Source organism: Plecotus auritus (assembly GCF_963455305.1).
Source record: "Plecotus auritus genome assembly, chromosome: 2".
Taxonomy (NCBI): Eukaryota; Metazoa; Chordata; class Mammalia; order Chiroptera; family Vespertilionidae; genus Plecotus; species Plecotus auritus.
The window spans coordinates 197,230,405-197,374,583 of NC_137771.1; the positions used below are offsets into that span (position 1 = coordinate 197,230,405).

The 144,179-nt window shown below is 41.1% G+C and overlaps 3 protein-coding genes across 15 annotated transcripts; 2 read left to right on the forward strand and 1 right to left on the reverse strand.

The window, feature by feature from the left end:
- Positions 1 to 2,783: 2,783 nt before the first annotated feature.
- LOC308241874 (small nuclear ribonucleoprotein Sm D2-like) lies at positions 2,784 to 3,140 on the forward strand (the record flags this gene model as incomplete). Its single annotated transcript, XM_080655559.1, has 1 exon — positions 2,784 to 3,140. The coding sequence occupies one exon, from the start codon at positions 2,784 to 2,786 to the stop codon at positions 3,138 to 3,140; it is 357 nt and encodes a 118-aa protein (XP_080511685.1).
- A 2,668-nt stretch (positions 3,141 to 5,808) lies between these two features.
- Positions 5,809 to 81,299, forward strand: PHC3 (polyhomeotic homolog 3). 10 transcript variants are annotated; one of them, XM_080658363.1, is made up of 16 exons: positions 5,809 to 5,868; positions 8,350 to 8,515; positions 12,543 to 12,698; positions 13,809 to 13,886; positions 27,844 to 28,002; positions 30,042 to 30,140; positions 37,586 to 37,832; positions 45,938 to 46,809; positions 47,096 to 47,143; positions 52,595 to 52,748; positions 58,504 to 58,754; positions 62,749 to 62,908; positions 63,873 to 63,987; positions 69,268 to 69,400; positions 69,492 to 69,723; positions 79,675 to 80,093. In XM_080658363.1, the coding sequence occupies exons 1-16, from the start codon at positions 5,855 to 5,857 to the stop codon at positions 79,827 to 79,829; spliced, it is 3,039 nt and encodes a 1,012-aa protein (XP_080514489.1). In that variant the 5' UTR covers positions 5,809 to 5,854; the 3' UTR covers positions 79,830 to 80,093. The 10 variants fall into 10 exon arrangements, with proteins under 10 accessions (XP_080514489.1, XP_080514493.1, XP_080514491.1 ...); XM_080658367.1 differs by lacking the exon at positions 79,675 to 80,093 and adding an exon at positions 69,903 to 69,971; XM_080658365.1 differs by lacking the exon at positions 47,096 to 47,143 and having other exon boundaries at positions 79,675 to 81,299.
- Positions 81,300 to 87,357: 6,058 nt separating this feature from the next.
- On the reverse strand, positions 87,358 to 120,092 carry GPR160 (G protein-coupled receptor 160). 4 transcript variants are annotated; one of them, XR_013960050.1, is made up of 6 exons: positions 119,800 to 120,092; positions 119,041 to 119,222; positions 115,267 to 115,425; positions 94,526 to 94,640; positions 93,063 to 93,207; positions 88,628 to 90,559 (listed from the first exon to the last, which is right to left on the reverse strand). XR_013960050.1 is itself a non-coding variant. In XM_080658373.1 (2 exons), the coding sequence occupies exon 2, from the start codon at positions 90,485 to 90,487 to the stop codon at positions 89,474 to 89,476; it is 1,014 nt and encodes a 337-aa protein (XP_080514499.1). In that variant the 5' UTR covers positions 90,488 to 90,559; positions 93,063 to 93,163; the 3' UTR covers positions 87,358 to 89,473. The 4 variants fall into 4 exon arrangements, 1 of the variants encoding a protein (XP_080514499.1); XR_013960051.1 differs by lacking the exon at positions 115,267 to 115,425 and having other exon boundaries at positions 119,800 to 120,013; XR_013960049.1 differs by lacking the exons at positions 115,267 to 115,425; positions 119,041 to 119,222 and having other exon boundaries at positions 88,627 to 90,559; positions 119,800 to 120,087.
- Positions 120,093 to 144,179: the final 24,087 nt, after the last annotated feature.

The window sequence follows — 144,179 nt, forward strand, 5'->3', positions numbered from 1 at the left end:
TTACAATTAAGATTTAATGTCAAACTGATATGACAGTTTATTTTTATACATTAGGAGCATACAGGGAAAAATCTGTTCCCTGATACTGAAACTAATATAATAAAAGGGTAATATGAAATAGACCGAACAGCAGAACAACTGAACAACCAATCAAAGTGTACTATACTAATGATATGCTAAGGCTGCTCAACCACTCACTATGACGTGCACTGACCACCAGGGGGTAGATGCTCTGACTGGTAGGTTAGCTTGCTGCTGGGGTCCGGCAGATTGGGACTGAACGAGATGGGCTGGACATGCCCTGGAGCCCTCCCACTGTCCCTCCCTGACCCCCTCCCTGCACCAGTTCGTGCACCAGTGGGGTCCCTTAGCCTGGCCTGCAACCCTCTTGCAATCTGGGACCCCTTGGGGGATGTCGGAGAGCCTGTTTCAGCCCAATCCGGCGGGCCACTCCCCTTGGGAGGGCGCCAGACGCAGGGCTCATGGCTGGTGAGCACTGCTGTGGTAGTGCGAGCCTCTCCTGATCGGAACTGATTGGGAGTGAGCCCATGGCAGGCATAGTGGGACCAAGATGAGTGGGAGCAGCAGGTAGGAGCTGCAGGCGGCATTGGACTGTGGGTTTCGTCCCAATCCCTGTAGGCCACCCAGAGGGACCCCACTGGGGCACGAATTCATGCACTAGGCCTCTAGTATATTTTATAATATAGCAAATGCAAGTTTAAAAAATGTATAATGCTAACTTGAAAAAGTAAGAACTGCCCTATAATTTAAAAAAAGCATAGCCTTTGGAAATAGGGTAGGAGGATTATTTTCCTTTACTTAAAGCATAATAATATGGGGCAAAATAACAACAAAAAGGGTGAGCATTTATTATGTTCTACTGTTTATATACATTATTTCAATTTGTATTTAACTTCAACAAAACTTTGTGGCAAATATTATCCCTATTTTTCAGATCAGAAACCTGGGGATTCTGATCTGATTTAGATTAGAGGTGCTAAGTAACTTCATTCATTCAAAGTCCATTTAATGAGCACTTAATTTTTTAAAAAAATATATCTTAATTTGATTTCAGAGAGGAAGGGAGAGAGAAAGAAAGATAGAAACATCAATGATGAGAGAGAATCATTGATTGGCTGCCTCTTACACATCCCCCACTGGGGATCAAGCTCGCAACCCAGGCATATACCTTTGACCGAAATTGATCAGGGACCCTTCAGTCCGCAGGCTGATGCTCTATCCACTGAGCCAAACCAGCTAGAGCAGCACTTAATGTTTTAAGAACTGGGAATACAGTGCACAAAATGCGGAGCTCACAACCTGGAGGTTGATGGGAGAACTTAATAAATCAATCAATACGTACATAACGTAATGTCTGGTGCATTGCAGTATTATGAAGAAAAGTGAAGTGGGATAGGGAAAGGAAGTGATGAGAAGGCCATATTAAGGTAGGTGGTGGGGAGTGCTCTCTGAGAAGGTATGTGAGCAGAGCCCTGAAAGAAGTGAGGAAGTGAGATCTGGGGAATAGTAGGAGCAAAAAAATAAAAAGAAAAAAAAAAAAAAGAAAAGAAAAAGCAAGGAGGCCAGTGTGGCTGAAGCAATGAGCAACGCAAAACTCGGCTCTCTGCTAAGCGTGATGGGAAGCCACTGGAGGATTTGAGCAGTGATGTGGTCAGATTTATAGTTTTAAAAGCTTACTTAGGCTGCTGACTGGAGAACAGACTATAAAGAAAAACAAGAGTAGAAGCAGGATGACCTGTCAGGAGCCGATTATAGTGGTCCAGGAGAGAGATGCCGGGCCTAGGCTGAAAACAGTGGAGGTGGTGAGAGGTGTCACCTTCAGTCTGTATTTTGATGATTTCATGCATGTTCATGGTAGTGTGGGCAGAGATAAGGTTATATTTTGAAGGGGGAGCAGACAGGATTGCAAAAGGTCACACAGCTAGGGAGTGGAAGAGCCAGGATTCATAGCTAAGAGTGTCTGATTCTAAAGCCTTGCTTATAACAACTCTTCTAGGCTGCCATAATGCTAAGCAAACATTAAGCATAAAAGCAGAGTGAAAGTGAAAGTACATAACGTCTCCAAGTGTTTATTGAGCACCTCCGCGCTTGAAGGCTTTACGGCACAAGGCAAAACACTCTGGACTGGGTGGATAGGAGATCAGAATCCAGATTCTTCTTTCGCCATAGATTCTTCCTCAGTGTGGGTCACATGATGTCTAAAGGCCCTTCCAGCTTTAATGTTCAGTGTTGCTACTATTCAGCACCTGGGGAAATACAGCTGACTGTGTACAGTGCCGCCCACAAGTATACAAGGAAGATAAGACTGATAAGCATATGATTAACCTCCTGAGAGGTGGCAGGCCTAGAGACTGTCTTTTCAGTTTCAATACTATTTGGTTTAGTAACAGCATTTTGTTTTGGTATTATTACTTTCAAGGAAAAGACAAAGTAAGTCTGTACATGATCTCATTCAATTTACAGGGTACACTAGAATTTCATGCAATATCCATCCAAATATTCAAGCATTATTCCCTCAACAAGCATTTAAAACCTATTGAGTATTAGGCATACTCAATAGCATTTATTGAGCAAATATAGGTGAAGGAAGACCGAGGACTTTACATGTTGCTTTCTAGGATTTTACAACAATCTTTAGGGTGTTGTTGTCCCCCTCCCCCGCTTTTTCCACATGATAAAACTAAACCTGGCTTGCACTTCCTCTTCGGAGGCCCACGCAACGCGGAGGACAGGGGCGTTCTGAGAGCGCAACCACCGCCCCCATGAGCCTTCTCAACAAGCCCAAGGGTGAGATGACCACGGAGGAGCTGCAGAAGCGGGAGGAGGAAGAGTTTAACTCGGACTCACTCTCCGTGCTCACGCAGTCAGTCAAGAACAACACCCAGGTGCTCATCAACTGTCGCAACAACAAGAAGCTCCTGGACCGGGTGAAGGCTTTTGACATGCACTGCCACATGGTGCTGGAGAATGTGACGGAGATGTGGCCCGAGGTCCCCAAGAGGGGCAAGAGCAAGAAGAAGTCCAAGCCAGTGAACAAGGACCGCTGCATCTCCAAGATGTTCCTTCGTGGGGACTGGGTCATTGTGGGCCTGCGGAACCCACTCATCGCTGGCAAGTAGGGGCTTGCTCCCTGCTTGGCACCAGGCCTCTTGGGCACCAGGACTGCCAGCTGTGTTTTGTAGGCATTACTCTGCAGTAGACAGGCTGATCAGTGACACAGAATAGAGGTCAGCAAACATTGTCTGTAAAGGGCCAGATAGTAAGTAGATCAATATAGTGTCTGTGGCAACTACTCCGTTCTGCCCTTGTAGCACAAAAGCAGCCAGTGACAATACATAAAAGAACAAACATGAATGTGTTCTAATAGACTTTATTTATGGATACTGAAATTTAAATTTCGCATAATTTCCACTTGTCACAAAATAGTATTCTTCTTTTGATTCCCCAATTATTAAGAAAATGTAAAAACCATTATTAGCTTGATTGCTGTACAAAAACAAGAAGCAGTCTGTATTTGGCCTGTGGGCTTGTGTTACTCAGTTTGGGCTTATGAGATTGTGATCCTATCTAATAAAAGAGTAATATAAAATTGACCGTAACTCCGCTACACCCACAAGCCACGCCCACCAGCCAATCAGGAGCAAGTATGCAAATTAACCCAACCAAGATGGCTGCGGCCATGGAGCTGCAGCAAGCAGGAGGCTTGGGTTTCCCCGGCAATGGAGGAAGCCAAGCTTCCCTTCCGCCCTGGCTGGCCCAGGCCTACACTCAAGGCTACAAAGTTTCAATTATAGAAGATAAATAAATCCCAACAAAAATGGCGGCAGCCATGGAGCTAGAGAGAGCAGGAGACTTGAGTTGCCCCCAGCGATGGAGGAAGCCAAGCTCCTGCAGCCCTGGCCTGCCTTGGCCTCCGCTACAAAGTTTCAATTATAGAAGATAAATACATCCCAACAAAAATGGCTGCGGCCACAGAGCAAGCAGGAGGCTTGGCTCCGCTCAAGGCTACAAAGTTTCAATTATAGAAGATAAATAAACCCCAGATACCAGGGCCTCCGCTTGGGTCACCAGGGGACGTGGCCGGCCTGCAAACCACCACAGGCCCCTCGCCCAGGCCACCCCACGCCCTAAGGGAACCCCCACCCTGATCCGGGACACCCTTCAGGGCAAACCAGCTGGCCCCCACCCATGCACCAGGCCTCCATCCTATCTCATAAAAGAGTAATATGCAAATTGACCATCACTCCAACACAAAAGATGGCTGCCAGCATGTGGTCAAAAATGGCTGCCCCCATGTGGACACAAGATGGCCACCACAAGATGGCCAGCAGGGGAGGGCAGTTGGGAGGGACCAGGTCTGCAAGGGAGGGCAGTTGTGGGCGATCAGGCCAGCAGGGGAGGGCAGTTGGGAGAGACCAGGCCTGCAAGGGAGGGCAGTTGCGGGCGATCAAGCCTGCAGAGGAGGGCAGTTAGGGGTGACCAGGCTGGCAGAGCAGGGAAGTTGGGGGCAACTGGGCCAGCAGGGAAGAGCAGTTAGGGGCAATCAGGCTGGCAGGGGAGCAGTTAGGCATCAATCAGGCTGGCAGGGGAGTGGTTAGGGGGTGATCAGGCTGGCAGGCAGAAGCGGTTAGGGGCAATCAGGAAGGCAAGCAGGCAAGCAGTTGGGAGCCAACAGTCCTGGATTGGGCCTAAATGGGCAGTCGGACATCCCTTGAGGGGTCCCAGATTGGAGAGGGTGCAGGCTGGGCTGAGGGACACACCCCCCGTGCACGAATTTCATGCACTTGGCCTCTAGTTTATAATAAGAAATATATATTAGGTCTTTGACCCCATTCCTGGCACAGAGTTCCTTAAACCCTTGTAATTCTCTCTTCTCAAGGGAGGGGAGAAGAACTGGAAGTTGAATCAATTACTACCAATAGCCAATGATTTACTCAATCATAATTATGCAATGGAGCCTTTTTAAACACTCAAAAGAGAGTTTATAGAGTTTCTGCGTCAGTGAACCCATGGGGGTGCTGGGAGAGTGAGGTGCCTGAAGAGGGTGCAGAGCTTGCCCAATGAGTCTCTTCCATCTGGCTGTGCTTGGCAGGAAGGGACTTTTCACACTCATCTTTATGTTTCATCCTGCCTCATCGGAGTTCCTATATATCTATATTTATATAATTTATTAATAAACCACATTAGCAAATTAGTGGCCACTCCTGCTTGTTCCCTGTGGTATTCTAATTTGCAACCCCCTACTAAGTGCTCAGCACATTCATGTGGAAGACATAGGATAATCAGGATGATTCCTTAACCACCCACCACACCAGCATCCTGAACACTATCTTTGAGATAGAGAAACTGCTGGTTCAGACCCCCAAACGCCAATTTGCCCTAGGAAACAAGCCTTGCAGCCACCAAGGCATTTCCTTTCCCTCTGAGACCTTAGCATCCGATCCTCCTGGTTTTGTTTTCATCTCACTCTGCAGTTTGCACAGGCTTTAGCATACTTTATATGTTCTTCAGATTTTTAATTTAACAGTTGGAAGCAGAACTTTTCTTATCTTAGTTACAGACCCCTCTCCAAGAGGAAGAAGACCCTAAGCAAGAGAAAGCCAGGAGTTGGAGAGGAGACACTTTAGTATTTAATTTGGGGAAACCTCGTCCATTCCCAGAGATAGCAGAGCCTGAGTTTGCAGAGGGGAGGGGTGTGTGTGTGGGGGGGCCGCTGGAAGCCGACGACCCCACGTGACCCTGGGGGCCCGGGGTTGGGTCGACCCCGCCCCTCTGCCTGCTGCCGCCGCCGGGGGGCGCATGCGCAGCCCGAGTTAGTGATGGAGGAGAGAAGATGGCGGAAGCGGAGTGAGTGACTCGCTGGTGACTGATGTCGTAACCGGGGGGCGAATGGGGGCAGCGACACGTCCTCCGAGGGGAAAGCTCAGGGCTCTTTCGCGGGCAGTGCGGGGAAAGGGAGACCCGAGGGCTTCCTCTTCGTGGAGGAGCCCGCTCGGCCCGTGTCCGGGGGGCGGAGGCGACCTGTAAGGGTCCAGTTGCCTCCAGGCGGAAGCGCCCCTTCCGCCAACTGGTCCTGGATCAGCGGGCCCCTGCACTCAGGGTCACCCCCGGGACCCCGGCCACTGGGATGAAGCCCTGTGGGCCTCTCAGGCGCTGTCATCCCTGCAAGTGGGCCCCGCGGGCAGTCTGGTGACCGTGCGTGCGCCGGGGCCCGCGGAGGCTGGGCAGGGCTGGGCGGGCACTGCCAGGCCTGCTTCGCGGTCCCCTCTTTCCCGCTCCCGCGCCACCCCACTCGGCTTCTGTGGGAAACCCCGAGACGTGGGGGTGCTCACCGCCCTCCCCCGGGAGGCGCGGAGGAGTTGTCCCAGCGCCGGCCTCATAGCGGCGGGGCTTCTTTGGGGCTGGCCAGGCTGAAAACCCCCTGGAAGGGAAGCTCTTCCCCTCGGTTCTCCGGCTGCAGGGCTGCTGCCTCCCTGGAGGACCACGTTCTCGTGTGGCGGTGTGGTGGTATGCTTAGTTAGAGACGCAAACTTAGTCTGTCCTGGGTAGGCCTCTTGGGCACCAGGACCGCCGGCTGTGTTTTGTAGGCATTATTCTGCAATAGACGGTGGAGTTAAAAAATTGTTCTTTTGTGCCAGGTCTGCAAATGCATTTCAGTGGTTTGGCCGGTTCCACTCACCGATGTGTAGAATTGTGCCTACAATTTGGATTCTCTGTGACCATGTTTGGTTAGTTACTGAACTGCTTGCCCCAGGGTTCGGGATTGAGGGTATGGTTGAGCGGAATAGCACTCTAAAGGGAGCAGAATTTAAGCTGTTTCTGCGCAGCACTAGTACGAGGTTCGGAAGTGGTATTGACAGCCAGTAATTTGGAAAAAGTTTACCTTATCGACCACAAAAATGTTACATTGTTGAACAGTTACCATAAGATGCTTTGATTTGTTTATTGGAATGCAGTGTGAAAAACTTAAAAAAGCCAACAGAGAAGCGTAAGGATGTAAGAGTCATTTACTAATCAGAAAAGTAAGTGTAGTCAGCTTTTTCCCATTCACTTTTCCTCTTATTAAATCGAGATTTTAAAAAAACATTTGATTCTTTGGAGAGCATATAAATATTATTTACATAAAGGATATAAAGGAGAAAGAAAACTTGTACATTAAAGGACATTATATGGGAATAGTGTATGGGTACACAATTAGTGCCAAATTCCTTTGTCTTTTCCTGAAGTAGAAAGTGTTCTTATTACATACATTCTTGTTAGTGCTGCTAATGTGAGGTCCGCCAGATTTTGTTTCTGGGAAGAAAAGATGGGAAATAAGGGCAGATAAAGCAAGTATACTCTCTGTGCTTTTCACCATTGTGGTGCATTTTTCACCGCACACAAAACCTACTTGAAGTTCTAGTTTCTAACAATATTGAGGCCCTTAGAATTGACTTAAAATGTTCGAATTTATTCAGATACAAATTCTGTATTTAGTAGAACTTTATACAACAGCGAAGTGAGTTCATAATATTAGAGGGGAAAAAATGAGAAAGTCTTGTATGTACTTTACTGTCCATACCTGAGGCAAGTGACATAATTATGCTCTTTTAAATTTTAGGACAATTCTTTGTGAAAAAGAGATTTTGGTAAGGAAGTGGGGGAATTGTTGTCAGCTCTTCTCTATCTGGTCAGAGTAATCTGCTTATAAGTATAACTCATTATACTTTTTAGATGTAGTAAGATTAATTAGGGAAAAAGCTAGTGTGATTTTTTATTAATTAACTTATTTTCTAAAAGAACTTATTTTTAAAGCAAGTATATATGGTAACCAAAAATTAAACTAATTAGCACAGGCCCTTAGGCACCCTATTTTAATGTATAGATAAGAATGATTTGACAAAAAAAAAAAAAAAAAAAGAGCAAGATTTGAACTTGTAGTTAGTATGGTCAGAAGAATGTAAATATATATTTTAAATTCCCTGATGTTGCTTTAGTTTTTATTTTCCTAGGTAGTTTAGTATTCACTCATCACCTGTTTTGGTTTCAGAATACTCATCTTCTTTCAATAATGAAAATAAATTTTCATTATTGAAAGAAGATGGCTTTATCTGTGTTACATATCCCGAATAATTTGAATTCAAATTTAGTTAGTATTAAGTATTAAATGTGCTATATATTTGTGAAGTATTTTTTCTTTCCAGGTGTTTATGGTGACTGTGTGCTATCTGTGTTTTGAGGACCTTCTTAGAAATTTAGACTTGATAATTTCTTTGGAATGATTAAATATTCTTTAAAACCCGTAAGATAATGCTTTTGCCAGTACAAACCCTTTGTGTTATCTGCCAGATTTAAGGACCATAGTACAGCTATGGATAGTGAACCAAACCCTGGAACATCTTCTGTGTCGACAACAACCAGTAGCACTACCACTACCACCATCACCACTTCCTCCTCTCGAATGCAGCAACCACAGATCTCAGTCTACAGTGGCTCAGACCGACATGCTGTACAGGTATTTCAGTTATAAAGATGGGTAGGCTAAGACTTAGGATGTCATTATTTTTGCTTATGCCAGATTTTGTTTCATATCCAATGAATTATATGATATCCTCTAAATAAGTACAGTTATAATTATTAATGTTCAAAACACTCAAAAAGTTATTTAATAATTATTCTGTTGAGAGGGCTTACATTTGTCAGAGTGTACCTTTTTTTAAAAAAAGCCTTTATTGTTGAAAGTATTACATAGGTTCTCTTTTGCCCCCCATTTAACCTCTTCCAGTCCGTCCCTATCCCCCGCAAACCCCCTCCCACCCCCGAGTGTAGCTTTTAAAATATGTAAGGAAAATTATAATTAGAAGGTGTCTAGCTGCTGCTGCAGTATGGAGATTTCAATCTAGAGCCCCAACATGCAGAATGGCTCTAGGTTTTTTTTGTTTGTTATTTTATATTTGAACCCATAATATAGACTTAGGGAGATCTATTCAGGTCTGTAGATGTGTTAAGAGGTTCATTTTAAACCTAAGAACCCTAAGGAGAAGGATTCATTCTAAAGCTCTTAGGGGCAGAGGTGGAAAGGAATATCTAAGGAGGAAAAATCTTGGGCTCTTCACTTAGTTGAGAAAGTTAAATTTACTTGGTTAACCTTTATAATAATGGAAGTTGAGGCAATATGGTATTGCATAAAAAGGACATGGGCATTGCAGTCTGACATGCTTTTTGTTTGAATTTTACTTTCTCATTAGTACTTATATAATCTTGGGTGAGAGGCATAATAGCCTCAGGAAACAGTAAAATGAGGATGAGACTATCACTTTATTAGTTATTATGAGGATTAAAGGAAGCATCTAGAACTGTGTGGGCACATTAGATGTACCCAGTACGTAATAATAGCTAACATTTATTGAACAGTTTCTATGGGCCAAGCATTTGATAAATGTTTTGCATGGATTATTAGATACTATTATTATCTCCGTTTTATAAATGGGAAAACTGATGTTTTATTAGTAAGTAGGCTAACTTTCCTAAACTCATAAAGCTAGTCGGTTCTCTGATTCTAGAGTTGCGCTCTTAACCACTCTTTGAGTTCTTATTTTTTTCCATTATACTTGCTTATTTTCTCTAGAATCCCCTAAATTGCATTCTATGTTGAAAATAACTTTGCAACATAGTCCTCTTCCTATTCATTTTTCTAGAGTGGATACCCCAGTATAATGACTATTTAACTATTGTATGGTTTAGGATTCTGAAGTTACCTTGGGTGGAATCAGAATTGTTGGAGACCCAGTCAGTTAAAAAATTCAAACTGGAATGCAGAATGTGTTTTTAATGTTCTTCATCTTTCTCTGAGGCAAGGGATCTTTGAACATACAGATGATGTGATATTTTAATATGCCATTTTGTTCTCTAGTTTTTACCTGAGCTGGATGTGTTAATAAAAAATAGTGTTATGTATAGCATAGGGAATATAGTCAATATTACCATAATAACTTTGTATAGTGTGATCACCTCATAAGGTATATAGATGTTGAATCACTGTGTTGTACACCTGGAAGTATTATATTAATACTTTAATAAAAATTTTTAAAGTGTTACTGGAGATATATAGATATAGATATATCTCACAAATAGCACTAACACTAGTTTGCATGATATTCTAGAATTGCTTCCCCTAAAATACCATCAAATCAATATTTATTGAACTACCTAAGTAGTTCTTTAATACGTTCAGCTTTCTTTTTTCAGTCCTTTGAATGTTCTTTATCATCCTTATTCCTTTAGAGCAGGGGTGTGGAACCTTTTTCTGCCAAGGGCCATTTGGATATTTATAACATCACTAGAGGCCCGGTGCACGAAATTCATGCACTCACGGGGGGGGGGGGGGGTGTGGTGGTGTCCCTCAGCTCGGCCTGCGCCCTCTCACAGTCAGACATCCCCCGAGGGCTCCCGGACTGCAAGAGGGCACAGGTCAGGCTGAGAGGACCCCTCCCCCCCCCTTCCAGTGCAGGAATTTCATGCCCTGGGCCTCTAGTACTGTTATAATCCTAAATTACTTGATGCTGGGCTATAGTCCTCTGCAACTAGCGGTCAAAAGACTACATTGTTATTGTAACAGAAGTCTGTAGAAGGTTTAGCAATCTGGAGTTGGAGAAATGAGATATGAACAAGTGAAAGTAAACAACACAAGGAAATATGCTTTCTTGGAATTTTGTGGTTCAGGGTGTCCTGACTCATACCCTAAAGCTGAAGGATATGGCTCTATTACTCCCTTATCTCTCTGGTTTGATGCTGCTGTTAGAGTTAGTTCTATGCTGTTCAGAGTCACAGTGGGCATGATGTGACTTTGGGATGTGGTTGCAGAGGACTGCCATAGTCTGACTTACTGGTTTGGGCAGATAAAGAATTTTTCTCTGTTAATAGAATGTTTGTCTTTTCTGTGTTTATCTATTTATGAAGTTTCAGGCTCAGATTTTATATTATACTAATAAATATTTTCAGTAACACTTTTATAGGAATTATTTTAGTAAGAATAGTTTTATTCTATTGTTGAAACCATCGAAACATGGAATCTAACATTTAAAAAACATTTATAAATGTTTGAAAAATTACATTTGAAAGGTAATTAGTAATTTTCTAAAAAGTAAATTGCTTTATAATTTTATGATTATGAATATAATACTACTCATTCTAAGTTTTTTCAGTCATTTAAAGAAAAATAGAGCCTTAACTGGTTTGGCTCAGTGGATAGAGCATCAGCCTGTGGACTGAAGAGTCCCAGGTTCGATTATTGTCAAGGGCACATGTGGGCTCCAGTAAAGGGCATACAGGAGGCAGTTGATCCATGATTTTTCTCTCGTCATTGATGTTTCTATCTCTCTTCCCTCTCCCTTCCTCTCTGAAATCAATAATAATATATTAAAAAAAGAAAAAAAAAAAAGTACAAACGAGAAAGTAAAAATCACCTTTAATCCAGTTTGGTAGTGTTTTAACATTTCCTGAATATTCTTTCAAAACTTTTATAGCCATAGCTGGTTTGGTTCAGTGGACAGAGCATCGGCCTGTGGACTGAAGGGTCCCGGGTTTGATTCTGGTTTGGGGCGCATGCCCGGGTTGTGGGCTCGATCCCCAGTGTGGGGAGTGCAGGAGGCAGCCGATCAGTGATTCTCTCTCATCCATTGATGTTTCTATCTCTCTCTCCCTCTCCCTCTCTCTCTGAAATCAATAAAAAAGTTTTTTTAAAAAGTATTATAAAAAAACACAAACTTTTAATATAAAAAGGCATTTTACTCTATACACTATTTAGTAGCCTGCTTTTTTCACCTTATGATGTATTTGGGAATTCTTTTTGTTAATTAATGTAGATATACTAGTATGTGCTGTGTCGTACAGTAGCTACTAGCTTATGTGGCTATTTATATTTAAATTAAAATGAAGTAAAATTAAAAACTCAATTCCTTAGTTGCACTGGTCACGTTGTAAGTGCTCAGGAGACACATGTGGCTAGTGGCTACTATATTGGGCAGCAGGAGACACATGTGGTTAGTGGCTACTATATTGGGCAGCACTGCTTTGCATTACTATTTGTAATGGCTGCAGGGTTATACATATTCTTTCCTATACCCAAGCCCTGAATTCTACCAATTTTTATTCAAAATGCTTATACCAATTTACATTTTTATGATCATTTATGAGAGTACCTGTTTCCTCAGTTAGTAGTATTCTTTTAAATCTTTATCCATCTGAAAGTTGGAAAATAATATCCTGTTTTAATTTGTAATTTTTGTCTGCTAATGGGATTGAAGATCTTTTCAAATGGTTGTTTGGATCTTTTTTCTTTTGTGAATTGACTATACGGGGTAGTTTTAATTTGTACGGATTTAATTTGTGCAATCCTAGTGATGTGTAATTAGGAGAGAACTGTGTTAATAAGCTTATGACATTGAATATTCAAGTAGTAAAATTTTAAACTGTCACTTTTTTAATACTTTATTTTATGGTTAAGATTATGGTTTGACATTGGTTCAATTGACTTATCACAGGTAATTCAACAGGCATTGCATCGCCCCTCCAGCTCAGCTGCTCAGTACCTTCAGCAAATGTATGCAGCTCAACAGCAGCACTTAATGCTGCACACTGCAGCTCTTCAGCAGCAGCACTTAAGCAGCTCCCAGCTTCAGAGCCTTGCTGCCGTTCAGGTGAGAGTGGAATAAATGAAAAATTATGAGGCCTAAGTTGACATTATTTGCAGAAAATAAATGAATTGGGTATTATTTCAGAGTTCTCAGATGTTTTGTGATAATTTTTTATTAGGGAATTATAATAGGCTGCCAAATGGAAGTTAATTTAAAAAAATAATGGATATGTTTTATATATTACTTTGTTGCTAACTTTTTGTTCCACTGCTTTTTATCTACATTGCAGGATTGCTACACTAGTGTCATGATTTTGCATGTAAAATTTTAGGTATAACAATGAATACTTAGGATTACGTGAATTATATTTACAATTTAACAAAAAAAGTTTTTTTTCCAGTATGCAAGTAATTCACACTATTGAGAAAAATCAAACGGTATAAAATTGTTTATAAGAGTTAAAGTAGAAGTATTCCTTTACTACACCCACTTTTGTTTTCCACTCTTCAGAGTTGGCCACTGTACCAGTTAATATGTAACCCTCCAGAAATTTTCTGTATAAAGATATGCATATGTACTTTCTAAAATCTGATCACACTATTCCTACTAATAACGGGATGATTTTATGATTAAATGCTTGTGTTTTAAAAAATATTTTCATTATTATTCTGTTTATTTAAATAAAACAACATGTGAGATTTAATCTTAAATCTTACTAGAGGAGGATCTCAGTTGACTGAACCTGAAAAAGGTTTATATCTACTGTAATCACATCCCCAGCTGTTTCGTTTTCTTGGTAGTGTAATTTTAAGTACCATCATGTTTGTGATATGAGTTAGGAAACTGAAACCCACTGGCACTTGATGTAGCTTCAATTTCTTTTTTGTAATGTTGGAGTGGTGATTCCCCTAAAGAAGATAGAAGCCTGTAGAGTAAAACTGACAATGAGTGCAGCTATTAAAATCATATTACCCTTTGAGTCCTGTTTGCACCATTCAGCTTTTTTGTTTTTTCTTAATCTGTTTGGCCAAAGCTTAATCCATGTTCACTGTAAAATGAATAGCCTCATATATAGACATTTTTACTTTTCTTATGTTTTTGTGGTATCCTGGTACCAGAAAGATTTTAACTTTAGGTTTTTATAGACATATTATAAAGATCTTATTATTTTAGGCAAGTTTGTCCAGTGGAAGACCATCTACATCCCCCACAGGAAGTGTCACACAACAGTCAAGTATGTCCCAGACATCTGTAAGTGCCCTAAACTTTTTCCTGGATTTAAAAATTTTAATTATTGCTTTCCAAAAGTAAACCATTAATCTTTGCAAAGCTGTTAATTGTGTATTTGTTTAAATACTATTTAAGTAACAAGTACTTAGAAGTAAGAATGATAAGGTTCAAGAATTCAGAACTAATGTTAAACTTCTGAAAATCTGAGTCTAAAAATATTTGTTTTGCTTCTTATACATTGTTTTCCATGGAGTGTATTCAGATCTTTTGGTGGTTCTAAATGATTGCAGTTTTCAGTATGTATTGAAAGCCTGAAATATACAATGCACGGGTATTAGGCCATGCATTTACTGTGATATATTACAGAATGTCATATCGTTGGTAGACATCTAAATGTTTCTAGCTTTTTCTCTGAAATTCACATTTTAGAAATTATACATTTCAGCTTATGCTTACTTGAGTTATCTGGGTCAAATTTACAATTAGTCCACTCAAGATAGTATAACTTATTTTGAAAAAGGAGTAAAAAAAAACTGGTTTGCTCTCTTGCATATATTCTGGGAAATTGTGCAAACTTTCCTAGTTAAAAGAAATTTATAGGCATGGTAATACTTGTTTAACTTTTTATTTTGATATAATTTCAAATTGCAAGAATAATAAAAAGATTTACCAGTTGTTAGCATTTTGGTTCATTGCTTTGTCATTTTTTCTCTCTACATATTTACGTATCGTTTTTTTTCGGAATAATTTATGAGTAAGTTGAGATATGTTTCTTTAGTCCTAAATATTTTGATATATATTTACTGGAAACAAAGTCATTCCTTTACGAAACCACACGAAAATTATCAAATTCAGTAAACTTAACATTGCTGCAATGTAGTGTATATTAAAATTTCATCAGTTGTCCTAGGTTTATCAGTCTCATCACTATAGATGTTTTGGACCAGATAATTCTTTTTTTCTTTTTTTAAATTTTTATTTATTGATTTTAGAGAGAAAGGAAAGAGACAGAGAGAGAAACATTGGTTCGTTGTTCTACTTAATTTATGCACTCATTGGTTGATTCTTGTATGAACCCACAACCTTGGCATATCGGGACAATGCTCTAACCAACTGAGCTAAGCAGCCAGAGATGGACCAGATAATTCTTTGTTTTGGGGGCTGTCTTGTGTATTATAGAATGTTTAGCAACAACCTTAGCTTCTATACACTTAGATACCAGTACATTGTGGCCCGCCCCCTTCCTCCATTGTGACCTCCAATGTGCCAAATGTCTCTAGGCACATTTTTGCCTAATATTTTCTGGGGACAAAATTGCCCCTTGTTGAGAACTATTGAGTTAACCCTATAATGTTCTTCCTAGCTACTTTTTCTTGATCCGATGTGGTAATACGTTGATGCTTGGTAAAATTAACTCCAACAGAATATAGTTTGTAGATTGCTAAGAAATTGAAGGTGAACTTGTGCTGTCCTTCTTTAGCTAAGGGAAGTATCCTAGAATATAAATAGAATTAGTTAAAAACAAAATTACTTATGCCTTGAAAATGTTAGACTGAAGAAAATGAAAAATCTAAGTAATGTAATATGGCCCTACGTATTGATACTAAACATTTTGTGGACTGGTTAAAAACCTTATAGACCAATTCTTTATTCCATGAAATACTGGAGTAACTTTTGAGAACATAGGGATGTGTTTTTAAAATTTTTTCTCTTCACATTATTACAAGGTATCTTTTTAAACTATTTTCTCTCTCATTACGATTTTATGAATGTGACTTTCATAGAAATTATAATTCCAGTGATTGTGCTTAATTTTTATGACATTGTTAGTGCTACTTGTCATAAATTAGGCAGATTGTGTAATGAAATATGCCAGGGCCTGTGAATGTCTGCTGGGGAAAAAGAAGTAAGTAGAGAGAATGGATATCCAGAAAAAAAAAGAAATAATATATTGCATTTGTTTTCTTTTAAAAATATATATATTTTTATTGATATAGAGGAAGGGAGAGGGAGAGAGAGAGATAGAAATATCAATGAGTGGAGAGAATCGTTGATCGGCTGCCTCCTGCATGTCCCCTACTGGGGATTGAGCCCCCAATCCAAGCATGTGCCCTTGACCAGAATCGAACTTGGGACCCTTCAGTCCACAGACCGACACTCTATCCACTGAGCCAAACTGGCTAGGGCCATTTGTTTTATTTTCCATCCCAATTGAGCAATAGCTCAAGTAAGTTGACCAGCATTTCAAATTATGATACCCAAGAATGCTTAATAAATGTAGGTCAAGCTCTGAAACAGGGGCAGAGCATGGTAACAGAACTCTTTAGGTAGTAACTATAATGATCTGTCAGGTGGCAGATGAGTAGTTTGGTTACTTTGAGGTAGGTTTTCAGATAACAGTGAAAGTCATGGGAATTAGTCCAGCCTCCAGTAGAAAAAGGGGCTACAAGTTAGTTTGTCAAATTAACAGCCAAATAGGTTGGGGTTTAGAGTAGGAGTGGGATTCCAGTGGGGAAATGGAATATTGTGTTTTTAAAAAATGGAGTAAAAATCCAGTGATACCACTTGGGAAATTATATATGTGGAGAAATTTATTCTTAATATAATGTATAGGTAATTAGTGGGTGCCAGTATCCTCTTCCCCTCATTAGAACAGAAAGACTAATTCTAGATACTTATCAGTAGTGAGTGTTGATTTTATGATTGATTAGCTCTAAAACTAGTTGGAACTGAGCCTTTAGATGTCTTTGTACTTCAACTAAATGAGACTAAGATTTAGTTAAACTTGATTTCCTAAAATGAAATCTAAACCAATTAAAAACTCTTCTGCAAAAAAAAAAAAAAAAAGAAAAAAAAGAAAAGGCATCAGCAAAGTTAAAAGACAACAAAATGGTTGAAAATATATTTAAACCATATTTATTAGCCAGCTTATGTTTGTGAAATACTAACAGCTTTTTTATATCAGTAAGATAAACAGTGAGAATTCACAAAATACCTGCATTGGTAATTTTCAAAAGAAAGACTATTTTTAGCTTTTAAACACATGAAAATATATTTATCATATTAGTAATAAAGAAATGTATGTAAAAATAACGACAGACTATTTTCACTTCTCAAATTAGAAAACAAGGAAAAACATTGAAACAGTACCCATTGTTGGCAAAGACAGAGAAAGTAGGCAGACTCATTGCTAATGGGAATGTAATTGGTATAGTTTTTCTAGACAGTTATTTGGCAATGTGTATGAAAATTTAAACTGTGCATGCCCTTTCACATGGCACTCTCATTTTTAGTGGTGTCATTTACTAAAAAGGACAGGTAATTATGCAGAAATGATATAGAAAATTATGCAAATATGCATGGTTTATAGTAGTGAGAAATTATAAACAATATACATGTCCTTTAATTGAGGATTAATTTTACAGAGAGACTTAGATTTTCATTAGGTATTAAGTTGAAAAATGGCAAGAATGTATAGTATGATCTCATTTACTTTATCTATTTAGGTTATTCTATTCTTTCAGTTATAAACTTGCCATTTGGTTCTTTATATCTTCTGTTTCTTTGCTGAGAGTATATTTTTCACTTGATTCAGTCAGGCTCATAACTGCTTATTCAAAGATGATTGCTTTAAAATCTTTCTCAGATAATTATATATTGTCTTGGTGTTGGCATTTATTTATTGACTAGAGGCCTGGTGCATGAAATTCGTGCACGGGGGTGGGGGTGTCCCTCAGCCCAGCCTGCACCCTCTCCAATCTGGGACCCTCTCACAATCCAGGACTGCTGGCTCCCAACTGCTCACCTGCCTGCCTTCCTGATTGCTCCTAACCGCTTCTGCCTGCCAGCCTGATCACCCCCTAATCACTCCCCTGCCAGCCTGATTGATGCCTAACTGCTCCCCTGCCAACCTGATTGCCCCTAACTGCCCTTCCCTGCAGGCCTGGTCACCCCTAACTGCCCTCCCCTGCAGTCCTGGTCACCCCTAACTGCCCTCCCCTGCAGGCCTGGTTCCCCCCCCCCCGCAACTGCTGTCCCCTGCAGGCCTGGGTCCCCCCAACTGCCCTTCCCTGCAGGCCCGGTTGCCCCCAACTTCCCTCCTCTGCCAGCCTGGTCACCCTTAACTGCCCTCCCCTGCTGGCCTGATCACCCCCAACTGCCCTCCCTTGCAGGCCTGGTCCCTCCCAACTGCCCTTCCCTGCTGGCCATCTTGTGGTGGCCATCTTGTGTCCACATGGGGGCAGGATCTTTGACCACATGGGGGCAGCCATCTTGGAGTCATGGTCAATTTGCATATTTCTCTTTTATTAGATAAGATTGTCTTTCATTCAGCTTGAGAGTTCTTTCTAGTTCTTTAATACAGTGAGTGATTTTTTATTAAAACTTGGACATTTTCAGTGTTATGTTATGAGACAGGTTCCCCATTTGGTCTCCATTGATACCCAAGGGGGTGCTCCTCGTAATTGCTGAGTTGGGGGTGAGAGTTCTGGCTCCTCACTAGGCCCCCACTGATGCTTTCCTGGCTGGCAGAGATGCTTCCCATATGGTCTCCACTGATTCTGCAGGGAACAGGTGGGTTTGTGGTGGTGGTCTGTTACTGCCTAGCTGGGATTAAAGTCCTGGCTCTCTACCTGGCCTTCTGACACTAACTCTTTGGAGGGAATAGGGGGGTTGGGGTGCCTTATTATAGCCTGGTGAGGTCCTTGCTGGTGTGGGTGTGGGGAGTGGGCACAATGTTTTCTGTGAAGTAGAGCATTTAAAAAAACAAAGTTGGTAGGCTGTCTCTTTCCTGGTCCTTTGGCTAGAAATAGCAGGCTTCTGTTGGGGCTCCTTCTTGTCTGTGCCCATTGATGTTTTAGTGTTACAGTATTCTTTAGCTCAGGGGTGGGCAAACTTTTTGACTCGAGGGCCACAATGGGTTCTTAAACTGGACCGGAGGGCCAGAACAAAAGCATGGATGGAGTGTTTGTGTGAACTAATATAAATTCAAAGTAAAGGAGCGGAGGGGAGAGCAAGAGAACCCTCTGCTCTTTCTGCTCCGCGGGCCGGATAGAACAGCCGAATGGGCCGGATCCAGCCCGCAGGCCGTAGTTTGCCCACGGCTGCTTTAGCTCCAAGTTTGGGTTATATGAGACAAAAAGAAATCCCAGGGAGCTCATACCCACATTGTTTACTGGGTCCTGAGGTCTCTAGCCAGTCTGCTTTTCCCACCTTTGGGATTATCTTATGTTTATCTAGGGTTTTTAGTAATAATTAAGAAGAGGAATAGGGAAAAGTATGTCTATTCCATCTTTCTGGAAACAGAATTCCTGTCATTTAACTTGCTATTTTTTTAAAAATTGATTTCAGAGAGAGGAGGGGAGAGGGAGAGAGAGATAGAAACATCAATGATGAGAGAATCATTGATCAGCTGCCTCCTGCATGCCCCCAACTGGGGATTGAGTATGAAACCTGGACATGTGCCCTGACCAGGAATTGAACCGTGATCTCCTGGTTCATGGGTCGACACTCAACCACTGAGCTACACTGGCTTGGCTTAACTTATTTTTTTTTTTTAATATTTTTATTGATTTCAGAAAGGAAGGGAGAGGGAAAGAGACAGAAACATCAATGATAAGAGAGAATCACTGACCGGCTATCTCCTGCATGCCCCCACCAGGGTTTGAGCCCGCAACCCAGGCATGTGCCCCCGACCAGAACAGAACCAGAGACCATCCAGTTCCGCAGGCCAACACTCCACCCACCAAGCCAAACTGGCCAGGGCTTAACTTATTTTTTAAAAGTTACATCTATATATCTGATTATGCAGGAAGAAAATCTGTAATACACAACAATCTGTTAATCAGTGGTTATTTCTGATTGAAGAACTTCATTGTTTTTTATATTGCCTCAATAAAATGTGATACACTCTCATTGCCTAAATGACAGACAATACAAATGTATAGAGTGCTTCAATACTTTGACAGTTGATCTGGTAGCTTTGACTGCTATTAAGTGACTAATGGGCAGGTAGTGTATACAGTGTGTATATGCTGGACAAAGGGATGATTCATGTCCCATGTGGGATGGAGCATGATGGTATAAGATTTCATCATGCTACTCAGAATGACATGCAATTTAAAACTTGTGAATTGTTTATTTATTTAATTTTTTACTTAATATTTTTGGACTACTTTGTGAAAAGCAAAACCACGGATAAGGGGGACCACTATGCATTATTGTTTGTATATACAGTGCAGTCACTTGTCTCTTAACATGTTCTTCTCATATGTGATTTACTTCAGTCAGTGTATGTTTAATTTCTAGTTGGTCCTTTTTCATATCCTCGAGGGTCTCGCTAAATTTATCGGCCTTTTCTAGGAAATTCTTGAAAAACCTTATAACTGTGGTTTTGAACTCTATCCAGTCGTTTGATTTCCTCCATTTCTTTTGTTTGTGGCCTGTTTTTTTGTCTCTGCATTTTCGTTGCTTCCCTGAGTTGGTAGAGTAGCTTTGTGTGCTAGGTGTTGTATATGGCCCAGTGGCTCAGCCTCCCCAGTTACCTGAGGTGGACACTCTTGGTGCACCCCTTTGTGGACTGTCTGCACAACCTTGTTGTAGTTAAGTCTTGATTGTTGTTGGTATCACTGGGAGGAATTGACCTCCAGGCCAATTGGCTGTGAGGATCAGCTGTGACTATGCCAGGAGAACTTCTGTGCTGGAGACAGCCTTATGAGACAAGACTTGCAAAATTGCAAAAGCCTCTGTGCTCAGCTTGAATGGGGCGGAGTCTCAGGGCTGAGCAGACAGCCTTGGCTTCCCGTCATCCCTGCCCTATGAGGCCCCTGGGTCTCAGTGTCCCTCGGTAATCACTGCAAGCACCTCTGAGAGAAAGCCGCCCTCGAGTTTCGCCCATTGCCAGACAGTCCAGTTTCTCCCCCAATGAATCTGGATTCCCAGATTCTTGCTCAGAACTGGAGTTCAGCGCAGTCGGGAGCTTCCGTCTTCCTCCCGCTAGAGAAAGCCAGCAGCACACTCAGCAGTCAGTCCTCTCTGCGCTCACTTGTGCGCGCACCTCCAGACCTCTGCCTTTCACGGCTCCCCTGAGTTTCCATGCGCTCCTCTCTTTTCCCGACAGTCCAGACTCCCCCCCATATGAGTCTGGGACCCCAGGGTCTCGCCCAGAACTGGGGTTCATTTCAGTCGGAACTGGAGTTCAGCGCAGTCGGGAGTTTCCGCCTTCCTCCGCTAGAGAAAGCCAGCGGCACACTCAGCAGTCAGTCTTCTCTTTATGCACTTGCGTGCATGCCTCCAGACCTCTGCTTTTCGTGGCTCCTCAGAGTTTCTATGTGCTCCTCTCTTTTCCCGACAGTCCAGACTCCCCCTTTATGAGTCTGGGACCCCAGGGTCTCGCCCAGAACTGGGGTTCAGTGCCATCGGAACTGGGGTTCAGTGCAGTTGGGAGCTTCTGTCTCTCTCTCGCTAGAGAAAGCTAGCCAGGCACTCAGCTGCCTGTCCTCTCCGCGCGCGTCTCTGTACCTCAGCATTTGCAGCTCCTCTGAGTCTTTGTGTGCCCCTCTCTTTCCTTCTAGTTGTAGAATTTCCACTCAGCCAGCTTTCCTGTGGTTCTGGATGATGTCCGTTCTGTCTTTTAGCTATAGTTTTGAAATTGTTGTGCGAGGCAGCACTCTAGGTCTTCACCTGTGCCGCCATCTTGGTTTCTTCTCTCTCAGATGTGATTTACACACACACACACACACACACACACACATACAGACATTTGTATGTAATTATATAAGTAAGATTATACTACATGTAATTCTGTAGTATTTTTCTCTTAACTTTGGGTCATTAAGATATTTTCATTCCATATAATATAGGTATACATTATTTTTTTTATGTCTGTGTACTGTTTCTACCTATAGATAATAGTCAGTTGATTCTGATCAGTCAATTGTCAGCAGTGGCTCTCAAATGGGCTTTGGCTCTAGAGAGTACTCTGGGCCAGAGACCCTGTGTAACCTCCTTTTGGGGACCCCAAGAGGTGGTTGGGAGTTAAATGACTTTTCTTAGCAGACTTGGTTTTCTCTGGTGACTTTTGGAATCAGTGCTAGTGGGAAGAGATTCCAGTAATAGGACTGAAGCAATAAGTTCCCTTTTAAAGTGTGGGGCCAGGATTGGCCAAGGCTTTAAAGTGAAAGGGACTTAGGAGTGTTGTGATGTAATTGAGAGAGAACTGTTAAGGGCATCTGGTTCAGGTCAGTGGAACAAAGCAGGAATTAGAGGACAACCTTATCAGTTGTGGGAAGGAATGAAAGTTTCTTTTAGGCTAGCAGGTGGAGATGACTTCTTGCAGAGGTGAGGACTAATCTACGTACTCTCATGGGTTGGGCATTCATTAGTAGACACTGCCTGACGTGTTATTTGCTATATGGAAGTTAAAAATAAACATGGTATTTGTTCTTTGATGTCACTACTTAGACAAAGTGAAATGCAATTCAGGTGGTTAGGAAGTAACTATTTTGTTTTCTCACTTCCTTTTTTTCTTTTTAAAGACCAAGAAAAGCATTCTGTCTGTACTTTGTGTTCTATTTCCTTAAAGAGTACTCAGGCATTTTAGTTAACAGCCAGTCATTTTTTAAAAAGACTTTTATTATGTTTTTGTTTAAAGAGTGTGTGGTTTGTGCCTCTTCCTCCCCCACCCCATCACTGACTGAAAAAAAGTTCCAAGGCATTATTACTGCAGACTGACCCAGATTATTGATCGAGCTTTCAAGGTATAGGAAAGCCCCCTAATGCCAAAATACATGAGTTGGAAAACCTGGGTTCAGTTTTACACTGCTAAGTGATTTAATTTTTGGAGCAAGGCTTTATCCAAAATGTGTATGTGTGGAGTGATATAGAAAAAGATATTTTGGGGGGTTTATTAATAATTTATTATATAGCACATAAAATTTATTATATAGCACATCTCTACATTTTTACTCTGCTTTGTTAAAGGCTATACCAAAATTATTGTTTCTCTCTGTATCTGTCTCTTTCATATACACACACTCATGTTCTTTGTGATGGACTTATATATTACATTAAAACTCTGAAATATGCCTTTGAATGAAGGCACTTTTACAGATATTGGATATATGAAGATGAATAACACATGGTCCCCACCCTTAAAGAAATAAATTATTGTTTAGAAGGGTAGAAGTATATGCCACAGTATCTGGAAGAATAATAAAGAGGGAATATGCTAATTGACCATCACTCCATCACAAAGATGGCTGCACCCACAGCTGAGGCCAAGTTCCCATAAAGAGCCTTAACGAGCAATCAGCAGGGACCTGAGGCTACACCCTCCCCCGCCCCTGTGGGCTTGACAGGGGACCTCAGGCCGCACCCCCCCACCTTGGCATCAGGCTGGGGAAACCTCAGACAGTGCCCCCTGCCCTGGCGCCAGGCCAGGGGACCTGAGGACATGCCCCCCGCCCGATGGGGCTTGACAGGGGACTTCAGGCCGCATCCCCCACCCCGGCACCAGGCCAGGGGACCTGAGGCTGCTCCCCCCTGCCTGGCTGGGCTTGACAGGGGACCTCAGGCTGTGCCCCCCACCCAGCGGGCCTTGACAGGGGACCTCAGGCCATGCCCCCTACCCAGCGGGGCTTGACAGGGGACCTCAAGGTGCACCCGCAGTGCTGTGTTGGGGGAACTCAGGCCGTGCCCCCAGCCCAGTGGGGCTTGACAAGGGACCTGAGGCTGCACCCCCCTCCCGGTGCTGGGCTGGGGGCCCTGAGACTGTGCCCCCTGCCTGGCAGGGCTTGATGGTGGACCTCAGGCCATGTACCCCACCCAGCAGGGCTTGACAGGGGACCTCAAGGCATGCCCCTCGCCCCAGTCTTGGCTGGGGGACCTCAGGCCATGCCCCCCATCCTGACACTAGGCCAGGGGACCTAAGGCTACGCCCTCTGCCTGGCGGGGCTTGACAAGGGTAGGACTGGGTGGGTCTTGATCTAGCCCAATGGGTGTGTGTGTGGGGGCGGGGGGCGGCCGGGTCTGGATCTCACGTGATTTTGAGGCACATGTGGGTGGGTGGGGATTTGACTCTGGGTCCCATGGTGCACCCCAGACTCTGACAGGAGGAAGGTTTTCATATACATTTTACTAATTTTCTTTCATCTCTGACACTTCTATTATAGAGAAAGGGCAAGTAGCAATATTAAATTATTTCCTCTAATTAATCCCCTTTTAATGTGCATGAATTTCGTGCACCTGGCCACTAGTCTGGAAGATAACGGACAAAAAGAAGGTAAAATGGTTTTACTATGGGATGTAGGGATGCCTGAAAAAGCTTATTAGAGCTGAAGATTTTTGAGAGGGAGTTGTTCACTGTACACTAGTAGGTGGAGAGGGGGCAGGGCTTGGGGGCATTCAATCCAGTCCAGAACATTATTATCAGGGCCATAGAGGCCGGAGAAATGATATTGCAAATAGCTTCATATGGCTAATGTGAAGGGTATTGTATAGAAGAGTAGGAGGAGCCCTGACCGGTTTGGCTCAGTGGATAGAGTGTCGGCCTGCAGACTGAAGGGTCCCAGGTTTGATTCCGGTCGAGGGCATGTACCTTGGTTGCGGGCACATCATCAATGTTTCTAACTCTCTATCCCTCTCCCTTCCTCTCTGTAAAAAAAAGAAGAAGAGTGGGAGGACATGGTGCTAGTGAGTCAGGAGAGGTTGAATGTTATCCAGAAGGCTTTTAAATGGTTAATTAATATTAATAAAATCAGGGAAAGATTATCTGGCAAGAAGGGGGAGGCAAGATTCCAGGTGGGGGATCAGTTTGCAAAGAAATCTAGATGGAAGTGCCATGGGCCTAGACTCTTAAACTAAGTGATTAAAAATCAAAATGAGAATGAGGAGCATAAAGGTGGAGAATCAATAAGATACATGTATGGTAAAGGAGAGGGAAGAATCAGTATGACTCCCAGATAATCTGTTTTGGGGGATTTTAAAAGATGCTGGTGGCCATTTGAGAAGAAGCTGGCTTAAGAAGGAATAATAATAAGTTTGGTGTTTGAGACATCCAGTAAGATGTCTTTGGTAAGTAATTGGATCTGGAGCTCAGAATAAGAGTTTGTCTTCAAGGATTAAGAGTAATCATGGCCCTAACTGGTTTGGCTCAATGGATAGAGTGTTGGCCTGCAGACTGAAGGATCCCAGGTTCGATTCCAGTCACGGGCATGTACCTTGGTTGCGGGTACATCCCCAGTAGGGGGTGTGCAGGAGGAAGCTTATCAATGTTTCTCTCTCATCGATGTTTCTAACTCTCTATCCCTCTATCTTCCTCTCTGTAAAAAATCAATAAAATATATTTAATAAAAAAAAAGAGTAATCATGATTGAATTTTTTGAAACTATGGGAATAGATGTGATAATTTAGGAATTTAAGAAGAGAAGTATTAAAGATAAAGCATGAACATTTTGGACATGGGTCAGAAGGTTGAGAAGGAATAGTCTGAAAAAAATTCACTGAATGTTGGCTAGAGAGCACTGGTTATTGCTAATGGGACTTTTAGTAGTATGCTAGGAGTAAAAGCCAGATTGCAGACTAATTCTGTATATTATGTTTACTGAATTACAGGTTTAATTATTTCATTAAAATTAAGAAATACTTAAAAGATACCGCTAAATTTAGAGAATTAATTAACCAACTCTTCTATACCCTCTGTAAAGTTTTTTAAAGCTTTTTATTTTAAAATAATTGTAGACTCAGGAAATTACAAAAATAGTACAGAGACATCCTCCTTTATAACCTTTACTCAGCTTTCCTCCATTCACTTGTGTTTTCCATAGGGAGAGGGAGAGAGAGAGAGAAACATCGATATGAGAGAGACACATCAATTAGTTGCCTCCATGCCTCGGCTGGGTACGTGCCCTTGACCAGAATTGAACCCGAGACCCTTCAATTGGAGGACGGATAATCTAACCACTCAGCAAGATTGGCTAGGACCACCTGCTCATTTTAACAAATGTCCTGAACTAGTGCAAATGCTAATGTTTGGGATGGGTTGTGGAACTATACAGGTAGTGTGGATCTGTGTTCTGTACCTCCGCATGGTGCAAATCTGGAGTTATGATTTTCATAGGAGCCTCACTCCCCACACTGGGAGCAGGGCAGATGGCAAGCTGCCTTGCTGTTTCTCAGCGCATATGGGTGGAGCTTCTCCAGCTCCCTTTTCACGTATTGAGCAGACCTTTGAGGATCTTGGCTCAAAATAGGGGTTTTACTTCCAGCTTTCCCTGAAATAGACTTAAAATTAGGTCTTCTATGTCTGTAGGCCAGTGTCCCCTGAGACTACGTTGGTGTCAGCTGGGACTTTAGGTCTTTGAGTTTCTTCTTTTCTGGCACCTAGAAATCCTCCCCTCCCCCTCTTTTTTTATCCTCACTGGAGGATATGTTTATTGATTTTACAGAGGAAAGGAGGGAGGGAAGGAGAGAGAGACCAAGAAACAGAAACGTGGATTGGCTGCCTCCTGTATGTGCCTCGACCAGGGATGAACGTGCAACCTTTTGGTGTATGGGACAACACTCCAACCAAGCCACCTGGCCAGGGCTCCCCCTTTTCAAATTCAGCTATACTAATTTTTCATGTTGATTTAGCATTTTAGTGAGTGTATTTGGGCACATGTATATAAGAGTCCAGTCTGCCTTATTGCTTGAATCAAAAGTCTAATAAATGTTTTCTTAATTTCTTATTTCTTAATTTTATTCTCTGCTTTGTCCACAAAAAGGATTTGAAGTCAGATTACATTACTCTCATTAAAAATATTATTTAGCCCTTTCTGGGTGGTTCAGTTGGTTGGAGCATCGTCCTGTATACCAAAAGATTGCAGGTTTGATCCCAAGGTTGGGTGTGTATAGGAGGCAACTGATATATGTTTCTCTCTCTCTCTTTCTCTCTCTCTCTCTCTCTTCCTCCCTCCCTCCCTTCCTCTCTTTTTAGAATCAATAATAATAGTAAAAACATACCCTCGGGTGAGGATTAAAATATTTGTATATATTATTTATTTTTTAAATGGATGATACATGAATGTTGTATGAAATTGGAAAGATAAAAAAGGGTATAAAGGTCTCCCTTTGCCCTGTTCCCTACTTCACCCATTTTGCCTTCACAGGTACAACTAGATACTAGTCTCTTACATATCCTAGAAATAGACTGTGAACTAGTTTTTGTTGTTGTTTTTTAATATATTTTTATTTATTTATGGAGGGAGAGGAAGGAAGAGGGAGATAGAAACATCAATGAGAGAGAAACATTGATCACCTGCCTCCTGCATGCCCCCTAATGGGGATAGAGCCCGTAACCTGGGTATGTATCCTGACCAGAATTGAACCAGCAATCTCTTTGTGCATGGGTCAATGCTCAACCACTGAGCAACACTGGAGGGGCACTTTAAAGTAGTGTGTATAATTTAATTTTGTAACCAGTGTTTAGAATTTTTTTATCTGTTTGACAAGTAGCAATGGTAGTTTTTTCTTTCCTGAGAGCTTTTGAGAGAGAATGCTAACCCTAATTATATGTTATATGTATGTTTTTATGTATATGAATGGATTATTTGTGTTTTAATTTTTGTTCACTTCAAAAATCCCTCAGAATCTGAAAAAATAGTGTACACTGTTGGTTTGAATGTTTTAAGTTATGTGGAATATTAAAATAATGAAACATTAATGTTACTTTTTGGGAGGTAGTAAAAATGGTATTTTAAGATACTAGAATCTTATTGAAACACATTGAGGATATCTTTCAAAATTGTTCTAATTACTAACCAGTAAATGCTATTGTTTGCATATGTGCAAATAATTGCCCAAAGAAGTGAGGGGATCTGTCAAAGTTGAAGTCCTCCTTTTTAGGTTCCTTTGCCACTGTATATACTATTGATTGCCTAAGTGCAGCTTGGTGAAATTCAGTGTCATGGAAGCCTATGATCTAATATGTTTTCTTCCTTAGATCAACCTCTCCACTTCTCCTACACCTGCACAGTTAATAAGCCGTTCCCAGGCTTCCAGTTCTACCAGCGGCAGTATTACCCAACAGACTATGTTACTAGGGAGTACCTCCCCTACCCTAACTGCAAGCCAAGCTCAAATGTATCTCCGAGCTCAAATGGTAAGATGTGAGCTACCAAATTTTTTTAGTGTTTAAGGACTTGAGAGAGATCAAAATATTTCTTGATTTGGTGCAATAAGAGACATTTTAAATATTTAAGATATGTTTAACAAATTTTTATGTGCGTGTGCTCAGCTCTTATACATTTATGTCATGAAAAATTCTTTTAATTGGTAGGCCTTCTTGGTGTTTCAAATAGTAACATGCGAAGCTGACAAATCTGTAACAGAGGAATGATTATTTTTTAATATCAGATTTCATTGATTTCAAACCTTTTTTCACATTTTAACATCTGAAACTGAGATGCATTTTATAATTGATAGTGTCGTACATTTATAATTATACCTATAGTGATACATAAAATCATTGTATATCATTGACATCTTAGATTTGAAGAAGATTTGATGAAATTGTTAGAAATGTTAAAAACTTGGTTGTTAACTATAAGTTAGAGTTTATATTATGGCATCTTCTGAAATCAGGATTGAAGTTTCTGGTAATTTACCAGATGATTCTGAGCTTTAGTTATTCCCATCTCAAATTTTGCAAGGTAATTTGTGTTCTTAAACTCACTTTGATCTTTTATTAATACAGGAAGGTTAATTTGGCTATTCTGATTTCTTGATTTAACTGTTGAGCTTCTTTAAGAAATGTAGAAATTGGCTGACATTTATTTTATTTGATGTCTTTGCATGTAGTTAGATAAAAACTTTGGCCCTAGCATATATGTATTTACTTTTTTTTTTTTGTCCAGTGAACTGAATATATATCTGGATTCCCCAGGTCTGCACTAAAATTGCAAATAAATTTCCCCATCATATTTCTAATAGGAAACAATGATATGACCCATCTACAGATTGTTCAGTAGGCATTGGCATTTTCCCGCCATGAGCTCTTATTTAATTAATAATATGCTTCAGAATTAAGCTGCATGAACCATTTGAAATGGTTGTAATTTGACTGTTTTTGACCCCTTGGCAGTTTCATATGGTTCAAGTTAAATAGAACATCTTCTCTTTAGGTTTAGTGCTTTCAGTTGTTTGTACTGGAAATTAACTTCTTGTGAATGTTATATTTTTTTTTGTTTAATTCACTTAAATTTACCAGTAATATACTATAAAGAACTGAAATATAAAAGATTCCTTAATTGATAATTTTAATTTAAACAGGAATGGTTTTTGAGGAACTGAATAACTCGATGCAATTTTGAAATAGAGTATTTACACATTCTTGGAAATAACTGTCATAATTTGCTAAGTTGGATTGAATAATCTCTGAATGGATTGTATTACCTTTTTAAATTAATGGCATTCTGTTTCAGTATTGAAAAAAACAGTTGAAAAGAGATGGCGATTATTAGTAAATAAATCAAGTATGTCTTTCCTTCCTTCATTATTATTTTTTATGTAAAGCTGTTTTTGCAAACTGTTATTGAATTTTGACATGTTCTGGTATTTACATTTAGAATGAATTTTTCTTTACAGATGATTTTTAAATCAAGAGCAACTTAGATTTGTACTATAGATCCTATGTAGCTGAGTGAAATATTGTAGTGTATTATATGGCATAGTTAGCTGTTATGGTAAAGAGGACTGAAAAGACTTTTGGGGGTTTCTTTATGTGTTTCTTTAATTTGCATTCAAGAGTAGTGACTATGGTTGTTTGTTGTAATCTAAGTTTTAGGAATCCTACCATGGTAGTTTTGAGTTGGGAGAAATTTAAGTATAATAGCTTATTCGGGGCAAAATTTGGTATGAGGATTTCATATTACCGAAATACATATTCCTTTTTGAACACTGATTATTTTTCTACTCACCAGAATCATGAACTGTTTCAAAAATGTTTATGATTTTTTTTTAGTTCTCTATATCAGAAACTTCTCTTTGTCATGTAAAACCTTTTTTTGCTTAAGAGGAAATCCTAAATTGCATTGTCTTTCTGTCATGAATTTCAGTCTCCCTTGCCCTGCTATACATTGTGTGTGAGACATGTTCTTTTGTCTTAGAGTATTTTTTTTTTTGGTTTTTCTGTCTGTACAGCTGATTTTCACACCTGCTACCACTGTGGCTGCTGTACAGTCTGACATTCCTGTTGTCTCGTCGTCATCGTCATCTTCCTGTCAGTCTGCAGCTACTCAGGTGAGCTTGTCTAGCTTCATAACGTGGTACTTGAGGTCTGGATCTTCAGGTTAAAGATAAACATACATTGGAGTTTAAGTTACTGATCATTTTAGTGCTCTTTGTCATACATTTCAGATTGAAATTTAATATAACACTATAAGAACTTGAAGAAAATTGTTTTTCTTCTGTAGAAATTATAATACCATTAAATATGGATATTTAGGTTATTTGACATAAATGAAAATGAGTTTTCGATATGACATTGTGTCTAGTTCTATTGTATAGCAGATTTATTTTTTGTTATGTGAGATGCATTCTTTTGTGTAGATTTCTTTGCAAGCAGCTATGTAATAACTAAGTCAAGATGGATCTTAATATTAAAAATGAATTAAATTGGGTAAATTTTAAATTCAAAAAAATAGAATAGAATATTACTTTGTTTAGTACTATGGAAAAAGTGAGCCTTAACTTTTTCCTCATGTAAATTACAAAATTAAATAGAAGTAGAATATAGACCTAAAGGTAACAGCTGAAAGTATAAAACCTGTAGAAGAAGATACAGGAAATATCTTCACAACTAGGATGGAGAAAGCTTCCTTAGGTCACAAAAAGCACTAACCATAAAAGAAAATAGAGTTTATCAAAATTAAAAATTGTTCTCAAAAAACATTGTTACAAAAATGAAGAAGCAAGTCACAGACTAAGGGAAAATGTTCACAATACATATATCTGACAAAGGACTTATATTCAGAAAATGCAAAGTATGCTTACAACTCAGTAATAATATGAGCAATTTAATTAAAATTGGGGGAAAGATTTGAACACTTCACAAAAGAAGATATACAAAAGGTCGACAAGCACATGAAAAAAAGCTCAACATCATTAATCATTATAGAAATGCAAATCAAAACCACAATGAGTATCACCACACATTCACTAGAATGGCTGAAATGGAGACTGATTCTGGAGAATGTGGAGCAGCCATATTCTCAAAACATTGCTGGTGAGGATGCAAAGTGGTACAACCACTTTGGAAAACAGTTTGTCATTTCATTATAAAGTTAAACATATGCTTAACATGTGACCCAGCAATTGTACTTCTAGATGTTTACTGTGAGAGATTTGAAAACATATATCCACAGAAAGATATGTAAACAAATGTTCACAGCAGCTCTATTCAGCCCCAAACTGGAAACAACCAATGTTCTTTAACTGGTGAATGTATAAACAAATTGTGGAATATTACTTGGAAATTAAAAAATACAAAAACAAAAAACTAATGCATCTCAGAAACATGATAATTTGCCTGGCCTGTGTGGTTCCGTGGTTAAGCATTGACCCGTGAACCAGGAGGTCACAGTTCAATTCTCGGTCAGGGCACATGCCCAGGTTGCAGGCTCAATTCCCAGTAGGAGGTGAGCAGGAGGCAGCTGATCCATGATTCTCTCTCATCATTAATGTCTCTATCTCTCTCTCCCTCTCCTTTTCTTTCTCCGAAATCAATTAAAAAAACATTGAACAATAAATATTATAATTCACAAAAGAGGCTAGACACCAGAGTGTCCATACTCTAATTTATTTAAATGAAATTTCAGAACAGGCAAAACTAATCTATAGTGAAAGAAATTGGATTGGTGGTACCAGGGGCAGAAGGTAAGGGAGACTGATGTGGAAGGGGCATGAGGGAACTTTCTGGGTGATGGAAATGTTCTATATCTTGATGGGAGTGGTGGTAATATGTTGTATACATATGTCAAAATTCACTGAATTGGTTCATTCATTTTATTGAATGTAAGTTACACCTCAGTAAAGTTGGTAAAAATGAATGAGTAAATTTTAAATTAAAACAATTGAGTAGAATATTACTTTTTCCGTAGAAATTAGTATATCTTAGGATCATTCTTAGCTTCTTATTTTTAATTTAATAGTTTCAGTCTTCTGGTAAAAAGCAAAAAATGAGATAGTAATATTCTTTGTTACTTTTCATATATGTCTTTACATTATATTTTATTTAATAATAAAGGCCAATTTTAATATATTAATATATAAAGATGCTGACCAATTAAATTAACGGCTCTGTGATCCTCCACAATTCCTGAACTTCGTTGGACTTTAGTTTCCATGTTTATAAAATGAGACCTTTATTTTTGTTAACTTTAAGATTTTTTTCAGCTCTAAACTTTTTTTTATAAATGTCTCTTCGTGAAATGGATTTGTTGAAGTAATGATTTTGCTGTTTGTTTTTTTAATATATTTTTATTGATTTCAGAGAGGAAGGAAGGAGAGAGGTAGAAATATCAGTGATGAGAGAAAATCATTACTCAGCTGCCTCCTACACGCACCCCTACTGGGGATTGAGCCGGCAACCTGGGGCATGTGTCCTGACCAGGAATCAAACTGTGACCTCCTGGTTCATAGGTTGATGTTCAACCACTTAGCCACACCAGCTTGGCTATTTTTTTTTTTTTTTTAAAAAACCTAATAGAGCTAGACCATTATCAACTTCCAGAATATTTTGTTTTATTTTTTATTTATATTTTGTTCCAACTGAAATTTTAATTGATTTATAAGATGTACACAATAAAACAAGATAAAATAAATATAAAGCCTGCCAGGAAAAAGTCACAAATAAAGGAAAGTGGCATGGAGGTAGGAGTGAGGAGGCTATTCAGATTATATGCATGGACTTAATTTCAACTCTGACTTCAGTTACTTAATAGTTGTGTGGCTTTAGACAAGTTACTAAACATCTCTAATAGTCATACATACTTCCAGGGTGGGTTGAAGAATGAATAATATGTATGTTTAGTGTCTAGAACATTATGGGCACTCGTTAGTACCTTTTTTTGCAAGTGGGGGAACAGGAAGACCTGTTCAAATTCTGACTTCAGCAACAGTTGCCAGCTTTGTCACTTGCTAGTTGATTGATTTTGGACAAGGTCATAGTATAGCACAGTGTATAGTTTGGACTCTGAAGCTAGATTCTCTGGGTTCAAATACATGTTCTACCATTTATTGGATATCCTTAATTTCTTGCTTCAGCTTCAACAATATAAAATAAAATAAATATTTACAAAATAATTATAATGCTTATTTTATAGGTTTGTAGTGAGGATTAAATATGTTAATAAATGAAAAACAACAATGTTTCATACATAGTTAGCACTCACTAAACAACTTTTATTATTACCTTTACAAGGCCTCAGTTTCTTCACTGTAAACTAGAAATGATAGCTCAGAGTTGTTATAAGGAATACATGAGACAATAATTATAAAGTACTTAGTATTCTGCCTGGCACATTCATTAGATATCACATGCCACTAATTACTATTTTTGTTATATATTGTCTAAAGACGAGTCACAAATTTGGTACTTAGCTTTGAAGTAGCTAATAGTGAAGAGAGAAACACAATCGTCTAAAAGATTTACAGTTTCCAAGGTAAAATAAATGAGTTAGGAAAATATAACTAACATGCTCTCTAGAGCACAATCTGTCTTGTGTGTTCTCATGGAGAAAACATATTACAGTGTCTTCAATGGTATAATGAACATAGTAATTTACAAAAGTGGCTTCAGTTTGATGTGACACAGGTATGAGGCTTTGTGATAATATGACTTAATTGAAAGGTAGACTTTGAGGAGCCTTTAGAAATTTCGCTGCAAATGTTTTTCTCGTCTGTGCTTTTGAAATGGCAGTGAGGGAGACTGGAAGTGGTAAGTGATGCTAATACTTTGAATATTCCAGTGGTGACTTTCCTCAAGTTCAGGGCTCTTAGTTTTGAAAAATTTGTGCTTCACTTTGTTAATTTTAAAACTTATATTTTCAGTTTTTAAAATAGTGTGTAATTGAGAACTACCAAATTTGAAATTTTATTTTAGTACTCTTTTTAAGTGATAGAAGTCAGCATAATAGTTCATTTTTCCTTAGTATTAAAATTTATTTATAGAATACTAAGAAAAAAATAAGAAATTCAGAGTATTTTACTCTTATTTACTATTTTAAATGTTCTATTCCTTCTCCCCACCTTTTTTTTTTTCAGAAAATTTTTTTCAGAAAGGTATCATAGAACTAAAAATATGTTTGTGGAAAAGTAAGAAATCTTACTTACCATGGTTATCTGGGGAATGCTGTGAGAATTGAGAAGAAAACAGCCCTTTGGATTTAAAATCTAGAAACTCAGCTCTGTTGCCGCCAATGTGATATTAACTCTTAGTTTCCTCATCTGCAAAGAAGGGATGCTGCTGTAATTCTCAAAATATTTCTTAGATTCAAATAGAACAATTGGTGTGAGAGTATTTAGGTAATCCACTATAAAAATGTAAGGTGTGAAATTAGCAAAAATACTTCACATGAAATTTAGAATTTTTCAAGTCAGAAAAGTTTCCATAATTTGATCATAGTTTTCGTTTAGATGAAATAAAAGTTGAACTTCAGAGTACACTGATATTCTTTATTTAGAAAGGGTGTGTTTTCTGCAAAAGTGAGGCTCTGTCAAGGAAATCTGAATATGTGATCTTCCTATTAATAGCTAAATTAACTTTGTAATATAATTTAGAAGTATAGTTTAAAGTTTGAAATGTAATATTTAAGCCAAAATGACCACAGATAGGTATTATAGCCATAGTCTAAAATTTATCTATTCATATAAATAATAAAGAAGGAATATGCTAATTGACCCTCATGCCATCACAAAGATGGTGCCGCCCACAGCCAGTAAGGAGGGAATATGCTAATTGACCGCCACGCCCTCAAAGATGGCAGTGCCCACAGCCACAAGATGGTGGCGCCCAGTCCCCTCAGCCCTAGTGGGGCGGCAGGCATGCGGCAAGGCCAGGCCCGCCCCCACGCAGGCCCGGCTGCTCCGCGCACCTGCCTTTGGAGTCCCCCAGTCCCCTTAGCCCCCAGCCGCCCAGGGCTGGCCCGAGGCGCAGGCAAGCTTTGGATGGCAGCTGCCCTGCTGCCCAGGGCTGGCCCGAGGCACAGGCAAGCCTCAGATGGCGGCTGCCCAGCCGACACCCGAGGTGCAGGCAAGCCTCAGATGTCGGCTGCCTAGCCACCCAGGGCCGGCCCAAGGCGCAGGCAAGCCTCGGATGGTGGCTGCCCAGCTGCTCAGGGCTGCCCGAGGCTCAGGTAACCAGGGCTGGCTGAGGCTTGTGCTGCCGGCAGTGGCAGCAGGAGAGGTGTGATGGGGCGTTGCCTTCCCCTGATCACCAGGTCACCCCCTGCCCCTGAGGGCTCCCGGACTGTGAGAGGGGGCAGGCAGGGCTGAGGGACCCTCCCCTCCAGTGCATGAATTTTCATGCACCGGGCCTCTAGTAATATATAATATATAAAATGCACATTTTATTTTTTGCATTAAATTTCAGTATTCCAGAAAACAAAAGAAAAGTTAGAAGAAAAGAGTGTATTATTTTATAGAAATGGACTGCTTCAGGTTTTAGGATTCATTGAGTCAAATCTTCATTTACATTGTAAATATATATACTTTTCATTTGAAGGAAATTTTTCAAATTTTCAAGTTTTTAAAATAAATATCACTAGATATTTGTTGAGGTTTTTTTTTTAAGTAAAATATGAACAGGTTTTAATGTTAGCCTAAGAAAACCATGAATAGAACTAAAAGAAAAAATGTAATATATATGAAATATATATGTGTAATATATATTTCAGAATCAGATACAGAAAAATACTTCCAACTGGTGGAGCTTCTATCATGTTTGCAATACAGAACTGTGGGAGTACAAACATGAATGTCAGAGATGGGAGCCTGCCAATCAGAGCCTCCATATTTCACAGACACAGACATGAGTAATTCTAAAATGAGCTAGACATTAGGCAGTGCTGTAGGCCAATATGACCCAAATTCCATGAGAAAAGCATTAGATAGGAGAGGAGAAATTATTTCTAATCAGGGGCTTTAAGGAGGATTCTTTGGGATTTTTACTGGGCCTTGAAGGAGCATTGAGGAAGAATGGCATTTGAGGCAAGAGGAGCTTGAGCAAGGACTATAAATGAAGGAAGTGCAAGGTAGTTTGGAAAAGGGCAAGTAGAACAGTATGGCTAGAATATGAGTATGATGGACTGGAATAGTGGAAAATGGGACTTGAAGTGATTTGGGCCTTAACTTGGAGAAACCTGGATTTTAGCACTTTTTATTTTTTGCATTACATTTCAATAATAAAGTAGTTTTAGTCCACTTATATTGTATGAAATATTTGACAAAAATCAAAGAAGATGCTCCATATGGACTCACTTAGAAGATTCTTTCAATAGCTTAGAATAGAACTGATGAAAACCTCAACTGCCCTGAAACATTTGTTTAGCACCTGCTATTGGCTGATCACTGCATTTGACACCTGGATCTAAGATAATGTATAGCCTTTGGGCATCAGTTAATAATATAGTTGTAGAGATAGAACACACATGAAACTGAAGAATATTTATGAAGCGCAATATATCATTTGCTTTGTCACTTTATAATCTCTTTTACTTTAGTTTCCCTCCCAGGGCTAGTGCTAGCATAAATGTATTTGATGCATTCATTCCAGATAGGCAAAAACTTTGGCAGCTATTGGAGAGGCATATTCTGCCTGGCTATTTAGAAATGTTATAAACTTCATGTGACTGTAATTGGATTATCCTTGCCACCATGCAGACTGGCAGTATGTTTAGAATAGCACTTGGTATAGATAAGAGCTGTCACAGAAACCATTTCAAGGCCATACACAATCTTTTCAGTTCATGAGATCTGGTTCTCCAAGGCAAGTGAGTGTTCCATACAATAGCAACAACATATAACTAACGTCTTTAAAAAGGAGTTAATGGGAAATGATTTTCATAATTATCATAGTGGGGTAAATGATTTGATGAATTTGTTTTCTTACTAGTACAAGATTAGCGTTCCCTTATAATCTCTATAGAGCTGATAACTTTTTTGTTATCTTTCTTATACTTATTAAGACAGCAGTATTGTATCCACACTCTATAATTATGTAAGTTTATGAGGTACTTGTAACCTTAAAATGTTCACAGTCCTGGCATGGTACAGCCAGTCTGAGGTTGAAGGAATTGCTCATTGCTCCCTACTCACCTTGGGCTCCCCGACCTCTACATCTTTGCTCAAGTATTCCCCTTTACTTGGAATCACCTTCCTCAAAAATGTAGTATGTTGCAGAGTAATTTACTCATAGTTCAAAGTTCATATATATATTCTATTTTTATTGAGTTCTTAATGATTTTTTCCCTTAATGTCTTTTTTTTTTTAATTCACTTAGTGCTTAAGATTTGATTATTTATAATAATAACTCCCCTTTCTTACAGGATTAATCAGTTGTTTCAAGTGCTTGGAGCTTTATGAAAAACATAATATAAATGTATTGTCATTATTAGTATAATGTAATGATTACCACGTGAATTAATACCACCTGTTTCATCCCTATTTTTTGTTATGTGGTTCTTTAGGTTCAGAATTTAACATTACGCAGCCAGAAGTTGGGTGTGTTATCTAGCTCACAGAACGGTCCACCAAAAAGCACTGGTCAAACTCAGTCATTGACAATTTGTCATAACAAAACAACAGTAACCAGTTCTAAAATCAGCCAACGAGATCCTTCTCCAGAAAGTGTTAGAAAAGGAGAAAGTCCAAGTCTGGAATCACGAAGCACAGCTGTCACCCGGACATCAAGTATTCACCAGTTAATAGCACCAGGTGGGATAAAACTTTTGTTGAAAATAGTTGCATTATTCATTTTCTTAGCAGGCAGAGAAAAACAAAAGATGTCCATTACTTTAATAAGAATCATAATTTTAAAACATTTTATAATGTGAATTTCATAAGTAAAAAAAAAACAAAACATTTCAATATTGTAGCTTGAAAAAAGAGAAATCAAAAGAGCCCAATAGCTAAAACAAATCCTATCTAATAAAAGAGTAATATGCAGATTGACCATCACTCCAACACACAAGATGGCTGCCCCCATGTGGTCAAAGATCCTGCCCCCATGTGGACACAAGATGGCTGCCACAATATGGCCAGTAGGGGAGGGTAGTTGGGAGGGACCAGGCCTGCAAGGGAGGGCAGTTGGGGGCGATCAAGCCTTCAGGGGAGGGCAGTTAGGGGTGACCAGGCTGGCAGAGGAGGGAAGTTGGGGGTGACCGGGCCTGCAGGGAAGGGCAGTTGGGGGTGACCATGCCTGCAATGAGGGCAGTTAGGGGCAATCAGGCTGGCAGGGGAGCAGTTAGGCATCAATCAGGCTGGCAGGGGAGTGGTTAGGGGGTGATCAGGCTGGCAGGCAGAAGCGGTTAGGGGCAATCAGGAAGGCAGGCCTGTGAGCAGTTGGGAGCCAGAAGTCCTGGATTGTGATAGGGATGTCCGACTGCCCGTTTAGGCCCGATCCACCAGGACATCCCTTGGGCCTAAACGGACAGTCGGACATCCCTCGAGGGGTCCCAGATAGGAGAGGGTGCAGGCTGTGCTGAGGGACACACCCCCCGTGCACGAATTTCGTGCACTGGGCCTCTAGTTGTACTAATAAAATGGATTTTTGGGGGTGAGTTGACATTTGATTAACATCTTCATTATGCGTTAGTTTCCTACCATAGCAATAAAACCTTTTAGCTTTAGAAACAAGATTTGTGTGTCGTTCATTTAATATGCTTTAGTGCAGTGGTCGGCAAACTCATTAGTCAACAGAGCGGCAAACCGCGGCTTGCGAGCCGCATGTGGCTCGCGAGCCGCAGTTTGCTGACCACTGCTTTAGTGGAACAAAATTAAAAGCCTTTTAAAAAAGTATTTATTGTTTTTGTTTAAAATTGTCATTAGTGGGAGGAATTTATCACTTTCCAAAAATAAGATTATACACAATTATTTTCTTTACCACGTTGCTTTTTTCCATCTTGGATTTCATCTTTAAGAGGAAAATTTCAGGGAGTCAACTAAGTTATTTTCATTCTCATCAAACTTTGAATCCCATGTGCACTCCTGCTCTCTACAGATAATCTTGCTTTACGGTTCTCATGATGAAAATGTTGGGGCCATCTCGAGTGAGTTTTTTTTACCATCTCTTCTACTCATCTCAGAATTTGTCAATGTTGAGCTTTCTTCACTTCTAATAAGATAAGGAATTATCTGCTTTCCTCTTTAAAGTTAGCACTATTTGTGTGTGTCATTGATTGCATTGTTTTTACCGGCTCCTGACCTTCTGTCATAGATATTGCATTTTTTGTCTTTCTCATGCTGGATATTTTTCCTTTGCTTCTCCAGCATACTTAGGTCTCCCTAACCTTAATGTATATGCATATGTTTTTATACCAGTATAATTATTATTTATTGAAAGTGTGTGTGGCGGGGGTGGGGGAGAGGTACTGGGTTAGACACCTCACATGTTTTATTTTTTTAAAAATTCTTTTATCCAACCTCATCAGGCAAGCAACTTCTTTCTATCCTTTTATAACTGCGCTGCTTTCTAAAGATTTATTTTACACTACTGAATCTGCATTTATTCCACCTAAACCTATTTCTCTTTTTAAGTTTCCTCTGTGCCACGTTCTCTAAATCACCCAATCTCAAACTGTTGGAATTATTTGATTCCTTTTGTTAGAAATCTCTCATTACTTTGAATTTGTATAGCAGTTTTATGCTTTTTTTATGGCACTTTTTCTTTTATACTAGGTGGTAAGCCCTTTGAAGGTAGGATAATAATATTGAGCACTTTTGTTTCAGGCACTTTACATTTATTGTTTCTTTTAATCCTTTTTGCAGATTCACCTTTTCATCCTTTTATCATATACTAGAGGCCCAGTGCATGAAATTCGTGCACGGGTGTGGTCCCTAGGCCTGGCCAGCAATCAGGGCTGATCAGGTTCCCTGCTTCCTCCTCCCCTCCCCGCTTGCACACTGCCACTGCGTGGTTCCCTGCCTCTTCCCCTCCTCCTTCCTTTGCTGCCCGTGTTTGCCACCACCCACCCCCGGTTCCCTGTCCCAGACCGGGGCCCAGCCCTGATCGGGTGATCAGGACCTGCTGACCAGGGGAGGGACCGGGAGGTTGGCTGGCAGCGGGGAGGGGCCAACCGCCACTGTGGCGGGCAGGCAGCTGGCCAGGGGGAGTGATGGGGGGAGGGACCCAGGAGGTTGGCCGCCGGCCCCAAGGAGGGAGCTGGCCCTCAGCCCCTCTGGAAAGGGGCCGTGTCCACTGCCACCCACCCCCGGTTCCCTATCCCAGCCCGGGGGCCTGCTGGTGCAGGGGAGGGACTGGGAAGTTGGCCAGCAGGCCCCATCAGAAATTGGGGCCTGCGGCTGGGGGCAGCTCCTGTGTTGAGCATCTGCCCCCTCGTGGTCAGTGCGTGTCATAGTGACTGGTCGCTCCATCTTAATGGTCGCTTAGGCTTTTATATATATAAATATTTCTCTGCAATAGATGGACAGTAAATATTTGTTGGATTAATAGCTGATATTTTTCCCATTTCAATCGTGGACATTATAGCAATTTTTTCCATTTATATTAGTTAGGTATCACTGCTTGGAATTCTTAAATCTAAATCTTTAGATAAGTACAGGCTTTGTTATAATGTATAAATTAATAAGTTTATTCATAGTATAGTTAGATGTGAATTGTTTTTTATAAACATCTGTGTGACAGGTTCTGCTCTCTTTATGGATTGATATCAGGATTTTTATATTGTACTAGAGGCCTGGTGCACAACATTTGTGCACTGAGGGGGGTGGTCCCTCAGCCTGGCCTATGCCCTAAGCCAGCAGATGGACATCCCCCGAGGGGTCCTTAGTGCTGCTGTGGAGGTGGGAGAGGCTCCCACCACTGCTGTGCTCACCAGCTGTGAGCTTGGCTTCTGGCTGAGCTGTGCTCCCCCTGTGGGAGCGCACTGACCACCATGGGGCAGCTCCTGCATTAAGCGGCTGCCCCCTGGTGGTCAGTGCACGTCATAGTGACTGGTCGTTCCTCCGTTCGGTTGATTTGCATAGTAGCCTTTTATTATATAGGATTATTATATAGGACTAGTGGCCTGGTGCATGAAATTCATGCATGGGGGGTTGTCCCTCAGCCCGGCCTGCATCCCTCTCACAATCCGGGACCACTGGCTCCTAATCCCTCACCTGCCTGCCTGCCTGATTGCCCCTAACCACTGCTGCCTGCCAGCCTGATCGCCCCTAACTGCTCCCTTGCTGGCTTGATCTCCCCTAACCACCTTTGCCTTGGTCCTGCACCCAGAACCCAGGATTCCTTCCTCCAGCTGGCCGCAAACACCCGGGACCCAGGCTTTCCTCCCTCTGGCCAGCCACAGGCACCTGGACCTGGGCTGGCTTTGCCTGGGCCGGCTGCAGCTGCAGGGGACGGTGGGCAGGTGGCTTTGCCCAGGCCGCAGGCGCTGGTACCCGGGACCGTGGGGTGGGCGGCTTCTCCCGCTGGCTGCAGCACAAGACCATGGGCGGGCGGCTTCTCTGTCTCCCAGGCCGCAGCCAGCTGCAGGTGTTGGCGCCCGGGACTGCGGGGATGGTGGCTTCTCTGTCTCCCAGGCTGCAGCCAGCCTCAGGCGTTGGCGCCCATACCTCGGGCGGGAGGCTTCTCCGTTTCCCCCGGGACCACAGGGCAGGCAGCTTCTTCGTCTCCCTGGCCACAGCCAGCCACAGGCGCTGGCGCTTGGGACTGCTGCCAGGCAGCTTCACCCAGCTGGCTTTGTCAGGAAGGATGTCCGAATGGTTGTCCGGAAGGTCTCCGGGTCTAATTAGCGTGCTACTCTTTTATTAGTAAGATTGTCCAGAGATTCTCAGCTTCAAACCAGCCTCTCTGGCCAGTGTTGATAAGAGTCAGTGAGGAGCAGCAGTGACCCACTGTACTTGGAATGACTGCTTAGGATAATTTCTAGTAATTCCCACAGTTTTGATAGATTATACTGGAAGGTAGGTTATTTCCCTCCCAAAGAGACTGTTACCTTCAGAGAAAGCTAGGAACTTTTTCAGGGTTAGTTCAAGCAGGGAGCTCTACTTTTAGATTTTCAGTCTCCCCTGAACTCCCTGTTTCTAAGTTGACACTTATTCTTCCCCCTTTCACTGGTAGTTCAATAATATCCTTGTAGTTGTCTTCCTCTGATGGCCAATATTTTATGTAGGTGTGGAGGAGACTGGTAAGCTAAAACCGTCAGTCTTGGGAGAATTGCAATTCCAAATTCAGGTGCTATGTGTATTAACCTAGTATTCTAAGATGTTGTCGATTAGAAACAAAACCAAATGGAACATCCTAACTCATATAAACTTTTGCAGCTACCAAATTATAAGTTTGTTAAAATTTATTCAAGCCTTATACTGTGGTTATTCAAAGCAATTAATATCTTCTGACGAAAGCTGTATTTTCCAGCCTGTTAGTTTTCCTACTCTTGCTAGTGGGAAGTTAGTCTGAAGCTAAGCTTTATTTTGGGAGATTCTTGGATTGGTAATTTATCCTTTTCCTCAATTAGTAAAATGCTTGTTCCTACAGGTAACTTTCAAATACTAAAAGAATCTGTGTTCAGTGTAGTATAGTTTAATAATTATTATAATGGACAAGGTTATTGCTTCCTTGTATGTATTTTTAGGGTGCTAAAATTTGGTTTTCTTCATTTCTTCTTGAAGGGGGAGTTTCCACTTGATAGTTAATAATTCTATGTTTATTATATAAAATAAGGCAAATGTCTGGAAATTAACCTTAACAATATTAGAGCTCAAGTTTTTTATAGCAGTTTTTAGAGCTTTTATGAAATTAGTCTAGTTGGAAAAATATATATATACCCTTTTTTTTGTTTATTTGTTTAAAATATTACCTATAGTATTACATATGTCTCCTTTTGCCCCCATTGACTTCCCCCCGTATACCCTTTTTTTGCAGACATTAATTCAGTGTGTGATGAAAAGCCTTTGTTAGTCTGTCCAGGCTGCCCCCCCCCCCCCAAAAAAAATACCATAGACTGGGTGTTTTAAACAACAGTTCTAGAGGCTGGAAAGCCCAAGATCAAGATCTGGCAGTGTTTAGTTTTTGGTGAGAGCTCTTCCTGGCTTGCAGATGGCTGCCTTCTAGCTGCATTCTCACATGGCCTTTCATCTGAGCGCTAGTAGAGAGGATAGTGAGCCCTCTAGGGTCTTTTCTTACAAGGGCACTAATTGTCTTAGGTCAGGGTCCCACTTTTTTGACCTTATTTAACCTTAATTACTTCCTTAGTGGCCCCATCACCAAATTGTCATATTAGGGTTAGGGCTTTAACACATGAATTTTGTGGGACACAAACATTCAGTCCATAACAGGAACCCAGACTTAGTTAGAAATATGGGTCCTTGGTGATTTCAGGCAAGTCACTTAATGCTCAGAGTTTCTTCACCCTGTAACATATTGGATTAGTGTAGTACCCTATCTACCTCATGGGGTTGTTGTAACTATTGGGGTGGGGGGGAGGTGTTCATAACTATTGAATAAAATAATGTACTTAGTAATTTACAGTAATACATTATTTATAGTAGAGTTCTACTACATAAGTGAGAGATGATACCAATCATAAATTCTCCAAGTATAATGCCACCCTGACAATAAAGTGTTTATTAAAACCAGAAAAAAACAAGCATTATATGATTTTCCAGAGCACTAGTGCTTTTCTTGCACAGAAGTATTATTTCAGATATCCTCATAATTATTCTGTAATAGATGTGCTTGTCAGTTGGACTTATGGACAATATAATAGACTCACTTTGATTTCTGATCAAAGAAAAATTTAACCTAGGTCAGTGGTCGGCAAACTCACTAGTCAACAGAGCCAAATATCAACAGTACAATGATTGAAATTTCTTTTGAGAGCCAAATTTTTTAAACTTAAACTTCTTCTAACGCCACTTCTTCAAAATAGACTCGCCCAGGCCGTGGTATTTTGTGGAAGAGCCACACTCAAGGGGCCAAAGAGCCACATGTGGCTCGCGAGCCGCAGTTTGCCAACCACGGAGCTAGGTGAAAGGATAGACTATTAATCTGTTGAATTATCAACTCTAGAATATAAAAAAAAATTGTTTCTAGAGCACAGAAGGAATTTTTATTTCTGTGAACATAATATCCATTATTCTTAAAGAATATGCTAAATTTTAATTATAACTTAAAATTGAATTAAAATGGGCCTTTGCTGTTATACTTGCAAACACTCTGTTTTTTAATCTGTAAAAAGGGAATAATACCTATCTACTTCATAGGCACTTATTTTTAGTACGAGCAATGTGTAAATACCTTGAGCCCCTTGGAAGAAAGGCACTCTATAGGTATCCAAAATTTTATTGAATACTCATAGAGTCTTTATCAGTACATTTATAAAGTGCTGACAATTTTTAGTCTTAGTTTGAAATGCCAGTCTAGTTAGATGAAAATTATTTTGTTAGATGAATTTTAATTTCCATTAAAAAATTCACGGATATTTGTTGGACCCTCTAAATATCTTTTTGAGATGTTAATTTTCTTAAAGGATCTCGAAAAATTTAAAAAACCCACCAAATGCAGAAATGTTTAAAAAGAAAAGTTGTTAGAAGTTTTTATAAGGCTTTTGTCACAAATGTGGCTGAGTATAAAAATAGATGCAAGATGTTTCTTTATCTTCACATTCTGAAATTAAGAAAAAATTTTTGCCCTATCTTTAGATCTGTTTTAATTTTTACATGATATTAATATTAAGCCACCTTTTCAGTTTATCTTCTAGTGAACCCAGTTTCTTTTTTTACACTTATTTTCAATTACAGTATTATATTAGTTCCAGCTTTGAAACATAATGATTATATGTTTATATATAGTGAACCCAGTTTCCATTCTTATTTAGATAGAGTGGATTTCACCAACAGCTCCCTCTTTGTAAACATAAACACCAGTATGCAAAAGAGGCATAATGATGGGGATACTTGATTTTGTTAATTCTTTATCTGTATTGTCGCTGTTTTGAGTGGCTCCTCTGTGGAGAAAACTAGTACTGTCATTTATAGATTACTGTAGGGTTTGTGTGTGTGTGTGTGTGTGTGTGTGTGTGTGTATTTGCTTGGTTTTTTTTTGGGGGGGGTGGCAGAGAAGTAAAACAAGATCCTTTATTTAGACAGTATGAATTTTTTTATTGCCTCATTTTCTCTACAAGTAAAACTAGTGCTCTCCTAGATTTGGAAGGGCCCCTGGAATTTAATTTCTTTTACAATGATTATTTGACTGTGCTCTAGGAGTTACACATCTGTTTTGCTTAATTGAATTATCTTTTCCTACAAAACATTTTCTCTTTCTTGGTCAAATAATACCAACTCTTTCATCTTGGCTCAATCTGGTAACTTATTTGGGAAGCTTTATAAGTGATTACATTGGTGATTAGTTGGAAGAATGTTTAGACACAGATTAGAAAGGATGATACTTTTATTTTATGGATTTTAATATTGCATTTTTATGATGTTGAGGTTATTTTTATATATATTATACTTATTCAGTGATACTCCTCTTCTCCCCAAAGAAGGAATTTAAGTGGATAATGTTGTTAAAAGTTAACATAGATTTTCTGGGGACCTATATAATTTAATAAGAATAAATCATGTATAGATTCAGATTTATAAATTACTTGTTTTAGGCAGTTTTATCACAGTGCAGCTTATTTTATGAAATTTATAGTTTTTCAAGGAGAAGTTGTTTGTCATTACATTTTGCAGTCACTCTTATCTGGAAGACTTTTAGTAGCCTTCTGATGTAAAAATTTTCCTTCTTTAAATTTATTTAAAATTTCAATGATATTTTAAAAATAAATACTAATTGTTTCTTTTTTTCTCTCTCACAGCTTCATATCCTCCAATTCAGCCTCATCCTCTAATAAAGCATCAACAGATTCCTCTTCATTCACCACCTCCCAAGGTTTCCCATCATCAGCTGATATTACAACAGCAGCAGCAGCAAATGCAGCCAATTACACTCCAAAATCCAACTCAAGATCCACCCCCATCCCAGCACTGTATACCACTCCAAAACCATGGCCTTCCTCCAGCTCCCAGTAATGCCCAGTCACAGCATTGTTCACCAATTCAGAGTCATCCCCCTCCTTTAACAATGTCTCCTAGCCAGTCACAGTCAGCACAGCAGTCAGTAGTGGTGTCTCCTCCACCACCTCATTCACCAAGTCAGTCTCCTACCATAATTATTCATCCACAAGCACTTATTCAGCCACACCCTCTTATGTCATCAGCTCTCCAGCCAGGGACAAACTTGCAACAGTCCACAGCTAATCAGGTGCAGCCAACAGCACAGCTGAATCTTCCATCCCATCTTCCACTTTCAGCTTCCCCTGTTGTACACATTGGCCCCGTTCAGCAGTCTGCCTTGGTGTCCCCAGGTCAGCAGATTGTGTCTCCAGCATCACACCAGCAATATTCAGCCCTGCAGTCCTCTCCAATCCCAATTGCAACCCCTCCGCAGATGTCAACATCTCCTCCAGCTCAGATTCCACCACTACCCTTACAGTCTATGCAGTCTTTACAAGTGCAGCCTGAAATTCTATCCCAGGGCCAGGTTTTGGTACAGAATGCTTTGGTATCAGAAGAGGAGCTTCCAGCTGCAGAAGCTTTGGTCCAGTTGCCATTTCAGACTCTTCCTCCTCCACAAACTGTTGCGGTAAACCTACAAGTACAACCACCAGCACCTGTTGATCCACCAGTGGTAAGCCCTTGGAAGCTATTTGACTTTCTTGCTGAACTGAAAGTAAAAACAATTTTCTCCTACATTATATTTATTGCTAGAGCTACATGCCTGTGAGTTTTAAAAGCTGGAAATTTACATCTGTCAATTTCTGATAAACATGATGTATGGGCAAAAAAAAAAGGCAATTTGTTGTATGGTTGCATGCTTGATAATTTGTGATGGTTATTAAAGTCCCTTGTTAATTTTATTACTATTTAAACAAATCCATCTGCTATCTTTACAGAGTTGATTTTTTTTCCCCAAGGGAATACATTTGAACCAGTGTCATCTGCACAAAGTTTTTTCTCTTAAGGTGATTATCCTTCATAGATCCCTTCTGTTGGCTTGTATGTTCTTAAACGTATGGCTTATGTAGCTAACCTTTTTGGTTGTATGCATTCTGAAGTCCTGGGCCTTTCTTTAGAAGCTTTTGTTTCAAGATGGAGTATGCTTGTATGATACAATTTTTTTGTAAAATTATATATTGTAATTAAAAATTGTAAAAACATTTATTCTAGGAAAGAATTTAACTTTACAAAAAAATTAACTGTAGACTATCAGAATTATTAAACTTCTGATTTTTAAATTTCTACTAAGGGAAAATATATAATTAAAATATTTCTCATTTAAAACCTTGGAAAAATGTCAGTGGATAAATTGAATACTGAGGATGAAATAAATCCATTCGGGGGAGTAAAAATTTTGAGTAATTGAGATTGTGGTGAAATTTATCAGACTAAACGTCTAAAAATGGTACATGTTGTCTAGAAAGGAAAATTGTCTTGAAAAGTGTTTTTCTTTAAAAATTTTCTAAAGGATTTTTTAATTTTATAAAATAATTTACAGTAAAAATTGAATAAGGTCGTAAAATTTTTAGGCAGAGTGATCAAATTCATAATTAATTTATAACTGAAAAAAATGGTCTTCCCAAAAGGAGGTTTATATCTTTACATAAAGACCTCACTGAAGGGACTTTGTCACTTAAAGACCTGTAACCATTTGCTCAGAAAGGAAGGGAGTTTCAAAGTCTGTTCCTTAATGGGAAACATTTTGGTCCTCAGGATGCTAATTTATAGATTCTTTATTGTCATTAAGACTGACATAATAGGCATAAAGAAATTGAATTCCATTTCCTGTTCACTTTTATTAAGAACTAGAGGCCTGGTGCACAAATTTGTGCACTGGTGGGGTCCCTCAGCCTAGTCTGCTCCTTCTTGCACTCTGGGACCCCTTGGGGGATGTCGGACTGCCTGGAGGGGTGTAGTAGTGGGGCCGGGCACTGCGCCGCTCCCGCTCATCCTGGCCCCGCTGTGCCTGCCGCCACTGCCACTTTGGTAGCACGCTGCAGAAGCGGGAGAGGCTTGCACCACCGCAGCTGTGCTCGCAAGCCGTGAGCCTGGCGTCTGGCGCCTGTCAGTCAGCTGAGTGGCGCTCCCACTGTGGGAGCACACTGACCACCAGCGCACGTCATAGCCACTGGTCAACCAGTCATTCAGTCGTTCGGTTGCTTAGGCTTTTATATATATATAGATAGAACTTGACAGAAACAACAATGGTCATCTAGAAATAAGTTTGCCATTCAATTATCATGTCTATATTTTCTTTTAATGGAATTTTGGAGAGTTTACAATGGATATTGTAACAAAAATACAGGTTTCAAAGTGTGTAGTATCTTCAAAGAAATCAAATTTAAATTTATATTTTTACTTTCTAGTTCAGTGAATTTGTTTTTAACAAGTAGAAAATAAGATTTCTTTATATACTTTACACCTTTCTAATTGTTTTTGTTAGGGTAAACTTTGGAGGAATATATTTGGGATAGAAATATGAAAAACATAACACTTAAAGCTAAAAATATTTATGCTCTTAATTTGTTATTTCCTAATCTCTTTTCAAAATATTTGTTTTAAATTTATGTTATCTCATTTTTGGAAGGATGTGTGTGTGTGTCTGTGTGTGTGTGAAAATGTTAACTTTCTCTGCTATCACTGGTATGCTCATACTATCGATATTTCCCTATTATCTTTCATACACTTTACTGTGAGTACCATAGCCTATTTATTAAATTGCTGTATGTTTCTTTTATTATCTTTGATCAAATATTTTTTTCCTTAAATATTTCTTCACGCCCTGGCTGGTTTGGCTCAGTGGATAGAGCATCAGCCTGCAGACTGAAGGGTCCCAGGTTCGATTCCAGTCAAGGGCACATGCCTGGGTTGCGGGCTTGATCCCCATTGGGGGACGTGCAGGAGGCAGCCAATCAATGATTCTCTCTCATCATTGATGTTTCTAACTCTCTTTCCCTCTCCCTTCCTCTCTGAAATCAATAAAGATATATTTTAAAAAAATATTTCTTCACGAATTACACCTGTCTTCATAATTTCCCAATGGTTTCGAATATTTAAAGGTACAGAGCTATATTTACTTCTTAGAAGATTTCAAATTTTGCAAGTGTGAATTATCCAAGTAAAGTCAGTATGTTTTTTTAAAAAAATATATTTTTATTGATTTCAGAGAGGAAAAGAGAGGGAGAGATAGAAACATCAGTGATGAGAGAGAATTATTGATTGGCTGGCTGCCTCCTTCACACCCCACACAGGGAATTGAGCCCACAACCCAGGCATATGCCCTAACCGGGAACCAAACCCTGACCTCCTGGTTCATAGGTCGACGTTCCACCATTGAGCTACGCTGGCCGGTCAAGTCAGTATTTTTTTTAAAGAGATATATTTGTAAAGTTTTTTCATGTGGTGAGAATAGACAATTTAGGGCTAATCAGTAGTCCATAGTTTTGCTAGGAAAGGAAGACAGATGGCACTAATGCACTTTATTGAGGTAAGTTTGGCAGGCGTTGCTAGTTTTAGAATAGTTATGAGCTAAACAGAAATTATGATGTGCAGTTTCCTAATGATCTTATCAGCAAAACCTCCATTTCTTTGCTTTATTCAATATTTCAGTTGTTGCCTTTATGTATTGTTTTATGCTGATGGTGCCAGATGTCTGTGACAGATGTGCTTTTATCTACTTCTCTTATTCATTAACTTATTTTGCCTTTACATGGGCAATTTGGAAGAATACATATTTAGGCTGACCTATAAGGAATGAAAAAGTATTTTATAGTATTCTTCGATGGATTATTTCAGAAAATGTTATTTGTGGTATGCCTCTTTTTATCCTTTACAACTCTCACTTTTTAAAAATCCGAGTTCTATACATGATCAAACTTTGATTCCTTAAAAGGTATTGTAGTAGGTGTTTGAAAAACTTGTTATAGCATTAATATTAAAGAGAGTTTAGCATTTAAAAAAAAGATAATGACCTTTGGGGGAAAAGTAATAGCTAAGAAAGGAATGCTACACAGATAAAATTGAACTGGTAAATAAATCAATATTTGTTTAATTACTTCGGAATCAACATCCCCACCACTCCATCAAATTAAGGTAATCACAACTGCAGCAGATACCCCTCACTAGACGGTTTTGTTGTTTTCTTTCCTTTAACTCCAGGACTTTTTTTTTTTTTTTGGATGACTTCCCTTGTATTGGATATTATTATCATTAAAAAAATATATCATGTATAGATATTAGCAGCTATCATTATTGCACACTGTATTATACTGAACAACTACTTTCACTTCTGAGGATCCAGACATGAGGCAAGGTATCTGTTGGTGAAACAGGTTTCTGTTTGCAGAGTTGTGAGCAAATACTTGAAAGATGTTGCCTACTTAGTAGCTGATTCAGATCATAGTCCTGGATATAATATTTGATATAAATTTATTAGTAACAATAGGATTTTTAAAAATTTAAGGCAAAAGATTTCTTAGTAGAGTCTTGGAAAGTTAGTTTAAGAGAAATACAGAAAACTATATCTGTTGTTAAATATGCCTTTGTGGATGAAACTTTATAGTCCTTTTTATGACATCTGGCTTATTCTAGTTTCAGAAATCTTCATCATTTTTACATTTAATTTTATGTACTTAAAATCAAACTTTATCAATAGTTTGATTAAAAATATGTACAATATTAGATATCACTTACAATTTTTTGTTAATGTTGAAAGGTTTTTGTTTTAACATTTATTAGAAATTTTAATCAGTTTTGTTAAATAATCTTAAAAACTCACAACCTTTGTAAACTTACTAGTAAGTAATAAGCTTTATACATAAAAGAGGGAGATGAACTGCTTTGTGGCTTTTTAAAAAAAATCCATAGTCTTTTACAATGATTAAATAAATAATGCTGACAAATTAAAGCACCTGTGTTAATCTCTAGAAGTGGACTTTGAAAATTCAGTATTAAAGTTATTGAAATTAATAAGATATATATTTTGTTATATGAACGGTTCCTTCTCTGAGTGCTTTGAATCCATGTTTAAGTATAATCTTTACCATTGAATAACAAGGAAGTTAATAACTTAAAAACTTTCCTCTGGCTCTAGCTGGGTTGGCTCAGTGGATAGTGCGTCAGCCTGTGGACTGAAGGGTCACAGGTTCGATTCCAATCAAGGGCACATGCCCGGGTTGTGGACTCGATCCCCAGTAGGGGGCATGCAGGAAGCAGGCAACCAATGATTCTCTCTCATCATTGATGTTTCTATCTCTCTCTCCTCCCTTCCTCTCTGAAATCAATAAAAATATAAAAAAGTAATAATAAAATAACTTTCCTCTGTAATTATAGAATAATATTAAATAACTAAAATTAATGTCTCAAATGGGTTAGGATGGTATATGTGTGTATGCTATTTCAGGACAGATACTTTTCTGTTTACCTGATATCCTATATAATAAAAGCCTAATATGCTAACTGTCCAGTCGTCCAGTCAGCCATTCAACCAATCAAAGCATAATATGCTAATGATATGCTAAGGCCACTCAATTGCTCGCTATGATGTGCACTGACGACCAGGGGGCAGATGCTCCGACCGGTAGGTGAGCTTGCTGCTGGGGTCTGGCTGATTGGGACTGAGCGAGATGAGGGTTCCCTCCCTGGCTGGCCAACCTCCCACATTCCTCCCTGGCCCTGATCATGCACCAGTGGGGTCCCTCGGCCTGGCCTGCACCCTCTCGCAATCTGGAACCCCTCAGGGGGATGTTGGGAGTCAGTTTCGGCCTGATTCTGCAGGCCAGGCTGAGGGACCCCACTGGTGCACGAATTCATGCATCAGGCCTCTAGTTTGCTTATAAAAAAAATCATTAGAATCCTGAGTAGATCAGAAGATTAAAGACAGATGTAATTGCATGCATACCTTTTTGTGGTACTCAGATATTTTTATAATTTAATCTTTGACATAAATATAATAAAGAGCCTGGGATGTAGTCCTTTGGCAGTACATTTCCTGTTATATGTCATTTTGGAGACTTACTTAGTGTGCTTGTGAAAAATAGTATTTATTTTGATTTATCATAATTACAAGTTAACAGAAACAATAGTAAGTTACCAAAATAGACTATAGAATATCAAAACATTTCTTTTAATTCTCAAAATTAAAAACATGTCCTGACTTGCCTGTTACCTTTTTGAAAACCTTATTCATTTGTAACATAGATACTGATCCACAACTTGCTTTTAGTGATATATTTACAAAATATTTAGTCAAGCATTTCCAAATCTTTATTTTTAAAGTTTTCTTTTCAAGCTAATAGTCATTTTCCTTGTTTTTAAATTCAAAGTACTTGGAATTTATTTTGTTAAAATTAAATTAGGAACACCTTATTAAAAGTATTTTTAGCAACCTTTTAAGACAGTGTGGTTTGTTTTTGCAGGTTTACCAAGTGGAAGATATGTGTGAAGAAGAAATGCCAGAAGAGTCAGATGAATGTGTCCGCATGGACAGAACCCCACCACCACCCACATTGTCTCCAGCAGCTATAACTGTGGGGAGAGGGGAAGATTTGACTTCTGACCATCCTTTGTTAGGTAAGGAAATATCTCAATTGGGATTTTCTATTAGATTAATGTTAGTAATGGGAAAGTTGTTTTTTTCACTACAGATGGTATTAAACTAATTTGTGTAATTAATTGCAGTAAAACAGATAAGAATTAAGTTGTTTTTTTTAAAGAGAAACAATGAAAACAACTGATAAGGAGCCACTCAAATTAAAAACACATTGTAGCTTTCTAATTTTTATTGGTTTGTACAGATGTGTTTCATATGATCATTCAGATTCATTTGTCAAGCTATTTCTATCTTAAAAATTGGAATAAATCAAAGTTCTATCAAAAGATTTAAATTATACTTTCCCTAAATTACAAAGCATTCTAAGTAGTATCTGGCATCCTCATAATTGCTTGTGATTTAGACTGAATAAATCTTTTAAAAGTGTTCTTTCCCATACAGTACTTAAATTAAGCCTCACTAATTCTTAGTAGAGATGGATTAAAAAATTATTGAGTTTAAGCATTCAAATTCTTATTCACTATGTCACTACTACTTTTAAGTTAAAGTAAATCTTATGTATGTTCCTCTTCACAATATCAAAGTGACTGTGAATTCTAGATGTTTTACTAAAACATTAGTATGATCTGTTGCCCCGTGTCTAGAGCAGCCGTGGGCAAACTACGGCCCGCGGGCCGGATCTGGCCCTTTCGGCTGTTCCTTCCGGCCCGCGGAGCCGAAAGAGCGGAGGGTTCTCTTGCTCTCCCCTCCGCTCCTTTACTTTGAATTTATATTAGTTCACACAAACACTCCATCCATGCCTTTTGTTCCGGCCCTCCGGTCCAGTTTAAGAACCCATTGTGGCCCTCAAGTTAAAAACTTTGCCCACCCCTGGTCTAGAGCCTAAAAAAGATACATTCTGTTAGGGTGTTTTTTGTTAATTTATGAATATTTTACTTAGGTTAGGGGTTCGCAAACTAGCTCATGCTTCAAATCTTTCCTGCTGTCTTTATATGACCCATGAAATAAGGACAGTTTTAAATTTTTAAAATGGTTGAAAAAAATTAAAAGAAGAATATTTCATGTTATGTGAAATATAAATTACATTGTTCTTTACTACAAGTTCTCTGCAATACAGCCATATTCATTTGTTCAAATATTATCTACTAGAGGCCCGGTGCACAAAATTTATGCATGGGGGGTTGGTCCCTCAGCCCAACCTGCACCCTCTCCAATTCGGGAGCCCTCAGGGGATGTCCTACTGATGGCTTAGGTTCGCTCCCCCGGGGGAGCGGGCCTAAGCCGCAGTCTGGCTTCCCTCTGTAGGACGTGATCGGGCTAATCAGGGGAGGGTGCTGCCCCCATCACCCAGCTGCTGCTGCCACTGCTGACCGCCGCAGCCGCCAAGGTGTTTTCATCAACACGGAGTCCAGTCCCTTCACCATTCTATATAATAAAAGTGTAATATGCAAATAGACCAAACGGCAGAACGACCAGTCGCTATGATGCGCACTGACCACCAGGGGGCAGATGCTAAATGCAGGAGCTGCCCCCTGGTGGTCAGTGCACTCCCATAGGGGGAGTGTCACTCAGCCAGAAGCCAGGCTCAAGGCTGGCAAGTGCAGTGACGGTGGCGGGAGCCTCTTCTACTTCCACTGCAGGTGGGTGGTTAAGAGCAAGGGGTCCTGGACTGTAAGAGCCCCAGACTGCGAGAGGGATGTCCGACTGCCGGCGGGGAGCGTGCCTAAGCCGGCAGTCGGACATCCCCCAAGGGCTCCCGGACTGCGAGAGGGCACAGGCCGGGCTGAGGGACCCCCCGAGTGCATGAATTTCATGCACCGGGCCTCTAGTGAAAAAATGACAACTTTCTTTAGGCATTTTCAAGATGTCTCTTTCATAGGATATGACATTTCTTTATTTCTTTTTATCCTCACCTGAGGATATTTTCCCATTGATTTTTAGAGAGCGTGGAAGAGAGAGGGAAAGACAGAGAGAAACATCAATGTGAGAGGGACACTTTGAGTAGTTGCCTCCTGCATGAGCCCTGACCTGGGCCCCGGCCAGGGAGGAGCCTTCAACCTAGGTACATGCCCTTGACCAGAATCGAACTTGGACCCTGTGGTCGGCAGGCCGAGGCTCTATACACTGAGCCAAACTGGCTAGGGCAGGATATGACATTTCTTAGCCCCTCTAGCAGCAGACCTTCATTTTTTCCTCCAGGAGTGAGGTGGGAAAACCCTAGATCACCTTCTTGGATTCTTATTACACAAGTTACCAAGAACACTGCGAGTGGCTTACCAGGAGCTTAGCTAATGAGTGGTCAGAAAAGCTGTTTCCTCTGCAGCTCATGCACAGAGGTGGGACTGCTGGCGTGCCCTGGCTGGCAGTCCCTGTTCTCTGTGGGCCTCCTCTCTGCCGCAGCTGCTGGCAGGCACTGTTCTCTGCGGGCCTGCTTGCCACCATAGCGGCTGGCAGGCAGGCCCTGTTCTCTGCGGGCAGGCCCTGTTCTCTGCTTTCTGCAGGCCTGTCTGCTCGCCGCTGCTGTGGCTGGCAGGCAGGCCCTGCTCCCTGCTCTCTGTGGGCCTGCTTCACCCTGCTCTGTCTGGGCCTGCTCGCCGTGGCGGCAGCTGGCAGGCCCTGCTCCGCCCTGCTCTCTCTGGGCCTGCGCCCTCCGTGGCTTGCCTCACTGCACAGCAGTCCCCTCCCACCCACCTCTGCGCGCAGCCTCCTCCTGAGCGGTCGTGACTGTAATGGCTTCCTGGCTAATTTGCATATTACCTCTTTATGTATATAGATGGCTACTGTTGTGTTACTGCAGCAAAGATGAGTAGTTGCAAAACCCATATTGTCCTTTATAGAAAGTTCATTTACCTCTGACCCAGATAATACAAATGTTGGTTCAGGCTTCGTTGGAGGTATTCTGTTCTATTGATTATCTCTTGGTCCTCGTGATCATTTCAGGTAAGAAGAACCACTGTATCAGGCATGGAAATGAATTGTAATGGGACACTGGTTTTGCTCCCACAGTAACCCTTGCCCTCTCTTTTCTTCAACATGCCACATTTCTAATCCTTCTGTTCTTTCCAGCTTTTATTCCCTTATTACAGAAGTGAATCTCTGGAAAGTTTAGGAAGGGGAAAATCAGTTTTGTTCCAATTTTTCTCTCTTCTTAAAAATAGAAAACATTTAGTCACTAAAATTATATAAAATATTTAATAAAACAGTTTAATATTATTGCCTTTGTACATGTGCCCTTGACCAGAATCGAACCTGGGACCTTTCAGTTCACAGGCCAATGCTCTACCCACTGAGCAAAACCAGCTAGGACGGGACTATCTTATTGTGGTCTTCAAGAGTTTGAAAGGGAGGAATTACAGTGATCCAGGCCAGCATTTTGCAATTGCCTGATAGTACAGTATTCCTCAAAGTGACATAGATGTTGCCAGTGACAAGTTTAAAACACACACAATAAAATAGAGAACATTTGTGCATGCATTTGAGTTAGCCTTACTGCTTGAAATAAAGGTGATGTAACCTGTATAGTTCACTAAAATCTTTACTTATTCTATGGATTTCATGATCCATTTTTATTTAAGCACTAGAGGCCCGGTGCATGAATTCGTGCACCAGTGGGGTCCCTCGGCCTGGCCTGTGGGATTAGGCTGAAACCAGCTCTCCGACATCCCCCAATGGGTCCCAGATTGTGAGAGGGCGCAGGCCAAGCCAAGGGACCCTACTGGTGCACGATGAGGACCGGGGAGGGACGCAGGAGGTTGGCCAGCTTGGGAGGGACCACAGGAGGGATCCAGGGTGTGTCCGGTCCATCTCGCTCAGCAGCAAGCTCACCTACTGGTCAGAGCGTCTGTCCCCTGGTGGTCAGTGCACATCATAGCGACTGGTCGACCAGTCGACTGTCTGCCCCCTGGTGGTCAGTGCACATCATAGCGAGCGGTTGAGCGGCCTTAGCATATCATTAGCATATTACACTTTGATTGGTTGAACGGCCAACCGGCCGACTGGACACTTAGCATATTAGGCTTTTATTATATAGACCAGTGGCCCAGTGCACGAAATTCGTGCACGGAGGGGGAGGTTCCCTCAGCCCAGTCTGCACCCTCTAATTGGGGACCCCTTGAGCGATGTCCGACTGCAGGTTTAGGCCCGATCCCTGTGGGACATCCCTCTCGCAATCTGGGACCCGCAGTCAGACATCCCTCTCTTAATCTGAGACCTGCAGTCGGACATCCCTCTCGCAATCTGGGACCGCTGGTTCCTAACCGCTCACCTGCTTGCCTGCCTGATCACCCCTAACTGCCTCTGCCTGCCTGCCTGATTGCCCCTAACTGCCCTCCCCTGCCAGCCTGATCTGCCCCTCCCCTGCCGGCCTGATCTCGCCCCCAACGGCCCTCCCCTGCCAGCCTGATCTCATCCCTAACTGCCCTCCCCTTGCCGGCCTGGTCGCCCCCAATTTCCCTCCCCTGCCAGCCTGATCTCGCCCCCAATGGCCCTCTCCTGCAGGTCTGATCTCGCCCCCAACTGACCTCCTCTGCCGGCCAATTTGGTTCTGATTGGTCAGTTTCTATGCCAGTGTCAAAAGCTCTGCCTCCTAGGCAGCCATTGGCTCCTCACAGTTGACCCAGATTTGGTTCTGATTGGTCAGTTTCTATGCCAGTCAGTATCAAAAGCTCCGCCTCCTAGGCAGCCTTTGGTTCCTCACACTTCACCCAGATTTGATTCTGCTTGGTCGGTTTCTATGCCAGTCAGCGTCTCTGGGCCTATCAACGGGGTCTGATCAGAAAGATGGGGCTGATTAGCAGCCACGGTGGAGGCCTGGAGAGAAATGGAGGTGTGGCTGCTGGCCAGACTGGGAGAGAAAGAGAGAGGCAAGTCCTGATCAAAAGCTGCCACAGAGGCAACAGATCAGTCCCTGCTTCTCTCTTTAGGCCTCTTTCTGGCCCTGATTCGCAGCCCTCTCAGCAGTCAGTTTTGGGGCACCATGCCTGCAGCAGAAGCAGTCAGTGCTGGGCTGCCATGGCAACCCAGCGCTGATTACAGGACTGAGTTCCGGTTGGTCGAGCCTTGGTTGTTACTGGATGTTACGACCCAGGGTTTTTATATATTAGGATACTTTCAAAGTGCTTTTATTCCCTCATATCATTTGGAATATATAAATAGTAACAAAGAAAATTCAGTATCTATGCAGCTTAAAAATTTTTTGAAAAAGTAATCTATGTAGCTTAAATTTTTTTTGAAAAAGCAACAATTTCAGTAATTATTCTTAATTTGACATTCTAAAACATACTCATGTCTCATGGGACAGTTTTTTTTTAACCATGGTTGGAATGATAACTGAGCAAGTAACCCCCTTCTTCTGTAAAATGGGGCTCATAGTAGTTTCTATCTCATAAGGTTATTGTGCAGATTAAATGAGGTAATAAACATAAAGTTTTTAGCCCAGCCAGTGTTGCTCAGTGGTTAAGCATCGACCCATGAACAGGAGGTCATAGTTCAATTCTATTCTTGGTCAGGGTACATGCCCAGGTTGCAGTCTCAGTACCCAGTAGGGGGAGTGCAGGAAGCAGCCGGTAAATGATTCTCTCTCATTATTGATGTTTCTCTCTCTCCCTCTCCCTTCCTCTCTAAAATCAATTAAAATATAAAAAATAATAAATAAATTGTTAGAATGGCTTTTTAAGCAGATATTAGCTATTATTGTTATTTGTGATTATTTTTAAATTATCTTTCATATTTGCTGGGCAGAATGCTAAACATTAAAAAAATAATTTTGTTTTTCAGAGGAAGTGGAATTACCTGCTGTGGCATCAGTCAGCGCTTCAGTAATTAAATCTCCTTCAGATCCTTCACATGTTTCTGTTCCTCCTCCTCCACTCTTACTTCCAGCTGCTACCACAAGGAATAATATTACATCTATGCCCAATAGCATCCCCAATATAGAAAACAAACTTCCACAGGCCATTGTTAAACCACAGATCTTGACCCATGTTATTGAAGGCTTTGTAATTCAAGAGGGATTGGAGCCATTTCCTGTAAGTAACAAGCAAGTTTTTTTTTTAAATAATTCATGTAATAATATTTTAAAATTTAGTCTGTTTTTCTCTAGTAAAAAGCTTGTAATTTTATTTCAAAAAAGTTGTCACTCTTATATCTAGAATTTATCTTTCTATAATATCATGTATATACTCTAAATATACTTCTAGAATTTTATGCTAGCTATGTAGATGTATAAACTAAGGATATACATATATCGATTTTATAATTTTTAGAGAAAGATAGTTGGAAGTTTATTCCAATGAAATAAATTTTTCTATTTTTTTCTTTTTAAGGGGACTGAAATGACACCTAAAGTGTATTTTTTTAAAAATTGTGTTTCTTATATAATGTGATACTTGATGAACTTTAACTTGAGTACAGAAAATAATAACTTCCCAATGATTTAATCCTTCTGAAATTACCCAGTAGATGTTTATAATTAGCAAATATATATTCTCATCATTCTTAAATCTCAGCCTTCAATCAGATTTTTTAAATGCTTTAAAATGCTCACCTCAAAGTATCACTAAAAGTCTTATAATTTGAGACTAGTTATACAGTATATCCCTTATATGCTGCTCTCTAGAGATGAATATTTTCCCTTAGAAAATAAATTAAAAAATGAGTAGGCAAAATAAAACAAAATAGTTTACTTTGAATGATCTGATTTTTGAGATACATGGGTAGCATTACGATAGTTGGTTGCCTATTTATCAGTATTACTAGTGAGTTACAACTTTCCACTACAAAAAAAGGTAAATTTGGGAAAAGTACAGAAAAATCCCCACTAATACCAGTGTGTACATCTACACTAATAAAAGAGAAACATGCAAATTGACCATACCTCCACTACGCCCACAAGCCATGCCCACCAGCCAATCAGGAGCGAGTATGCAAATTAACCCAACCAAGATGGCTGTGGCCATGGAACGAGCAGGAGGCTTGCATTTCCCCGGCGATGGAGGAAGCCAAGCTTCCTGCCCACTCTGGCTGTCCTTGGCCTCTGCTCAAGGCTACAAAGTTTCAATTATAGAAGATAAATAAATCCCAACAAAAATGGCGGCAGCCATGGAGCTGGAGAGAGCAGGAGGCTTGGGTTGCCCCCGGCAATGGAGGAAGCCAAGCTTCCTGGCTGGCCCTGGCCTCCGCTCAAGGCTACAAAGTTTCAATTATAGAAGATAAATAAACCCCAGATACCAGGGCCTCCACTTGGGTCACCGGGGGGCGTGGCCTGCCTGCAAACCACCACAGGCCCCTCGCCCAGGCAACCCCACGCCCCAAGGGAACCCCCACCCTGATCTGGGACACCCTTCAGGGCAAACCAGCCGGCCCCACCCATGCACCAGGCCTCTATCCTATCTAATAAAAGAGTAATATGCAAATTGACTGTCACTGCAACACACAAGATGGCTGCCTCCATGTGGTCAAAGATGTCTGCCCCCATGTGGACACAAGATGGCTGCCACAGGATGACCAGCAGGGGAAGGCAGTTGGGAGGGACCAGGCCAGCAGAGGAGGGAAGTTGGGGGCGACTGGGCCTGCAGGGAAGGGCAGTTGGGAGGGGGCCAGGCCTGCAGGGGAGGGCAGTTAGGGGTGACCAGGCCTGCAGGGGAGGGCAGTTAGGGGCAATCAGGCTGGCAGGGGAATGGTTAGGGGATGATCAGGCTGGCAGGCAGAAGTGGTTATGGGCAATCAGGAAGGCAGGCAGGCGAGCAGTTGGGAGCCAGCAGTCCTGGATTGTGAGAGGGATCGTAGGTTGGAGAGAGTGCAGGCTGGGCTGAGGGACTCCCCGCCCCCCCATGCATGAATTTTGTGCACTGGGCCTCTAGTTTATATATATATATTTTTATATGATCAAGATGATTATTATATATATTGTTTTGCTTCTTTCACTTAGTATATCTTGAGCACTTACCTATAATAAAAGTGTAATATGCTAATTAGACCGGACACCCTTCCAGACAAAGCTGCGGCGGGCGGGGGCCGAGGCAGAGACAGCGGTGGCGGGGGCCAAGGCCCTTGCACGAATTTCGTGCATTGGGCTTCTAGTTTTCTCATATGATTAATAGTACTTTGGAAACATTTTGAAAGGTTACATTATATTCTACTTTATATACAACCAAAATTTATGTAATCCTTCCATTATTGTTGGACATTTAAGTTTCCATTTTTTCACTATTCAAATAGTCTGAAAGGAATATTTTTGTATATAAATTATCCACATTTTAAATAATTTCTTTAGCATAAATTCCTTAGAAGTACTGGCATGCATTTATATTTACATGTATATTTGTAAGATTCTATATATATTACTAAATTATTTTCTGGAAATATTATTTAAATTTATTAGCACACCGTAAGTATATAACCTTAGCAGCACTGAATATTATAGTTTTTTACAGCAATAATTTTTATAAATTTTACATGAGGCATATTAAATATACTAACTGAAATGAACACAGTTTAAAAGTATATGGATGATTATTTTCTAAAATTAAATATATAAACTTTTAATAAGCTATTTTTGACCAAGTGTGGCTGGCAGACATTGGAGAATTAACCCTCATTCTTAAATAGAAGAAGAGATTCTGTTTTTTCAGATTAGCTCAGGGTTCACTAGCAAATCAGTAATTATTTTTGATCTGGACTGTTTTTGCTGAAAACAGTTCTAAAATAAGTATTATTCATGACCTAAGTATACTGATCATACTTTAATTTTTTGTTAATTTTAATGTTAATATTTGTGGCTTTTTCCCATTTCTTTTTGTGATTATAGTAGATTTGGTTGCTGAATTAAGAATCAGGAGACTTGCGTTCTAGTCGTTCTTTCTTTTGTAAAGAAATCACCTAAACACTGAACAGTAGTTCCCTTATCTCTATTTTAATTGTAATTGGTATACAATATTATATTAGTTTCAGGTATTTAATATAGTGATTTGACATTTATATACCTTACAATGTGTTCATTACACTAAGTCTCATTGTGGTTTTAATTTGCATTTCCCTGATGATTAATGATATTGACCATATTTTCATACGTCTCTTAGCCATCTGTATGTCATCTTTAGAGAAATGTCTTCATGTGCTTTCCCCATTTTTTTGCCATTACTGTATCTGTATAATACACATAAAAATGATCTATCCTGAGGAGATAACCCTACAAATACTGGTAAAAAGTTTTATACATGAAAAATCTTAAAAGTTGTTACAGAAAAAAATGAAAGGAACTGGCAAATAAGAACATATTACTGATTTTTTAAAGAAGACTTTTTCTTAACTACTTGCCTAAACTAGGATGCTAAGTTCCATTTGACAGAGACTTTGAAGCATTTATATTGCTGATGACTTGTGTTTATGTCCAGATAGCCTATACTTTTCTCAAGGAAAAAGCACTTAATGACTGTATCAGATCAATTGGACAAGCAAATGATCACTGATACCATTTTTTCAAGAGTTTTTTTAAAATTGATGTCAGCCGAAACTGGTGTGGCTCAGTGGATAGAGCGTCGGCCTGCGGACTCAAGGGTCCCGGGTTCGATTCTGGTCAAGGGCATGTACCTTGGTTGCGGGCACATCCCCAGTGGGAGGTGTGCAGGAGGCAGCTGATCGATGTTTCTCTCTCATCGATGTTTCTAACTCTCTATCCCTCTCCCTTCCTCTCTGTAAAATATCAATAAAATATATAAAAATAAATAAATAAATAAATAAATAAATAAATAAATAAAATTGATGTCAGAGAGAGAGAAAGAGATAGAAACATCAATGATGAGAAAGAATCATTTGTCGGCTGCCTCCTGCACACCCCCACTGGGGATCATGCACACAACCTGGGCATATGCCCTGAGCGGGAATTGAATCCGACCTCCTGGTTCATTGGTCTACGCTCAACCACTGAGCCATTCCAGCTGGGCTTCAAGAGTTTTTTTAACCAACTTATTTCTAAAAGTCTTTAAAAACATTATTTCATTTTATCCTCTCTCTGTTTTAAAGGTGAGTCGTTCATCTTTGCTAATAGAACAGCCTGTGAAAAAAAGACCTCTCTTGGATAATCAGGTGATAAATTCTGTGTGTGTTCAGCCAGAGCTACAGAATAATACAAAGCATGCAGATAATTCATCTGACACAGAGTTGGAAGACATGATTGCTGAAGGTCTGTGGATTTTACTTAAGATACCCTTAATTAACTTTGACTTTCACTGCTTGAAACAGATATGGATTTTTATTCCACACAGATTTTTACTTGGAAGTATTTACTTTTTTTCTCAAGAATGCATTATTTGATTAAAATAATGGGAAAGGTAACCAGACTCTTAATAGCCAATTAATAAAAATAAGACTGGTTAATTTACATACTATCAGTTAATTTGACTTTTGAAAGAATGTAGGTGGGAAAAATTTCATTATACATGAAAGTAATTAAAAATTTTAGCATCAAAACAACCAACTTTTTGTATTTTTTTCCAAGCAGACTTAAATAAATGACTGTTTTATTGAGTTTCCTTAAATAGTTAGAGCTTCTGAGTTGTTTGGCTTTAGACTTTCCTTATTCTGATGTTTGATATCTAAGTAATTATCTTCAATATATTAGCATTTTCATCTGAAATTAATTCATTCATTTTTGAAAATTTTTTGTAATCTTTACCTGAGGATGTGCTATATATCTCCATGGCACAATGTACTAAAATTCATATCCTACAAGGTGCTTTTTGAAAGTGTTCCTCCTGCAGGGTAGTGGCTTTGTCTTATCTTCATTTCTCTTACAGTGCTTAATAAAGTTATTTGCATGTTTTAGACATATTGCATTCTTAGCAAAATGAAGCTTTAAAATGTATTGCCTATGTATAGAGTAAACTCCATAAAATTTTTATGCAGTGCAGGACAAGGAGGGAATTTATGGAGGTGGTTGGTTTTGGGGGCTTTGCCCTGCCAAAGTGGCTGTGGATTGAAAAATTCAAAGATCAAAAAAGAAAGAAAGAAAAGAAAAATTCGAAGATCATTCCTTTAAGTTTCCTGGAAGGTCTGAACTAGCAGCATCCCACCAAAATAGAGGCTAAATGAAAATTTGCCACAATTAAATTTTTGTGAGGTTTTTTCTTTGTTTCCTTCTTTTTTAGAGACATTAGAAGAAATGGACAGCGAGTTGCTGAAGTGTGAATTCTGTGGGAAGATGGGATATGCTAATGAATTTCTGCGGTCAAAACGATTCTGCACTATGTCATGTGCCAAAAGGTATTTCTATTTTGAATTTCCTAAAGCACAAACCCACCACTGTAACAAAACCAAAAAACTTGTAGAGTTTACCAGTAGTCAAAACTAGATATTACAATATAGAGGAATACTATCAAGTAGATGTTATATGGAGCTACTTTGGTAGTTATTAAATTTTGCTCTTTGAAAGTTATATAGTCATAACACTTACAGTTAGTTTTTCAGCATAATCTAATATCGAAGTAGCAATCTCCTGGTGGTAAGAATATATGCTTAGGAGAATCTCTCCTGTGAATAGACTACTAGTCTTCAAGATATTCAAACAGTTTTTGTTTTATCATCTGATTTTTGTTTGTTAATATTAAAATACCTGGATTTACTTTGTTTTGTTTTAAAATGTTTTCTTTTGTTTTAATGTATCCTATTAATTTTAGGTTTCTAAATAGGACAGCTATCCATGTTCCCTACATAGTTATATTGTCAGTAAAATAACTATCTTTTCTAAATATGTATTTGCAATAGTAATATTACAGGTAAATAGTATTGATAACAGAATATCTTCATTTAGTCTCAAGTTTAGTTTACATTAAAAAAAAAAAACCAACCGAGAAACCAAGATGGCGGCATAGGTAAACACCTAAACTGCTGCCTCGCACAACAATTTCAAAACTACAACTAAAAGACAGAACGGACACCATCCAGAACCACAGGAAAGCTGGCTGAGTGAAAATTCTACAATTAGAAGGAAATAGAAAAGCTCACATAGAATTGGAGGTACAGCAAAGGGTCTTTGTGCGCGCAGAGAGGAAGGGCGGCTGAGAGCCTGGCTGACTTTCTCTGGCGGAAGGGGGAAAGAAGCCCCCGACCACACTGAACCCCAGTTCTGACTGCACTGAACCCCAGTTCCAGGCGAGCCCCTGGGGACCCACGCTCTTATGGGGGGAGTCTGGACTCTCGGGCGGAGACTCGGGAGCCGGGGAAGGCGGAGGACTGAAAGCGCGCACACGCCAGTGCGCACAAAGGCTGCAGAGGTTGCCACAGGCTTTCCCTAGTGGAAGGGAGTCAGAGGCTCCTGAATGCCCTGAGCCCCAGTTCTATCTGCAGTGAACCCCAGTTCCAGGCGAGCCCCTGGGGACCCACGCTCTTGTGGGGGGAGTCTGGACTCTCGGGCGGAGACTCGGGAGCCGGGAAGGGAGAGGTCTGAAGGCACGCACGTGCGCGCAAGGGCAAGGCTGACGGGAAGCCAAGACTGAGACTCCACCCCATCCAAGCTGAGCACAGAGGCTATTGCAATTTGGCAAGTCTAATCCTATAAGGCTGTCTCCAGCACCGAACTTCTCCCAGCATAGACACAGCTGATCCTTACAGCCAACTGGCCTGGAGGTCAATTCCTCCCAGTGATACCAACAACAATCAAGACTTAACTACAACAAGGCTGTACACACAGTCCACAAAGGGGTGCACCAAGAGTGTCCACCTCAGGTTAACTGGGGAGGCAGACCCACTGGGCCATATTGGAAACCTAGCACACAAATCTACCTTACCAACTCAGGGAAGCAGTGAAAATGCGGCGTCAAAGAATCAGATCACAAACGAAAGAAATGGAGGAAAACAAACGACTGGATATAGAATTCAAAACCACGGTTATAAGACTTTTTAAGAATATCCTAGAAAAGGCCGATAAATATAATGAGACCCTCGAAGATATGAAAAAGGACCAACTAGAAATTAAACATACACTGACTAAAATAAAAAATATTATACAGAGACCCAAAAACAGACAAGAGGAACACAAAAATCAAGTCAAAGAATTGAATTACAAAGAAGCAAAAAACACTCAACCGAAAAAGCAAAAAGCAAAAAAAAAAAATCCAAAAAGTTGAAGATAATGTAAGAAGACTCTGGGACAACTTCAAGCGTACCAACATCAGAATTATGGGGGTGCCAGAAGAAGAGAGAGAGCAAGATACTGAAAACCTATTTGAAGAAATAATGACCGAAAACTTCCCCCACATGGTGAAAGAAATAGACTTACAAGTCCAGGAAGCCCACAGAACCCCAAACAAAAGGAATCCAAAGAGGACCACACCAAGACACATCATAATTAAAATGCCAAGAGCAAAAGACAAAGAGAATATTAAAAGCAGCAAGAGAAAAACAGTTAGTTACCTACAAGGGAGCACCCATACGACTGTCAGCTGACTTTTCAACAGAAACTATGCAGGCCAGACGGGAGTGGCAAGAAATTTTCAATGTGATGAATAGCAAGAACCTACAACCAAGATTACTCTACCCAGCAAAGCTATCATTCAGAATTGAAGGGCAGATAAAGAGTTTCACAGACAAGAAAAAGCTAAAGGAGTTCATCACCACCAAACCAGTATTATATGAAATGCTGAAAGGTATTCCTAAAGAAGAGGAAGAAGAAAAAAGTAAAGATAAAAATTATGAACAACAAATACATATCTATCAACAAGCGAACCTAAAAATCAAGTGAATTAAAAACCTGAGGGACAGAATAATCTGGTGAATATAATAAAATCAGGGGCACAGAAAGGGAGTGGACTGATAATTCTCAGGGGGAAAGGAGTATGGGGGGTTCATGAAGAGACTGGACAAAAATCATACACCTATGGATGAGGACAGTGGGGGGGAGGTAAGGGCAGAAGGTGGGGTGGGAAATGGGTGGAGGGGAGCTATGGGGGGAAAAAGGAGGAATAATTGTAATAATCTGAATAAAGATTTATTTAAAAAAAAAAAAAACCAAGCACCTCTGATTCTGATAGTGCTAAAAATTCATTAACAGGAACCTCATTTAAAGTGGAGAGGCCAGAAGGGGGAGCTCTCATGACCAATGATGATCACAAGGCACAATAAGGAAACTTTGTAATACTCTTCCTAACTTACTTTACCCCTATATATTAGCATTTCCTCTCCTTCATTGAGGAAATAGAATAGAAAAATAGAAGAGCAGAAGGGAAGTGTTTGACTCTTCGTATTTTACCACGGTTGCATATACTGGGTTGTAATTCCTTGTTCTTGAATAAATCCACTCTGCTGGAGAGATATCTGGCTGACTTTTTGTTTACAGTCAACATAATAAATCCTAATGTTGGTATTTACCATGAAAGGTGAAATGTATGTACAGGTTGATTAATTTGAAATTTGTTCTCTATTTGAAAAAGAGTTTAGGATCTTAATTTTATACATCTAGGGAATTTCTTGCTTGAACATATTATTTAGTGTGGTGCCACTAAAATATACTTAGTAAAACTTAGGGTAAGTTTTGTACTAATGAATAAGTAATTGAAGTATTTTCCTCCCAAAATGGCTTCATTGGTTTCTTAGTTGTCAATCCGTTACTCAGATATCCTTTTATGTTATTGATAATCCTAATAAAATTATGTAACTCCTGTTTAACTTGGGAGTTTTCCAATTTGTGTACACCACAGGAAAGAATAGTGGCTCTATGGTTCTAAATGATTAAAAACTCTGAGGGGAAGGACTACTGTTTTTCAGAATATTTTAAATTTCTTGACTTTTTAGAAACATTTCAAGTGTTTTAATGCTACCATTATTCTTCTCAAAGAGATGATTGCTGAGTTGTCACATATTATACCTTTAGGTGAAACTCTTAGAAGATTAGGGGTCCTAACATAGGGAAATGCAGATGAGAAAGCAAAGGGGAGAAGATAAATTAGGTCAGGGAGGAATAGCTGCTGTTTACGACTGTCCTGGAGATCTAAATATTTAGGGACTAAATAGCAAGTGTAAAGATAGTCTCTCTTTTCTGATCTTTAGTCAGTGGGGAAAGAAATTTTGTCAATTGATAAGAATGGAAATCAGAAGCAGACAGAGCTGAGCCCATAGAAGAGCATAATGAACATAGCAGGAGCTTGTTAAATTGTTTAGGGTAAAATGAGGTAGCCATCAGGACACCTTTTTGTTTTTTATATTTTTAGGGGGTGGGGGGGGGAAAGCCTGTTCATTCTCATAGTGCCCCTTACTTTCACTTCCTGATATTTTTATAAAACGTACGTGAGAAAAATTTATTTCAGCATCTGTATATTGATCCTAGAACAGTTACCAATAGCAAAGTTAATTGGGATTTATTCTTGTCATTTTTCTGCAAAATCTTAGAGCAAAAGAGTTTTGAAAACATGAAATTACAATGGCAGTGGTATATGTGTAAAAAAAGAGGAACTGCATATATTTTCCTTAGCCTTTCTGAGTTTTTCTGAAATTTGTTTCTTAGATTATTTCTTTTCACTCTTCTTTCTAGGAATAGGGTAGGCAAGCTGTGCCCAGACAGAGTCATTCCTGTAGCCTATATTTGTATGATCCCTGAGCTAAGGATGGTTTTTAAATTTAGGAATAGTTGAAAAAAAAATCAAAAGAATCATATTTTGTGACACATGAAAATTATGGGAAATTCAAATTTTAGTGTTTCTAAATAAATGTTTATTGGAACACAGCCATGCTCATTCATTATTGTGTATGGCTGCTCTCATGTCATAATTGCAGAGTTGACTAGTTGTAACAGATACTTGAATGGCCCACAAAGCCTAAAACATTTACTATCTGGCCCTTTATAGAAAAAGTACCCAGTCTCCTGTTCTAGGGCCTTGGAACCCAATAAATGGCATAGAACTCTTTTAAGCTGTTACTATGCCATATAAAGGTCTATTAAAAAATATTAGATAGTCTATCAATTTCAAAGAATTCTGTATTTTTAAATTTCCTGAAGAGAGCTATGAATTCCTTGTATAATTTTGAAATCTCACCTTTACATTTTTACTCTTTGATTCAGTAATATATTTGAAAAATCTTTTACTAGCCATTTGAGATTTTGTCTTTCTCTACTGTATTAAGCTATTTTTATTAATCCATTTTCAGATATTATTACTTGGGAAAATACCAGGTTTGATGAACATTTAAATAGTTAATTTATAACTTCTTTTTCTCCTGGAACCTTGAATTACTTTGCTGCTGTAAAAATCAGTTGCCCTTTCTATTTTACAGAAAGTTTCTCACTATCATGCTGTTATTAGGAGAAAATATTAATACCTATCCAGTATTAAATTGAGAGCTATGTATTTTATAGATATATACAGAGGCCAATTTTTGTCTATTAGCATAAGTAAATCCATTGAACACTATGGTTTACTTTCTGAGGTATTATAGTTCTTAATAAAGTATATGCCACTTACTGATTCACAAATTCACTTTAAAGTCATAATTAACTACTAAATAGCGTGTCCCATATATCATTTAATATTTTTTCTTACTTGAATTTCTTAGGTACAATGTTAGCTGTTCTAAAAAATTTGCACTTAGTCGTTGGAATCGTAAACCTGATAATCAAAGTCTTGGGCATCGTGGCCGTCGTCCAAGTGGCCCTGATGGGGCAGCAAGAGAACATATCCTTAGGCAGGTCTGTAGAAACCTTGCTTCAATGTACAATACCCTTTTCAGTAATGCAAGGAAAGTGCAATGCTGTATTTTACTTGTACTACATTTTCCAGCTTCCAATTACTTATCCATCTGCAGAAGAAGACTTGGCTTCTCATGAAGATCCTGTGCCATCTGCTATGACAACACGTCTGCGCAGGCAGAGCGAGCGGGAAAGAGAGCGTGAGCTGCGAGAAGTGAGAATTAGGAAAATGCCTGAGAACAGTGACTTGCTACCAGTTGCACAAACAGAGCCCTCTATATGGACGGTTGATGATGTCTGGGCCTTCATTCATTCTTTGCCTGGTATGTAATTCAGCATTTTGGCCTTAATGTTTTTCTTGTGCATTCACACACAGGAATGATGTTAGATCCATCTGCACCTATTGCATGAAAGGGTTCGAGAAGTACTTATGTATATATATATTAGTTAAATAGCATTTGCTATTGAAATATGATCTGTTTCCTCTTGCTTATTCCCTCAGCACAACTGGGTATTTTCTCATACCCTCAAGTCGATAAAAACTGACTAGTCCTGCTTCAGCTGTGACACCTCAGCCGGTGAAGGTATTAAAGGTGCTCTCTTCTCTTCAGTCTGATTTCTCTCAAGAGGTCAGTAGAGAGATTGAGTCAGACACTTCTTCCCTCTGCTCCTCTATTTTTCCATTTGGTTTCCTCCTTATTTCCTAATTTAACATTTAACCTTTTTTTAAAATAAGAGAGACTATAATTTTTTTTACATTTTTGAAAGCTAATCAAGACCTTTTAGACTATGATTAAATTTTGGTTTCTTTTAAAGGAAGCTGCATTCTTTGATTCTTGCAAAAAGTAGATATCAAGAACAGTTCCAAAATTTGATTTTTTAAGTAGACAGCTAACACTCAGTTATGATATTCTATCCCAATAGAATAGGGTAACTTTCTTATGTTTTTCTGCTCTCTCATTTTTGGATTCTTTCCATCAGCTTAATCTTTATGTTCTTTATCTTTTCTTCTTTAATGTGACAATAATCTTTATGTCCACTTTCTCCAAGGGGCTGGCTACTAAAGACATTTGCACCTTTGCTCATGATGAAACCTACACACTGGTTACATATGTTAAGATGAAACATATTTTTTAAATCAACAAATCTTATCATTCACTTTGGCTTTATGAATATGGAACACAAGGAAATTTTTAAATGTTTGTTCCATTTTGGTTTTATTCTGAATCATACCATTTATCTTGACATAAGCATTCCAGAAAAATACATCTCTTTTACAGTTGTCTGCAAGCTTATTAAGATTAACCCAGCTAGTTTTGCTAATTAATCTTTCTATGAAGGCCACTGTCTCAGAACTAAACTTACAGCTAATGTGCTGTGAGAGTGAAGAAAGTATATTTAGCAGTATTATTGCTTTAAAAAAATTTGTCAGCCATTTTACCATATATAAAGAACTCTATGAGATTTTATTAAATTCTTTTTTCTTTTAAAATATATTTTTATTGATTTCAGAGAGAAAGGGAGAGGGAGAGAGAAATAGAAGCACCAATGATGAGAGAGAATCATTGATCGGCTGCCTTCTGCATGCCTCAAATTAGGAATTGAACCATGACCTCCTGGTTCATAGGTTGATGCTCAACCACTGAGCCACACCCACTGGGCTAAATTATTTTTTCAATACCTTGTTTTAGAAATGCTAAATAAGTTTTGTGGTTTTCCTTTTTTTTTTTTAAAGAAAAACAAGATATAGTCTTTTTAAAGAAAGAAGAAATAGTTTTAAGAGGGATACATTTTCCATCGGAAGATTTTTAAGCACACACCTAAGAAAACTTAGGTGTGAGTTGTGTTGACCATGTAGGTTTAGAATCTGCATTAAAACTGATGTATCAGAGGATGGTGAGTCTTTATTATTTGTGGTTTTAATACTTAATGAAATAACTTTTAGATTTTAGACTAGTTTATATATCTTGAGATTTAACCCTAAAGTGTATACTGATCTCCTGGGCTAGACTTTGATTCTGTTATCTTCAGAAGTAGTCTCAGTGTTCCAAATGGGGCGTGTGAGCTGTTTGTTAGCTGGGGTTCTCATTTGGTGGAAAGTATTTCTTTTCCTTTGGGGATGAAGGGTAGTTCATATCCTGAAGAAAGTAGGTTGGCAAGCAAATAAATAATTGGTAGTAGTGAGTCCTCTGTCATTTCATATGCTTTTTTAGGACTAATTTTCTAATTTTTCCCACATCCATTTGCCATGAGGCTACTCTTGACTGCTTTTATTGGAAGAAAGGCTAACTCCTTTGTCTCATTCTTGCTTCATTTGAGTTAAAAAAATGATTATTGCTTATAACTTTAGATGCTTGTCTTATTGAGTTTATCAAGACACTTAATTTTATTGCCAGTGTTTATTTTTTTACTTTTTAATAAATCTTTATTGTTCAGATTATTACAGGTGTTCTTCTTTTTCCCCCTCTACCTGATTCCCCACCCCACCCCATGCCCTTACCCCCCCACCACTGTCTTCATCCATAGGGTAAGATTTTTGTCCAATCTCTTCCCGCACCCCTCACACCCCCTTCCCCCTGAGAATTGTCAGTCCACTCCCTTTCTATGTTCCTAATTCTATTATATTCACCAGTCCATTCTGTTCTTCAGATTTTTTATCACTTGATTTTTAGATTCACTTGTTGGTAGGTATGTATTTGATGTCATTTTGTTGTTCATAATTTTTATCTTTACCTTTTTCTTCTTCTTCCTCTTCTTAAAGAACACCCTTCAGCATTTCATATAATCCTGGTTTGGTGGTGAAGAACTCCTTTAGCTTTTTCTTGTCTGTGAAGCTCTTTATCTGACCTTCAACTCTGAATGATAGCTTTGCTGGGTAGAGTAATCTTGGTTGTAGGTTCTTGCTGTTCATCACTTTGAATATTTCTTGCCACTCCCTTCTGGCCTGCATAGTTTCTGCCGAGAAATCAGCTGACAGTCGTGTGGGTACTCCCTTGTAGGTAACTAACAGTTTTTCTCTTGCTGCTTTCAAGATTCTCTCTTTGTCTTTTGCCCTTGGCATTTTAATTATGATGTGTCTTGGTGTGGTCCTCTTTGGATTCCTCTTGTATGGGGTTCTGTGCACTTCCTGAACTTGTAAGTCTATTTCTTTCACCAGGTAGGGAAAGTTTTCTGTCATTATTTCTTCTAATAGGTTTTCAATATTTTGCTCTCTCTCTTCTTCTGGCACCCCAAAAATTCAGATGTTGGTACGCTTAAAGTTGTCCCAGAGGCTCCTTACACTATCTTCATATTTTTGGATTCTTTTTTCTTTTTGTTTTTCTGGTTGGGTGTTTTTTGTTTCCTCATATTTCAGATCTTTGTTTTGATTCTTGGGGTACATTGATCTACAGTTGAGTTTCTGTATATTCTTTATTTTAGACAGTGTATGCTTAATTTCTGACTGGTCCTTTTCCATTTTTTTGGCATTCTCATTAAGATCCTTAAAGGTCTCATTAAGTTCCTCAGAGGTTTTTAGAAGATTCTTGAGTAACCTTATAAATGTGGTTCTGAACTCTATGTCGTCCAGTAGTTTGCTTTCCTCCATTTCTTTCATTCGTGACATGTTTCTTTGTCTCCACATTTTGGCTGCTTCCCTGTGTTGATGGAGTGGCTTTGTGTGGTAGGTGACCTATAGGGGCCAGTAGCTTAGCCTCCCCAAACACTTGAGGTGGACACTCTTGGTACACCCCTTTGTGGGCTGAGTGCAAAGTCTTGGTGTAGTTAAGTTAAGCCTTGATTGCTGTTGGTACACTGGGAGGAATTGACCTCCAGGCAATTGGCTGTGAGGACCCGCTGTGTCTATAATGGAAGAATTGCTGCGCTGGAGACACGCTTATGGTGCAGGACTTGTTTCAATGGGGCTTTGGTGCTCACTGAGTCTTCCTCTTGAATGTGTCACTTATGGATGTGAGGAGTTGAAATCTGGTGTCTCACACTGACCACTAGGTACACTGGCTTCTGGATCTCCAATGGGGTGCAGGTCAGCTACTGTCTAAGGCCACCCAGCAGGAGCTACAGCGAGAACTACAGTTTTCTCCTCTTTGCTTGTGGTTTGGAGGTTTTGGAGCTGTGTGAGCCGGGCTGCAAGTTTGCTAGGTTAAGCTGCGATAGGGCAGGCCATTCATATGCTAAAGCCGCTGCTTGGAGCTTGGGTGGGTTTGTAGGTTGTACTGGGTGGGGTCTCAGGGCGTCACTAGGCTAGGGCGTGGCAAACAGCAATGGCTGCCAGTTAGCCGCTCTGCATCTCCGACCACGTCCCCACGTCCCGCGCCCCAGCATAGTAAACAATTATTCCTGCGCGCAGCTCTGCAAGCAAGCCACCCTCATTTTCCAACCCGATGGCAGACAGTCCACCTTCTCCCTGTAGGAGTTTGGGTCCCCTGCGTCTCCCCAGAAACTGGATTTTAGAGTAATCGGGGTTGAAAAAAGCAACGCCTGCCGCCAGCCTGGATCGTGCACCTCCGTACCTCAGCTTTTCAGCGCTTGTGCACGTCTCAATGCTCCTTTCTCTTTCCTTCTAATTGTAGAACTTCCACTCAGCCAGCTTTCCCATGGTTCTGGGTGATAGACATTTTGTCTTTTAGTTGTAGTTTTGAAATTGTTGTGCGAGGCAGCAGTTTGGGTGTTTACCTACGCCGCCATCTTGGATCCTCTCCTTATTGCCAGTGTTTAGAGAACATTTTATGTCACTAAAAGGAGACTGCTTTATAATTAAGAATTGCTTGGGTCTGCTTAAAATAACTCTGCTTTTCTTTCACTGATTAAATGGGAGTATTTCCAAACTTTTATAGGTTAAATAACAAGCTTATTTGTATGACCCTTATATCTTCTTTTTCAAAGTTTTTCTCTCTGAAATGCCTGTAGTTTAAGGTAACTTTCATACCAGAAAAAGCGTTTATCTTCATTTCTCTATGTTCCTCTGGTCTCTGTAAACTTACTTTTGAGCCTCTTTGAGCTCATTCAGGGCTTTTTGTTTGTTTGTTTGTTTGTTTGTTTCCCTGAGTAGTTTACTCCCAAGTTTTTTTCCTAGAATGAACAAGCTTGTAAATTTTGTAAGCCTTTGCATTTTCCTTCTAGTTGAGGATAGGCTTCCCTCTTTTATCTGGGCACCTACATTTACCCCTAGAGTTTTCTCTTTGTGTAATGTCATCTTGTGCACCATTCTGGTGGGATCATATAGAGCTGGTATGCAGTACACCCAAATCTCTGAGCTGTTAGCAGAAAGAAAAATTATTTTCATATAAAGTTTTGTGCATTAAACCATTCTGTCTGTTTTCAGTTAATTGCAGTTATCTTCTTCAACTCTTCCTTGAAACAGTTACATTGCAAAGATCAACTTATTCTGGATTTATTGATCTTTGAATCTGCAGTAAATTAGGTTTCTTTGTAGGCTTATAAAGTATAGGAATTATATACAATATGACTATTTACTGGTTTTCATAATACTAACATTGGGACTTGATTTTTCTGTAGTATTGAATGGCAGGTCATAGCTTTTCACCAACCTTATTGAGGCCATTTTTTGTGCAGGGTGAGTTTATTTTGGGTTTCTCTGGAAAAGTGACTGGATGCTTGGGACCCATGTCCATGTGTTCACGTCTGTGCACACCCTGATAGCTGCTTTTGGTGATGTAAAGCCACCTACGCTGACTGGTTACTACAGTTGGGATATATTTTGTACATATCCCTAGGATGCAGCCGCTTTACAAAGGGAGATTTTAATGTCAGAAACTCATAGAACTTTAGCTCAGTACACCCTGAGCATCTAGAATTTTTTTAAAATTCATTTTTCTCGATTTTCTAGAAGCATATTTGCTTCTATTTTTTTCTTTTTTAAGTCACTTTATTTTTTAACTTCTGTACTAATGTAGAGTATAATTCCCCCACCCCCTTTTTTTGGGTTTGCTTAAGAAAGTTGTGATCTAAAATTCTGAAGATAATGCATTCATATTTGATCATGCTGTTTCCCAAACTTTTTGTTCATTATTATTTTGCTAATACATTTATTGTCCACCTGCAAGAAGACATTTGAAGAGGGATCTCATAATGCATAGGAACAAGAACATGCTATATATTTTCCTCATGGAGAGCTCCTTGTTTCTATTCCCACATGTAGCTCTTATAGTCCTCATTACTTCTCATGGCTCCTGTTTTCTGAATCTAAGTAAGTCCTACCCTATCTTTCTCTCTCTTCTTTTCTTCCCTGTGCTCTTGTAAGTAAGACTGAAGAGAGAAGAACATTAGTTCTTTCATATAAAGAAGGAAGAAGTCACAACTAGACGCAAGATTAGTCAGTTTTGTCTGCCCAGTTTTGAGAGCTACCTCTGGGAAAAGAAAAGGGGCTTTTCTGTGGTGAGTAATTCCTTTTAACTATATAATTTATTTTATATGGTAAATGGGCAAAATCATAAAAATTCTGCAGAGGGTACTTTTGAAATGTCAATTTTTAGAAGTTTGAGAAATTATTAAGATACTAGAGAAATTGATAAGCTGGCTGCAATATAGGAAACAAGAAAGATACAACCAACAAAGAAGCCAAAAAAAATCCAAGAGAAAAGATGGCCACACAGCAAAATACAGAAAAAGTGTTTGTATTACTCTTACAGATGGCTCCTCTCTAGCAGATCCTATTTTTTGTTCATTACTTGTTTATTCACTCATTTAGTCCTTCACTTAATATCCTATCTAATAAAAGAGTAATATGCAAATTAACCATCGCTCCGCTACACCCACAAGCCACGCCCACAAGCCAATCAGGAGCGAATATGCAAATAAACCCAACCAAGATGGCTACGGCCACAGAGAGCAGGAGGGAGGCTTGGGTTTCCCCAGTAATGGAGGAAGCCAAGCTTTCCGCCTGCCCTTGCTGGCCTAGGCCTCCACTCAAGGCTACAAAGTTTCAATGATAGAAGATACATAAAACCCAATAGAAATGCTGCTGCCAAGGAGCAAGCAGAAGGCTTGGCTCCACTCCAGGATACTAAGTTTCAATTGTAGAAGAGAAATAAACCCCAGATACCAGGGCCTCCACTTGGGTCGCCAGGGGGCATGGCTGGCCTGCAAACCACCACAAGCCCCTCGCCTAGGCCGCCCCACGCCCCAAGGAACCCCCACCCTGATCCAGGACACCCTTCAGGGCAAACCAGCTGGCCCCCACCTGTGCACCAGACCTCTGTCCTATCTAATAAAAGAATAATATGCAGATTGACCATCACTCCAACACACAAGATGGCTGCCCCCATGTGGTCAAAGATCCTGCCCCCATGTGGACACAAGATGGCCAACAGGGAAGGGCAGTTGGGAGGGACCAGGCCTGCAAGGGAGGGCAGTTGTGGGCGATCAGGCCAGCAGGGAGGGCAGATGGGAGGGACCAGGCCTGCAAGGGAGGGCAGTTGGGGGCGATCAAGCCTGCAGGGGAGGGCAGTTAGGGGTGACCAAGCCGGCAGAGGAGGGAAGTTGGGGGCGACCAGGCCTGCAGGGAAAGGCAGTTGGGAGGGACCCAGGCCTGCAGGAGAGAGCAGTTGGGAGGGACCAGGCCTGCAGGGGAGGGCAGTTAGGGGCAAACAGGCTGGCAGGGGAGCAGTTAGGCATCAATCAGGCTGGCAGGGGAGTGGTTAGGGGGTGATCAGGCTGGCAGGCAGAAGAGGTTAGGGGCAATCAGGAAGGCAGGCAGGCGAGCAGTTGGGAGCCAGCAGTCCTGGATTGTGATAGGGATGTCCGACTGCCCGTTTAGGCCCGATCCCACAGGGATCGGGCCTAAACGGGCAGTCGGACATCCCTCGAGGGGTTCCAGATTGGAGAGGGTGCAGGCTGGGCTGAGGGACACATACCCCCATGCACGAATTTTGTGCACTGGGCCTCTAGTATATATTTAGCACTTACAGTGCTTTGTGTTTGGTGCTGGGGTTATAGAAGATGACATCATTATCTATATAAACAAGAGAATGATACGTTTGCAAGAGGAGGATAATCATTTCTGCAAAGTTGTGGTAGCCAAAGATGTAATGTAACAATTTCCATTTTTTTGTGTTTTCCCTGAGAATACTGATTTGAATAAAATAGACTTTAAGCTGTTAGTATTTCTTTTTTATTTATTTTGTTTTTCTATTGATTTTTAGAGAGAGTGGAAGGGGGGAGGGAGGGGAAAAGAGAGAGAAATGTTGATGTTAGACACACACCGATTGCCTCCTGCATGCACCCCAACTGAAGCGGGGATCAAACCTGCAACACAGGTACATGTCTTTGACCGGGAATCAAACCTGAGACCCTTTTGTGTGCAGGCCAATGCTCTAACACTGAACAATACTGGCTAAGGCATTAGTATTTATTCTTAAATTTAATTTTATAATTTTACTGTCTAAGGAAGCTTCTACATTTTGCATTCTCTTCTCTCTTGGTTCCTTAATTCATTAACTTCGTGCTAGTTTCCTTATCCTTAGTGGAGAAGTTTATTGAGTAACCTGACTGCAAAATTTGGTAGATAATAAGAACATTTGGGGTTCAAGTAGATGCTACCTGATAAAGCACCTGGTTTAGTCTGAGAGCTGAAATGTTGTTTTTTGGCAAGAGGTTAGTTAGCTAGTCCCTAATTTCAATGAGAATTTATGTTTCAAAAGTGGAGATGAGTTCAATGATACTAAGATTTGAAGTTGAAATTACAAGTTGAGCAGTATAATACATTTTAGCAATATTGCAATAGAGCAGTGGTCGGCAAACTGTGGCTCTGTTGACTAATGAGTTTACCGACCACTGCGTAAGGCATTACCCTTACCCAGAAGTTTTGACTTCAGGTTAAAGACATTAGTACATTATTAAAGTGTTTTTGAAGTGTTTTTCCCTAAGGCAGTAGTTGGCAAACTCATTAGTCAGCAGAGCGGCAAACCGCGGCTCGCGAGCCGCATGTGGCTTGCGAAGCCTCAGTTTGCCGACCACTGCAGTAGAGCAATACTATAATCTTGATGGATTGGTTGTGTCCTTAGTGAACAATAAAAATGTTTTAGATGTGCTGGCCAATTGGAGGTTGTAAATTAAAAGTTATAAGAAATAATAAAAGTGGTATTCTGGTACATAAGAAAATATTTCTAGCCCAGCCGGGTGTGGCTCAGCGGTTGAGCGTCGACCCAGGAACCAGGAGGTCTCTGGTTCGATTCCTGGTCAGGGCATGTGCCCAGGTTGCGGGCTCGATCCCCAGTGGGGGGCGTGCAGGAAGCAGCCGATCAATGATTCTCTCTCATCATTGATGTTTCTATCTCTCCCTCTCCCTTCCTCTCTGAAATCAATAAAAATATATTTTAAAAAAAAGAAAATATTTCTAAATTATTTAAATGGCAGAACATTATATTTTATTCCTTTGTATACATATATGTGAATATATTATAGGAAGATAAGTTCATGAAGTATAACAACTAATTAATCTAAACTTGTTACATGTGTGGCACGCTTTGAGATGACACCATTATCCTCTTTGTGAAGATAAGCTATATCTAGACTGATCAATCCTTACATTTTATCTGATGCTTACTAATTATTTCTATACTAGAGGCCCGGTGCACGAAATTTGTGCATGGGGGGGTCCCCTCAGCCCAGCCTGCACCCTCTCCAATCTGGGACCCCTTGGGGGATGTCCGACTGTCGGACATCCCTCTCACAATCCAGGACCACTGGCTCCTAACTGCTCACCTGCCTGCCTGCCTGATCGCCCCTAACTGCCCCCCCCCCCCCCGCTGGCCTGGTCACCCCCAACTGCCCCCCCAACTGGTCTGGTCGCCCCTAACTGCCCCCCTTGCTGGCCTGGTCGCCCCACGCAGCTTGCTGCTCAGTCGTTTGGTCGCCCCTCACTAACCCCCCTGCCAGCCTGGTTGCCCCACGCAGCCTGCTGCTCAGTCGTTGGGTCGCCCCTCACAAACCTCCCTGCTGGCCTGGTCGCCCCACGTAGCCTGTTCAGTCGTCCGTTAGGTTGCGATGGTCGCTTAGACTTTTATATATATAGATTATTTTTAGAACAAGAATTACCAAGTAAGTTGCTTTACCTGATTTTGATTAATTTTTATTTTTAGACTATCAAATACTCTCTTCTTCAGGAGTGAACCCAAGACTAACATAAATAAATTTCATTTGTTTCTCAGCCTGTATTTCACATACTCAGACCCAGTGAGAGCACAACTGTGACTATTAGGAGTAATGTCTAATTGTTGTGTATTAATTCTAACTTCCTTCCTCTGATCAAATTCCAGGCTGCCAGGATATCGCAGATGAGTTCAGAGCACAGGAGATTGATGGACAGGCCCTTCTCTTGCTAAAAGAAGACCATCTTATGAGTGCAATGAATATCAAGCTTGGCCCTGCCCTGAAGATCTGTGCACGCATCAACTCTCTGAAGGAATCTTAACAAGATCATGAGGCTTTGAGATAACAGCAGTTTTATTCTTCTTAAACAAACTTGTAAGGTAAAGGCTCAGGTTGGCCTAGAATATTATCATTTATTGTGGTGGACAGCCAAGAACATTGGGATCTCCACATGAAAAGCTGACATTTCTTTTACAGATTTAATAATTCATCATACATTTTCATAATTAGCCAACATTGGTGAAATTAATTTTACAGGTTACATACAACGTTGAAAGACTTGTTATAGAGGGCCATGATATTTTTCAAAAAAAACGTATTATAGTACTTTTTTAAAAAGTAATGTTTATCATTAATATAAAGAATCCTTTTAAAACTAATTTAATGATTTACATTTCTCTTTTAATCCAGTTTTGTTATACATTTTTCTAGCCTATAAGTTTCCCATAGGTTGTCATTAGAGGTAATTTAAAAATAATTTAGGAGTCCAGTGACTGGAATTGTATGCAATATCATTGTGCATTTTTAAAAAATGTCTGTTAGAAAGTTGTTTTGTCTATAAAAAAGGATGCATTCTAGCAAGAATAACACTGATCTGGGAGTCAGTGTTATTCTAAACTTGACCATGAATTTGGTGTAGCTGAGAACATTTTCCTCTTAGTTTTTGTACATATAGACCAATGGTTTTCCTGGAGATGAGTTTTGCTGCCCTGGGGACATTTTGGTTGTTATAGCTGAGGGGGCTGAGGGAGGGAAGCTATCGGTTTCCTAACACATGGAGGACAGGGATTATATATATCCTACAATGCACAGGACAGCCCTCCACAACAGTTATGTGGTCCAAAGTGTCAGTAGTACCAAGGCTGAGAAACTCTAATGTAGGAGTGATGATTCTCTTTTTCACCCAGAGGGATACATTATACAATGGAAATATTTCAGGTAGCATCAGTGTTCTGCTGAAGTATTTTTCCCAGTGTATGCACACTGAAAAAAAGGGGAGCAATCCATGAAATTGGCCGATAAAATAAGGACTAGCATACAAATAATTTGACTCTCAAAAGATATTGATTCATATTATCTTTTCTCTCTGCTCCTCTGTACTGATAAAAGGCATAATCTGATTATACCTTATGAACCAATGTACATATAACCTTTGCCACAAGGCAACAGTTTGTAGCAGATATATGTATTTGGTCTTTGGCATTTTTCTAATGTTGAACATGTTGGTCTAGCTAGAAAGCATATTCCTTTTTCCTGACTAAACCCTTGCATGCTTTCGGCAAATCACTTACCAAGTGATATCTCTTGGATGGTGAGGTCTAATTTTGTATGTACATGTTTTAGGGGGGAAATTTTTAAGTAAAACCTTTCACTAAACAGTTAGTGATCTGCTAGAATTGTGACACCAAAACAAAACTGTTGTGGGAGCATTGAGAGCTTTATAGTCCTGGACATCAAAAATTTGTTTAATTTTTTTTTATCTTCTATCATACAATAAAAATGGTTTAATAATTGAAGGAACATACATAGATATTTGTCAAAAGTGGGAAAGAGTCTATGGGTTTCAGTCATTATCACTGCTCTTTTCAAAAAGATTGTGTTGACCTAGTAGAAGACTAAAGATGTCATTAAAGACATCACAGATATTTATCTTTTGGCTTTGTGTACATTAGAGAATGTTGATTATTTTTATACAAAAATACAGCGGGTAATTTTTTTAATCTTTAGATGCCTCTTGTTTGAATGTATGCTTTGTGGAATTCTTTAGTGTAGTAATGTTTTAAAAAATGATGTTTACTGATAGTTGTGTATAGGATTAGAATGTGTAATATAGTGTAAGGCTCATGTTCCAGACCTACATAGCTTGTAGTCCATGTTACATATTTCTTTATATCACATTTTTAATCATTGGATTAAAGTTTCAAGGAAAGGTAGGTAATCTCTAGTAAACATTTATTTATTAGCATTTAATCATTGTGACAAGAGTTGTCATATGCTTGACTTTTCCCCTCGTGTTGCAATTTCAGAACTTAAATACAGGCTAAGCACTAGTGGAAGATGTTTCACTGTATGCGGGGGCGGGGGAAAGTCAAGAAAAATCTCCCCTGGAATTAAAACCTTAGCATAGAGAATCCACAAACAATTAATATAAAATTATGTGGGGATAAATTCCCCTTGCAATGATGATTGCTTCCCGTAACTACATATAACCTTTAAGGTGTTAGCTTTGAACTGTGTGAATAGGTTCACCTTTATTGACACCCTCTTGTAATAGCAGTCATTAATGTAGTATTTACTAAAAGCCCCTGTGCCTGGCACTGTGTTAAGAAAGCTACAAGAAGGGTATCCATTTGAGAGTACCTTATAATCTTAAGTCTTATAAATAATAATCTTAAGAGTAGTACAGATCTTCTGTTGTCTCCACTCAAAACATACCAGAAAATATACTTGTTTTCAAGTGAGTTGTTTTATTTAGAAATGGCTCATTTGCTTTCAACTGGTCACTCTCACCTTTGAAGCAGTTATTTCTTTCAAGATGATTAAACCATGTTAATATCAGTTACATATAATGGATATAGACGATGACACTGGGTGTGCACCTCTCTCCTGAGCTTTAAGCACAGTTTTAGTATGATATAGGTTGGAAGAGGGCTATTATTTTTATTTATATAATTGTTTTAGGATTTTGATTGAGGGAATGACAAGCAGAAAGAGAAGTTCTTCCTATTTTTGCTACTTGTTTGTATTTTCTGACTTGTTTAAACTTATGCACTCTTTTTCCATTGAGGGAGGGGAAACCTACAAGTTTGAAATTTTATTTGCTTTAAGCCATGTGTTCCTAAGAAAGTAAACAAGCTGAGAGAGCTGGCTTGTAAAAATTATTTTTCACATGACGTGGATTTTCATCAAGTCTCATGCAGGGATGTGTCTGACACAGCTATGCAGCTTTGATGAAATCAGTATAGTATGAGACAGACTTGTCACTTTTTAAGTGGCATTTATTTCCAAGATGGTACTTTTAATTTGCTGTGGCATCATCTAAACAGACACTTTTGAGGGCTGACCTAGAAGCAGAGAAGGTGGAATGGGAGGGAAAAATGTTAGTGAAGAAACTTGTTAGTGAAGAGGCCTGCCACTTGTTAGTTTATCCCACTTCAACACTGAACAAATTTCTGCACTTTTGAAGTTAATATTCATGTTTTACCTAGTTTTAAACAGAAGTAATTTTAAGTAGCCCTCTTAGAACTGTATGTAATATGTATTGTTATGCCCATGCCTTTGAATAATTTTTTAGTTAATCTTCATATAGCCATTGTGAAATTATAGTCAGACATTTATTCAGATACCAGTATTAGATTGAAATCTGTCATAGTGCCCCATATCACTGACATGTCCAATTAAATGTGATTAAGCCCCATTATTTGCATTTGCAGGGTGTTGGTACACTATGGCACAAGTGTCGTAGGGAGGCAATATATAGATTGTATATATAGTCTTAGGTTGTCAAAAACTCAAAGATTAGTTTTAAATTATCAGAATTGAGTATTCACTTTCAGATGCCACAGCTGAATCAAAGAAAAGCATTTTTAAGGTTGTATTTTATTTGCTAGGTTGTCTCAGTCTAAGAATTGGATGACTACGAGCTGTTTCTCTTTATCAGTGTGGATTTCAATGAACACAAGCCTACCTCTATTTTTTGATGCACAGTAGTGTGGATCATGAAATAAATAGTTTCACCAATATTGGTATTTTATGAATCTATTTAAAACATTTGATTTCATTTTAAAGATTGTGATTCAATTTAGATAAGCACAAATACAGTATTAGGGAAAGTAAATATGCAGTTTTAGCAAAATTTAATTTCAACCTATTAAGAGCTGTATATCTTTAAAAGAATTCTTTGGGAAGATATTCCTCTTTTGTTATAAGTTCAGAAAATGTATCACTATATGATTTCCTTTATAGCAGCAGTACAAGCCATTACATCAGTAAAGAGTTAAAAATTATACTATCTTTGGAAAAAGTTTCCTAAATTTTTAAGAATTCTAAAGTTTTACATATCATTTTTTAGAGCTTAATCTAGCTTAAAATACTATGAGAAAGCTTTTTTTGAAAGTTGTAAAGTACTAATATGATGGTAATTATTGCCGTCATATTCCAGAGCAAAACATTTGGCTTTTCCAGAACTGTCACTTTAGTATACACATATTAAAAGTGGCCTCCCTCCTTTTCAGATCTGAAGCCCAGCTTCTCTAATGAAAATTGTCCCATTCTACTCTTAACACATGAACCTTTTAAATGCTATGTTTACGGAACCTTTTGGGAAATGTTTCCCATGAATGTTTCTTGTTTTCCCTTTTTATAGCTTATGAACACTTAATTTTATTTAAAGATGACCGTTTTAATCTCAGATATTAGGGGGTAGACTAGAAAGATATTTTTTCTACCGTCTTTAAAAAGTACAACTGCTCTCAGTGATACTGGTGGCATAAATATGAATCCATAGAAAGAAAACCTGTGCAAAGGTTTTTAAATGTATTGTCTAAAAGAAAGTATAGAATGATTCTTAATTTGGAAAAAATAAATCAATATGAATTTAAAACACTGTTATGTTAACATGGCATGGTTTTAAATTTAAGAGTAATATAGTAAGTCCTTTTAGACCACCTATTTAAATGGACTCCAGTAATCTTAAGGATTGATAGTAGCCATCATTATTGGCTTAAAAATTACAGTGTTAAATCCATGTTTTTTGGAGCTTTCATTGATAGAGGTGAAAAGGTTGGTGCTTGTGAGGGTGGTGGAGCTGGTGGTGAAGTAAATATCAACCTACTTTAGAAAGAAGGAACTTTACAGTCTTGCCTCAAGCAAACCAGAAATATCCATTGCTTACAATCTTCGTTTAGAATGGTTGAAAAGTCATAATTCTTTTTGTGTTAGGTGGTACTAAATACTGTAATAGTTAATAGATCTACGTAATCATTAAATTACTATGATGAATGACTGGGGTTTTACATCCAGTTCAAACAGCTGTGTGTGACACCCTCGGCAGTTACTTACCTTTAAACCTGTTTCCTCTTCTATGTATACAGCGTGGAGCTTATACTAAAAATGTTGATTTTGATTTAAATCACCTGAGGTTCCTCCCAGCTCTAAAACTATGATTCTGGGCCACATAATTGGTGTTTTAAGTTGCTTCTACTTAATTCTCTTTCCCTTTTCAACAGTTCCTTTCATACTTCAGAGCAATTGCTAAAAGATAATTATTTATTAAGCAATATTCCCTGGGTCACCTAGTCTTCGTTGTCCCAAGGAACAAGGCAGAAAATTGAAACAGAGAAGCAAATGAGGACATTTTTCTAAATGCTTCTTGCTAGCTAACCATGGAATATATGAACACACTAGAGGCCCAGTGCACGACATTTGTGCACTCTGGGGGGTCCCTCAGCCCAGCCTGTGCCCTCTCGCAGTCTGGGCGCCCTCGGGCGATATCCGACTGCCACTGCACTCCACTGCACTCGCCAGCCGTGAGCCTGGCTTCTGGCTTGAGCGGGCTCCCCCTGTGGGAGTGCACTGACCATCAGGGGGCAGCTCCTGTGTTGAGCATCTGCCTCCTGGTGGTCAGTGTGCGTCATAGCAGCCAGTCGTTATGCTGTTCAGTAGATTTGCATATTAGCCTTTTATTATATGAATATGTACATTATCACTCAGGCATTTATCCATTCATTTAGCAGACTGTTTGAACACTTACTATGTGCAGCATGTGGTATACATGACGTAAGGAACTAGTGATAAGTAAACAAAATCTTCCCAAACATAATTTTGATTGCAGTTTAAACAGATATGGACATAATTATTATTACTTAATGTACTGAATATAAAGTTGGAACTGAGGGAATTTTTTTATGCATTGGGATAGGGATTAGGCAAGATAAGTGGTTGGCAAACTCATTAGTCAACAGAGCCAAATATCAACAGTACAACGATTGAAATTTCTTCTAATGCCACTTCTTCAAAATAGACTCATCCAGGCCGTGGTATTTTGTGGAAGAGCCACACTCAAGGGGCCAAAGAGCCGCATGTGGTTCGCGAGCCGCAGTTTGCCGACCACGGGGCTAGATGACAGATAAGGGGTCTGAGTAAATCACATCAATTTCTGTAGCATTTCACCTACTAACATCAGTCATAAACCTGATTAGGTTATGAAATTAAGGGTACTAACAGTAAGGATTTATATTTTGTGACAGCCCATATTTCTAAGAATTGTTTTGACACTTGAATCTATTCCAGAGGTGTTGCTATGCAGGGGGTGTGACAGAACAATACAAAGAAGCTGGTGCTGACTTACTACACATTTTTAACTACAAAAGCTTTATACCCAGTATTGACAGTGAAGCATATCTAAAACTGGGAAATTTCAAAGGAAATCGCTGAACAGGTTTGTTTTGTACTTTTGTTTTTAAAGCAAGGAAGACTACATAAAATAAATTTTATTACAAATATCTACTTTTTAGAAAGCACACATTACAAAGTAAAAGGGTTTTACTTTAAAATACAGAACTAATAAACATAAAAGTTCTATGTTTAAATTGACAAGTATTTGGGGAGTAAGCATTGAATGGGATTAGTTATTAACTGGGTAGAGATTCTTTACCACTTGAGGATTCTGTGACTTACATTGTAACTCCTATTGACACAACTTTACATATTAACATTGCTTGATACTAACATTCTCTATAAAGATAAAAAAATGAAAGTATCTCATTTTTATTGATTTCAGAGAGGGAGAGGGAGAAGTAGAAATATCAATGATGAGAGAGAATCATTGATAGGCTGCCTCCTGCATGCCCCACACTGGGGACCGAGCCCCAACCTGGATATGTGCCCTGAGAATCAAACCTTGACCTCCTGGTTATAGGTTGATGCTCAACCACTTAGCCACACCAGCTGGGCAGTCACAGCTTCTTAAAGCAGGAAAATGTCCAAATACATGTCGGATTAGAATCTTTAACAAATTGATTTAAAAAGGAACACGAACATTCCAAGTAAAACAAATTTTTTTCCCATGGCATTGTTTAAAATTTAAAATGTTTTGCTTACCGAATTTTAAAAATATTTACCCATATTTTATGATGTTAATATATATATTGCCTAAGTACTTTTATATATGTATTCTTAAAACTTAAAAAGTCAATGGAGCCCTGACTGGTGTTGCTCAGTGGTTAGAGCATCGGCTCCTGAACCGAAGGGTTGCATGTTCAATTCCCAGTCAAGGGCATGTACCTGGGTTGTGGGTTCCCTCTCTGCCTCAGTTGGGTGCATACAGGAGGCAACCAGTCAATGTGTCTCTCTTGCATTGATGTTTCTCTCTCTCTTCCTCCCTCCCTTCCATGCTCTCTCTAAAAAGCAATGGGAAAAACATCTCCAGGTGAGGATTTAAAAAAATAAAGTCAACAGAGTGTGCAAGGATGTCTAACTTTGGATGTATAATTTTGAATGTCTAACTTCCGAGACATTTACCCAAGATTCCTAGTCACCTTAATAAAAAACTTTTTTTTTTTTCTGTAGGGAAAAAAAGTCAAAGTAGGTTCTAGAAACTATGCTTCGATTCAGGAGTGAGCTTGTGCTGAGGGTTGGAGTTGTAGGCAGCAGTGTGCAGGATGGATGCCGACACAGATGGCAGGCATTTCAGGCCTCTGCTGAATTAATGCTTTTGTCTTGCTTGTTAACTTTTTGTTGTTGATTTAAACAAAGGCAAATTTTTGTGATATATTAGTTTTTAAAAAAAATACTCCTTTTTGATTCTTCAAGTACATGTTAATTGACTTTTTCTATTCCTACGTTTGATTCCTCACATTGTTCTAAAATAGGACTTTCAAATGATTAAAACCTCAAAAAAGTTGATCCACCCAGGATGAACAAAGCATCACCAAGGGGAAAAAGCATTTTTTATCTTTATAGAAAACAAATGTTAAGATTATATATAGATGTATTCTTTACATTGGATATTGTATTAGAGTCCTCTTTACAGGAAATTAAATAGTTTTAGCACTCTTAGCATTAGTGTTCCTAGATTGGTGTCTGTAGCTAGTTTTCAATTGTATAACCTGAAAATGAAGTTAATTTTGCATTATAAGAGCACACCACGATCTATGTAAAAAGTCTTTCCATTTGGTATATTTTTTTTAAAAAAGAGAAGGCACTTTCATATTAACAAGTAGCATGTGTATTAATTTTAGATTTTCATATTTGTTGTGTCTGTATTCAGTGAAGTAAAATTAAGCATTCAAATGTTTGTTGATGGCAACGTTAACTGTTAAATTAAAGCACCTTATATTCTGCTGCTTAAACTTACTTGTAATTGCACCTTTGTTACCTGCATATTTTCACATAGAATATTGTTGTAACATTGCTTCATGTGGGTCTGGATGAAGGTTAAGTGGGCCTACAGGATCATTTATTTATATTGTTTATAATTCAATAATATATTGTAGACCAGCTGTTAAGTTCATTTCTTTACTAATAAAAGCCTCTCCCATTTGGCTGGTCTATTGCATTTCTTTTTTTCTTTAAGCTTATAAGGCTGGGGGCTTTCTAAGTGAACAACAACAAAAAAGCTTACTAAGGGATTTGAAATAGTTATAAACTTTCCTGAATTAAAATCTGCAGGGTTTTATTAAATACAAAACATTTTAAATATCATAGTGCCGTGTTATGGCCAATTAGCAATACATTCAGAGGAAAAGGAACAGAGAAGTGAGAGGGCCAGGTTTAGACATTGACAGATTAGACACTTCTATGTAGTTCAATTGAATTCACAAAGTGACTTCAGATTATTTGCCATTCAGATTCCTTTATTCCTGTAGTTCTCAGCCGGGGGCGATTTTGCCCCCCATGGGAGGTTTGGCAATGTCTGGAGACATTTTGATTATCAAGACTGGGGAAGAGAGTGCTATTGGTGGTATCTAGTGGATAGAGGGGTAGGGATGCTACTAAATATCTCACAATGCACAGGGCCTTCTCCCCAAAGAATCACCTAACCCAAAATACCAATAGTGCTGAGGATAAGAAACCCTACTTTACTTTTACAATGTAGTTATGATTTGATATTGCAAATGACATTTAAATTATAACTGAAAAGGAATCTGGTATGTCATGGAGAGAGACCTAGTCAGTCACTACCAGTTCTGTAAGGTAAGCAACCGAAACTTAGCTTGCAGAAATATTTACATTAAGAACAAATATTTTTAAAATTAGCTAATCTTCCCCTATGTTAAATAATATTTATACCAAATCATTTTAAGAAGACGATCTTGATTTTATTGCTGTGAATTAAATAAAAATGTTTAAGTTTGTATAAAAGTTGGCAGCGAATCTCAGATTTACATAACAGTTTGCATCCAGTAGTTCTTTGGATAACAGAAACATCAGTATGGCCAAATGTTAACTCATTTCACTTCTATGTTAATATTTGTAACATGCAATTTTCCTGAACAGATATAACATTTTTTCTTGGAATTATTTTTTTAAAAAACAAACAAAAAGACAAATAATATCATAGCCCCACAATACACACCGAGGCAGTTGAGGGAGGCTTCAGTTCAGTTCAGTTCAGTCTTGGTATGCCCCGAGTTATTTTTTCTCCTTTGAAAATACCACAGTTGTAAGTTTTAACACAGCAACATGTTAACAAGTTATAATTGATGTAGGCTTTTCATTTTGCTCAGGATCATGAATTGCAAGTGCAGTGAAGCAGCATTTCCAGTTGACAAATGGATCCACAGGTAATGCAATGTCTCTTAAATTAAACCTGTGACATTTAAACCAGTAAACTGTAGCAATGAGAAAACTATTGACAAAGTACAACCATGGAATGTTCATCTCAATGTATGCTGGAATCTGTACTTTAAATAAAAGGATAATTACTTGAAGTAGTACAAATGGTAACCAGGTACCGAGAAAACAGACAATGAACTTGGGCAGGAGTGTTTTTTTAGAGTTCACAGTACAACTACAATGGGATGAAAAGGGGAAATATAGGACAGTCTCATTCATGTAGGAAGTTATCCTAATAGCCTGTACCAAGGTAATAACTTCTGACCAAGAAGTTATGAAAGCCATAAATAAAATCATCACCATGGAAAATGACAGCCAGTAACTCTGAATGCTGATGTAGAAAGGACATTGATAAGGATAAACATTCTGTGTCTTCAGGTTTTGGTAGATATCTGGATCTCCCAAAACATAAGCAAACACTAAAATCCAAATTAAAATTACTGTAAAGAAATAACATAATTTCTGACACTTAAATGGAAGGTTGGTTTTAGGAAAATTCAGATAATAATCTATCCAAGCTATCAGGAAAACTGGATAATGCAAAAAGCCGTAAGTAAAAGAAATAATTTGAGTAAACAAGCAGATGTGGTATTTAGTAAACCTAATGTCTAAAAGTACAAAATCCCTGAAATAGGATATAATGGAAATGTTTACCAAGAGTAAAAGGTCCATGAATGCTAGTGAAATGCAAAAATATTCCATAAAATTATGACAGGTATTTTTTCTTCTCATTCCCAGTGTGAGGATATTTAATAATATTTTTCCAAGTATAATCAAGATTAGCAGACAGTTACCATCCAGGGGCTGACTTGTTTGATGTAACTCGTACTGAGAAGAGCAGTTCTCTGAAGAAAGCACAGTCATATTTTTAGTTAAACTTCAGAAGGCCTGCTGAAATATAGACGATAAAATACTGCTTTGCTTTATTTTCCATCCCTGCAAAGAAAAGTGAAAAAGTCTTGATGCTATCTTGATTCTATCTCTATTTTAAGACTTTACAGAACAAGCACTAGGATTCCCCAAATCTAATTTAATCCAATCATTTCCACAAATAATTATATGTATAAATAGGAATTTATATTTCTTACAAAACTTATAGAATACAGACGAAGAATTAATATGCATACTTGGGTCATTTTTTGAGACCCAGGTCGTTCAGAACTCTCAGATCTATAACCAAAATGTTACATATAAATTACTAAAACTTTCATATAAGTACAACTTTTAATAATAAGTAAAAAGATAAAATACTTTTTCCTACTGGAGTGAAAACACAGGCTTAAAATAGCAGCCTGCAGGTGACACTCAGAACAATCACTGATAGTTGTTAACCGAGTCTCACTCTGACTCAAGATGTTACCTCACCTGTCTTCCCTTTGGTCTCTTCGTCAGTGAGGTATAGGTAATGTTTAAGGGGCCCTCTAGTCCAGCAGTTTTCAAACTGTTTTAACTGCAGGATCATAATTCATATTAAGTCTCTGAAGCTCAAAGATATGGGACAGACTATTCAGCTGAAAATAATAGGAACATTGGTAAAGGAAAGAAAGATTTATCTTCCGGGCATGATCTTTCAGGTGTGGCACCTGGAGAGACGAGAGAATACAGGGAAGGAATAGGGACCGAGTATGGATACCTGAGAACATTAGGAAGTGCTAGGTAAAGGCAAAGGAATAGGAGTTGAAGCTTGAGTGATAAATGCACTTGGAGGCAGCAAAAAAGATAAGATGAAGGAGAAAGGTCAGAGAGGAAGAAATCAGGAAAGGATGAAAGGAAGGAAATTAGAGAAATTTATCCTGAAAACATGACCCAAAGATGTTTCTGCAAAACTGTTCAACCAAGTATTTCTGAGTAGCAAAATAAAACCAAACCCAAACAGTAACAGATCCATCACAAATGTCAACAACTGGAGAGGGTTAAAATGATACACATTCCTTCCCTACAATGTACTATGCTGCAGCCATTAAAAATGTTAGCAGGAAGACTGTTTTCACTCCACCTTTTCTATACTTATTCAATGTTTAGCCTTATGAATATGTTACATGTTTAAAAATAATATAAATTTCCATAATATGTTTAATTAAATGAATTGCAGATTACAAAAGTATGTCATTACTTGTTAAGACATTATACATGCATAGAAAAACTTAAAAGGTACACATAGACTTAATACTACGTAGTATTATAGGTCTTTCTGAATTTCTCAAACTTTAAGGAAATAAGTTAGGGAGTGTCAAGACTAAAAAGTGAAAAACTGAATTTGCTGAAAAGCAGATAACTGATTACATTATTTCAAAGGAGTAACGAGGATATTGTCTGAGGAGAAAAAATTCAGTGTGGGAGAAAGCTATTAGTTCTATTAACTTGACAGAGTCCTAATTGAGAAGAGAGGCCCTGACATTTGACTTCTGTGTTCATCTTATCACAGTCCAATTTTAGCAAGAATCCTGCTAAGTCAGGTTAGCCAGCATGTCTCATCCTCAATATCTGATCTCCCTTGCTATCTGATCAGGTTCCTCATCTCTCACCATGCCCCAGGTGATGTCCAATCACCCTGACCTTCCTTCAGCAAGAATCCTGTTAGGGTTTAGCCAGAATCCCCTTGCTCCTGATGTTTCCTTGGTAATATTTCATCTACTGACGCCCACACCTTGCTTCTTGGCTATAAATTCCCACTTGTATTTGGAGTGAAGCCCAGTCTCTTCCTGTCACTGCAGAACCTCATCATTGTGGTCCCTACACCTATTACAATGGTTCTGAATAAGGTCTGCCTTGCCATTCTTCAACAAGGGTCATGAATAATTTTTTCTTCAATATATTCTCATGGCCATAATACACCAATGTCATAAACTCACCTATCTATTTATACACACACGTATGTGTATATATCAAAGAAGTTTAAAAAATCATTCAATACCCATATTCATAACTATAGGTTTAAAAGAATCAATGAAAGAAGTTCTCTTGTACAGTCAAATTATTTTCTATACTCAAATATATCGTGTAATTTAACTTGACCCTCTCCCGGAAAAGCTCCATTCCAGATTTGGTATATGATAAATAATTGCACGGAATCATGGTTAAGCACCTTGACAAATGCCACTGGCTTTGTGAGTGGTGGTGCTTGGATAAGGAAGCATAGTTGGAATGATAAGACCCCTTGAAGCCCTCCAGTGTCAAGAAAAAAACAAGCTGTTTTAAACAGCAAATGTTGGTTTGGAATGGAGGTGAGGAAGGAAAACAGTGTGGGTTCATATTTATGACCCTCCCCCCTTTTTTAAAGGTATCTTTACTATAAAATTTAAAAAGAATTATCTGTATAAAATGATTTTATCCTTAATAACTGCAATGCAAAATTAAATAAGCAAAGCTAAGGAATCCATGTTTAAATAGGCAACATCCAAGGGGTGTTTCCCAAGTTCCCATTGCATTACTGACTCACCGTGGGGCCCAGGGGAAGGCAAAAAGCAGGCTACTCCCTGGAGGAGCGTCTGGGGGGCTATGGAAGGTCAGCAAAGGGCAGGAAGTGGAGGAGGAGGATCAGTTCCAGTCACCAAGGCAGTTCTCGGAAGTTCCTTAGAAGGGGACTGGAAGAAAGAAGACAAAACAAATCTGAGATGGAATATATAAGAGAACCATAAAGCTGGAAGGAACTTTAGAGATGAGGGAAGATTCGCAACTTGAGACAATAAAAAGCAATCAAGAGAAGTTTTGGCTGTTTTATAATGGTTCCTGAATGTTATAATTATGGGAACTAAAACTTTCTGAGGTGATACCAACTTATACTCTATGTCCTCGATAAAGCACTAAAATTATTCAATATTCCAACATTTTGTTCTTTAAACAACCCCTCCAGGATAAGACAAAAATCCTTTGTTAGGCTACCTGTCCTGAATTTTCCCTTGAAAAAGGTTCACATTAACTCCAAGGATTCAGTGATTTATAAGATATGGTTCTTTTCTTGAAAAAAAAAAAAATGTTTTAACTACTTATGAATCAACTCATATTGCTTCATATACAACTTAAAAAGTTAACATGGAAGTCCATCTTCGGGTTTACATTGTGATCTGACTGACTCAGAAGTATTAGTAGGCCTGAAGGAAACAAACCATGATTTCTTTTTTGCTTTTCTAGTTATTAACAACCCAAATCTTTTATTTTTATTTTTTAATTTTTTTTATTAAGGTATTATATGTATACATATCTTACCATTGCCCCCCCCCACCCCACTCCCATACATGCCCTCACCCCCCAATGTTTTGCATCCGTTGGTTACTCTTATATGCGTGCATATCAGTCCTTCAGTTGATCTCTTATTTCCCCCACCTCTCCCTAACCTTCCTGCTGTAACTTGACAGTCTGTTTGATGCTTTACTGCCTCTGTATCTATCTTTTGGTTCATCAGTTTATAATGTTTTTTATTATCCCCAAATGAGTGAGATCATGTGGCATTTTTCTTTCATTGACTGGCTTATTTCACTTAGCATAATGTTCTCCAATTCCATTCAGGTTGCTACAAATGGTAAGAATTCCTTCTTTTTTATGGCAGCATAGTATTCCATTGTGTAGATGTACCATAGTTTTCTGATCCAGTCATCTGCTGACGGGCACCTAGGCTGTTTCCAAATCTTAGCTATGGTGAATTGTGCTGCTATGAACATAGGGGTGCATATATCCTTTCTGATTGGTGTTTCTAGTTGCTTAGGATATATTCCTAGGAGTGGGATTACTGGGTCAAATGGGAGTTCCATTTTCAGTTTTTTTGAGGAAACTCCATACTGTTCTCCACAGTGGCTGCACCAGTCTGCATTCCCACCAGCAATGCACGAGGGTTCCTTTTTCTCCGCATCCTCGCCAACACTTGTTGTTTGAACAACCCAAATCTTAACAACACACCATACTTACCCTGCTTTCTCCAGGAGGTCTTTCTCAGCTGATGATCTTCCTAGTTTATTTCAGTTTTGTGCCTTCAATTATCTTACTTTGGGTTCCTGGCATACCAAAATGCCACATGAATAAGCTATGTGTGAAAGATAGGAAAAAAAACAAAACCATCATTAATAGCTACCTTGGTAACTGGAGTTCAATATAACTGGCTCCAGATCTCTACTTAGAAAAACTATAACTTGCACCCTAGCTGGTCTAGCTCAGAGGATAGAGTGTCGACCTGGGTTCGTTTCTGGTCAAGGGCACATGCCCAGGTTGTGGGCCTCGATCCCCAGTAGGGGGCGTGCAGGCAGCCGGTCAATGATTCTCTCTCACTGATGTTTCTATCTCTCCCTCTCCATTCCTCTCTGACATCAATAAAAATATAAAAAAAAGAAAAGAAAAGAAAACTATAACTTGCTGTGGGATTAACTGCTTATCTTTTTTCCAGCAAAAGGAAGGGAATACTTATGTTGAAAGTCCACCAAAGACCGGAGATGTGGGTGCATATAACAGGGCATCTATTTACAGAAATCTTGCTTACATTGTGATTTTCACCCACAGGCTTCGGAGTCTAACCTCACAGTTCTCATAGTGTGATTACAGGACCTTTTGACACTTGTTGCATGTTAACGTAATTTCTTAAAATGAAAATTTACTGTTTTCCCAAACCAAAAAACTGAGTGAGTAAAGTGGCATTGATTGTTTCACGTCTCACAAATTGCTTGTGTCTGGCTCAATAGCAGATAGCTGAATCTTCAACCTATATTAAATCAGGTGCAGTATCACATTTCCTGTAGCTTTTGGAAAGTCCTCTGTACATTCGAGTTTGAGAGGAAAAAAATATAACTTTTTAAAAAGAGGTAACAAATTAAACTCAATAACTTCATAGTAGTATTATAATGAAATAGTTCTATGCAACCTCAGAAAAGTTTAACAAAAAACCCATGGGCATGAAATAGTAGGATGGGCAGATGAACACAGTTAACATTCTGGTCAACTACTGTACAGACAAAAAATTAGAACAGTAGCTGGATTTGCTGATCCTGAATGGAGAAGCCTGTGGGAGAAATAATATATTAAGTTTTATCCAGGGGTTTTACATACCTTTCATCTTAATCCTTACGGCAATCATGAAAGGTATGTATTATTTTCCCCAGGAGGAAAAGGGTTTGGTGTTAATTAGCACATTTCCTGAGGTTGCATGACTGATAAGTGCTGGAGCTGAAGTGCAGTCTCAGGTCTAATTTCAAAGATAGTCATTTTTCAGTAAGCCTCAATTATGGCTCCACTCAGGACGGAATGTAGAAAGGGACCAAGGCATGGATGTGAAAGAGCTTTCCCGAAACGGTGCTATCCAATTGAGAGTGACTATGTTGGTTCCTGGTACTCAAAGGACCACTATCCTATCTGGATAATGTAATTGTATTCCTCCAAAAGGTAAATATAACTTTTTTTTTTAAATGTGGTCTTTACTTGATAATTTGTCAAAATTCAGTGAAAAAATAAAGTAAAATGGTGTTTAATTGCCTGGCAACTTTTAAAGAAATAGATGTTTTTCATTCATTTACATCATCTAGATGCAATATAGAAAATTAAGAAAATATAAGAAAAGTTTTCAAGTTTTAAAAAATAGGTAATATTAATTTACATAGTCTAAAACTCAAGTTACAGGAAGTATATACAGTGAAAATAACTCATCCTACCCACTCTTCAACACCCCTCAGCCTCACTCACCACTATCTAGTCCCTCCCTAGGTAAAACCACTGTTACCAGTTACTTGTGCAGTTTTCAGAGATTCTAAAGCAAGCTTTTAAAAAGAAAATCAGTTACCACTTACTTGTTATTAAAGCAACTAGCAAGGGATTCTTGATTTGCCCTTTCCTAGGTCTCATATACATATTGATAGCATGAGATAAGGTAGAACACAACAAAATGTGAACCAGTGATCTGTCAGACCATGGGAGTAATTTCCACCAATCCAAACAAGGCTGGCCATCAGGAAGGTCACTGGGACCAGGCAGAAAGGGAACTAGGGGTTATCTCAGAGTTAGCAGATAGGGGTTCCCACCCCCAGGGTACAGAATTACTGTGCTCACCCATACCCACTGCTCCTCAGCTTCTAAGCCCACAGGAAGATTTCAGTTCCTTAACCCTTACAAGTAGGTGGGGCCAATGGGCTATGAGGCCAAAGCATTTACTTTCAGAAGAGAGCCCCCTCAGTGTTCTCTTCCCAGCCCAGGGAATAAAGAGGCCATGTGTTCTAGATAGTACAGCTCAAGATGGCAGAGCCTCTGTCAACCTGGGTCCTTGAGTGACTATGGAGCAAAGCCCCAGATGCGTAGACTAAGAAATAAGTTTGTTGTATTAAGCTGCAAGAATTTTGTGATTATTTTTTTATGTCCTATTCTGCCTAATACAATTCTTTATAATTCTCTGTACCCTTTGAAAATTTTTAATAGCTAGCACATAGTACTTATATTATCAGAATTTTAAAAAGCTGTAGTAGAGCATTGGCTGGGTAGCTCAGTTGGTTGGAGTGTCATTCCCATACACCAAGGTTTGGGGTTCGATTGCCAGTCAAGGCACATACAAGAATCAACCAGTTAATGCATAAATAAGTGGAACAACAAATCAATGTTTCCTTCTCAAATCAATAATAAAAAATTGTTCTATTTAAAAAAAGCTATAGTAGAAAAATAAACTTTGAAAAGCAACAATGCAAGTATTAGGATATTGGTAAAATCAAAACGCAATTTTAATTTCCAGTACATCTTTTGCACTGTTTTATTCTGATCTTATTTGCCTAAAATGGAAAAGAAGGTTTCGATTCAGTAAACTCAGTTTACACCTTAAGGGAAAGAAGGGTGAATTAAACCCAAAGTAATAGAAGGATATAATAAAGAGTAGAAAACAATGAAAATTTTAAAACAACAGAAAAATCAATGAGCCAAAAGCTGGTTCTTTAAAACAAAAAAACAATAAAATTGATAAACCTCCAGTCGAACTAAGAAAGTACTTACTAAAATTAGGAAAGATAGGACCTTACTACAGATCTCATAAACACTACAAAGATACTAACTTTATTCCAATAAATGAGACAAACTGTGATGAAACAAATTCTGAAAAGACACTACAACTCATTCAAAAAGATCCCTAAAAATCCCTATTATTGATTTTGAACTTAAACACCTTCCCACAAAGAAAACTCTAGGTTCAGATATCTTCATTGATGAATTCTACCAAACATTTAAGAAAGAAATACCAAACTGAAAGAGAACAGAAGAGGATATAAAGAGACAATTCACACACAAAAAAGAACAAATGGGCTATTATACATATGAAAAGGTCAGCATCACTCATAAAAAATTTTAAAAACCCAGAAATTTATACTGTACTGTTTGCCTTTCAAGAGACCGGGTAGTGGATGTTGCCACTGCTGACCACCTGCTGGGTGATCAGCCCAAAGGAGAAGGGGAGATGTTCATTTAGCATGTTCAGCAGTGTGGCGTCACGGCTCCCCTTTGTCTCCAGTCTTAATCAGCTGCATGTCACTCGGGATTTCAGCAATGTTCCTGGAGGCTGTCGTGGTGATGACTAAAACCTCAAGGAGGGGGTCTTCTCGGGCCCCAGACCAGTGTTCTGGGCAGGCACAGTGACTTTACATGAGGCCACGATACGAGCACAGGCAACAGCTGACACCTTATTGGCCAGCAGCATATCGCTGATCTCAGTGAGGGAGGTCCTCCTAAAAGTGCCCACCCAAAAGACTTACTACTAGAACAAAGAAGGCAAAGCCCACCTTCCCCCGGGTGGGAGACAACAGTTTCTCCAGAGCTGGGCGGTTTTCCAGATGCCCCCGAATGGCCTTGCTCCATGGTGTCCTGTCCATCTGCCCCACAGCCTTCCCAGGAGAGGCATGCAGGTCTGCTGCATCCTCTCGGAGCCCACATTGTCTGCTCCCACAATGAGGCATGTTGGATAATCATCCAGAAGCTGGATGAGCCTAAGGAAGTTGTTGGACTTCCAGGTCACCCGGTCTTCCCTGGGCAGCATGGCAGTGCGTCAGGGATTGCCATGCAGGGTTTAAAGATGATGCCACTCTTATGAGGACGCCTAGCGAGAGCGACACACTGACATTATCAAACATTCTAGTCCAGTCATCTTGTAGAATATTGCACGATCTGGATTTGTCCATGTAATTGTTGCCTCATATTAGAATATTATCTCAATTATGCATCCTGTTATGTCAGTTTGTCTCATTACTAGTCACATGAAGTTAGATCACCTAATTAAGGAGTTGTCTGCCATATATCCCTGTATGGTACCTTTTGTAATCAATAAATAAGCTCCAGGGTAATACCATGAGACAGACTATGCTCTTCCACAACAAAGTTTCACCTAATAGTTTTACCATCCATTTATCACCCTTGCCTGAATCAATTACCATCTTGGGAATTACAAAACAGTGATTTTCTAATTCTATGATTCCTTCTGCTTTTACAAGCTAGCAATTTTCCCCTTGGAAATATATTATGGATTCATGGACTTATTTTTTTAAAAAAATATATTTTATTGATTTTTTACAGAGAGGAAGGGAGAGGGATAGAGAGCTAGAAACATCGATGAGAGAGAAACATCGATCAGCTGCCTCTTGCACACCCCCCACTGGGGATGTGCCCGCAACCAAGGTACATGCCCTTGACTGGAATCGAACCTGGGACCCTTCAGTTCGCAGGCCGACGCTCTATCCACTGAGCCAAACCAGCCAGGGCGACATGGACTTATTTTTAATCACTGCCACCCTTATTCTTTTGAATGCCTATTTCCAAACTCATCCTGTAAGAGTTCCTTCAAGCTGGTTCCTGGGTCCTCTTGACATTTTCCAGTCTTTAAACGCGTTTGCAGAGCCATCAGGGATCTGATATATGCATCCCAGACTGTTACATCAGAGAAATAAACTTGTACTGGATTTGAACCATTACATTTTTGGTTTGTTTTTACAGCATTTTAGCCCACCCTCCTTAATACAAAATACTTCTAATTGTTCTTTTTCATAGCCCTCCGCTCTTCTATTGTAACATTTTTAGTCACTGTGAGCCTTCACTGTGTCTTTTGCCTACTCTCAGTATCCTATCAGTATTCTTAATCAGACCCCTGACTTAAGGCATGTGGTATTCTGCATATAGAGTATTATAGTTATCGATGGCTTGTGATTTACCATGGCCCAGAGGCCTTTTCTGCCAGGAACAGGCACAAAGCCAATCATTTCCATTTTGAACTTCCTACTTACAAAATTAATTAGAGCCTTCATTTGACTTTATCCAATTTGTAAGTACCCAATTTATCCAGGTTATTTTGATTTTTATACCTAGAATCTCTGGCACACAAACATACACAATACATCACTGGTCATGGCTTAAAATTGATTAAATAGAACTGGGCCCCAGGCTGATCTCTGTAAGGTTAACAGCTGTCCCACACCAACACTCTGTAAAAATATATATCTTTTACAATGCCTTTGTATGACCTTTCCACCATCTAACTATGGTATCATCTGAGCTAAACTGTGTTTCCCTGGGGCACAGGTGATTATATATCCTTAATTACATCAATGCATGAGAACGTCAAGATATATGTGCCCTGCTTCCTCCAGATCCTTACAGACTTCTTGAAAAAATTAGGTTACATTGATATGATTCTGTTTTCCATTCACTACCATTAATTTTTACCCATGCCCTATGTCTGCTTGCAAATTAATATTCTGGTGATGTATATTTTCATACAGCCCTCCCTCACAATGTAACAATACCTTCTTACTACTGCAAATTGTATATATCCTATCTAATAAAAGAGTAATATGCAAATTGACCATACATCCGCTACACCCACAAGCCACACCCACCAGCCAATCAGGAGCATGCATGCAAATTAACCAAAACCAAGATGGCGGTTAATTTGCATATCCAGGAATAGAGCGGAGACTGAAGACAGCATAGAAGAAAGCCAAGCGTTGCAGAAGGGAGTGAAGCTGCGGAGAAGCAAGCAAGTGGGGCTGTGGAGAAGGGAGTGAAGCAGGCAGGGCGGAGGAGAAGGGAGGGAAGCAGGCGGGGCGGGGGAGAAGGGAGGGAAGCAGACCTCCGCAGGAAGCCCTATTGCAGGAATCTTCCTGCAACGGGCCTCTAGTATATATATATTCACTTCATCATTTTGGTGGGAACAGATCATTAGTATAAGTACAATGTTCAGAATGAAGAAGAAAAGCATCCCATACCTTGTACTAATCATTCAGATTTTGCTACCAAATTTTAAGACATCAATAATAGGAATATTCCTAAATAAGTCAATAAGTATGGGAAAAGGGTTCATAAGAAAAATAAAGAGTTATAAGAATGGTAGTTGTTCAAAAGTAGAATGTGCAGTAGCTTGGGAGCTAGTGTTTGCACCACCACCAGAAATATCCAAAGACATATGCTTAACAAACATGCTCATAAAAGGACATAATCTTCAAAGGACATTTGAACTAGAGATTGCTTCCTAGTTCTCAATGATTATCATCAACTTTAGTCTTGCACTTAAGTAAAGGAAGGGGTTTAGCATACAGTGACTTAGAAAGTACCAATCAGAAATTGGCTCAATAGTTCCTGGGATCTCACTCGCAGTCCCAACCCACTGAACACCACTCCTGGAATGACTCAACAACCAGAGATAACAACACTGCTCAAGTTCATTTGTTTGTAGTTTCCAAAACCATGGCTCTGTTTGTCATTTCTGAGAAGGTGAACCATACAAAATACCTGAAGAAGATCCTTTTTGGAAAATATAACCTATATGTCTCCTCAGATCTATTTCCTTAAAGCATGAGACTAATGATAGCATTTTCAAAGATTATGTTTTGGGAGACAGGTAGGCATGCCACTTAATAAGTCAAACAATTCTACTTAAACATGCGGTGCTTTTTCGTTTATAAAATGTTTCATGGTTAAGTATTAGCACTAAGGAATAAAGGCCTTTTCCCAAATTGGAGGTGAGGAGAAAGTGCTGGTAGATGAAAAAGAGACATAGTCATATGAACAAAATAAAGGAAAACAAACCATAGGTCATCTTGAGAGCTGCAGAAAAAGCTTTTGACAAAATTCAAAGCCCAATCATGATACAAACTCCCCAGTAAAGTAGAAATCGAGGGAAATTACCTTAGCCTGATAAAGAACCTCTGAAAAATCTCCAGCGAGTATCATACTTAATTATGAAATACTGACAACTTTCACACAAAAACTGGGAACAAGACAAGGAATCTGCTCTGATCACTTCTATTCAACATTGTAGGATGTCATAGCCAGTTCAGAAAGGTAAGAGGAAAGGGCACAGAGATTAGGAAGGATAAAGTAAAACTATTTATAGATGGTATTTTTATATACAAAAAATTCTAAGGCACCTACCAAAAATTTACTGGAATTAATAAGTTAATTTAAAAAGGTTGTAGGTCAATTTTTAAAATGCCTTTATATGCTCTAACCGGTTGGGCTCAGTGGATAGAGCGTCGGCCTGCGGACTCAAGGACCCAGGTTCAATTCTGGTCAAGGGCATGTACCTTGGTTGCAGGCACATCCCCACTGAGGGGTGTGCAGTAGGCAGCTGATTGATGTTTATCTCTCATCGATGTTTCTAACTCTCTCCCTCTCCCTTTTCTCTCTGTAAAAAATCAATAAAATATATTAAAACAAAAGCCTATATACATACATAAACAAAACTGTCAATACTCCCTGGATTGATAGATTCAGTGTAGCCCTGATCAAAATCCAACCTGGCTTATTTGTAAAAATTAATAAACCGATTCTAAAATGTATATGGAAATGCAAAGAGCAAGGACAGCAAAAAAAATTCTGAAAGAGAACAAAGTTGGAGGACCTATATTACTAGATTTCGATACTGTTTTACAGAACCCAAGACAGGTGGTACTGGCTTAAGAACAAACAAACAGAACAGAGTACTGTAGAGCATTCTAACAGTCCACTTGATCTACAAGAAAGTACCAGTGCAATTCAGTGGAGGAAAGCCTTTTCAATAAATGGTGCTGGGCGAACTGGTAGCTGTGTGAAAAAGAAGGACCTCGATCCCACCTCACACCATACACACAAATTCATTCAGGACGGATCACAGGCCTAAACATAAAAGACTAAACACCACTCCTGGAATGACTCAACAACCAGAGATAATGACACTGCTCAAGTTTAGTTGTTTGTCAAGCTTCTAGAAGGACAACAGTATCTTTGTAACCTTGAGGCAGGTAAAGAATTCTTAAACAAAACACAAAAGCACCAACCATAAAAGAAAAAAAGATAAAGTGGCCTTCTTAAACTCTTCTCATAAGAAAATGAAAAGGCAAGAAACACGCTGGGAGAAAATATTTAGAGTACATATATTGAACAAAGGATTTATGCTCATACTACAAGACAACATATATATAAATAGTGCCTATAAGTCAATAGTAAAAGGACAATTCAAAACAAAAATGGGCAAAATATTTGAAAAGACACTTGTAAAAGAAAACATACAAATGGTCACTAGCACACAAAAAGCTTAACATCATCAGTCATCAGGAAAAAGCTAATCAAAAGACCAATACCAAGAATTAGAAAAGATATAAGAATGTAAAATGGTACAACCTTTGGAAAACAGTTTGACACAAACATACACCTATCCTATGATCCAGCAATTCCACTCCTAGGCATTTTACCCAGGAGAAATTAAAATACATGTCTGCAAGAAAACTTGTATGACAATACCAAAATGCTGGCAAAGATGCAAGAAAACTTGTATGACAATACCAAAATGCTGGCAAGGATGTGAACAACAGAAACTCTCACTACTATTAGGAATATGAAATAGTATAGCCACTTTGGGAGACAGTATGGCAGTTTCTTACAAAATTAAACGTATTCTTATCATACAATCCAGTGATCACACTTCCTTGGTAGCGATGAAAACCATGTCCACACAAAGGTTTATAGCAGCATTATTCATAATTGCCAAAAGCTGGAACCAACCAAATATCCTTCAGGAAGTAACTAAATAAACTGTGATTATTCAGTTTATTCCCCATCTCCTTCCCCCAAGCATGTTTTCTCTGCCTTTCTTTCTCCTAAGCTCCAGGAGCCCTTCTTTTGAGAAGGTCCAACATCTGGTGCTGTTCGCCATTAACACAAGGAGAATGGATGAATAAATTGTGGTATGATCAAAGAATGGAATATTAGCTACTAATAAGGAACTACTGAAACAGACAACAAGCATCTCAAAAACATTATGTTGACAAAATAAGCCACTTCTGTTCTGTTGTATACTGTATTCCATTTATAAAAGCCTACTGCTTTGTATTATTGTGTTGTATTCCATTTATAGGAAGTTAAGTACAGGCAAAGCTCACTTGTGCTAGAAATCAGAACAGCAGTCGCCTCTGAGTAGGGAGATTGACTACAAAGGGGCACAGGAGAGCTTTCTGGAGCATGGCAGTGTTCTGTACCTTGTCAGGGATATTGTTTACATGGTGCATATATTTATCAAAATGCAACAATTAAGATCTGTGCATTTTACTATATGTAACTCAATAAATTTTTGCGTGATTAAAAGTGCCCACCCAAAAGACTTACTACTAGACAAAATACAAATCAATCAATCATACTTGTTTCCAGAAGGTATAGTTTGTGTGTGTATATTTTGGAAATTATAACATGTCAAATAGTTAATAAAATACTCATTTTTAAACATTTTAATTATATCATATGATACACACATATGTTTAAATATATGCATATTATAAAACTAAAATTTATTTTTCTTTGTATATTCATTTACTCATTTACTCCAAAAATATTTATGGAAGCCATCCAAGGTCACACTGTGACTCAATCACAATATAATGCTGCTATTTCACCTTTTCTCTAGGGCAGAATCTGAGTGCACCTTACAGAATAAAGTTTACCTAAAAGGAGTGTTCTGGTCTGCATGGGGGAGGAAAAGTGTTGGATAACCAAACAGACCCAGACTTACAAAATAAAAACAAGTTTGGCACCAATTAGGTCTAGCAGATTCCTCCTTTCACGCCTCCACTGACTAAATGCAGGCCCATCAGCTCCACTCCTGACCCTGCAGCCGCTGGAGGGTGTGTGAACACACCCGTCAAGGAAGCAGCTGCCTGGCCAGTGGCATCTATGACAGCTCAGTACCCAGGCCTGGAGGAAGGAAACACCTCGACCACAGGCAGCTACCCACCCTTCTGGTAACTTCCCTTCCATGCCCCCAGTCTCCCTTAGGGTACACCTTAGAGATTGCTCTAAGCCAGGTTTGGAGGTGTGATGACTAACAGATAAAACCACTGCTCCCCAGACACCGTCTCCATAGCCCACACTACCCAGTGCCAGGGAAAGTACAGAGTAGGGCATTTCCTGCACTCCTGCATTTTAAAGACTGTTTAAAATGTTGACGCCTTTTGACTCCAATAATTTGTCATAAGGAAATCATCAAGGTTAAAGAAATTAATGACTGCATGAGCAGCTCACTTCAGCATACTTATAACAGCCTACAGAACATGCTCACCCCAAAAGAATCAAAACAACTTTAACGCCTAATGATAGGGAAGTAGTCCAATGAATTCTGATAGTCATGAGATGGACTACTGGTCTGCAGCCATGAAAAAAAAAGCTTCTCAGAAAAATCAAAGAACTGGAAAATGCTGACATATAATGTTAACTGATATAAGCAAGATAAAAGTTGTATATATCAGGGCTTCGCAGGGAGATGTAATGGAATTCCTGTCTCCTAGAGATGCTGCTGATCCCGGAATCAGTGACACTGAGGGGATGTGCTTGTCCTCAGACAGTCTTACCCAGTGGTCGGCAAACTGCGGCTCGCGAGCTGCGGTTTGCCGCTGTTGACTAATGAGTTTGCCGACCACTGGTCTGACACAATGAGGGATGGGAGGTTGAACACCATGGTACAGAATGAGCTGCCCCCAAAGTACCACTCTGGATGCAGATTATTTCAGCTGAAACAATAGCGCCTAGAAGGCTTGGAAGAACTTTTGATCTTATCTCTTACTGCCTCAAGGAATTCAGACAAACAGACTTGAAGCTACCATCATAAAATGACTATATTTTAATATGAACTAGGTGTGGCTAACAGGGAGGAACTGAGCATTTGATCCAAGTCCTCTCTCTGTGCGCCTCTGTGTCAAGATGATCCAATCTACACTTGTTTACTAAACAGTAACTCATCTCCCTGTCAATTTCCTTCCATCTCCCTCCTTAGTTCCAAATGACACACATACCTCATTTTGCCTTAGTCTTTGGAATTTCCATGCTAAATGAATTTCCTGAGCCAATGTATTAAAACTTGATTTTCTCCTGTTAATCTGCTGTATGTATTTGAATTATTTGACCAGTCAGAAAAACATTAAGGGAAAAGAGGGAGATTTCCCCATTCCCCATAGAGTATCATCCTAATATTAGGTAAATAGGAAAAAAAATATATGTATATACACATATCAGAGGTAATTAATGCCAGGCCACCTGGTAGGTAAGGTGACTGGTAAGGTCATGGCCCTATAGACCAATAGTTCCCCAACCTGAATGCAGATCTTGTTAAAAGGCGGATCCTGACTGACTACATCTGGAGTGAGCCTAAGATTCTGCATTTCTAACAAGTTCCCAGGTGACGCCCATGTTGCCAGTCCATGGACCACAGGGAAAGGCAAGGCTGCAGGTGGCACACACCCTGGAGAGAGAGAGAGAGTCACGCTGAGTTCACAGTGACTGATTGGTGAGAGTAAGGGTGTGGACTTTCTTTGCACACACACCTATGTTTACCAGATTTTCCACAATGAAAATGTACTGCTTTTATAATCAGAAAGAAAACTCTACTCTTCCAAATCCTTTGATTCAGTAATTATTAGTAAGGAATCCATCCCAAGTAATGTGAAATGGAATCAAAAGGTAAAACACTGTCTCTACCCAAATCACTTCTACACCAAGCAATTCTAACACTATGCAGAGTTCAGGCAGACCCCATGGAGGCTCACTCTCACAAGAGACTTTATGTACATTCAATCAGAAGGTTTATGTACATTCCATTTAGAATGACTTACAATATCAAATGAAGTGCTACCACTTCAGATGCCAGTCACAAGTCCCAGGTGGTCAAGCAACTGTAAATTAGGGATTCCCATGACCCCCTCCTCAGGTTTGATAATTTGCTTTAATGGCTCACAGAACTCAGGGAAACACTTTACTTACGTGGACCGTGAGAAGAAAGACTCATTTGATGTGAACCCAGAGAAGAAATTTATCAGCTCACATGGACTCCCCATGGGGGACTGAGGGTCCAAATTTTATAAGTAATGAAAGTCTAGCAGCCATCAGCTGACAGGGCTTCTCACGTACTCAGTAGACCAGGAAAAACCTCAGACTGAACTCTTGGCTTCCTGCACTGTGTGTGCCCTGCTCCTTTACACTGAGTCAGCTATTACAAGGAGTTCTGGTTTTGTCCGAGACCTGACCCATCCAATCAGAACTGCACAATTATAGCCTCAGGTGCACTTAAACCAATCAATCAGAACTGCACCATAATGACCAATCAGGACTTCATTCTCTCTCCTTTACAGCAGATTCACATCAGTCAGGACCTTATGGACACCTCATTTACATCAAACACACCTGCTTGGCAGCTTCCTCTATAAAAGGTGGCCTTCCCTTTGTCTCCTCAGCGTACACTTTCAGTTTCTGCCTCAGGCTTGCACCTCCCTGGTTTGCAATCTGTTCACAGGAATCAAGTCTCTCCATTTTCTCATATTCTTCTTGGCAATTTTTGTTTGACACTATTACTGACTTATTATAAAGGATACAACTTGGGAAGAGCCAAATGGAAGAGATGTATAGGGCAAGGTATGGGGAAAGGTGCAGAGCTGCCACACCCTCTTTTTTTTTTTTTTTTTTTTTTTTTTTTTTTTTAAATATATTTTATTGATATTTTACAGAGAGGAAGGGAGAGGGATAGAGAGCTAGAAACATCGATGAGGGAGAAACATCGATCAGCCGCCTCCTGCACACCTCCCACTGGGGATGTGCCCGCAACCAAGGTACATGCCCTTGACCGGAATCGAACCCGGGACCCTTCAGTCCGCAGGCCGACGCTCTATCCACTGAGCCAAACCGGTTTTGGCGTGCCACACCCTCTTGGGCACACCACCCTCCCAGCACCTTGATGTGCCCACCAACTCCAGTGTTTGGGGTTTTTATAGAGGCTTCATTATGTAGGCATGAATGATTAAATCACTGGCTGCTGGTGACTGAATTCAATCTCCAGTTCCTTTTCTCTCTCCCTGGTGGTCAGGGTGTGGGACTGAAAGTTCCAACCCACTAATCACAGGGCTGGTTCCCCAGACAACCATGCCCCATCCACCAAGAAATACCTCATTAGCATAAACTCAGGTAAGGCTGGAAGGGACTTTCTGTACCAGGAACTAGAGATAAAGACTAAATATATCACAGAATCAAGATTTTATGTACATTCAATTTAGAATGATTTACAGTATCAAAAAAGAACCACCACTTAGTCCCCTAATATTAAGAGAAGGGCTGGCTCTAGCTGGTTTGGCTCAGTGGATAGAGCACAGACCAAAGGGTCCCTGGTTCAATTCCAATCAAGGGCATGTACTTTGGTTGCAGGCTCCTCCCTGTCCCGGGGCCTGGTGGCTCATGCAGGAGGCAACCAATCAATGTGTTTCTCTCACACAGATGTTTCTGTCTTTCCCTCTTCCACTCTCCCTAAAAATCAATGGGGAAATATTTTTGGTAAGGATTAACCGAGAGAGAGAGAGAGAGAGAGAGAGAGAGAGGAGAGGAGGAAAGAGAGAGAAAGAGAGCGCTAAAAGAAAAGGCTGAAATAGCACACAATTACAAATGATTTTTGTAAAAGACTGGAAAAATGCTATGATAAATTTTAATCACAGTATGACAAGTTTGTTAAAATGAGAATATACAATGAGTTACATTTATGTAAAATGAAAGCAAATCAAAGCAAAAGTGAAAGGAAATATGCCAAAATGTTAATGTCTTTGGATGTTTGGATGGTGGGGTCAGAGTTCTTCTTTTCCCTTCAACTTCCAAGAACAAAATAAATGGAAGGAGGGGAGACAACCAAGATGGCGGCATAGGTAAACACCTGTACTTGCTGCCTCTCACAACCACATCAAAACTACAACTAAAAGACAAAACAAATATCATCCAGAACCACGGGAAAGCTGGCTGAGTGGAAGTTCTACAACTAGAAGGGAAGAAAGAAGTGCACTGAGACTGGTAGGAGGTGCGGCTGTGCGGAGGTACGGAGGCATGTGCGACACGGGCTGGCAACCGAGTGCGCTGTTGTTTTTTTCAATTGGGAGGGAAATACAAGCTCCCAATTGCTCTGAACTCCGGTTCTGGGCGAGACCCTGGGGACCCAGACACATATGGGGAGAAACTGGACTGTCTAGCATCAGTCTGGAAGACGAACGAGTACGGCTTTCTCTCAGAGGTGCTGGCAGTGATCATTGTTCCTGCACGGGGCCGCGGGACAGAGACCCGGGGACCTCTCCGGGGCAGGGCTGACTCACAACCATTGCTGTTTGTTCCGCCCTGTTGGTTCCCTGAGGCCCCACCCCACCCCATCCAATTTACAACCCCACCCAAGCTGTGTGCAGAGGCTTTTGCATATGAATGGCCTGTCCTCTTGCAGCCTAAAACCTAACAAACTGCAGCTGGGTCAGAGAGCTCCAAAGCTTCCAAAAAAAGGCCCAAGGCCCAGCAGCAGCAGCCAGCATTGCTTCACATCTGGACACTTCCAAACCCCGAACAAAGAGGAGGAATCTGCAGATCTCTCTGTAGTTCCTGCTGGGTGGCCTCTCTCCTTGGAGATCCAAGAGTGAGTGCACCCAGTGCTCAGAGAGAGACCATCCAGACTACAACTCCTCAGATCCATAAGGGACACACTAGGGGGCAGATTCAGTGAGCACCAAAGCCCCACTGAAGCAAGTCCTGCCCCATAAGGTGTCTCCAGCACAGCAGCTCCCCGATTCTAGTCAAAGCTAGTCCTCACAGCCAATTGGCCTGGAGGTCAATTCCTTCCAGTGACACCAACAGCAATCAAGGCTTAACAACAACAAGATTGTGCACACAGCCCACAAAGGGGTGCACCAAGAGTGTCCACCTCAGATAATTAGGGAGGCTGAGCCACTGGGCCCTATAGGACACCTAGCACACAAGGCCACTCTACAAACACAGGGAAGAAGCCAAAATGCGGAGACAAAGAAACAAGTCATAAATGAAAGAAATGGAGGAAATCAAACTACTGGATATAGAGTTCAAAACCACAGTTATAAGGTTAATCAAGAATCTTCTAGAAACCTCCGAGAAATTTAGTGAGACCCTCAAGGATATGAAAAAGGACCAATTAGAAATTAAGCATACATTGACTGAAATAAAGAATAGTATACAGAGATCCAACAGCAGACTAGAGGATCCCAAGAATCAAGTCAAAGATTTGAAATATGAAGAAGCAAAAAATACCCAACCGGAAAAGCAAAAAGAAAAAAGAATCCAAAAATATGAAGATAGTGTAAGGAGCCTCTGGGACAACTTCAAGCGTACCAACATCCGAATTATGGGGGTGCCAGAAGAAGAGAGAGAGCAAAATATTGAAAACCTATTTGAAGAAATAATGACAGAAAACTTCCCCCACCTGGTGAAAGAAATAGACTTACAAGTCCAGAAAGCACAGAGAACCCCAAACAAGAGGAATCTAAAGCGGACCACACCAAGACACATCATAATTAAAATGCCAAGGGCAAAAGACAAAGAGAGAATCTTAAAAGCAGCAAGAGAAAAACAGTTAGTTACCTACAAGGGAGCACCCATACGACTGTCAGCTGATTTCTCAACAGAAACTATGCAGGCCAGAAGGGAGTGGCAAGAAATATTCAAAGTGATGAACAGCAAGAACCTATAACCAAGATTACTCTACCCAACAAAGCTATCATTTAGAACTGAAGGTCAGATAAAGAGCTTCACAGACAAGAAAAAGCTAAAGGGCCCTGACCGGTTTGGCTCAGTGGATAGAGCGTCGGCCTGCGGACTGAAGGGTCCCGGGTTCGATTCCGGTTAAGGGCATGTACCTGGGTTGCAGGCACATCCCCAATGGGAGGTGTGCAGGAGGCAGCTGATTGATGTTTCTCTCTCATCGATGTTTCTAACTATCTATCCTCTCCCTTTCCTCTCTGTAAGAAATAAATAAAATATATTTAAAAAAGAAAAAAAAAGAAAAAGAAAAAGCTAAAGGAGTTCATCACCACCAAACCAGTATTATATGAAGTGCTGAAGGGTATTCTTTAAGAAGAGGAAGAAGAAGAAAAAGGTAAAGATAAAAATTATGAACAACAAAGTGACAACAAATACATATCTATCAACAAGTGAATCTAAAAATCAAGTGAATAAAAAATCTGATGTACAGAATAAACTGGTGAATATAATAGAATCAGGGGCATAGAAAGGGAGTAGACTGACAATGCTGGGGTGGGGGCGACGGTGCGTGGGGTGCAGAAAGAGATTGTATAAAAATCTTACACCTATGGGGGAGGACAGTGGGGGAATAAGGGCATGGGGTGGGGGTGGGAACTGGGTGGAGGGGAGCTATGGGGGGAAAAAAGAGGAACAACTGTAATAATCTGAACAATAAAGATTTATTAAAAAAATAAAAATAAAAAATAAATGGAAGGAGGGAGGAAGGAAGTGATGCAGTGGGAGGTGATGGAGGCCAGGACACCGATGGAAAATGGCAGGGGCAGTGGAGAGAAATTGATTTAAGGGCTAGAAGGGAGCAGGCATGGGGGCATATTAGCTGGGGATGGGGTAGGGGTATGGAGCTGTTTGATACAGAATACTTACTTGGTTGTGAGTGGAAGAGGAGAAAGGCAATGGTTTAGTGAAGGTCTGGACCTGAGGCAGGAGGAGGAAGTCCAACAGCCCACGGCCTCTCCTCCTTCCTGCCCCCAGCTGGCACATCCGGCATATAAATGGGTCTGGGAAGAAGCTGTTCATAGGGGTGACCTCCGCCTTGGCTGCTTAGAGGAGACTGGCTGCCCCTCCATTCTGCTTCCCTGGACACAACAGAGGCTTCCAGCTTCCTGGGAACACCTCAGCTATCAACATCTCCCTTTCCCTCCCTGGTGTCACCACTCCCTATGCCTCCTGAAGAGCATAAGAAACACACTCATGTTGCCTTCTCTCATCAAGTAAAATGAATAACCCATTTCTATGTGCCTATCTTATCTCTGGGCTCATTTCTGGCCTGAACATCAGTTCACTTTTGTACTTCCCCTTACAAGCAGAAAAGGCAGGAGAAACAAATGTAAACAAATAAAGCTGCACCCCTGGCTAAAGGTCAAATTATATAGGTCTTTTCAAACTATAAAAAAATGCTATGTAAATAGCGGTTATCAGCATCTTTAAACCTGCCAGTGTACCTGTTGCATGATTTCACCAATACAGAGCAAGTCGAACACACTTCTTCCCTGTGCCTGTGTCAGGATTTCATAAAACGTTTAGCCCTTCACAACGTTTCCATGGGGTGTGCTTATCCACAGCTGACAGAGGAGACTGAGGGCGCATGGTGGACTCAGCCGGCTGAGCCCTCACCAAGCAGTGGCAGCGTGGGGCTAGGGCTCCAGTGTCTGCCCCAATTCCACGCTGTCATCAGCCTGCTCTTCCACAGCAGGGTGGAGTCTGCACCCACACAGAATGCTGGGGGTTTCCATCTCTTTTCCAGAGTCATTGTGAATTTTAATCCCCAAACAACAGAGCCAAAGCCTGGGTTCAAAGCCAGGGCTCCAGCCCAGTTCTCTCACCAACCAAAGTGGCTGAGGCTCCCAACTCCCCGAGAGCATTTGTCATGGAGAACAGTTCCCTAAGGCCATGAGGCAGGGCAGCCTGAGGTTCACCCTCAGCCAGGAAGCATTTGTATCCTGTGGCTTTCCTCCTAAAATTATTGGGGGTAGGGGGAGGAATACCTCAAATAAAGGCTAATGTGAAGGAGGCAGGACTCTAACAACAGCAATACCTAAACAACGGGTTGATGTGCCATTTAATCCTCCCGGCCCTATGAGGTGGGTATTATTTATTAGAACTTCCATTTCATGCAAGAGAAACTCAGGCGCAGAGAGGATATAAAAAGAGTCAAGGTTACACAGGTAGGTGGTGAGAGAACCAATGATCTGGCTGGAGTCCACACTCAGGACTGCTCCCTCACCTGTTTGCTCTGGCAGATAATCAATTGGCCCACTTTTCCTCACCACCTGCCTATGTGACCAGGGAGTTAGCAGAGGGAACATGCACCCACACATCTGAATCTGAGAGTGCTCCCTGAAAGGATCCAATCAACCAATAACCAGGCATTTACAAAACACCCTGTCTCTAAAATTCCTTCCTTCAACCAAACAAGGCATTGCACTTATAGCCCTCCTCTGTTCTAGTTTTCTTATCACCCTGGGGTACAGGGAAGGGGTTCGGAATCAGTCGCCTCGTGGTGTGCCACTTTGGCACAGGAATTATTTTCAGCTGAAGGTAACTGAGACCCTTTCACCTCTCCTTGTAAGATTTTAAATTGGGGGCCTTGCCCATATAATAAGAGTTAGTATCAGAAACTAGAGGCCCGGTGCATGAATTCTTGCGCCAGTGGGGACCCTCAGCCTGGCCTGGGGGATCAGGCTGAAACCAGCTCTCCAATATCCCCCGAGGGGTCCCAGATTGTGAGAGGGCACAGGCCAGGCTGAGGGACCCCACCATGCACGACTGAGGTGGGGAGAGACGCGGGAAACTGGCTAGCTGGGGAGGGACCACGGGAGGACTCCAGGGCGTGTCCAGCCCGTCAGTCCCAATTGGCTGGACCCCAATAGCAAATTAACCTACCAGTCGGAGCGTCTGCCCCCTGGTGGTCAGTGCACGTCACAGTGACTAGTCGACCAGTCGACTGCCCCCTGGTGGTCAGTGCATGTCGTAGGAGCGGTTAAGCGGCCTTAGCATATCATTAGTATATTCCGCTTTGATTGGTTGAACGGCTGACCAGTTGACCGGACACTTAGCATAGTAGGCTTTTATTACATAGCAGTGGTTCTCAACCTTTCTAATGCCGCGACCCTTTAATACAGTTCCACGTGTTGTGGTGACCCCCAACCATAAAATTATTTTCGTTGCTACTTCATAACTGTAATTTTGCTACTGTTAATGAATCGTAATGTAAATATCTGTGTTTTCCGATGGTCTTAGGCGACTCTGCTAGTGGTTCTCGACCCTGCTAGTTGTTCTCAACCTGTAGGTCACGACAGGTTGAGAACCGCTAGCAGGGTCGCCTAAAACCATCAGAAAACACAGATATTTACATTACGATTCATTAACAGTAGCAAAATTACAGTTATGAAGTAGCAACGAAAATAATTTTATGGTTGGGGGTCACCACAACACGTGGAACTGTATTAAAGGGTCGCGGCATTAGAAAGGTTGAGAACCACTGTTATATAGAATAACATTTTATGAGCTATCTATAGGGCAGCTGGAACTTCTAATTACTGAACATCAGTTCTTATCATCCTGTTAATGGCCTTTCTCCCCCCTCTCAAGCCCCAAAGAGCCTTACCTCATTCTTCGCTAAGGATTCCATTTATACCTCATTTTCCCTTCCTGTCTGAACCACTCATGTATGTGGGGTTCCTGTATTTATGTATGTAATTAAATTTGGTTATTTTTCTCTGATAATCTGACTCATATAGATTTAATTATTAGATCAGCTGAAAGAACCTTGAAGGATAGAGGAAAGTTTCTTTCTCTACCACAAGGTGCATACCACAAGGTACATACATGACAGTTCCAGTGACCAATTCCCCAAAACAGCCCGTGACATTTCCTCAAAACCACTCCACAAGGTTCCATCTGTGGTGTTTCCTCTTCCCTTTCTCTAAGAAAAGACCATCTTCTTTTGAGGGAATATGGGCAAGATATTCCCAGCTGTGAGCACTTAGATTCAGGGGAAGGAAACAAAAATATAAACAGAAGCTTCAATGGTAATGAAATTCCAGATACACACAGATGTGAGAACATCTGTCCCATGACTCAACCAAAAGTTTCAAAATGAGAAAATTAGGCCACCCTTGAACTTGAATCACAGAAAGGTCTCAAAGGCCAGACTATGGGCACCTCCGTTCCTCCATCCCTGAAGAGTGTTCAGACAGGACTATGGCTAAGCAGTGCGTAAGAGCAGAGCTGTCATTACCTAGAGAGGGGTGGGCAGAGAAGGGAGAGAGAGGAGCACCTTCCCAAGTCCTGGGAACCCTCAAAGCAGTTACAGAGAGCCAAGGTACAAGCTCAGGATCCATTTGGATCCAGTATCAGGCTGCTTAAAGAAAGAGGGCTCCTTCCCCCCCGCCCCCCACCTCAAGACACCCTGGGGAAGCCCATATGTGCACAAGGGTCCTCTTCCCACTCACAAAGTCAGTTTGGGACTTTGGAGGCATTCCTTTTCTCTACTGCAGCTGGCCCACACATGCTCTCCATGTTTGTTGTGTTGCAGGGTTAGTAACTCTGAAGTCTAGAGTAAATGAAGTCCTGAGTAAAGCTAGTGGGGTGTGAGGAAAATGATGACATACCTTGTTATTTTTCTGACATGGAAGCTATGCAGAGTAAACACAGGACTCCTCATTCCAGCAAAGGAATATGGTCTTTCCCATTTTTCTTGGGACAAGAGCCTCTCATTCTATCTTCTGTAATTCCACTTTGGATAGACACACATGTAGAGAGCTCTCTTACTGTTAAGAGAAACAACAGTTTACATGCCATTGTCCTCCGCCTCGAGGATGGGGAGAGGACACTTTAGGGAGTGGTGGAGACAGAGGACCTGGCGTGCAATGCCCTTCTCTAGAGAGAAGGCTGCTCAGTACTGCTTTCAGGAATTCTTAAGGGCAGATTGTTTGAAACTTACCAGTTTTCAATGTTGGTTCAGTTTCCAGATTATGGGCAGAGTTCTGTGCGGGCCTGATAAGACATTTCTATTGGATGGATGTGGCCCATGTCTCCACTTTGTAACCAGGGCAGTCGAATGTGATAAAAAGACAGCTTGCCTCAACTAACTAACCAAGTCTTGGTTGTGTAGCTTCACTGTCTGCTGAAGGTAGTATGGCTAGAAACTCTAAGATCCCACAGGTTTGAATTTAAACCCTGGCTCTATTTCCACTAGCACTAAGATTTCTAGTGAATTATTAGCCTCTCTTAGCTACAATTACATCTGCAAAACGGGCTGATAATACCCAACTTTGAGATATTTGTGAGAATTAAAAACGTGTGTGTGAAGATGACTATGATAAATTTCCTTCCCCCATTAAAGAAGCGACTTGGCAAGTCTTACTTAGTGTCTGTAGATTTCTCTTTTCTCATCTGTTAAAAACTAAAATAACCCTCCTGGGATGGGATGAAACGACGTAGATGACAGCAGTGTTTATCTATTAGAAGAGGTGTTGACTTGATTGCTAACACCCCTTCCGCTCATTTCTAAACCAACAAAGCAGTAATCTGCCCTTGGAATATGTTTACACTGAGTGGCCAGATTATTATGATCTCTGAACGCATAATAATCTGGCGGCTGGCCAGGGGTAGGGTTCATGAGTGGTTGGCCAGCCTACCTGCTGGTGGAACTCCTGGTCGAGGGGACAATTTGCATATTAGCCTTTTATTATATAGGATATACACTGAGTGGCCAGATTATTATGTGTTCAGAGATCATAATAATCTGGTCACTCAGTGTATACTCTTAAACAACTGGATGGAGAAGACGGTGTCACATGTGTGGTAATTCCTTAAAAGGGTAACCAGCAATCTACTCTCCCGTGCCCAATTCCACCACCTCACACAGAGGATGGTAAACATTGTTAGGACACCACCTGGTCACTTAAGGGCCAGGACAGTTTATTTTCTCTCTCCATGCTCTTGTTTTGGAGAACTGACGTAGAAAATAAAGTCCCTTAACAGCTTCATCTTCCTTTTTAGTCACACAAAGAAAACGAAACCACAAGCCAATTTCACTTACGTACTATTATGAATTCACTATGACATTTTCCAACTGTAAGGGGCCTATTGTTGACTCTCATTTCCCCATACATTGCAAGGAAACTGGGACACTTTGGCATTTCCTCCACTGAATTCTTAAAGCATCTTAACAACTTCTTTAACACTAGCAAATCTGCACGAGGCAAGGTATAGGCTGAGGGGATTCATCTAACTTCAACTTTCAACTATCACAGACAACATTTACTTGGCTTGTTTTCTCTTAAAAACAGAGGCATTAAAATCAGTTCCACTGAAACTACTAAGAAATGTGGGTTATTTTTGAGGAGTATGTCGCCCCTCCCTCAACTGAACTCAGTATCTCCCTCCCTCCAACAATCATCACTTTGTCAAATTACTAATGAGCCATGACAGAATGAGGAGAAATTACATGATAAATCCAGCGGGGGGCGGAAAAACAAGAAAGTTGGATGGGTATAATACAGATATTACTCCCCACATCCCTCTTCTTCAAAGCAGGGTTCCTGGAAAGGAAATGAATCTCACAGAGTATTTTAGGAGTCAGTTCTTTCCTAATAGTTACACATCACAATGCCTGAAGCAAACAAGATCAGGGCATTAAAAAGACAACACACACAGATAAGATCTCTTTCAGGTAATAAGATCCACTTACCTTGTGATTTGTTTTATAATGCACACTTCTAACTAATGTATACAATGCTTCCAGAAGTGTACACAGATTCTAGTGTATCTGGGTGTGTTCACTACTCTGAGCTGTTTTTGATGTGCATAACTTGGGAAGAACTTGGGCAGTTCGGAAAAATTGCTAACACATTTTATCCAACCTGTCCCTTTGCAGACAACTCAAGCCCCAGGCTTGCTAATACCCTTTGTATAAAAAAAGCTGAAGCAGCATCCACCTGCATCACCTTGATCCGCTCTGCTCTGTCACACTCAGCAAACACCCTATGCCTTCTCAACAAAATAAAGCAGCACCCAGGAGAGAGAAAAAGACTAGCTATGAGTCTACAGAGGCAGCCGCTACACCCAGCTTACAAAAAGTGAGGGTCTGTGGAAGGCCTGGAATCTAGAATCACTAGCGGTTAACTTCCAAACCTAGTTTCTGTACAAAAAGCTTCACCTGTGGTGGAGGCGATGGCAGTGGTGGTGGTGATGATGGTAGTGGTGGTACTTACTTTTAAAGGAAAATGCCAAACATAAAAGTAGACACACCATTGTAAAGAATCCCATACCCCGATCCCCTCATCCAGCCTTTCATCTCCTTCCCCCTCACGTCTCCACTAGCAGTGCTCCTCAAAACTGGGTTATTTTGAAGCAAATAAATATTCCAATGTCAATATTTATTTCTAAAAGACAAGGATATTTAAAAGAAACATAATTATGATACCATTACCTAAAGTAACTAAACAAAACTAATATCCTTTAATGCTACCAAATAACAAGTACAAATGTCCTCTATTGGCTCAATTTTTTTTTTTAATATATTTTATTGCTCTTTCACAGAGAGGAAGGGAGAGGGACAGAGAGTTAGAAACATCAATGAGAGAGAAACATCGATCAGCTGCCTCCTGCACACCTCCCACTGGGGATGTGCCCGCAATCAAGGTACATGCCCTTGACTGGAATCGAACCTGGGACCCTTCAGTCCGCAGGCCGACGCTCTATCCACTGAGCCAAACCAGCCAGGGCAGGCTCAATTTTTAAAAACGTTCTTTAACAGACTGTCAAACTACAGCGGGAAGGCAGGGGCGGTTGTGGGGGGGCTGTAAGAGATCAACCGAAAGACTTGTACACATGCATATAAGCATAACCAATGGATACAAGACACTGTGGGGGGGCAGGTAAAGGCATGTACTGGGGGGTAGGGGAGGCCGGGGGGAGGTCAATGGGGGGAAAAAAAAGGAGACATATGTACTACTATTGGTAATACTTCAAACAATAAAAAAAAGTTAAAAAAATAAAAAAGTAAAATGAAGACAAAAAATAAAAATAAAATAAAAACACTCAAAAAAAAAGTTCTTTAAAAAAAAAAAATCAAACCAGGATCCAAGTCTCACACATTGCATTGCCGTGTTATGTCCCTTACTTTTTACCAACAGGTTCCCCACCCCTGTGCTTTTCAGAGCAGCCAGGCTGATCCCCCACTGGCAAGTCTCAATAACTATACTAGCCGTTTTCCTAATTCGAGAAGTTTCCAAAGAAAACCATCTAAAACCACAACCGAAACAGTTTGACCTGAAGCAACTAGCAGTTGTGAGAACCAAGCACCCACTCACACGTCTTTTGCGATTGTGATCTGGGTGGATTTCTCTCTCGGTGTCAGCAACCACCCCGCGGCTTACCCGGTCACCCGCACAGGCAGGGCCAAGCGAGCGCGTTCCCTCCCGGCCGCACTGCCTCCGCGCCGGGTCCTCGCGGGCGCCTCGGAGAGCGGGGCGGACCCTGCCGCCACCTACCGACGCCGCCGGCCCAGGTGGGACAAGGAGCTTCAGCCGACGACTTCCGGAGGGAGGTCCCTGGTAATCTGGAGAGACATTTACAACCAGTCCACGGAGGAAGCCACCGGGCGCCACTATCTCCAACAACGAACAGCCCCGCAAACCCCGGGGGCTCCAGGCCACGCCGTGGTCCCCTCGCCCCAAGGCCAGGAGGAGGCGCCACGTCCGCCCCAACGCATCCACGTGCGCGTGTGTACGTAACGGTACATACCCCTCCGATGCCAGGAGGGAGAGTGACAATGACACACCCCTATTTCTACCACCTCACCCGTGTTCATACGGTTTAAAAGCTGTCTTCTTCAGGAACAGAGGGTGCGACCAGGTCCAGCCGCGGCCTCCCGGGTCCCCAATCCCCCGACAGCGCCAGGCGCCAAGGCCACGCGAACCCCCCGCCGAGGCGGCCTGGCCCGGGTCCGTGGCTCTCAGCCAAGGCGGAACCCACAGCGGGACCCTAAGTACGAGCGAAGCCCCAGCTCTGAGCCCTGGAAAGGACATTTCCCTCCCCGTCGCGCAGGGCGCCCGTTGGGAAGCCGCGAGCGGCGCGGGGGCTTCCTCCCTCCCGGACCCGGCAGGGGAAGCAGAGGGCGCCGGCCCCGCACTCACCGGAGGCTCCCGCTCCGCGTCCCGGCGCCGGGCGCACGACCCGACGCGCGACGAGACCGCCTCGCCACCTGCCGCGCTTCGTCCCAGGTGACCCCGAAGGAGAGACTGGGGCCGGCGGGCCCCACCCGCGCGCTCCCGAAAGGAGGGGTGACAGTGGCGAGACCGGCGCCCCGGACCCCGCTGCGACCCCTGCCGCTGCGCGGCCGCTCCGACCAGGAAGTCGGGTTGGGCGCGGGCGCGGGCGCGGGCGCCGGGAACCTTCGGGCGCGCACGCCCCGTCGCGACCCCGGCGGGAGGTCGGCCGGAGGGCGCCGCCTGCCGGCGGGGCGGCGAGAACCCACGAGAGCCGCCTGTGCGGGCCCACGGAGAGGAGCCGGGGTGGAGGCTGCTGAAGGAACACCCCGCGGGCATCCCCGGCGCTCAGGGAGACCCGTTCTCCAGCAGCCTTGAGGCCCCAGCCCAAGGAGCCCCGTCTCCCAGCTGGGCGGGCAGGGCGGGCAGGGCGGGCAGGGCGGTCACGGGCAGTTGTCTCCAGGTGGAGGTAGGTATAAAAAGGGTAACAGAACTTGACGCATGTATGCCACTAAGCAACCGCCTGTAGTGCTCTATGAATTCCGATTTTTAAATAAAAATCTGCAAATAGTACTTTTACAAATAGCACACTTACACTGCATTGTCTTTTGGCGCCAACAGTGCTAATTTGATATTTAACAAAATGCTTGTTGAGCACCTAGGACTTGCCATTTAAACTTTTAAAATATCCCTAGCCCGTTTTGCTCAGTGGTTAAAGTGTCAGCTCTCAGACTGAAGGGTCCTGAAGGGTCGGTGCTTCCATTCTGGCCAAGGGCTGGGTCTATCCCGCCCCATTCCCTGTCTGGGCACGTGTGGGAGGCAACCAATTGATATGTCTCTCACATGGATGTATCTCTCCCCCTCCCTGCCACTCTCTCTAAAAATCAATGGAGCCCGGCTGGCATAGCTCAGTGATTGAGCATCTACCTATGATCCAGGAGACCATGGTTCGATTCTAGTCAAGAGCACATGCCCAGGTTGTGGGCTCTATCCCCAGTCTGGGGTGTGCAGGAGGCAGCCTATCAATGATGCTCTCTCGTCATTGATGTTTCTATCTCTCTCCCTCTCCCTTTCTCTCTAAAATCAATAAAAATATATTAAAAAATAATAAAAATCAAGGGGGGAAAACTCCTCAGGTGAGGATTAACAAACAAAGAAAAGTAGTAAACATTTAAAACAGGGCAATTGCCTCCTCCTCTTTTATCTATAGAGCTTTGAACAAGGAGAGTGGCCTGGGCCTTCCTTAGCCACCCAGAGAGCCAGGACTGACTGGCTTGCAAGGAACTTGGTGAAGGCTTACGGAGGAGTGAGAACTGAAACCGAAGTGTGGGCTGCGAGGGTAACTGAGATAGGGCTTGACTCGACCTGGAGAGGTCAGAGAGGAATTATAGGAGAAGGGGAGAGGTGAGGGGAAGGACTTGCAGGATTCACCAGGATGTGAGGTGTTTCTGCCAAGAGTGCACCTTGTGGGCAAAGCAGAAGCAGAAAGCTGGGCAGAGAATGCACGTTCTGACAGCAGAAGGGCAAGTGAGTGAGTCTAGCTGAAGAGAGGACGTGAGCTGGGTTAGAGCAGGGCCATAGGGGCCAGATCTCACTCCTGTCAAAAATAACAGCTGCCATCTATGGAATGTCTAGTGTACGGCAGGAGATGGACATGCCTCACTCCAACCTCGGCTCATACCAACCCTACAAGGTAGGGTTATTACTCCTCTTACAGAAAAGGAAAACAAGGACTAGAAAGCTGAGGTGCCTGCTAGTGACAGCACTGGGGCGAGGTGTCTCAGAAGGAACATGGGTTTATACGGTTTAAAAACTGTCTCTCTTAAGGCCTCTTTCCAGGCCAATCCAGGAGGCTGAATTGGTCTTCAGATATTCCCAGCATCCCCAGGTATCTCCAAATGCCTCTCTCTCCCTCCCCCATTACCAAAGCCCGTGTCACCAATTGTCCTCACACCTCTCCTATCTAGAAAAGTATATGGCTGTGCACCCACACTCCTTCCCAAGGGGAACCCTGTCTCGGGGGCTGGTGGAGGAACTGGGGCCGAACCCCTGGTTGTTCCTCAATATCCATTCTCTCCTTCCATAATAATAGAATTGAAGCTGAGCCCAGGGCTGCTTAGGACAAAGGCTACATTTCCCTGACTCTCTTGCAGCAAAATTCATCAACAGTGGTGCCCATTGTCCCTGGACACCACTTACTCCAGAAGTGCTTTTGAGGCAGCTGCTCCTTCCCCACATCCTCCATCTGTCAGATATTTCTCGTGGGACAGACATCGCTTATCACCACCTCAATAGCCATTCTGCCTTCTTCTTTTGTAAGAGACTTTGTTCAGGAAGGCAATGTGCAACACTAAAATGCTTACCTTCTCAAAGGTCCTGTGGGGAAGTCACATGACTCAATTCTGGCCAGTGAGATTTAGCGGAAAGTGGCCTAGAGGATCCTGAGAAGGTTTTTGCAGAGGCTACCACTCCTCTCTTTCTTTTCTTTTCTTTTTCTTTTTTTTTTTTTTTTTTTTTTTTGGATGCCTTCCGGAAGTGCGGTTGCTGTGAGGTTGGAGGGGGAGTGGCCGTTTTGTGACCACAGTGCAACCCTAAAGAGAAAAGGAGGAACAACGCCTACTGCAAACTTCCTAGCTTTAGACTAATTACTACCTGAGAAAACCAACCTCTTTACTTGTTTAAAGCACTCTTGGTTAGGGTGTGTTATAAGCAATTGAATGCAATCCTAAAGGATACGCTATTCTTTCCAAAGAAAGGCCTCAAAAATCAATCTAGCCAACCTTACCCAATACAGAGTGTTAGAGCAGAAAGAGGGTGGGTTTTGGTGTGAGACAATCCAAGGAAGAGTTTCAGCTCTTCCATTTTTTTTTTTTTAAGCTAATTACCTTGGGCAAATTTGTGAAATTAGATTATGTATTATAAAATTAAAAAGTTGTCATAAAAACACAGGGCACAGTGCCTGGTATGTGCGGAGTAATTAAGAAATGATCATTGAGATCATTCTCATCTAACAGTGTTTGGCCTCTGCCAAACGGATACCTGGCCAATATGTAGATTCAGAATCATATATCACTTCCCAGTTTCACCCCTTAGACAAACCTTTCTGCCTGTTCAGATCTTAGATGCTTTGTAACAGCAAAGTCAACTTTAAAGTTTCACTAAAATCACCACTCACCTAGGGTCTTGTTTCCCCATTCCTAGATTATATCTGCTCTACCAAAAGTGTTTGTAGTGACCAATCATAAATTACTGACACACTAGTTTACAGAGACAGGTGCATATTTCTGTTTGACTCTGTTTTTTTAAATAAGAAACTCTAATTTCAATGCTGTTAGGTTTGTATTTTTAACCAAATAAGATGATCTAAAAACATGCTTGTTTTGAAACTACAACATATCCCTCTATGCTGAAATTGAATAGCATTAAAAATTAATGTTATTTGCTTAGATTTTTAAAAATACATTTTTATTGATTTCAGAGAGCAAGGAGAGGGAGATAGAAACATCAGTGATGAGAGAGAATCATTGATTGGCTGCCTCCTGCATGTCCCTTACTGGGGATCGAGCCTGCAACCCAGGCATGTGCCTTTGACCAGAATCGAACCCGGGATCCTTCAGTCTGCAGGCCAGTGCTCTATCCACTGAGCCAAACCGGCTAGGGCTAGATTTCTAATTTTAATAAAGAATACATGCTTTCAATCATTACAGGCGTTTTTAAGTTAAAAAAAAATGCTGTAATTTATTTAACCTGCTTTCTATTGATGGACATTTAGGTTATTTCTAGTTTCTCTCAATTACAAACCATATGCTTTGAACATCTTTGTCTCCATAGTCTTGTCCATTCGTGTAAGCTGACCACTTCTCCCGACTCCCCTGCTCCCCACTTGCTGTCTCCTCTTCTTGAAACTCTCTTATTCCAAATAGCACATGACTTAGTTCTTCACTTCCTTCATGTCTTACTCACATAAAAGTCTTCCCTGACCACTAATATCAAATTACAAAGTGCCAAATACATCCTGGTCCCCTTCCATGCTTTCTCCTTCCCCCTTAGCCTTTTCATCTTCCAGCATACTGTGTTTACCTTTGTTACTGTCTGTTTTCCACCTACCCGATCACCCCAGAATGTGAACTCCAAAAGAGTAAATGTTTTTTTAGAGTAGAGATTTTTGCTTGTTTTGGTTAACGCAGTATCTCCAGCAGCTAGCACAGTGTGCAGTAAACACTTGGTGAATGAATGAAAGTATGTTTAAATATGTACGTTCCTATAAGTACAATTTCTGGGTCACAGGGATTTATGTTTAAAATTTTAACTAACTGCCAAATTGCTCTTTTAAAAGGTTGAAACATTCCTACCATCGTGTATGGGCATCAGTTTCCCCTCACACTCACATACGTGGTCTTTCTTAAATTTTATTTGAATGGTTTCTTAGTCAGAGTCTCGAAGACAAACAATGGAATCCACTGTGGCTAATTTAAGCAAAAATAAATAAATAAATAAAAAAGTAAAGGGATGATCACAGACTCTCTGGCAGACCAGAGAGCCAGGTGCACTTCTGCAGACAGGAACAGTGCCCCAAACACAGCACGGTGGCTGCTGCAAGGAATGCCCACTGCTGGTGCCGCTGGGCCCAGATGCCTCGCTTGCCCTCCTAAACCACCTGATTAGCTGTTTACATTGACAGTGTCAACCCTGCAACTCATTCTGCTCTGTAATGATCAGTCTTGCCATTGTTTACCTTAGTGTGATATTTATTTATTTTTTTTTATTTATTTTTTTTAAATAGAATGAACCATTCTTTTTTTTTTTTTAATATATATTTTATTGATTTTTTACAGAGAGGAAGGGAGAGGGATAGAGAGTTAGAAACATTGATGAGAGAGAAACATCGATCAGCTGCCTCCTGCACACCTCTCACTGGGGATGTGCCCGCAACCAAGTTACGTGCCCTTGACCGGAATCGAACCTGGGACCTTTCAGTCCGCAGGCTGACGCTCTATCCACTGAGCCAAACCGGTTTTGACCCTTAGTGTGATATTTATTTTTTTTTTTTTTTTTTTTTTTTTTTTTTTTTGCTTTTTAAATTACATTTATTGGGGTGACACCTATTAGAAAGATTATATAGGTTTCAAGTGTACATTCTGATACATGATCTGTATCAGAAATGTTTTTTATTTTATTTTTTTTTTAAATAAATCTTTATTCAGATTATTACAATTATTTCTCCTTTTTCCCCCCATAGCTCCCCTCCACCCCTTTCCCACCCCACCTTCTGCCCTTACCTCCCCCCCACTGTCCTCATCCATAGGTGTATGATTTTTGTCCAGTCTCTTCATGAACCCCCCCATACCCCTTTCCCCCTGAGAATTATCAGCCCACTCCCTTTCTATGCCCCTGATTCTATTATATTCACCAGATTATTCTGCTCCTCAGGTTTTTAATTCACTTGATTTTTAGGTTGGCTTGTTGATAGATATGTATTTGTTGTTCATAATTTTTTCTCTTTACTTTTTTCTTCTTCCTCTTCTTTAAGAATACCTTTCAGCATTTCATATAGTACTGGTTTGGTGGTGATGAACTCCTTCAGCTTTTTCTTATCTGTGAAGCTCTTTATCTGCCCTTCAATTCTGAATGATAGCTTTGCTGGGTAGAGTAATCTTGGTTGTAGGTTCTTGCTATTCATCACATTGAAAATTTCTTGCCACTCCCGTCTGGCCTGCATAGTTTCTGTTGAGAAGTCAGCTGACAGTCGTATGGGTGCTCCCTTGTAGGTAATTAACTGTTTTTCTCTTGCTGCTTTTAATATTCTCTCTTTGTCTTTTGCTCTTGGCATTTTAATTATGATGTGTCTTGGTGTGGTCCTCTTTGGATTCCTCTTGTATGGGGTTCTGTGGGCTTCCTGGACTTGTAAGTCTATTTCTTTCACCAGGTGGGGGAAGTTTTCGGTCATTATTTCTTCAAATAGGTTTTCAGTATCTTGCTCTCTCTCTTCTTCTGGCAACCCCATAATTCTGATGTTGGTACGCTTGAAGTTGTCCCAGAGTCTTCTTACATTATCTTCAACTTTTTGGATTTTTTTTTTTTCTTTTTGCTTTTTCGGTTGAGTGTTTTTTGCTTCTTTGTATTTCAATTCTTTGACTTGATTCTTGTGTTCCTCTATTCTGTTTCTGGGTCTCTGTATAATATTTTTTATTTCAGTCAGTGTATGTTTAATTTCTAGTTGGTCCTTTTTCATCTCTTCGAGGGTCTCGTTATATTTATCGGCCTTTTCTAGGATATTCTTAAAAAGTCTTATAACGGTGGTTTTGAATTCTATATCCAGTCGTTTGTTTTCCTCCATTTCTTTCGTTTGTGATCTGATTCTTTGACCCCGCATTTTCACTGAATCCCTGAGTTGGTAAGGTAGATATTTGTGCTAGGTTTCCAATATGGCCCAGTGGGTCTGCTTCCCCAGTTAACCTGAGGTGGACACTCTTGGTGCACCCCTTTGTGGACTGTGTGTACAGCCTTGTTGTAATTAAGTCTTTATTGTTGTTGGTATCACTGGGAAGAATTGACCTCCGGGCCAGTTGGCTGTAAGGATCAGCTGTGTCTATGCTGGGAGAAGCCCGGTGCTGGAGACAGCCTTATAGGATTAGACTTGCCAAATTGCAATAGCCTCTGTGCTCAGCTTGGATGGGGTGGAGTCTCAGTCTTGGCTTCCTGTCAGCCCCGCCCCTGCGCGCATGTGCGCTTTCAGTCCTCCGCCTTCCCCAGCTCGAGTCTCTGCCTGAGAGTCCAGACTCCCCCCACAAGAGCGTGGGTCCCCAGGGGCTCGCCTGGAACTGGGGTTCACTGCAGTCAGAACTGGGTCTCGGTGCAGTCAGAATCCTCTGACTCCCCTCCACTAGGGAAAGCCTGTGGCAACCCCCGCAGCCTTTGTGTGCACCGGCGCAGCGCGTGTGCGCACTTTCAGTCCTCCGCCTTCCCCGGCTCCTGAGTCTCCGCCCGAGAGTCCAGACTCCCCCTACAAGAGCGTGGGTCCCCAGGGGCTCGCCTGGAACCGGGGTTCACTGCAGTCAGAACTGGGGCTCAGTCAGGATCCTCTGACTCCCTTTCACTAGGGAAAGCCTATGGCTACCTCCGCAGCCTTTGTGCGCACTGGCCCGTGTGCGCCTTCAGACTTCTGCCTTTCCCAGCTCGCGGTCCGAGGCTTCCTTCCCCCTTCCGCCAGAGGAAGTCAGCCAAGCTCTCAGCCGCCCTTCCTCTCTGCGCGCACAAAGCCCCTTTGCCGTACCTCCAATTCTCTGTGAGCTTTTCTCCTTCCTTCTAGTTGTAGAATTTTCACTCAGCCTGCTTTCCTGTGGTTCTGGATGGTGTCCGTTCTGTCTTTTAGTTGTAGTTTTGAAATTGTTGTGCGAGGCAGCAGTTTAGGTGTTTACCTATGCCGCCATCTTGGTTTTCTCCCCTTAGTGTGATATTTAAATGGACACTGCTCACCCACAATCAATCTAGGCAATGTCTTTCCCATTCTTCTTTATCCTGAACTGTCTTTTGATTGTCTAGATTTTGCTAGCAACTTTTCCGAGGGTTGGTGGGTAGCCTATTTTCTGAGTCATCTCTCCTCCTAGCTATCATCTGTGATCATTGACTTGTCTTTTCTTACCTCTGCCTTCTGCTTTTTCTCAAGCCCCTCTTCCAAGTCATTGATTCTTTTTGCAGACATATTTATACTTCTTCCTGGTTGATGCCATTTTACTTTATCTTCCTCTCTGATTTCTCATATCTCCTTCTGAAGCTTATTAGCAATGAATCACAGGTTCTTGTTAAATTCTTTGAGAATGAAGTATTTTTCTTAAATATTCTTCTATATTTGTCTCTCTTTTTTTAGTCGTGCTATGCATATGATTTAAGTTGCATTGTTTTTGTATTTGGTCTCTGTATGTAAACTGTTTCGGGGTCTGCCTTTAGTTCAAAATCAATCGGGAGAGGGTCAGCGGAGTGAGCTGGCAAAGTTTACAATTTCAAAATGAAAATGCTGCCTCAGCATGCTCTTTCCAATTATTGATGTTCTTTTTCTGAGGGGGGTAATTTCCGTCCAGGTGAGCAGGGTGCCCAAGTAGGAGGTTGTTGTGGGCAACTGCAATGAGTCACAAACAGGTGTTTTGTCTCCTGATTTTGTGTTTAACTGTGCTTAATGGTCTCTGGTGAGCACCTGCAAAGCCAGTTTTGGTTTCCTTTCTTCTCCCTCCCACCTCTAAGCAACTTCATTGAGCTAGAAGCCAGACCCCAGAGGAACAAAAATAGCTTATGAATTCAGTTTTATCATCACTCTTCTCAGTTCCCACATTCCTTTCTGTCTGCCCACAATTCCGTTGTGGTTGGGTTTGTTTTTAATAGTTAACACTTATGGAGAGGTTAATATGGGCCATGTTAACATGAGCTCTAAGTGTTTGGTATGTTTTACTTCACTTAATCCTTACAACCAGACCCTCATTTTATTTTATTTTACTTTTTAAATATATTTTATTGATTTTTTGCAGAGAGGAAGGGAGAGGGATAGTGAGCCAGAAACATTGATGAGAGAGAGACATCAGCTGGCTCCTGCACACTCCCTACTGGGTATGTGTCCGAAACCAAGGTACATGCCCTTGATCAGAATCGAACTTGGGACCCTTGAGTCCGCAGGCCGACGCTCTATCCACTGAGCCAAACCAGTTAGAAGACCCTCATTTTAAATATGAGGAACCAAAGGCAAAGAGAGATGGAATTACTGGCCCAAGCTACACAGTTTGTGAAGAACAGAAGCAGAAGTTGAGTCCCCAGAGCCACCGAGCTGTTGTAAGTCAGGAACAGCTAAAACACTTTCTATTCACTATAACCTTGCTCAAGATCTGAAGAGCCACATTTCTTTATTGCCCGGGTTTTGGAGTTTGTAGTTATTTCCTTGTTTGTAGATGGACTTGTCTAATCCTTTTATTGTTGTTGTTTCTCTTGTTCATTTCAGTACTTATATTTCTTGGAGAATACCAGAATATACACATTGTACTTCAACTTTTACCAAAAATCTTCAGTACCATTATTTTCAAGTAAATTGCAATGTAGCTGTTGACTTCCCTACCATGGGATCTGTAAGGTTGCTTGGTCCAATACAGTAGCCCCTAGTCATATGGCTATTAAGCCCTTAAAATATTTGCTAGTCCAAATTGAGATATGCTGTAAAATACACACTGCATTTCAAAGACTTACTTAATACAAAAGAAAATGTAAAGTATCTCAATAACAATTTTTTATTGGAATGATATTTTGAATATACTAATTAAACAAAATATAATATTAACATTAATTTCACTTGTTTCTTCTTACTTTTTACAATGTATCTACTAAAAATGTAAAATTACACAGGAAAAGAAACCATCAAGAAAACAAAAAGAGAGCCCACTGTATGGGAGAACATATTTGGCAATGATACATCTGATAAAGAGTTAATATCCAAAATATATAAGGAATTCATACAACTTAACAAAAGGAAGAAAAACAATCCAATTAAAAAACGGGTAAAGGACCTAAATAGACACTTCTCCAAAGAGGACATACAGATGGCCAAGAGACATATGAAAAAATGTTCAAAGTCACTAATCATCCGAGAGATGCAAATCAAAACGACAATGAGGTACCATCTCACACCTGTCAAAATGGCTACTATCAACAAATCAACAAACAACAAGTGCTGGTAAGGATGTGGAGAAAAAGGAACCCTCGTGCACTGCTGGTGGGAATGCAGACTGGTGCAGCCACTGTGAAAAACAGTATGGAGTTTCCTCAAAAACTAAAAGTAGAACTCCCATTTGACTCAGTAATCCCACTGCTAGGAATATATCCCAAGAAACTAGAAACACCAATCAGAAAGGGTATATGCACCCCTATGTTCATAGCAGCTCCATTTACAATAGCTAAGATCTGGAAACAACCCAAGTGGATTGAGTGGATAAAAAAGGTGTGGAACATTTATTCCAGGAATACTATGCAGCAGTAAAAAAGGAGAATCTCTTACCCTTTGAGACAGCATGGAGGGACCTGGAGAGTATTATGCTAAGTGAAATAAGTCAGAGAAAGACAAGAATCACAAGATTGCACTCATATGGGGAATCTAATTAACAAAATGAACTGATGAAGGTAGTGGATCCAGAGACATGGAAGCATGGAACAGAGTGCAGAATCTCAGAGGGGAGGTGGGGGAGGGTGGGTGGGTGGGAGGTGATCAATCACAGACCTTGTATGCATATATGCCTAACCCATGGACACAGACAATAGGGTGCTGAGGCCTGGGGCGGGAGTCGGGGGGCTTGGAGGGGGTCAATGGGGAAAAAAGGCAACATATGTAATACTTTCAACAATAAAGAATTATTTTAATAAATACATAAATAAATGATTTTCTCTCTAAAAAAAGTAAAATTACACATGTGCCTCATATTATATTTGGATTGCACAGAGTTCCTCTAGGGTTTTTTGTTTGTTTGTATGTTTGTTTTGTTAATCCTCAGCCGGGATATTTTTCCATTGATTTTTAAAGAGAGTTGAAGGGAGGGGGAGAGACACAGAGAGAAAAACATGCATGTGAGAGAGCCCCAGCCAGGGCTGGGGATGGAGCCTGCAACTGAGGTACATGCCCTTGACTGGAATCGAACCCAGGACCTTTCAGTCTGCAGGCTAATGCTCTATCCTCTGAGCCAAACTGCCTAGAGCCTAGGGATTTTTGTAGGTGCAGCAATGGTTTAGGCAAGACGGTAAGGGGGTGTGTGGAGTGGGATGCCATTGTGGGGGACAAAATGGGTCCTCATACAAGTGAGTTAAATACATTGGTGGTAAACATGTCATGTGGTGAAGACGAAAGGAGGGGATTGGAAAGCAAAAGGCAGAGATGGCATGCTCAAGACACTTGACAGGTAGACCCACCACCTTCCCTTGTCTGCAATCAAAACTTTCCACTCACAGTGTGTTAATATCTGCCTGTGCAGATGCTCCCAATATTCCATGCCAGTCCTCTGCCTTTTCTGTGATCAAAACCACACAGCCTATTCCTGTCTTGTCCCTGTTTTCCCAAATATCTTGCTGACCAAGTCATGTTTATTTATACTATTGATTCGATACATTCTACATTTCACCAACAGAACATAGCATTCAAAATATTTTCAACTATATATGCTTCACAATAAAACAAGAGGGGGAGAATTGAAGGCAATAGCTAAGAAACAGATTGGCTATGAGTGGATCATTGCTGAAGCAGGGTGATGGGTATTTGGAGGGTTATTATACTACTAGAGGCCTGGTGCACAAAATTCATGCACTGTGGGGGGGGGGTGGTCCCCTCAGTCTGGCCTATGCCCTCTTGCAGTCCGGGAGCCGTCAGCCACTGCTGCTACCCTTGCCAACCGTGAGCCCAGCTTCTGGCTGAGCAGCGCTCCCCCTGTAGTAGCGCACTGACCACCAGGGGGCAGCTCCTGCATTGAGCGTCTGCCCCCTGGTGGTTAGTGTGCATCACAGCAACCAGTTGTTCTGCCATTGGGTTGATTTGCATATTGGCCTTTTATTATATAGAATTCAGTCTACTTTTGTATACGATTGAAATTTTCCTTAATAAAAATTTAAAAATAGATTCCCAGGTATATATAATTAATACAAAATCTGTTTTCAAGGCCCATCCATATAATTTAGCTTAACAATTTCTCCCTTTTAAAATAGAATAAATTTCCTCTTGGTCAGTGCCTATCTGTAGAAGGTAAGCAGGCAAGATACATGTGCGATGATAAAACAACGCAGAGTTTTCAGTTTGGCCGAGGAGACAGGCCGAGTCCACGGCAGGGAATTGCTTCACAACTTGAGAGTTTCTAGCATTTTCTCTTACAGGAAACTGTGGAGAGTGGCTACAGTGTTTGGACAGGTTCAAGCCTCCGACCAATGAGAGGGCACAGTCCTCTCATGGCCACGTGCAAGTCCCAGCTTGGAGGGCAGAGCCCTCCCAGCACAATTATAGCCAACAGCTATAGTTGTGAGCTTGAACCTATGGTCCGAGCACGTGGTCCCACATGCCTGAGTGATGTGGGCTTGATAGAGTTCAGGTGCATGCAATTGATTAGGATCAAAACCCATGGGAACGTTGTAACCACGCCCTTACTTTGCCTCGTGGAATCTGCTATAAAATAAAGACACGGCTTGTAGTCCATGGCACTGTTGCTAGCTCTCCGTCAGAGAGGACAGCGTCCCACCCAGACCCAGCTTTCATTCTCTTGTCTGTCTTTTCTCAATCCTTCACCGCCCCTTCCCAGGCTCACCGAACCTGGCTGAGCTGGCTCGGCACAGGAAACATCTGGTGCTAAGTCCAAATTCAATGGTAGTGCCTTGGGCCCACGGGAACCTGGCCTTATCAGTAAGAGGTTTTCCACAGCTGCTGTTTTCCTATGAAAGCGTGTACACGTAGCTCTGAAACCAGGACACCAAGTGGAAAGCACTGATGAATTGGAAAGCGCCCTTTGTTCTCTTCTGTCTTGCAGCAGTACTCATAGATTATCTGTCAGCTCCAGCATAAAGATTAGGGGTGCTCTCAAGTCCCAGGTGACCTGGAGTTATCCATGTTTGTTATGCCTTCTATTAAATCTGAAAAATGGGAATAATAAGGCATATCTGAAAGGGTAGTGTGAGGATTAAGTGAAATCATGTGTGAAATATGCTTTGTACTATACCTGGCTCAAAGGAAGGACCTAGTTAATGTTAGCTGTTGTTTTGTTTTTATGGGTTTTTTTTTTTAAATATATTTTTATTGATTTTTTACAGAGAGGAAGGAAGAGGGATAGATAGTCAGAAACATCGATGAGAGAGAAACATCGATCAGTTGCCTCTTGCACACCTCCCACTGGGGATGTGCCCGCAACCAAGTTACATGCCCTTGACCGGAATCGAACCTGGGACCTTTCAGTCCGCAGGCTGACGCTCTATCCACTGAGCCAAACCGGTTTTGGCTTTATGGGGTTTTTTGTTAATCCTCACCCAAGGATATTTTCCCACTGATTTTTTAAAGAGAGTGGAATGGAGGGGGAGAGACACAGAGAGAGAAACAGTGATGTGAGAGAGACACATCAAAATTGGTTGCCTCCCACGTGAGCCCCAACCAGGGCCAGGAATTAAGCCTGCAACTGAGGTATGTGCCCTTGACTGGAATTGAACCTGTTACAGCAAACTCCTGTTTATTCTCTGGCTAATTAAATATTCTAACCTCTCTATATGATATGTGAAAAATTACCAATTTTCAAATAATTAGATGACTGTCTTTTCCATGAGACTCTGTGAGGAAGGATCTGTGTATTATGTCAGTATCTACCACAATGCAGCTCATACCCTTTTTGAATGAAACAAAATACTCTTAATTTAAAGGTCTGAACATTGTTCTGGTGGTTATAAAAGACTGAGGACACTGTCTATCTGCAGTTTATAACATGCAACAGATGTGACTTCTAAGTTTACCTTTCTTGGGGACCTCATTCAACAGATATTTATTATTTTTTAAATATATTTTATTGATTTCAGAGAGGAAGGGAGAGAGAGAGAGAAACATCAATGATGAGAGAGAATCATTGATCGGCTGCCTCCTGCTTGCTCCCCACAGGGGATCGAGCCCGCAACCCGGGCATGTGCCCTTGACTGGAATCGAACCTGGAACCCTTCAGTCTGCAGGCCGACGCTCTATCCACTGAGCCAAACCAGCTAGGGCAACAGATATTTATTAAGTGCCTCCTGTAAGGAAGGTATTGAACTGTGTGCTGGGTGCCTCATCAGGGAGTAAGACAAACACAGTTCTTATGCCCACAGAGTTTAATTTTAACAGGGGAGACTACTTGCATGACTACTTACAAAATCATGTGCGTGCAATTGGAGGAAAAGTGCAGGGTACAGAGAGACCTGTGTTAGGGGCCTCTGGAGCCATGGTGTGCAGGGTGACAGCAGAAGCAGGAGTAGCTGAAGCTGAGCGAGGAGAGTGAAAGAGGTTAAAGGTCAGGCTTTCTAGGCACTAGACATAGTTCAGCCTGAAGGCCTCCATAAGGAGACAACATACAATGATGGAGGAACTGAGAGATGGCTGCTTTGACTGGGTCTGCACAGGGGTGAAAGCCAGTTTTGATCTGTAGTTGGAGAAGTCAACAGGGATTAGATCATGGCAAGCCGTGTGAAGCATTTAGAATTTTATTCCGAATGCATGAAAATGAAGCATCCATCTTATATAAAAACTGCTGTTTGAAATTTTAACCCTGCTATTTGGTTTCTGTAAATGCTTGCTTGCTTAAATAATAAGGAAAATGAGACTACTCCCACTTCAGAGAGGCCATTAAACCTTCCCCGGACGAAATTATCAGTGCTGGCACCAGGCCAGGCCTTTGGTTGAGGTCTCAAGGCCCCAGCACATAGGGGCTCTTTAAGAACTTGCAAAGGGGGCCGGAAACACCCCATATTTGGGAGACAAAGAAGGTAAAAACATATAAATAGGGAAAGTTCCTCCATGTTGGGGCCCAGAATTTGAGAGACATTTTCCTCTGGACCTGCGCGTAATAAATGTACCTCCATCTCTCTAAGTGTTGCTTGGTTCTTCTCCGGTTTTCTGTAACAAAAAGATCCCCTGGAAAGCTATGACTTCTGGAATTTGCTTCAAATAATCTGAGAACCTAGGAGAAAGCGGGTGGGGTACACATGAAACTAAATTGGTCAATCATTGATCATTGTTGAAGCTGTGTAATGGGTACATGGAAGTTTTATACTTTTTGTTTTTGTGAGTATTTAAAATTTCTCATAATTGAAAAAAGAGAAAAAGTAAAAATCATTTGGGCTACAATGTAGAGAAAGGATTACAGAGAAGTAAGAACATATGCGAGGAGACCTAACTTGGCTATAGACCAAATGAAAGAGTAGGTAGTTTTGAACTAAGGGGGTAGCAGTAGGATTTGAGGAAACTGAATAGACAGACTTTGGTGACTGATTAGATGTGATGCGGAGAAAGAGGTGATGTCACGAATGGGATTTGTTTTCTGGTTTGAGCAGTTAGCTAGAGAATCTCTCATGAGGAAGAGTGAACTACAAAGGGGAGGATTATGGTATAATCTTAATACTTCCACTAACTCCATCTACCATCTCAAGGTTGAATGTAAGTCAACAAACATTTGTTGCATCCTTTCTATGTGTAGGCACTATACTGGGAGATATGGAGTGGGGTAAAGAGGCATATGCAATTATAAATACAACAAGCTACCATTAATTGTCTGTGATGGAAGAGGCATTTTGCATACAGTACCCATAATCTTCATCACACCCCCGCAAAGTAGATATTTTTAGACCCATTTTATAGATGAGGAAACTGAGATTATGTGTCTTGCCCAAAGTTACACAGCAGCTGACTAAGAGAGAACTCAAGTTTTTTGGCTGCAAAGGCTGTGGTCTTTCTGCTACATAATACTGCCTCCCAGGGGTGCAGAAAGAGCAGGTGAAGGCCATCCAAAGAAAATTCTATCCATTTCACAGTCGTTTTTCTCAGATTTGTACTGAGGTTGAAAACCAGAGTTTTATGATCCAAAGGGATTTGAATGCTAATATGCTGCCTGGAAATTAGTGTATGAAAATTTTGATAGAGGTCAAGCCAGTTCATCACCTCCATCATACAGAACCACAATTATCTCTTAATCAAGTTAAACTCTCTTTTTCCAGATGATATCTTTAGCCCTTTGAATCCAATTACTGGAATAGTGTGCCTGTGTTCCTGTGTTTCCTCCCTGGAGGACTGTACCGTTGCTGTTTCGAGGTGAGCAGCAGGCAAGCCATCTAGCACTGTCTCTTCCCTGCTGTGACCCCAGCGACGACAGAGAATGACTGTTCTGTCACAGATTTGCATGCCTGCATGTATTTATGTTTAAAATCTAGGCAATTATTAAACAGCAAAGTATACTACATGTTAAGTTGGCTTCAGTGACATCAGGTGAAATATGGGACCCTTCTTTCCCAAAACCTCTTGTTTTTATTTTAAATATGCAAGAACAAATAGAAATAAATAGAAGAGTAAATAACAAACCCCAATGTTCCCATCACCCAGCTTCAACAATTACTAACGCATGGCCAGGCTAGTTTCACCTGCACCCACCCACCTCCTCCCACATGTTTTGTTCAGAAGTAAATCCCAGACTCTGTGTCATTTCATCCGTACATATTTCAGTACGTATCTCTAAGAGATCAGGACGCTGGGGCCGAGTGCTTTGACAGGCATTTCCTGAGACTGGTTTGTGGGAACATTTGCCAAGAAATGGCTCAGATGTCTTCCAGAAAGCTGCACTGGAGAGGCAGGGCGAGAGGTCAGAGATGATGGCTGGGCTGGGTGAGTGTGTGAGGGGCCATGGCAGCACCAGCGCCCGCTCAGGAAAAGACGGTCCCACAGTTGGTGTAAACCACGCCTTCAGACCTTGGCTCCTGCTCTGCCTTATTAGCTCTCTCCTTTTTCTGGTGCATCTGTTGAGGCTTAGATGGTGTTCTGCTGACCCCAGCGGTAGAGTCAGCCGAGGTGGCAATGTGGTGATGACTGCCTTTTGGGGCAGCTGCCTCCTTTGCAGGGTCCTTGCACAACAGCTGGCTCCCTGTAGTTGGACCAGTAACAAGGCTCCCCAGGAAAGGGGACAGTCGATCCTGAAGATAGAGTCTGGAAACATATCTGTCTCCCTATCATGCCTGGCAGAGTGCTTAGCATGTGGCATAGTCTTTGCGTAGAAAATGGTTGATGAATAAAGGAAGAAGGAAGGAATTATCAACAAGCGGAAAAAAATGCTAGAGCTTTAGAAATGATTACATGTGACAATAAGGAAAGTAACAAGGAAATAAAAATCTATGAAGAGTGTGGTAGGCAGAATAATGGCCCCCTCAAAGCGGGGGGGGGGGGGGATATCCCCACCACCTGTGACTATGTTGCTTTAAGCAGCAAAAGGGGTGGTGCAGATGTGAAAAAGTTAAGAATCTGGCCCAGCAGGCGTGGCTCAGTGGTTGAGCGTCAAGCCATGAACCAGGAGGTCACAGTTCAATTCTTGGTCAGGCACATGTCTGGGCTGCGGGCTCAGTCCCCAGTGTCGGGTGTGCAGGAGGCAGCCGATCAATGATTCTCTCTCATCACTGATGTTTCTATCTCTCTCTCCCTCTCCCTTTCTCTCTGAAATCAATTAAAAAATATATATATATATTTTTAAAAGTTAAGGATCTGGAGGTGGGGAGGTTACCTTGGATTATCCGAGTGGCCCAGTGTAGTCACCGGGGTCTGTGTAAGTGAAAGAGGGAGGCGGGAGACCCAGGGAAGGAGATGGTGAGGACAGAAACAGAAGCAGGAGTGATGGGAGTGCTGGCTTTGAAGGTGGAGCGATACAGGCAGCCTCTTAGCTGGAAAAAGCAAGAGCTTCCAGAAACCAACCCTGCTGACACCTGACTTCAGCTCCCCCTTACCTCCCCCACCCCATCAACTTCAAACTTCACCTCCAGAGCAGTAAGAGGATACATTTCTATCCTCTGTAACTAAATGGGAGGTGCTTTGTTACAGCGGCCTGAGGAGGCTAATAAATTTGGAAACTCTCGGCCTCAGTTCCTTTGCAAGGTAAGAGATGAAGCCATTGCAACTCAAGGCACAGAAGACTCTAGGGCAGGGGTGGGCAAACTTTTTGACTCGAGGGCCACAGTGGGTTCTTAAACTGGACCGGAGGGCCGGAACAAAAGCATGGATGGAGTGTTTGTGTGAACTAATATAAATTCTAAGTAAAGGAGCGGAGGGGAGAGCAAGAGAACCTTCCGCTCTTTTGGCTCCGCAGGCCGGATAGAACAGCCAAAGGGGCCGGATCCGGCCTGCGGGCTGTAGTTTGCCCATGGCTGCTCTAGGGAAAGTGTTCTGTGCTCCTAAGGCAGGCAGTCCTGTGGTCCCTGCATTAAACCCATATCCTGACCTGCCTCCTCCCTGTCCCCACGCTGTCCTCTGATGCACGCGCACTCCTCTCTCCTGCCTTCAGCCACGCTCAGCTGCTGGGCCTTTCCACAGAGCACCGGACTCCTCTGCTCCAAGCCTCCCCTCCTCCCCCGCACACAAAGGCCTTGGTGCTCTGACCCTGTGGGCCCCCCTCACTCACGAGGCCCCGCCTGAGGGCCTTGGCACTCTCTGTCCCCTGCCCGTGGGCCATTTCCCGGGATCTTTGTGTGACTGGACCCTTCTTCTCCACCGGGCATCCGTTTAAATGTCACCTCCTCTCAGAGGCCTCCCTGAGGCCTGATCCACGGTACTGGCCTCACCCTTCCCTTGCTCTCTGGGCCACTTAAATGTGTTCAAGAACACACCACTCTCTGAAATGACCTTGTTTGTACACCTGTTTATTGTCTGTTTCACCTCGTTGGAAAGTAGGCGTGCAGAGGCCTGGGGGCCTCGCCTGTCTTGTACCAGCTGAATCCTCAGTTCTCAGAACTGCCTGCCTCGTTTATATTGATCAGCGATTTATATTTACTGAGCAGTGAACGGATGGGTGGGTGGATGCATGACTGGCTAATAGTGCTGAAGCTGGGCCACAAATGGGTCATTGCTTCCACTCCTTAGCCTCCTGGGGGTCCCAATGATCGAGGAGTGCACCTGTGGCGAGCCGGCCCGGCCATGGCATAGTCAGCCCCAGGGCGCCTTATGTGCCACGCCAGCTCAGCCAGGTTCAGTGACCCTGAGAGGGGGCGGTGAAGGATTGAGAAAAGACAGACAAGAGAATGAAAGCTGGGTCTGGGTGGGACGCTGCTTCTCTGATGGAGAGACAGCAGCACGGACTACAAGCCGTGTCTTTATTTTATAGCCAGATGCCACGAGGCAAAGTAAAGGCGTGGTCGAGATGTTCACACCATTCTCATGAGTTTTGATCCTACTCAATTACACGCACCTGAATTCTATCGAGCCCACATCACTCAGGCACCTGGGGCCACGTGTTCGGACCATAGGTTCAAGCTTACAGCTATAGCTGTTGGCTGTAATGGTCCCTCCAAGCTGGGACTTGCACGTGGCCAGGAGAGGACTGTGCCCTCTCATTAGTCCGAGGCTTGAACCTGTCCAAACACTGTAGCTGCTCTCCATAGTCACCCACACAATACCTGACGGGCACCGGTGTGCTGGGATAGGGCCGTGTGCATCCCTGGTGGTGCTGCTCACCTCACCTTCCGGCCCAACCCACCAGGTGCCTGGCGTCACATGCCTGGAAGAGAGGGAGCTGCTTCATGAGACAGAGTCTGTCAGTGACAACTGATGGGCCCAGAGAGCAGGAGGCGCCGAGGGGCAGAGCAGAGACTGCTGGAGCCAGGCAGAGGGTGGCTAGGACAAGACAACACCGAGTGGGCAATGACAGGGACAGCAGCTGTGGTGGGAAGGGAGACTGCAGCACAGCAGGGAGGGGTGGGTGTAGAGAGCAGGGGTTCCTGAGAGGGCGAGGGGCCGTCACAGAAGGACCATTGTGGCTGCTGGGGAGCATTTGAGCCATCCCTGGGACTTCTTGAACAAAACGGAGGGATTCGGGGGTTGGCGTCCAGGTTATTTTGGTGATTGAGTCTGTATCAGACCACCTTGTCCCTCCCTATCGACACAGTGATTGTATTCTAGCCCTGGAATGAAGAACGGAGTGGAAGAGGGGTCCAAAGCCCAGTAGGAAGCCTTTGGTAGTGGGGCTGCGTGTCATGACAGAGTGCGGTCTGGTTCTGAATGCCTGGCTTCCGCGGTGGATGCTGTGGTTCTGAGTCAGGCCTTTATATCAGGAGCACTGTGACCTCCTGTGGCTCAGAGAGAGAGGGTGACTTCAAAACAACAAACCCATCAACACAGCACATGTCATAGCTGTTTTCCATATGAACACCCAAACTCTTAAAGGTGGTTATGTGATTTCCCCCCAAAAAGACAGGACAGTTACTATTTCAGAGCAAGAAACCCGGCCCTTTAAATCTCCTAGCTCTGCAGAAATTCAATAAAATACAGTGGCTTAGGGCCGTGGTCGGCAAACTGCGGCTCGCGAGCCACATGCGGCTCTTTGGCCCCTGGAGTGTGGCTCTTCCACAAAATACCACGGCGTGGGTGAGTCTGTTTTGAAGAAGTGGTGTTAGAAGAAGTTTAAGTTTAAAACATTTGGCTCTCAAAAGAAATTTCAATCGTTGTACTGTTGATATTTGGCTCTGTTGACTAATGAGTTTGCCGACCACTGGCTTAGGGCAACACCAGTTAATGCAGGTCACACGTAGGATGCTTGTTCTTCTGGCAGCAACCCTGGAGGAATCGCCTCTGACTTGCAAGAAACCAGTTTCCTTGAGATCTGAGCTGCGAAGGCATGAAGGGGGCTGGTGCAGACCTACTAAGCTCAGGAGTCCTGTAACTGGGAGGCTCCTCAAACCCTTCTCGTCCTTGCAGAGAGGCCCCACAGCCGTGCTCTCGGGCCTGAGGTGAGCGCAGGCCTGTGGGGGATCCGTCATTTCTTCATTAACTGGGCTCTTCCTATGTGCTGGGCAGTGTGCTGGATGCCTGGGGGTAGAAACAGCACCGGGTGGGAGCTGGGAGGCCTGGGTTTTATCCCTCCGGCTCCACCATAAGCTGCAGCAGGACCTTGGCAATGCCCTTGAACCTGTCTCGGCAAATGTTTCTTCATCTGTAAAACACGAGGGGCAGACTCTGTATGTTTAAAATCTCCTCAAGGTCAAAGTTCTAGATTCTAAGAAGTAAAAAAATCTTATCTAGAGATGTTTTAAATTGAACATCCCCTGTAAGCTCAAGACACGGTAACGATGTTAGATTCCCCAAGGTCCTTGGCTAAAACATTAGGAGATCTATGTCTGCGGTTATAATAGAAAAGGAACGTTGAATTATGAGGCTAATTAACAAAGTGCTCTACCCAGAAAAGACTTGGCAGAGGAGGTCAGGTTTGGTGTCATTCTGGGACCCCGGCTGAGGTGAGGAGGAGGGCTGCCCTGGAAGTTGTGTCTCATGGACGATCCAGTCTTCGATCTCTAGATTCATTTTCAAAAAGCAATAACCAATTGAAATTGAGTTACATAAAAAAGCGAAATCTGTTGGTACAGGACACTGAAGTGACAAGGGATTGGCAGGGTTTGGCATAGTGTGATCAGGGAACTCAATGATGTCCCCAGTCCTGGGCTTCTCTCCACCTCTCCTGTCTGCTCATCTCCACGTGAACTTCATCTCAGGCTCCATCTGGTGGCAAGATAGCTGCCAGGAGCTGCCGGCCTCCAGCCCTGTCTGGACTGATGGCTTCCCTACAGGTCTTGGAGTTTACTCTGATTAGATTAAGTTGGGAATCACTTAAAATAACAGCATCCATACTCCATCTCCATGGTTTTCAAAAAAATATTTTTATTGATTTCAGAGATGAATGAAGAGCAAGCGAGAGAGAAACATCAATGATGAGAAAGAATCTTCGGTTGGCTGCCTCCTGCACACCCCACACTGGGGATCGAGCCCAAACCTGGGCATGTGCCCTGACTGGGAATTGAACCGTACCTCCGGCTTCATAGGTCGATGCTCAACCACTGAGCCCTGCCAGCTGGGCCAATCTCCATGATTTTGATAAAAACCTTTCCTTCTACTCTACCTACCTCATTTGATGTGAGTTTAAAATATCATCAAATATACTACAAAAGCTTGATCGACAGAGTCTCCCACCCTTAGAATTACCAACTTATATTAAATTCTTAGGAAAAGCAGCCAAGGACTTAATATCTCCAGTCCAAGCCCTTGGTCCTCTCAGCGAGGGTGAATGTCACTGGGAGTGTCTACCCTGTGGGAAGGGGTGAGTGGAGGACCTGGGAGTGATGTGTGCTTTTAACCTAGTCAGGTCCTGCTTGCTTGCCTCTCCTGGCTCTGGCCGCCCGGGGAGCAGGCCCTGAGGTAGGATTTGGTGCATGTTATGGATTGGGCAGTGATCTCAGGAAACGTTAATTGGGGAACAGGAAAGTGAAACAAGGAAGATGTTATGGGTTGAACTGTGTCCCCTGCCCACCACCAAATCCATATGTTGAATTCCTAACCCTCAGTACCTCAACATGTGTCCTTATTTGGGGATAGGATATTGCACATGCAATTAGTTAAGTGAGAATGAGGTCATAGGGAGAAGGGGGGGCCCTGACCAATACAACTGATGGCTGTCAAAACGGGGAAATTTGGACACCGACTTGAACACCATGTGAACATGAAGGCAGCGATCTGAGTGGGTGCTTCTACCAAAGATTTCAAATAAGCCACCAGAAGTGAGGTTAGAGGGATAAAACAGGTATTTTTTTCTCACAGCCTTCTGAAGGAACCAACAATGTTGCTGACATCTTCATCTTGAACTTTTAGCCTCCAGACTTAGGAGAAAATGAATCTCTGTCATTTAAGCCACCCAGTCGGTGGGACTTTGTTACAGCAGTCCTAGCAAACTAATACAGAAGGGAAGGGGCCACTAAGGCACATACTATCAAGCAAGTTGCCAGTGTGACCAAAAGGACCTTTATCCCCAGCGGAGAATTCTGTAGACAGTGTAGAACAAGCATGTCAAACTCAAAGGCTGCAAAAAAACAAAAGCTTCAATTTTCGCCCTAGCAGGTTTGGCTCAGTGGATAGAGCGTCGGCCTGTGGACTGAAGGGTCCCGGGTTCAATTCTGGCCTGAGGCCAACTTCCAGGAGGCCGGTGGTGCCGTTGGAATTGTGCCAGGGGCGCAGGTCTGTCAGTGCCTGGCCCATTCTCCGGAGATTGGACCTGCAGAACTACAGAGGTAGTGAGTGGCGGCCGCCCGGCTGGTGGGCCACTGGGACAGGCTGGTCTGCTGAGTGGTGCTCTCGCTGTGGGAGCGCACTGACCACCAGGGGGCAGCACCTGCATTGAGCGTCTGCCCCCTGGCGGTCAGTGCGCGTCATAGTGACAGGTCGACTGGTCATTCAGTCGTTTGGTTGCTTAGGCTTTTAATATATAAAGAAGCGAAGGTATTTAAAGTCTGAGTGGCTCTGAGACTTATTGGAGAAGCTGGAGACCTGGGCCCCAACCCTGGGCTGGCACAGGAGAAGCCACACTGCCAGAGCTGAAGCCAGAGTCACAGCACTTTCGCGTCCAAAACAAGCACCTTCAGAGTGCAGGCTTGCAGTGGGTGAGCTTCCACACAGCCATTTCTAGACAGAGGCGGGGCCAGGCGGGATTCTGAGTCCAGGGCTGCCTGAATCCAAAGTCCACATCCTTTCTTCTGCAAGTTTGCAATTTCCTTCTAGTTAACATGGATACCTGGTGGCAGAAAGGTAACCATGAATGATAATGCCACCAGGAACGTGGGTGGTGTCTCTGCGTGCCCGATGCAGTTTCAGTGGTATTATTCTCAAATGCAGCCATACTCTGCAATCATATCTGTGTCTCACACCATCGCTGACGTTGCCAGGCAATTACACTTGCCAGGCACAACTGGTCCACAGTGAGCAGGTAAATGATTTACACCCCTGAGTCAATCTCCTCAAAGCTTTTGCCCCTCCTCCATTTTGTATAAACCTCCAGATTAAGATACTGTGGTCTTATTCTCTCTGCTTCCATTTCTAAAGCCCTGCCTTCGTCTTTTAAAAAATTTAACCACATGGCTCTGTGTCACATACCGTCCTTATTCTAGTCATCCATGTCCAAGGCATTTAAATGTTGAGCTGCTCCAAATGGCAGCTGTCGCACTGTCTGGTCTCAGGACTCCTTAAAGAGTCTTACAAATTATGGAGGATGCTGAAAAGCTTCTGTTTCTGTGGATTATTATTATTATTTATTTATTTTATTAAGGTATTATATGTGTACATATCTGATTATTATTATTTTTAAAAAATATATCTTATTGATTTTTTACAGAGAGGAAGGGAGAGGGATAGAGAGAAACATCGATGAGAGAGAAACATTGATCAGCTGCCTCCTGCGCACCTCCTACTGGGGATGTGCCCACAACCAAGCAAGGTACATGCCCTTGACCAGAATCAAACCTGGGACCCTTCAGTCCACAGGCTGACACTCTATCCACTGAGCCAAACCGGTTAGGGCTGTTTCTGTGGATTATTGCTATCAGTATTTATTGCATTAGAAATTTTTTAAAGTCGAAAAATTTTAAATATTTATTAATTTTTAAAATAACAATGATAGAAATTACTGGTTACCATAAATAACATGATTTTATGAAAAATATATTTTGAAAACAAAAAAATTATCAGAAGAGCAGCACTGTTTTTCTTTTTAAAAAGAATTGATTTCAGAGAGAGCAAGGGA

What these genes read in the sequence shown, in the direction of transcription:
- PHC3 (XM_080658363.1), top strand. An exon ending in CAAGTATGTCCCAGACATCT is followed by an intron (nt 13,887 to 27,843) that starts GTAAGTGCCCTA and finishes TTTCTTCCTTAG; the next exon opens with ATCAACCTCTCCACTTCTCC. An exon ending in ACAAAGTTTTTTCTCTTAAG is followed by an intron (nt 47,144 to 52,594) that starts GTGATTATCCTT and finishes TTGTTTTTGCAG; the next exon opens with GTTTACCAAGTGGAAGATAT.
- GPR160 (XM_080658373.1), bottom strand. Translation starts at nt 90,487, where the DNA reads ATGACTGTGCTTTCTTCAGAGAACTGCTCTTCTCAGTACGAGTTACAT.